Below are 144,179 nucleotides of genomic sequence, written 5' to 3' on the forward strand. Positions count from 1 at the left end.
AAACAAGTTCAAGTAAGATCATCACTTGAAATAAGATTGTTATAGTTATAGAAATTGAACCAAAGTTTGAATATGATTATTACCTTGTATTAGAATGATAACCTACTGTAAGAAACAAAGATTTCTTGAGGTTGGATGATCACCTTACAAGATTGGAAGTGAGCTAGCAAACTTGAAAGTATTCTTGATTTTATGAAACTAGAACTTTTGGAATTTATGAAGAACACTTAGAACTTGAAGATAGAACTTGAGAGAGATCAATTAGATGAATAAAATTGAAGAATGAAAGTGTTTGTAGGTGTTTTTGGTCGTTGGTGTATGGATTAGATATAAAGGATATGTAATTTTTTTTTCATGTAAATAAGTCATGAATGATTACTCATATTTTTGTAATTTTATGAGATATTTCATGCTAGTTGCCAAATGATGGTTCCCACATGTGTTAGGTGACTCACATGGGCTGCTAAGAGCTGATCATTGGAGTGTATATACCAATAGTACATACATCTAAAAGCTGTGTATTGTACGAGTACGAATACGGGTGCATACGAGTAGAATTGTTGATGAAACTGAACGAGGATGTAATTGTAAGCATTTTTGTTAAGTACAAGTATTTTGATAAGTGTATTGAAGTCTTTCAAAAGTGTATAAATACATATTAAAACACTACATGTATATACATTTTAACTGAGTCGTTAAGTCATCGTTAGTCGTTACATGTAAGTGTTGTTTTGAAACCTTTAGGTTAACGATCTTGTTAAATGTTGTTAACTCAATGTTTATAATATCAAATGAGATTTTAAATTATTATATTATCATGATATTATCATGTATGAATATCTCTTAATATGATATATATACATTAAATGTCTTTACAACGATAATCGTTACATATATGTCTCGTTTAAAAATCATTAAGTTAGTAGTCTTGTTTTTACATATGTAGTTCATTGTTAATATACTTTATGATATGTTTTCTAATCATAGTATCATGTTAACTATATATATATATCCATATATATGTCATCATATAGTTTTTACAAGTTTTAACGTTCGTGAATCACCGATCAACTTGGGTGGTCAATTGTCTATATGAAACATATTTCAATTAATCAAGTCTTAACAAGTTTGATTGCTTAACATGTTGGAAACATTTAATCATGTAAATATCAATCTCAATTAATATATATAAACATGGAAAAGTTCGGGTCACTACACCATCATCTATTCTGGATGAATTGGGGATGGGTTCGTAGCCTACTTAATTATTGGAGACAAGAAGAAGGCGATCCCTTCCATCCACCACATTGCCCTCTTGGCGAAGAATCTGAAGCACTTACCGGCGAACCTGTTCGAGACACCATTTTCTCTCTCATTTCCAGAGTGTCTCGTCACGATAATATACTATCTCAAATTCTGGATCTTATTCGTCCGCTCGTCCGAACCGCCAATCATCCCGGTGTAGTAGAAGAAGTCAACGAGCTTCGCGCTCGGGTAGTAACTTTAGAGAATATGGTGCAAAGGTTACAAGCACCAGCAGCATCACCGGCATCAACAGTACCACCAACAACAACACCAATAGTACCATTACCACCACCATCAACATCCGCATCGCAAACCTCAACTTCACAATCTGTCCCACGAGCATCAACGTCATACGCATCGTAGTTACCAAGAAATACCAGCAACAATAACCGATGAAGTATTAACTCATTTCCCCTGAAGAAATTTTATGTATATTTAATATAAATGAATTTTGAAATAAAAATAAATCTTTTCGTACTAAGCTATTACGTGTGAATCTTAACTGGTAGGTACTACTCGGTTAGTTTATATTACTAATATGCAATGATGTACATCCTTCCTTAACAACTTAACCATTGTTAACTACAATCTCTGTTTCAACTTAATGAATTCCATTTCATAATAAACCAAGTGTATTATTCAATTACATAATTGATTTTACATTTTCATTTTCGATGTACTCAAAACTTTCCAGAAAATATCATCTGTGCCTTGTAAGGTTCACAAAAATTCCACGAGCATCAACATCCTTCATCGAGGAATAAGAATAAATAATGAAGTATCGATTACATTAGCGAAATATTCCGCAAAGATTATGTAATCTTTAATGTTTTAGAGATTAATCATTTCTAAGTCAAGCCGAAAATTAAATGAGCTTAATATGATATTAACTCATTAAATCTGTGTTACATCTGAAGAAAATATACATACATATATTTTCATAAAGACGGTAATAAAAATTCTTTTGTACAAAGTATTAATTGTGAAATCTTTAACGGGTAGGTAATACCCGAGAAATATATAAGTTCACAAATAATATGTTACACTGTACATTCTTCAACTTTGATTCAAAAATTATTAACAATGCTCACAACGATATACAATCTTTTTCATACAAATTCAATTACATATTCTGATATTGACGGATCAGAATCCAAGTCATAACTCTGAACCGGTGACATCGTTCTTAGATCTCTACATCTTTCAAAGCTATACTTTGACTTTAAATCTGTGCAAGATCCATTAGCATTGTTTTTTTTACCGAAAATAACCTTGAAATTCCTTTTCAAAAGTATCCAGTATTATCAACCGTTCAACCAGTCAACGACGACCTTTCAGACTTGTAACTTTGGCATTTACATTTTTGTTACTGGGGAACCTTTCATGTTCCACCACATTAACAGTAAATGTACCAGCAAATTCATTAATATGTGACTTAAAGTCTCTCCGAAAAACCATTATAATTGTTCATTGAAACCCTATCATGTACTCGTCTACATCTTCTAACAATAATTTCCATACCAACTACTGGGAATTAGCAATCAGTATTTTGAATCTCGCAACATTTTCTACGACAAAAGTTATATATAGATAAACATCTATCTTCTAGACTTACATACTTTGAATGTGAAGTTTCTGAAAAACATCCCAAACTACGAAACTAGTTCTCCAAATTTTGAAAAATGCTGATGAAGCAGCAAAAACTGTAAACGACCTTAACAGTCAAAAGTTTGATGATAAAGAATAGTATGGTGGTAAAGTTGAGAAAAAGAGAAGGTTTAGAACTGGAAAACGGATTGAGCAGACCATGAAGGAGGCTGTGGACAAATCACAAAAACGAAATCTACCTTCAAAGAATACAAATGATTCAGTGTCTGCTGAAATCCTTAGTAAATACCTTGCTCCTTACTCTAAAACCTTTGCGGACAATATTCTTCATCATCATCTTATTTTAAATATTCTAAGATATCATCGTATCTTCCATTATAAATATCCTCCATATTTCTGAAGATATATTTTTTTATAACCATTCTTATCTGAAATCATTCATCTCTTCGCGCTATCTGTGTTACATCATAAAAGAAACTATTTTAGTTTCTAAAATCTGAAAAATTCGAAAAATAGATGTTTTGAAGTAATATTGAGAATTGAAGCATGAGTTAGTATAATATAATGACACTTGATCAACGTGATTATATTACAGTAAGTCATGCTGAGTTTCTAATAGAACGTGATAAAGGTTCACAGATCCCACCCTCATCATGAACCATGTTACATAACTGTTTCATTCCATATAATCCCTAAATATATCAAGAAAATATATTTCTTGATGATTCGGTCTTTTCCGGATATTCTGGTAATTTGACAAATCAAGATCGTGTCATTACAATTTCTTTCTTAGAACATTAACTATGTTCATCCAAAACTCCATACCTACGAATTCTGGACCATTATCCGCTTGACTTAAGGTCGGGAAGAGAAAACGAAAGCATGAAGCTCCGAAATATAATGGAGAATATAAAGCCCGATAACAACCCCAAAATTACAAACCGTGTATATCAATGCGTATAGCAATATAAAGACACGGGAGAATGAAAAACACTATAACCCCAAGGTAATAGTAGAAGAAAATAACTTCCTCTGGTGGCAGATGAAAAAGAAGAATGAAGGATACGATAGCCAGGAAAATATCAAGAATCAGAACTGGATTAAGCATTTTCACAATCTATTGGGATGTATGAAATAAGAAAGAAGATTATAGGAGCGGTGAAAATAAATGAAACGGAAGAGGTCAATTTATAGCAAAATATCAGACATAGCAATCGAGGCAGATTACGCATTTAATCAAAGAAAATCCTAATTTCCGCAAATTCCGAAGAATCAAATCTTATATAGATTATGAAGATTTTCTATTCCTTAAATTCCGAAAATCAATCGTTACTACGTCAAGAGTTAAAAACGAATCACTATTTCCTCATTTCACTCTTTTACGATAACTTCTCTCATACGCTTTGAGTAATTGGATTGTTTTATCCATATTATTAAATGGTGATAAAAATTCTATTTATCAACACATATTCGTCATGAAAACATTTTTATTGTTAGCCATAACGACCTCACTCAAATTTCGGGACGAAATTTCTTTAACGGGGAGGTACTGTCATGACCCGGAAATTTCTGACCAAATTTAAACTTAATCTTTAACGTTTCCGACACGATAAGCAAAGTCTGTAAAGTTGAATCTCAAAATTTTTGAACTATTCAATTACCTTTCGATTGTTCTCAACGATTCGTGAACAATTATATGTAAATAGATACATATATATACCATAACTTGAAAATGTAACAAAGTGTTGAGTATATGATAATGTGCATTAAACTTATTGGTTTGATTATCTGATTGATATATTTAGATACAGAGTTAAAAGATTATGCCAAACGATTGAATTAAAAGATAATTATTGAGTCCCTTAAAGATTATGATATTATTACGGGTCTCTGTTGTAAGGTCCACGTTGATTTGGGAAATCATTCATTCTTAACGGTATTCGGAATAAATGGTAAAGTGTTTGTTTAAATAACGTAATTTGGACACATACAATAATAAGAAATATCAACTGTTGGAATTAGATATATGAATAACTTGCGATATGTATTTTAAAACGTGTTTATTAATATTGAAAATATATATTTAACAATACGATAAAATATAATATTAACTTGGTCATAAAAACGAATTGTTATTATATATATATTAACAAATAGCGAGACCATGATTTATAGAAGTAAATGATCAAAATACTCGAAAGTTTAAGATATACTTTGAGTGGTATAGTTTAGGGATAATTTAAGGATATATTTTGACAATGGTACGTGACACGAAATGTAAAATACAAGTTTTCTCAGCGTACGAAAGGACATTTAAAAAACCGAAACCGGGACATAATTCGAGTGATGACGTACGACTTATCGGAACAAAAATTACAAGTTAACTATGCATGTGAATTTAATATAATATATAATTAATTATATAAATTAAATATATTATATATTATATAAAATTATGTCGACAAACAAAAAGTTAAAAGTTTGTGAGCTGGATCAGAGGGCCATGCGATCGCATGGCCTTGAAGCACAAATCTCATGCGATCGCATGGGGTACTTTTTCAGAAAAGGTTCTATAAATTGATTGAGTTCTGGCTTAATTCATACACAGTTATATTTATCTATATCACTCCGTATTATATTTATTATTTATTATTATTATTATTATTATTATTATTATTATTATTATTATTATTATTATTATTATTATTATTATTATTATTATTATTATTATTATTATTATTATTATTATTATTATTAAGATTAATATTATTATTATTATTAATCTTAATTAGTAGTATTAGTATTATACATAAAATATTACGACGAGGTTATGAGCGTGTCACTTTTAAAATGGGTTTTCAAGCGGGATAGAGCTAAGGAAATTATGGGTAATGTTCGGGGGTATATTTATGAATCAAACCTATGTTTATCATCTCCGTTACGTCTACGTACTTTTCTGAAATATTGAATCACAATATTGATACGTAAGCATTTATATTTTATCTTTTATATACTAATAGTGTATCCATGTCTAGTACTCGAGTATATATATTTATACAAGCTTGTATGCTAAATTTCGCCGTTAAACAGTTTATGATGAATCACGAATTAAATACATATATTACTGGTAAAAGGTATATGATATACATGTTTTTGGAAAGCTGGCGAAAAATCAATTACTTTTCTTTTAGACACCGAATAGTTTCGATAAACGGATTAAAAGATATGATCAACTGAATTATGATTGACGTTAATTGAAATTACTTTTGAATCTGCAATTAAGATTTAAACAACTTGTTTACGAGATTAATAAAGTGAACTTTTAAATATTACCAACCGAGTAAATGAATCCTTATATAAGGCACGTCTCGTTTTGTTGAACTATTGTCAAAATTGACTTTTTGAAACGACTTTGGATAACTATTATATGTTGATCTAGAGCATTAGGATTGTAATACACTATGACCTGACCTAGCTTGATAGACATTTATTAATCAACATATGTTCTCTAGGTTGAGATCTACGATTATTTGGTAATCCGAGTTTCGGTCACATTATGATGAACAACTTTATGTGCTGCTAAGGTGAGTTTCATTGCTCCCTTTTTAATTGCTTTTGCAATATATTTTTGGGCTGAGAATACATGCAATTTATTTTAAACGCAATGGATACAAATACATACTTAATTCTACACTGAGTTTAAACCAAAAATCCCTTAGCTTTGGTAACTAGTAACTGCCAGTACATAGGATGTGGACTGGTGGGCGTGAATAACAGTATATGGATCCATAGGGCTTGACATCCCCGTCCGAGCTAGAGCGCTAGCCTTTTAACGGACGTGTGTTATTTGAGTTTAGGACACGTTGGTTTGCGTGTATTAAAACGAATGGGGTATTTATCATTATAACGTTAAAGCTTAGTTATCAGGGTGCTCTGTTACGTAGAATCTATTGACAAACTTTTGATAAACGTTTCTGGATGAAACAACCGAAATCTTGTGATCCACTTTTATATACAGATTATGCGAAACACTAAAACTATGAACTCACCAACCTTTGTGTTGACACTTGTTAGCATGTTTATTCTCAGGTTTCCTAGAAGTCTTCCGCTGTTTGATTATATGTTAGACAAGCTATGTGCATGGAGTCGTACATGGCATATTTTTCAAGGAAACGTTGCATTCACCAAATCATCACCATGTATCTTATTTTGACTGCATTGTCAACGGAAGTACTATTGTAAACTATTATTTACGGTGATTGTCTATATGTAGAAATCATCAGATGTCGAAAACCTTTGATTTAAATATTCATTTATGGTGTGCCTTTTCAAAAGAATGCAATGCTTACAAAACGTATCATATAGAGGTCAAATACCTCGCAATGAAATCGATGAATGACGTGTTTGTCCATATGGATTTGGAGCGATCGTCACAGAACAGTTGCTAACTCGGAATACTGATTCAAGTTTCTCGAACCATCTGGTGAGACCAACCGGTTCCTCGGTTCCACTGAAGTTATGTGGTTTGCAGCTCTGGAATTCCTTGTAAGTACACCCATTTCGAACGGGTGGGATAACCGGTGGTGGTGGCGGTGGAGCTTGGAGGTTTCTTTCTGCTAGGGCTGCGGCTACACGTTCTTGGATCATCTCTTCAATTTGAGCAGCAGTAGGTGTGGATCGACCGTTAGCCATGGTGTTCTATACAAACATTTTGACTCAAGTCAAAATCCAGCATTCAATATATAATAATATAGTATATAACCACCAACATGTAAACAGCACAACACATGTTAATTAAGTAACACAAGTTGATACAAGTACCGCAAAACACCATACAGTAACGTAAATAGAACACTTGTGCAAAAAGTAACATCACAAAGTTTCCATTCATTAATAATAATAAGTTTCATACATCTGAATAAGTTCGTACAATACATAAGTGAAATAAGAAACTACAACTAGATTACATCATGAAATCTAATACAAAAGGTCCCACGGTGAAGGTGGGTGTAGGATGTCTAAAACCTGAGCCAACTGCTCCTCGAGCTCAGTAACCCGAGCTCGGAGGATTCCCACCTCCCTTGTCAATTCCTCGACAGTGGGAGCTGGTGGGGCGGGCGGTGCTGGTGGTGCAGGTGGGGCCGGTGGTGCGGGTGGAGTGGGTGATGCTGGTGGAGCGGGTGGTGCAGACCGCACGAAGCGGGGTGCAGATGTCCCGGCTCCAGAAATAGTCAGCATGTAATGAGGTGCCTTACGTATGAGTGGGTCGGCAGGGTACGGCACAAGCCGCTTAAGGGCAGTAACCCTCCGACGCCGACCAAAAGCGTCAGTGAAAGCACGACCTCCATTCACCCCTGGAATGACGGTACCATCAGGACGGTACCGCTTCTTCGGCGGGGTAGAGGGTGGCTGAATAGGTACGTCAGCAGGGTCCTCGTCGTCACTGGAGTCTGATGAAGAATCATCTGATGAAGAATCGGTGGATGATGAGTCATCCGAATCATGTGGTGGTGACACGGGTGGCTGAACTGGCAGTCCGAAGGCGGCAAACATCTCTCTGTGTCTGAATGGCGGAATCGGCACTAAACGTCCATCTGGAGCGCGTCGGCACGGCATGCGCATATGGTTACTGAATGGCCCTTCCCCGAACTCCGCGGGGATCACAACACCACTGATGCAGGGCTGTGAATCCGAGGGTCCGGGAGCAGACGGAGCTGGAATCTCCGCAGGGTCCACGTGTCCGTCAATAGTAGCCACTGGTGCAGGCGGCTGGCTGCTAGTCCCGGAAGATGAAGCGCCGGGGTCACTCGTGCGTATCGGGATTGGTGGATCGGCAACGGTGGTAGGTGGAGTAGCTGAAGAGTCTAAACTGCCTAAAATGCTAGCAGGTGGTACATCCGACATCTGAACAAGAAAAATAAATTTTTCCATGTCAGTAAGTCATAAAGCAAGCACGTATTAGGCCAACAGTTTAAATCATGTATAACAATAAGTAGCATGGCAATAACAGCAAATCGTACAGAAGTAGCATGCAATCGAAAGCAAGTAATATCATACAGTAGTGAAATCAAGTAATAGCATACGGCATATAGCAGTAAAAGTAAGCAGCAGTATGCAGTAAGTTCAGCAGAAACAAGTAAACTAGCAAGTTGTAGATTAGTCCTATTAGTGAATCCTACTCGGGTCGGTCTTGGACTCACTAATGCAACCTAATTCCCTACAACCAATGCTCTGATACCAAATGTGATGCCCCGTACAAAACCATCGTGTACGAATCATCAACAACAGGATCATTACAAGGTTAAGTACTATATGCGTTTTCAAAAAGAGTTTGCATTCAATAATAAAGTGATGTCTAAACCAACATCGAATGTTTTACAAACCAAAAGCATGCTTCACTAAGTAGAAGCAAATAATAAGTGTATGTGACCACAACGGTCGTTACAAGTCATAGTTCAAAAGTACGAATGTTTGAATGCAAAATAAAGTAGTTCATGCGATAGCAACTCTAAGCAGCGGGTGTCTACAGCACGACTAGTATACAGCGGAAGCTAACCTCAAGCACCTGAGAAAAACATGATTAAAAAGTCAACACAAAGGTTGGTGAGCTATAGTTTAAGTATAACAGTAAGTAAGGTAGGCCACGAGATTTCAGTGCTACAAAGAGCGTTTCAAAACAGTATGATAAAGTATATGTTAACCGTGGGCACTTGGTAACTAACTTAACGTTTATACCCCTTGAAAGTACACTTGGCAAGTGCATATGTTTACGAAGTATTAAACACTCGTTAAATGCTAGCGCTACTAGCCCGAGTGGGGATGTCAAACCCTATGGATCCATATCTAAGATTCGCGTTCACCGGTTCAAAAACCAATGACTAAACGTTACCGAGCTAAAGGGAATGTTTCTGCCATTGTATAACCCACACATATATAAGTTTAAGTACTCGTGCCTAGTTTGTAAAACATAAAATCCGCATGTATTCTCAGTTCCCAAAATAAGTTAAAGTAAAAAGGGAATGCTATAACTCACAATGATAATGTAGTCGTAAAGTTGGTTCGGAAAGGTGTGCAAGTAATCGGTCCGAAGTTCCTCAACCTAAGGCAAATAGTACTAAGTCAGTAAATCGTCTTAATAGGTTTAAAAGTATGTAAATAAGGTCTTAAAGGTCATCATCATTCATCATCAAACAAAAGGCGTAAAGTAAGTTTCGTTTATGAAAGTAGTTTAAAACAGAGACTGACTTCAGTCAGTCACCACGGCCTCTACCCTTACTGAATTAAGGTGAGACCAGTGGCCATGGCTCCGTATATGAGTCCTTTAAGTGTGGTAAAATTTACAGAAGCAAACTCATCTTTGTTTGACCGTGGCGACGGTCTAAGTTCGAGTAGGTCAGAAATTTCTGCACAACGTTAAAAGGACATAGTGACGATCGGAGGGCCATAAATCCTAAACCGTAACTCGGATTAAGATTAGTCCTATATGAAAAGTTATCTACTCAAAAAGATCTATTTGAAAATAATAATCACAACAGCCCAGGTCTACTGGTCTATTACGGAAACAGCAGAACAGTAGGCAGAGAACAGTAAGCAGAAAAATAATGGGTTCCGGTGGGTTTGGTGTTTGATGTTCATCATGGTTCTCATCCTTGATGCCTATAGCTTCAAGTGTACAACTCATTGATGTGTTTACATCATATTTACCAAGTTTTGACCATCATAACCCTTGTGCAAGTCCAAGACATGTAGCACAACTTCACTTAAGAGTTGTAAGTGTTTTGATGAACCAAAGTTACATCAAAGTCTTAGATCTAACACATACATGAACTTTAAGACTAATAATAAGTTACAAACTTGAAAGTAAACTAACTAATCAAGATCTTAAGATGTAGAACATAGTTCTTAGTTAGATCTTGAAGATCCAAGACCCAAAAGTCTAGATCAAGCATAAGTATACAAAGTTATATTTAAAGAAAACTTATTTACATGTTCTTGAAGTTTTAAGTTAACTTTTAGTTCCAAGAGATATGAGATCAAGACTAACTTGTAGTACTTGACCAACAACAACCAAAATCATAAAATTAAAGTGCATAAAATGAAGAAGTAAACTAAGTAAACAAGTACTTTTTTCATGGTTGTTCATACTTTAAAGATTCAAACCAAAGTTTGATCTTTAGAAAGTAAACTTTAAAGTTTACTTCATGAACTTCAAGTATGAGTTACAACACATGAACTTTAAATCTTTTGACATAATGTATGTAGAACATAACTAGAAAGTTAGTTCTTGTATGTTCTTGGAAATACAAGATTAATATGAAGAATCAAACTAGAAAGTTTATTCTTGTAACATGAAAGTAAGTAACAACAATTAACAAGACAAGTCGTTAAACAAAATCAAGAACAAGTAACAATCAACAAATGATGATGATGGATGATTTAGGATTCGGTTTTGAAGTCAAGAAAAGGAAGAAGAAAACTCATGATACTTACAAAGTAGAGAGCAAAAGATGAGAGGAAAGTTGAGAGAAAATGCAAGTTAAGTGTGTGTGAGAAAATGAGGGAATAACCAAGTGAACAAGTAATGAAAAAAAAAAAAATTTGAATCCTCTTTTCTCCCATGAAAGGCCACGGCTGCAGCAGCTAAAAGGAGGAGGGGAGGGAGTGTTCAATGGTTACATGTATGTAAAGCTTGAAAAAGTTGGATAAAGAATGGTTATGCATGGGGATTAAGTGCAAACTATATTCCAAGTCTTTTAACTAGCTAGTTCCTCACTAAATGATACTTACAAGTGAATGACATGGGTTAACTAAGTCCATTAATAATGTAGGGTGGGCTTATAAGCCCAAAGTCATAAGTCCATAACACTAATAAAGCCCAAGTTCACTTAATTAACAAATAAATCCAATTAAAGCCCATGTAATTAACTAAAAGCCTTAGTTAATTAAAATGATTAATAAAACTAATCATGAATGTAAATAATACTCTAAAAATATTATTCGTGAAGTTTCGTATGTCACAAAGACGTTTCGGGCATTTAAAAGTCAAGTTCGGGCAATCATGGCAACATGCAAATGTAATGACATACATTCGTTTAATCACACGTATTAATAATAATAATTATTAATAAATAAATGTTGGAAATTCCAGGGTCGTTACAATTTATTTATTTCAGTCATTAAGTGTATAAAACCTGATCAAAAAGATTCACCTAATATTTGTTTTAAGTTCCAATTGATATGTACGGAGTATTAAAATTCAACTCGACAAAGTAAAAATATAAGTAATAATCCTATATTTTACATAGCTTAATTATGGATTAAAGTTAACTTTTAAATTTACCTAAGTTCGTCTTTAGACTTGTTTAATAGTAACATGGAAATTTGACAGAGCTCAATAAATAAAAAAAATATTAAAAATTATTAATATTTAACAAATAGGTTCTAAATATGTTTTTAATAAAGCTAAAATTTATATAACTTATTTTCATATCATAGTTTATTTTTAAATCACCTTTAACTTATTTAAATAATCATCGAATGATAAACGAGTGCTACCATCGTTTACTAATTGAATTCAAAACTATATTTATATATTTAATATACTTCATTTATATATATATAGATATGTTTTAAGTAATAATTATTATATTATTTTATTTCACAATATTAATTCTAACAATTTCATCATATACTATTTAAGTTTATATTTCAAATTATTATATCCATACATATATATATATTTAAATATATACATATCTATTTACAAATAGTTGTTCGTGAATCATCGGGAATAGTCGAAGTTTAATGAATGTAAGAAAATAATTCAAGAATTTTGAGACTCATGATAACAGACTTTGCTTATCGTGTCAAACTCATATAAAGATTAAGTTTAAATTTGATCGGAAATTTCCGGGTTGTCACAGTACCTACCCGTTAAAGAAATTTTGTCCCGAAATTTAATTGGGATCGTCATGACTAACAATAAAAATGTTTTCATGACGAATTTAAGTTGATAAATAGAGTTTTATCATTATTGATTAATATAGATAAAACGATTTGATTATGTGAAACGTACAAGTGAAGCTATCACAAAAGAGTGAAATGAGTAAATGCAGGCTCGTCTTAACCGGTGACGTAGTCACGGTTGATTTCCGAAATTCTAGGGATTTAGAGAAAATCTTCGTAATAATATTTGATTCTTCGGTAATTAAGGAAATTAAGACCCTCTTTGGTTAACTGCGATGATCTGTCTTGATTTCTCTGTCTGATATTTCCTTTATAATTTAAACTTTTCCCATTCCAATATTTTTCACCACTCCCATTTTCTATACTTTAATTCATATTTCCAAATCATCAGTCTATATGCTTCATCCAGTTTTAATTCTGGATATATTCCTGACTTTCATATCTGCCATTCTCCTTTTTCATCTACCACTGGATGAATCTGTCTACTTCTACTATGCTCTTGGAGAAATGTCCCGTTCTTATTGATTAAAAACGTTCCATATTAATTGATTTCGTTGCGAGGTTTTGACCTCTATATGAGACGTTTTTCAAAGACTGCATTCATTTTAAAACAAACCATAACCTTTATTTCATCAATAAAGGTTTAAAAAGCTTTACGTAGATTATCAAATAATGATAATCTAAAATATCCTGTTTACACACGACCATTACATAATGGTTTACAATACAAATATGTTACAACAAAATAAGTTTCTTGAATGCAGTTTTTACACAATATCATACAAGCATGGACTCCAAATCTCGTCCTTATTTAAGTATGCGACAGCGGAAGCTCTTAATAATCACCTGAGAATAAACATGCTTAAAACGTCAATAAAAATGTTGGTGAGTTATAGGTTTAACCTATATATATCAAATCATAATAATAGACCACAAGATTTCATATTTCAATACACATCCCATACATAGAGATAAAAATCATTCATATGGTGAACACCTAGTAACCGACATTAACAAGATGTATATATATAAGAATATCCCCATCATTCCGGGACACCCTTCGGATATGATATAAATTTCGAAGTACTAAAGCATCCGGTACTTTGGATGGGGTTTGTTAGGCCTAATAGATCTATCTTTAGGATTCGCGTCAATTAGGGTGTCTGTTCCCTAATTCTTAGATTACCAGACTTAATAAAAAGGGGCATATTCGATTTCGATAATTCAACCATAGAATGTAGTTTCACGTACTTGTGTCTATTTTGTAAATCATTTATAAAACCTGCATGTATTCTCATCCCAAAAATATTAGATTTTAAAAGTGGGACTATAACTCACTTTCACAGATTTTTACTTCGTCGGGAAGTAAGACTTGGCCACTGGTTGATTCACGAACCTATAACAATATATACATATATATCAAAGTATGTTCAAAATATATTTACAACACTTTTAATATATTTTGATGTTTTAAGTTTATTAAGTCAGCTGTCCTCGTTAGTAACCTACAACTAGTTGTCCACAATTAGATATACAGAAATAAATCGATAAATATTATCTTGAATCAATCCACGACCCAGTGTATACGTATCTCAGTATTGATCACAACTCAAACTATACATATTTTGGAATCAACCTCAACCCTGTATAGCTAACTCCAACATTCACATATAGAGTGTCTATGGTTGTTCCGAAATATATATAGATGTGTCGACATGATAGGTCGAAACATTGTATACGTGTCTATGGTATCTCAAGATTACATAATATACAATACAAGTTGATTAAGTTATGGTTGGAATATATTTGTTACCAATTTTCACGTAGCTAAAATGAGAAAAATTATCCAATCTTGTTTTACCCATAACTTCTTCATTTTAAATCCGTTTTGAGTGAATCAAATTGCTATGGTTTCATATTGAACTCTATTTTATGAATCTAAACAGAAAAAGTATAGGTTTATAGTCGGAAAAATAAGTTACAAGTCATTTTTGTAAAGGTAGTCATTTCTGTCGAAAGAACGACGTCTAGATGACCATTTTAGAAAACATACTTCCACTTTGAGTTTAACCATAATTTTTGGATATAGTTTCATGTTCATAATAAAAATTATTTTCTCAGAATAACAACTTTTAAATCAAAGTTTATCATAGTTTTTAATTAACTAACCCAAAACAGCCCGCGGTGTTACTACGACGGCGTAAATCCGGTTTTACGGTGTTTTTCATGTTTCCAGGTTTTAAATCATTAAGTTAGCATATAATATAGATATAGAACATGTTTTTAGTTAATTTTAAAAGTCAAGTTAGAAGGATTAACTTTTGTTTGCGAACAAGTTTAGAATTAACTAAACTATGTTCTAGTGATTACGAGTTTAAACCTTCGAATAAGATAGTTTTATATATATGAATCGAATGATGTTATGAACATCATTACTACCTCAAGTTTAGTAGGTAAACCTACTGGAAGTGACAAGAAATGATCTAGCTTCAAAGGATCTTGGATGGCTTGAAAGTTCTTGAAGTAGGATCATGACACAAAAACAAGTTCAAGTAAGATTTTTACTCGAATTAAGATAGTTTATAGTTATAGAAATTGAATCAAAGTTTGAATATGAATATTACCTTGAATAAGAAAGATAACCTACTGTATATAACAAAGGTTTCTTGATCTTAGATGATTACTTGGAATGGATTAGAAAGCTTGGAAGTAAATTAGTAAACTTGAAGGGATTTTTGAAGTGTTCTTGAAGTGTTCTTCCTATGATGATTATAGCTTGATTCTTGAAGTGATTTTTGATGAAGATGATGATTAACTACTGGAAAAATACGTTCATAATAGTGTGTGTGTGTTGAGAGAGAATTAGAAAGAGAATTGGAAGTGAAATGGAGTGAATGATGAGTGGTAATTGGTGAGTGGTGAGTGGGGTTAAAAGGAGTTCTAGTTAGTTGACTAGCTCATGGTAGAAGTTAAAATTGATTAGTCATACATGACATAATCAAGAGTGGAATCCCATGCTAGTTCCTATTGGTATATACCCATAGTAAGTACGTTTTGAAGCTGTGTATAATACGGGTAAGAATACGACTAGAATTCTTGATGAAAGAAAAGAATGGGAAAGTAACTGTAACCATTTTCGTTAAGTATGAGTGTTTTGATATATGTCTTGAAGTCTTCCAAAAGTATTTTAATATATCTAAATACACTACATGTATATACATTTTAACTGAGTCGTTAAGTCATCGTTAGTCGTTACATGTAAGTGTTGTTTTGAAACCTTTAAGTTAACGATCTCAATTAATGTTGTTAACCCATTGTTTATTATATCTAATGAGATGTTAAATTATTTTATTATCATGATATTATGATATATTAATATATCTTAATATGATATATATACATTTAAATGTCGTTACAACGATAATCGTTACATATATGTCTCGTTTCGAAATCCTTAAGTTAGTAGTCTTGTTTATATGTATATAACTCATTGTTAATATACTTATGGAGATACTTACTTATCATAATCTCATGTTAACCATATGTATATCCATATATATATATATCGTCATGTCGTTTTTACAAGTTTTAACGTTCGTGAATCGCCGGTCAACTTGGGTGGTCAATTGTCTATATGAAACATATTTCAATTAATCAAGTCTTAACAAGTTTGATTGCTTAACATGTTGGAAACATTTAATCATGTAAATATCAATCTCAATTAATATATATAAACATGGAAAAGTTCGGGTCACTACAGTACCTACCCGTTAAATAAATTTCGTCCCGAAATTTTTAAGCTGTTGAAGGTGTTGACGAATCTTCTGGAAATAGATGCGGGTATTTCTTCTTCATCTGATCTTCATGCTCCCAGGTGAACTCGGGTCCTCTACGAGCATTCCATCGAACCTTAACAATTGGTATCTTGTTTTGCTTAAGTCTTTTAACCTCACGATCCATTATTTCGACGGGTTCTTCGATAAATTGGAGTTTTTCGTTGATTTGGATTTCATCTGACGGAATAGTGAGATCTTCTTTAGCAAAACATTTCTTCAAATTCGAGACGTGGAAAGTGTTATGTACAGCCGCGAGTTGTTGAGGTAACTCAAGTCAGTAAGCTACTGGTCCGACACGATCAATAATCTTGAATGGTTCAATATACCTTGGATTTAATTTCCCTCGTTTACCAAATCGAACAACGCCTTTCCAAGGTGCAACTTTAAGCATGACCATCTCTCCAATTTCAAATTCTATATCTTTTCTTTTAATGTCAGCGTAGCTCTTTTGTTGACTTTGGGCGGTTTTCAACCGTTGTTGAATTTGGATGATCTTCTCGGTAGTTTCTTGTATAATCTCCGGACCCATAATCTGTCTATCCCCCACTTCACTCCAACAAATCGGAGACCTGCACTTTCTACCATAAAGTGCTTTAAACGGCGCCATCTCAATGCTTGAATGGTAGCTGTTGTTGTAGGAAAATTCTGCTAACGGTAGATGTCGATCCCAACTGTTTCCGAAATCAATAACACATGCTCGTAGCATGTCTTCAAGCGTTTGTATCGTCCTTTTGCTCTGCCCATCAGTTTGTGGATGATAGGCAGTACTCATGTCTAGACGAGTTCCTAATGCTTGCTGTAATGTCTGCCAGAATCTTGAAATAAATCTGACATCCTTATCAGAGATAATAGAGATTGGTATTCCATGTATGGAGATGACTTCCTTCAAATACAGTCGTGCTAACTTCTCCATCTTGTCATCTTCTCTTATTGGTAGGAAGTGTGCGGATTTGGTGAGAAGATCAACTATTACCCAAATAGTATCAAAACCACTTGCAGTCCTTGGCAATTTAGTGATGAAATCCATGGTAATGTTTTCCCATTTCCATTCCGGTATTTCAGGTTGTTGAAGTAGACCTGATGGTTTCTGATGCTCAGCTTTGACCTTAGAACACGTCAAACATTCTCCTACATATTTAGCAACATCGGCTTTCATACCCGGCCACCAAAAATGTTTCTTGAGATCCTTGTACATCTTCCCCGTTCCAGGATGTATTGAGTATCTGGTTTTATGAGCTTCTCTAAGTACCATTTCTCTCATATCTCCAAATTTTGGTACCCAAATCCTTTCAGCCCTATACCGGGTTCCGTCTTCCCGAATATTAAGATGCTTCTCCGATCCTTTGGGTATTTCATCCTTTAAATTTCCCTCTTTTAAAACTCCTTGTTGTGCCTCCTTTATTTGAGTAGTAATGTTATTATGAATCATTATATTCATAGATTTTACTCGAATGGGTTCTCTGTCCTTCCTGCTCAAGGCATCGGCTACCACATTTGCCTTCCTCGGGTGGTAACGAATCTCAAAGTCGTAATCATTCAATAATTCAATCCACCTACGCTGCCTCATATTCAGTTGTTTCTGATTAAATATGTGTTGAAGACTTTTGTGGTCGGTATATATAATACTTTTGACCCCATATAAGTAGTGCCTCCAAGTCTTTAATGCAAAAACAACCGCGCCTAATTCCAAATCATGCGTCGTATAATTTTGTTCGTGAATCTTCAATTGTCTAGACGCATAAGCAATCACCTTCGTTCGTTGCATTAATACACAACCGAGACCTTGCTTTGATGCATCACAATAAATCAAAAAATCATCATTCCCTTCAGGCAATGACAATATAGGTGCCGTAGTTAGCTTTTTCTTCAATAACTGAAACGCTTTCTCTTGTTCATCATTCCATTCAAATTTCTTCCCTTTATGCGTTAATGCAGTCAAGGGTTTTGCTATTCTGGAAAAGTCTTGGATGAACCTTCTGTAGTAACCAGCTAGTCCTAAAAACTGGCGTATGTGTTTCGGAGTTTTCGGGGTTTCCCACTTTTCAACAGTTTCTATCTTTGCCAGATCCACCTTAATACCTTCTTTGTTCACTATGTGACCGAGGAATTGAACTTCTTCCAACCAAAATGCACACTTTGAAAACTTAGCGTACAATTCTTCCTTCCTCAATACTTCTAACACCTTTCTCAACTGTTCACCGTGTTCTTGGTCATTCTTTGAGTAAATAAGTATGTCATCAATGAAAACAATGACAAACTTGTCAAGGTATGGTCCACACACTCGGTTCATAAGGTCCATGAACACAGCTGGTGCATTAGTTAAACCAAACAGCATGACCATAAACTCGTAATGACCGTAACGTGTTCTGAAAGCAGTCTTTGGAATATCATCTTCTTTCACCCGCATTTGATGATACCCGGAACGTAAGTCAATCTTTGAATAAACAGACGAGCCTTGTAGTTGATCAAATAAGTCGTTGATTCTCGGTAGTGGGTAGCGGTTCTTGATGGTAAGTTTGTTCAACTCTCGGTAGTCGATACACAACCTGAATGTACCATCTTTCTTCTTGACAAACAAAACAGGAGCTCCCCACGGTGATGTGCTTGGTCGAATGAAACCACGCTCTAAAAGTTCTTGTAATTGGCTTTGCAGTTCTTTCATCTAGCTGGGTGCGAGTCTGTAAGGAGCACGAGCTATTGGTGCAGCTTCTGGTACAAGATCTATTTGAAATTCAACGGATCGATGTGGGGGTAATCCCGGTAATTCTTTCGGAAATACATCGGGAAATTCTTTTGCAATGGGAACATCATTGATGCTCTTTTCTTTAGTTTGTACTTTTTTGACGTGTGCTAGAACAGCATAGCAACCTTTTCTTATTAGTTTTTGTGCCTTCAAATTACTAATAAGATGTAGCTTCGTGTTGCCCTTTTCTCCGTACACCATTAAGGGTTTTCCTTTTTCTCGTATAGTGCGAATTGCATTTTTGTAACAAACGATCTCTGCTTTCACTTCTTTCAACCAGTCCATACCGATTATCACATCAAAACTCCCTAACTCTATAGGTATCAAGTCAATCTTAAATGTTTCGCTAACCAGTTTAATTTCTCGATTCCGACATATATTATCTGCTGAAATTAATTTACCATTTGCTAATTCGAGTAAAAATTTACTATCCAAAGGCGTCAATGGACAACTTAATTTAGCACAAAAATCTCTACTCATATAGCTTCTATCTGCACCCGAATCAAATAAAACGTAAGCAGATTTATTGTCAATAAGAAACGTACCCGTAACAAGCTCCGGGTCTTCATGTGCCTCTGCCGCATTAATATTGAAAACTCTTCCGCGGCCTTGTCCATTCGTGTTCTCCTGGTTCGGGCAATTTCTAATAATGTGGCCTGGTTTTCCACATTTATAACAAACTACATTGGCATAACTTGCTCCGACACTACTTGTTCCGCCATTACTCGTTCTGACACCATTTGTTCCTTTCGTTCTATTAACCCCTGGTCCATAGACCTCACACTTCGCCGTGCTATGACCATTTCTTTTACACTTGTTGCAAAATTTAGTGCAGAACCCCGAGTGATACTTTTCACACCTTTGGCATAGCTGCTTCTGATTGTTGTTGTTGTTGTTGTTGCGGTTATTATTGTTGTTGGGATGATTGTTGTAGTTGCTGTTGTTGTTGTTGTTGTTGTTGGGCCATTTGTTGTAGTTGCGATTGATGTTGCGATTGTTGGGATAATTGTTGCGATTATTGTTGTAATTGCTGTTGTTGTTGTATTCGTGATTCTTATCACCGTTTTCCTCCCACTTTCTTTTGACTTGCTTCACATTGGCCTCTTCAGCAGTCTGTTCTTTAATTCTTTCTTCAATCTGGTTCACTAGTTTGTGAGCCATTCTACATGCCTGTTGTATGGAGGCGGGCTCGTGTGAACTTATATCTTCTTGGATTCTTTCCGGTAATCCTTTCACAAACGCGTCGATCTTCTCTTCCTCATCTTCGAATGCTCCCGGACACAATAGGCACAATTCTGTGAATCGTCTTTCGTACGTGGTAATATCAAATCCTTGGGTTCGTAACCCTCTAAGTTCTATCTTGAGCTTATTGACCTCGGTTCTGGGACGGTACTTCTCGTTCATCAAGTGCTTGAATGCTGACCACGGTAGTGCGTACGCATCATCTTGTCCCACTTGCTCTAGATAGGTATTCCACCATGTTAACGCAGAACCTGTGAAGGTATGCGTAGCGTACTTTACTTTGTCCTCTTCAGTACACTTACTTATGGCAAACACCGATTCGACCTTCTCGGTCCACCGTTTCAATCCGATCGGTCCTTCGGTTCCATCAAATTCCAAAGGTTTGCAGGCAGTGAATTCTTTGTAGGTGCATCCTACACGATTTCCTGTACTGCTAGATCCAAGGTTATTGTTGGTATGTAGCGCAGCCTGTACTGCGGCTATGTTTGAAGCTAGAAAAGTACGGAATTCCTCTTCATTCATATTCACGGTGTGTCGAGTAGTAGGTGCCATTTCCTTCAAAATAGTCAAATGGAACAAGTTAATCATACAGAATATTAAGAGTAGTTAATAGTATTTCGTAGCATAATATGAACTCATTTATAAAAGCTTTTTCTTCATATTAGCGTTTTATAAGTTTAAATTCGGGTAGTACCTACCCGTTAAGTTCATACTTAGTAGCTAATATACAATTCAACTACTACAATTCTATATGAAAAACTGATTATAATAATATTTCCCGTTCAGACTTTTACACAATATTTTATAAACTTACAATACCACTTATTTTACATATAGCATGAAATATAGCACACAATAAATTTGATACAAGATGGTTGTGAAGATAATTCTAGCTAGTACACAAGTCGTTCAGCAAAGGTAATAAAGACACGTAATTCATACGTCCAGAAACAAGTCATGCATTCTGGTTTTACTAGGATTACTTCCCATCCTTGGTCTTGTGGAACATAACCGTTATGGCGATTGATAAGATAGCGTGTTGTAACGTTGTCAAAGGGACGAGGGTTACGTAATGTCCAACAGTCCCGTAACAATCTAAAAACCTCATTTCTTACCCTAATTACCGACTCCGTCACTTGTGGGAACGTTTTGTTTAATAGTTGTAGCCCGATGTTCTTGTTCTCACTTTGGTGAGAAGCGAACATTACTAATCCGTAAGCATAACATGCTTCTTTATGTTGCATGTTAGCCGCTTTTTCTAAATCACGAAGTCCAATATTCAGATATATTGAGTCAAAATAATTTCTTAACCCATTGCGTAAAATAGCATTTGGGTTCCCCGCAATATATGCGTCAAAGTAAACACATCGTAACTTATGGATTTCCCAATGTGATATCCCCCATCTTTCGAACGAAAGCCTTTTATAAACCAAGGCATTCTTGGAACGTTCTTCGAATGTCTTACAAACTGATCTTGTAGTGACCCGAACTTTTCCATGTTTATATATATTAATTGAGATTGATATTTACATGATTAAATGTTTCCAACATGTTAAGCAATCAAACTTGTTAAGACTTGATTAATTGATATATGTTTCATATAGACAATTGACCACCCAAGTTGACCGGTGATTCACGAACGTTAAAACTTGTAAAAACTATATGATGACATATATATGGATATATATATAGTTAACATGATACTATGATAAGTAAACATATCATTAAGTATATTTACAATGAACTACATATGTAAAAACAAGACTACTAACTTAATGATTTTTAAACGAGACATATATGTAACGATTATCGTTGTAAAGACATTTAATGTATATATATCATATTAAGAGATATTCATACATGATAATATCATGATAATATAATAATTTAAAATCTCATTTGATATTATAAACATTGGGTTAACAACATTTAACAAGATCGTTAACCTAAAGGTTTCAAAACAACACTTACATATAACGACTAACGATGACTTAACGACTCAGTTAAAATGTATATACATGTAGTGTTTTAATATGTATTTATACACTTTTGAAGGACTTCAATACACTTATCAAAATACTTCTACTTAACAAAAATGCTTACAATTACATCCTCGTTCAGTTTCATCAACAATTCTACTCGTATGCACCCGTATTCGTACTCGTACAATACACAGCTTTTAGATGTATGTACTATTGGTATATACACTCCAATGATCAGCTCTTAGCAGCCCATGTGAGTCACCTAACACACGTGGGAACCATCATTTGGCAACTAGCAAGAAATATCTCATAAAATTACAAAAATATGAGTAATCATTCATGACTTATTTACATGAAAACAACATTACATATCCTTTATATCTAATCCATACACCAACGACCAAAAACACCTAAAAACACTTTCATTCTTCAATTTTCTTCATCTAATTGATCTCTCTCAAGTTCTATCTTCAAGTTCTAAGTGTTCTTCATATATTCTACAAGTTCTAGTTACATAAAATCAAGAATACTTTCAAGTTTGCTAGCTCACTTCCAATCTTGTAAGGTGATCATCCAACCTCAAGAAATCTTTGTTTCTTACAGTAGGTTATCATTCTAATACAAGGTAATAATCATATTCAAACTTTGGTTCAATTTCTATAACTATAACAATCTTATTTCAAGTGATGATCTTACTTGAACTTGTTTTCGTGTCATGATTCTGCTTCAAGAACTTCGAGCCATCCAAGGATCCGTTGAAGCTAGATCCATTTTTCTCTTTTCCAGTAGGTTTATCCAAGGAACTTAAGGTAGTAATGATATTCATAACATCATTCGATTCATACATATAAAGCTATCTTATTCGAAGGTTTAAACTTGTAATCACTAGAACATAGTTTAGTTAATTCTAAACTTGTTCGCAAATAAAAGTTAATCCTTCTAACTTGACTTTTAAAATCAACTAAACACATGTTCTATATCTATATGATATGCTAACTTAATGATTTAAAACCTGGAAACACGAAAAACACCGTAAAACCAGATTTACGCCGTCGTAGTAACACCGCGGGCTGTTTTGGGTTAGTTAATTAAAAACTATGATAAACTTTGATTTAAAAGTTGTTATTCTGAGAAAATGATTTTTATTATGAACATGAAACTATATCCAAAAATTATGGTTAAACTCAAAGTGGAAGTATGTTTTCTAAAATGGTCATCTAGACGTCGTTCTTTCGACTGAAATGACTACCTTTACAAAAACGACTTGTAACTTATTTTTCCGACTATAAACCTATACTTTTTCTGTTTAGATTCATAAAATAGAGTTCAATATGAAACCATAGCAATTTGATTCACTCAAAACGGATTTAAAATGAAGAAGTTATGGGTAAAACAAGATTGGATAATTTTTCTCATTTTAGCTACGTGAAAATTGGTAACAAATCTATTCCAACCATAACTTAATCAACTTGTATTGTATATTATGTAATCTTGAGATACCATAGACACGTATACAATGTTTCGACCTATCATGTCGACACATCTATATATATTTCGGAACAACCATAGACACTCTATATGTGAATGTTGGAGTTAGCTATACAGGGTTGAGGTTGATTCCAAAATATATATAGTTTGAGTTGTGATCAATACTGAGATACGTATACACTGGGTCATGGATTGATTCAAGATAATATTTATCGATTTATTTATGTACATCTAACTGTGGACAACTAGTTGTAGGTTACTAACGAGGACAGCTGACTTAATAAACTTAAAACATCAAAATATATTAAAAGTGTTGTAAATATATTTTGAACATACTTTGATATATATGTATATATTGTTATAGGTTCGTGAATCAACCAGTGGTCAAGTCTTACTTCCCGACGAAGTAAAAATCTGTGAAAGTGAGTTATAGTCCCACTTTTAAAATCTAATATTTTTGGGATGAGAATACATGCAGGTTTTATAAATGATTTACAAAATAGACACAAGTACGTGAAACTACATTCTATGGTTGAATTATCGAAATCGAATATGCCCCTTTTTATTAAGTCTGGTAATCTAAGAATTAGGGAACAGACACCCTAATTGACGCGAATCCTAAAGATAGATCTATTGGGCCTAACAAACCCCATCCAAAGTACCGGATGCTTTAGTACTTCGAAATTTATATCATATCCGAAGGGTGTCCCGGAATGATGGGGATATTCTTATATATGCATCTTGTTAATGTCGGTTACCAGGTGTTCACCATATGAATGATTTTTATCTCTATGTATGGGATGTGTATTGAAATATGAAATCTTGTGGTCTATTGTTACGATTTGATATATATAGGTTAAACCTATAACTCACCAACATTTTTGTTGACGTTTAAAGTATGTTTATTCTCAGGTGAATATTAAGAGCTTCCGCTGTTGCATACTAAAATAAGGACAAGATTTGGAGTCCATGTTTGTATGATATTGTGTAAAAACTTCATTCAAGAAACTAATTTCGATGTAACATATTTGTATTGTAAACCATTATGTAATGGTCGTGTGTAAACAGGATATTTTAGATTATCATTATTTGATAATCTACGTAAAGCTTTTTAAACCTTTATTTATGAAATAAAGGTTATGGTTTGTTTTAAAAATGAATGCAGTGTTTGAAAAACGTCTCATATAGAGGTCAAAACCTCGCAACGAAATCAATTAATATGGAACGTTTTTAATCAATAAGAACGGGACATTTCAGTTGGTATCAGAGCGTTGGTCTTAGAGAACCAGAATTTTTCATTAGTGTGTCTTATCGAGTTTGTTAGGATGCATTAGTGAGTCTGGACTTCGACCGTGTTTACTTGAAAAATGATTGCTTAACAAATTTTGTTGGAAACTATATATTTTTAACATGTGAATATTATGTGATATATTAATCTCTTAACGCGTTTGATATTATGTGATAGATGTCTACCTCTAGAACAAGTCCCATTGACTCACCTAATAATAATGGAGAGTCAAATGTAAATTGGAATGATTCGTGGACTGATTCACAAGTTCCCGAAGAGGAACCGGAAGAAGAGTCGGAACCAGAAGAAGAATCGGAACCGGAAGAAGAATCGGAACCGGATGAAGAAATAGAACCGGTGGGGGAAATAATAAAACGGTTAAGTAAAAGAAAATCCTCAACCAACCGACCAAGGTTAATTATGGTCAATGGTGTTTCCACCAAGGAAGCAAAATATTGGGAGGATTACCAATTCTCCGATGAATCGGATTCCGACGAGAATTCCGATGATGTTATAGAAATTACCCCAACTGAATTTAAAAAGGCAAAAGAAAATAATAAGGGAAAGGGCATAAAAATAGAGAAATCTAATTCCAACCCCGATGAACTTTATATGTATCGTCAACGCCCGAAGTCCTTAAGTTGTAACAATGACCCGGGAACCTCTAAACCACCAGGTTTTTCTAAACCAATGTGGACAACGACGGCTCGTATTAGGGGAACATCATATATCCCTAGAAACTTGGCAAAACGAACCAAAACCGAAGAAGAAGAAACGAGCGAGTCGGAATAAGATAGTTGTATTCGTGTGGTGTAATATATGTAATATAGTGTTCGTATGCTTTATGATATATGTAAAAATTGCTTGTATTAATAAGTATTTTTTTATGAATCTAACTCTTGTCTATTTTACAGTTTAAAAACACAAAATGGATAGACAACCCAATATTTTAAGAGACCTACCCGGAGACATGATTGATGAAATCTTGTCTAGAGTCGGCCAGAATTCCTCGGCACAACTATTTAAGGCGAGATCAGTTTGTAAGACATTCGAAGAACGTTCCAAGAATGTCTTGGTTTATAAGAGACTTTCGTTTGAAAGATGGGGGATATCACATTGGGAAACCCATAAGTTACGATGTGTTTACTTTGACGCATATATTGCGGGGAACCCAAATGCTATTTTACGCAACGGGTTAAGAAATTATTTTGACTCAATATATCCGAATATTGGACTTCGTGATTTAGAAAAAGCGGCTAACATGAAACATAAAGAAGCATGTTATGCTTACGGATTAGTAATGTTCGCTTCTCACCAAAGTGAGAACAAGAACATCGGGCTACAACTATTAAACAAAACATTTCCACAAGTGACGGAGTCGGTAATTGGGGTAAGAAATGAGGTTTTTAGATTATTACGGGACTGTTGGACATTACGTAACCCTCGTCCCTTTGACGACGTTACAACACGCTGTCTTATCAATGGCCATAACGGTTATGTTGCACAAGACCAAGGATGGGAAGTAGTCCTAGTAAAACCAGAATGCATGACTTGTTTCTGGACGTATGAATTACGTGTCTTTATTGCCTTTGCTGAACGACTTGTGTACTAGCTAGAATTATCTTCACAACTATCTTGTATCAAAGTTATTGTGTGCTATATTTCATGCTTTATGTAAAATAAGCGGTATTGTAAGTTTGTAAAATATTGTATAAAAGTTTGAACGCGAAATATTATTATAATCAGTTTTTCATATAGAATTGTAGTAGTTGAATTGTATATTAGCTACTAAGTATGAACTTAACGGGTAGGTACTACCCGAATTTAAACTTATAAAACGCTAATATGAAGAAAAAGCTTTTATAAATGAGTTCATATTATGCTACGAAATACTATTAACTACTCTTAATATTCTGTATGATTAACTTGTTCCATTTAACTATTTTGAAGGAAATGGCACCGACTACTCGACACACCGTGAATATGAATGAAGAGGAATTCCGTACTTTTCTAGCTTCAAACATAGCCGCAGTACAGGCTGCGCTACATACCAACAATAACCTTGGATCTAGCAGTACAGGAAATCGTGTAGGATGCACCTACAAAGAATTCACTGCCTGCAAACCTTTGGAATTTGATGGAACCGAAGGACCGATCGGATTGAAACGGTGGACCGAGAAGGTCGAATCGGTGTTTGCCATAAGTAAGTGTACTGAAGAGGACAAAGTAAAGTACGCTACGCATACCTTCACAGGTTCTGCGTTAACATGGTGGAATACCTATCTAGAGCAAGTGGGACAAGATGATGCGTACGCACTACCGTGGTCAGCATTCAAGCACTTGATGAACGAGAAGTACCGTCCCAGAACCGAGGTCAATAAGCTCAAGACAGAACTAAGAGGGTTACGAACCCAAGGATTTGATATTACCACGTACGAAAGACGATTCACAGAATTGTGCCTATTGTGTCCTGGAGCATTCGAAGATGAGGAAGAGAAGATCGACGCGTTTGTGAAAGGATTACCGGAAAGAATCCAAGAAGATATAAGTTCACACGAGCCCGCCTCCATACAACAGGCATGTAGAATGGCTCACAAACTAGTGAACCAGATTGAAGAAAGAATTAAAGAACAGACTGCTGAAGAGGCCAATGTGAAGCAAGTCAAAAGAAAGTGGGAGGAAAATGGTGATAAGAATCACCAATACAACAACAACAGCAATCGCAACAATTATCCCAACAATCGCAACATCAATCGCAACTACAACAAACGGCCCAACAACAACAACAACAACAACAACAACACCAACAACAACAATAAGAACAACTACAACAATCATCCCAACAACAATAATAACCGCAACAACAACAATCAGAAGCAGCTATGCCAAAGGTGTGAAAAGAATCACTCGGGGTTCTGCACCAAATTTTGCAACAAGTGTAAAAGAAATGGTCATAGCGCGGCGAAGTGTGAGGTCTACGGACCAGGGGTTAATAGAACGAACGGAACAAATGGTGTCGGAACGAGTAATGGCGGAGCAAGTTATGCCAATGTAGTTTGTTATAAATGTGGAAAACCGGGCCACATTATTAGAAATTGCCCGAACCAGGAGAACACGAATGGACAAGGCCGTGGAAGAGTTTTCAATATTAATGCAGCAGAGGCACAGGAAGACCCGGAGCTTGTTACGGGTACGTTTCTTATTGACAATAAATCTGCTTACGTTTTATTTGATTCGGGTGCGGATAGAAGCTATATGAGTAGAGATTTTTGTGCTAAATTAAGTTGTCCATTGACGCCTTTGGATAGTAAATTTTTACTCGAATTAGCAAATGGTAAATTAATTTCAGCAGATAATATATGTCGGAATCGAGAAATTAAACTGGTTAGCGAAACATTTAAGATTGATTTGATACCAGTAGAGTTAGGGAGTTTTGATGTGATAATCGGTATGGACTGGTTGAAAGAAGTGAAAGCGGAGATCGTTTGTTACAAAAATGCAATTCGCATTATACGTGAAAAAGGAAAACCCTTAATGGTGTACGGAGAAAAGGGCAACACGAAGCTACATCTTATTAGTAATTTGAAGGCACAAAAACTAATAAGAAAAGGTTGCTATGCTGTTCTAGCACACGTCGAGAAAGTACAAACTGAAAAAAAGAGCATCAATGATGTTCCCGTCGCAAAAGAATTTCCTGATGTATTTCCGAAAAAATTACCGGGATTACCCCCACATCGATCCGTTGAATTTCAAATAGATCTTGTACCAGGAGCTGCACCAATAGATCGTGCTCCTTACAGACTCGCACCCAGCGAGATGAAAGAACTACAAAGCCAATTACAAGAACTTTTAGAGCGTGGTTTCATTCGACCAAGCACATCACCGTGGGGAGCTCCTGTTTTGTTTGTCAAGAAGAAAGATGGTACATTCAGGTTGTGTATCGACTACCGAGAGTTGAACAAACTTACCATCAAGAACCGCTACCCACTACCGAGAATCGATGACTTATTTGATCAACTACAAGGCTCGTCTGTTTATTCAAAGATTGACTTACGTTCCGGGTATCATCAAATGCGGGTGAAAGAAGATGATATTCCAAAGACTGCTTTCATAACACGTTACGGTCATTACGAGTTTATGGTCATGCCGTTTGGTTTAACTAATGCACCAGCTGTGTTCATGGACCTTATGAACCGAGTGTGTGGACCATACCTTGACAAGTTTGTCATTGTTTTCATTGATGACATACTTATTTACTCAAAGAATGACCAAGAACACGGTGAACATTTGAGAAAGGTGTTAGAAGTATTGAGGAAGGAAGAATTGTACGCTAAGTTTTCAAAGTGTGCATTTTGGTTGGAAGAAGTTCAATTCCTCGGTCACATAGTGAACAAAGAAGGTATTAAGGTGGATCCGGCAAAGATAGAAACTGTTGAAAAGTGGGAAACCCCGAAAACTCCGAAACACATACGCCAGTTTTTAGGACTAGCTGGTTACTACAGAAGGTTCATCCAAGACTTTTCCAGAATAGCAAAACCCTTGACTGCATTAACGCATAAAGGGAAGAAATTTGAATGGAATGATGAACAAGAGAAAGCGTTTCAGTTATTGAAGAAAAAGCTAACTACGGCACCTATATTGTCATTGCCTGAAGGGAATGATGATTTTGTGATTTATTGTGATGCATCAAAGCAAGGTCTCGGTTGTGTATTAATGCAACGAACGAAGGTGATTGCTTATGCGTCTAGACAATTGAAGATTCACGAACAAAATTATACGACGCATGATTTGGAATTAGGCGCAGTTGTTTTTGCATTAAAGACTTGGAGGCACTACTTATATGGGGTTAAAAGTATTATATATACCGACCACAAAAGTCTTCAACACATATTTAATCAGAAACAACTGAATATGAGGCAGCGTAGGTGGATTGAATTATTGAATGATTACGATTTTGAGATTCGTTACCACCCGGGGAAGGCAAATGTGGTAGCCGATGCCTTGAGCAGGAAGGATAGAGAACCCATTCGAGTAAAATCTATGAATATAATGATTCATAATAACATTACTACTCAAATAAAGGAGGCGCAACAAGGAGTTTTAAAAGAGGGAAATTTAAAGGATGAAATACCCAAAGGATCGGAGAAGCATCTTAATATTCGGGAAGACGGAACCCGGTATAGGGCTGAAAGGATTTGGGTACCAAAATTTGGAGATATGAGAGAAATGGTACTTAGAGAAGCTCATAAAACCAGATACTCAATACATCCTGGAACGGGGAAGATGTACAAGGATCTCAAGAAACATTTTTGGTGGCCGGGTATGAAAGCCGATGTTGCTAAATACGTAGGAGAATGTTTGACGTGTTCTAAGGTCAAAGCTGAGCATCAGAAACCATCAGGTCTACTTCAACAACCCGAAATCCCGGAATGGAAATGGGAAAACATCACCATGGATTTCATCACTAAATTGCCAAGGACTGCAAGTGGTTTTGATACTATTTGGGTAATAGTTGATCGTCTCACCAAATCAGCATACTTCCTACCAATAAGAGAAGATGACAAGATGGAGAAGTTAGCACGACTGTATTTGAAGGAAGTCGTCTCCAGACATGGAATACCAATCTCTATTATCTCTGATAGGGATGGCAGATTTATTTCAAGATTCTGGCAGACATTACAGCAAGCATTAGGAACTCGTCTAGACATGAGTACTGCCTATCATCCACAAACTGATGGGCAGAGCGAAAGGACGATACAAACGCTTGAAGACATGCTACGAGCATGTGTTATTGATTTCGGAAACAGTTGGGATCGACATCTACCGTTAGCAGAATTTTCCTACAACAACAGCTACCATTCAAGCATTGAGATGGCGCCGTTTGAAGCACTTTATGGTAGAAAGTGCAGGTCTCCGATTTGTTGGAGTGAGGTGGGGGATAGACAGATTACGGGTCCGGAGATTATACAAGAAACTACCGAGAAGATCATCCAAATTCAACAACGGTTGAAAACCGCCCAAAGTCGACAAAAGAGCTACGCTGACATTAAAAGAAAAGATATAGAATTTGAAATTGGAGAGATGGTCATGCTTAAAGTTTCACCTTGGAAAGGCGTTGTTCGATTTGGTAAACGAGGGAAATTAAATCCAAGGTATATTGGACCATTCAAGATTATTGATCGTGTCGGACCAGTAGCTTACCGCCTAGAGTTACCTCAACAACTCGCGGCTGTACATAACACTTTTCACGTCTCGAATTTGAAGAAATGTTTTGCTAAAGAAGATCTCACTATTCCGTTAGATGAAATCCAAATCAACGAAAAACTTCAATTCATCGAAGAACCCGTCGAAATAATGGATCGTGAGGTTAAAAGACTTAAGCAAAACAAGATACCAATTGTTAAGGTTCGATGGAATGCTCGTAGAGGACCCGAGTTCACCTGGGAGCTTGAAGATCAGATGAAGAAGAAATACCCGCATCTATTTCCAGAAGATTCGTCAACACCTTCAACAGCTTAAAATTTCGGGACGAAATTAATTTAACGGGTAGGTACTGTAGTGACCCGAACTTTTCCATGTTTATATATATTAATTGAGATTGATATTTACATGATTAAATGTTTCCAACATGTTAAGCAATCAAACTTGTTAAGACTTGATTAATTGATATATGTTTCATATAGACAATTGACCATCCAAGTTGACCGGTGATTCACGAACGTTAAAACTTGTAAAAACTATATGATGACATATATATGGATATATATATAGTTAACATGATACTATGATAAGTAAACATATCATTAAGTATATTTACAATGAACTACATATGTAAAAACAAGACTACTAACTTAATGATTTTTAAACGAGACATATATGTAACGATTATCGTTGTAAAGACATTTAATGTATATATATCATATTAAGAGATATTCATACATGATAATATCATGATAATATAATAATTTAAAATCTCATTTGATATTATAAACATTGGGTTAACAACATTTAACAAGATCGTTAACCTAAAGGTTTCAAAACAACACTTACATATAACGACTAACGATGACTTAACGACTCAGTTAAAATGTATATACATGTAGTGTTTTAATATGTATTTATACACTTTTGAAAGACTTCAATACACTTATCAAAATACTTCTACTTAACAAAAATGCTTACAATTACATCCTCGTTCAGTTTCATCAACAATTCTACTCGTATGCACCCGTATTCGTACTCGTACAATACACAGCTTTTAGATGTATGTACTATTGGTATATACACTCCAATGATCAGCTCTTAGCAGCCCATGTGAGTCACCTAACACATGTGGGAACCATCATTTGGCAACTAGCAAGAAATATCTCATAAAATTACAAAAATATGAGTAATCATTCATGACTTATTTACATGAAAACAAAATTACATATCCTTTATATCTAATCCATACACCAACGACCAAAAACACCTAAAAACACTTTCATTCTTCAATTTTCTTCATCTAATTGATCTCTCTCAAGTTCTATCTTCAAGTTCTAAGTGTTCTTCATATATTCTACAAGTTCTAGTTACATAAAATCAAGAATACTTTCAAGTTTGCTAGCTCACTTCCAATCTTGTAAGGTGATCATCCAACCTCAAGAAATCTTTGTTTCTTACAGTAGGTTATCATTCTAATACAAGGTAATAATCATATTCAAACTTTGGTTCAATTTCTATAACTATAACAATCTTATTTCAAGTGATGATCTTACTTGAACTTGTTTTCGTGTCATGATTCTGCTTCAAGAACTTCGAGCCATCCAAGGATCCGTTGAAGCTAGATCCATTTTTCTATTTTCCAGTAGGTTTATCCAAGGAACTTAAGGTAGTAATGATATTCATAACATCATTCGATTCATACATATAAAGCTATCTTATTCGAAGGTTTAAACTTGTAATCACTAGAACATAGTTTAGTTAATTCTAAACTTGTTCGCAAATAAAAGTTAATCCTTCTAACTTGACTTTTAAAATCAACTAAACACATGTTCTATATCTATATGATATGCTAACTTAATGATTTAAAACCTGGAAACACGAAAAACACCGTAAAACCAGATTTACGCCGTCGTAGTAACACCGCGGGCTGTTTTGGGTTAGTTAATTAAAAACTATGATAAACTTTGATTTAAAAGTTGTTATTCTGAGAAAATGATTTTTATTATGAACATGAAACTATATCCAAAAATTATGGTTAAACTCAAAGTGGAAGTATGTTTTCTAAAATGGTCATCTAGACGTCGTTCTTTCGACTGAAATGACTACCTTTACAAAAACGACTTGTAACTTATTTTTCCGACTATAAACCTATACTTTTTCTGTTTAGATTCATAAAATAGAGTTCAATATGAAACCATAGCAATTTGATTCACTCAAAACGGATTTAAAATGAAGAAGTTATGGGTAAAACAAGATTGGATAATTTTTCTCATTTTAGCTACGTGAAAATTGGTAACAAATCTATTCCAACCATAACTTAATCAACTTGTATTATATATTATGTAATCTTGAGATACCATAGACACGTATACAATGTTTCGACCTATCATGTCGACACATCTATATATATTTCGGAACAACCATAGACACTCTATATGTGAATGTTGGAGTTAGCTATACAGGGTTGAGGTTGATTCCAAAATATATATAGTTTGAGTTGTGATCAATACTGAGATACGTATACACTGGGTCGTGGATTGATTCAAGATAATATTTATCGATTTATTTCTGTACATCTAACTGTGGACAACTAGTTGTAGGTTACTAACGAGGACAGCTGACTTAATAAACTTAAAACATCAAAATATATTTACAACACTTTTAATATATTTTGATATATTTACAACACTTAAAATATATTTACAACACTTTTAATATATTTTGATGTTTTAAGTTTATTAAGTCAGCTGTCCTCGTTAGTAACCTACAACTAGTTGTCCACAGTTAGATATACAGAAATAAATCGATAAATATTATCTTGAATCAATCCACGACCCAGTGTATACGTATCTCAGTATTGATTACCACTCAAACTATACATATTTTGGAATCAACCTCAACCTTGTATAGCTAACTCCAACATTCACATATAGAGTGTCTATGGTTGTTCCGAAATATATATAGATGTGTCGACATGATAGGTCGAAACATTGTATACGTGTCTATGGTATCTCAAGATTACATAATATACAATATAAGTTGATTAAGTTATGGTTGGAATAGATTTGTTACCAATTTTCACGTAGCTAAAATGAGAAAAATTATCCAATCTTGTTTTACCCATAACTTCTTCATTTTAAATCCATTTTGAGTGAATCAAATTGCTATGGTTTCATATTGAACTCTATTTTATGAATCTAAACAGAAAAAGTATAGGTTTGTAGTCGGAAAAATAAGTTACAAGTCATTTTTGTAAAGGTAGTCATTTCAGTCGAAAGAACGACGTCTAGATGACCATTTTAGAAAACATACTTCCACTTTGAGTTTAACCATAATTTTTGGATATAGTTTCATGTTCATAATAAAAATAATTTTCTCAGAATAACAACTTTTAAATCAAAGTTTATCATAGTTTTTAATTAACTAACCCAAAACAGCCCGCGGTGTTACTACGACGGCGTAAATCCGGTTTTACGGTGTTTTTCGTGTTTCCAGGTTTTAAATCATTAAGTTAGCATATCATATAGATATAGAACATGTGTTTAGTTAATTTTAAAAGTCAAGTTAGAAGGATTAACTTTTGTATGCGAACAAGTTTAGAATTAACTAAACTATGTTCTAGTGATTACGAGTTTAAACCTTCGAATAAGATAGTTTTATATATATGAATCGAATGATGTTATGAACATCATTACTACCTCAAGTTTAGTAGGTAAACCTACTAGAAGTGACAAGAAATGATCTAGCTTCAAAGGATCTTGGATGGCTTGAAAGTTCTTGAAGTAGGATCATGACACAAAAACAAGTTCAAGTAAGATTTTTACTCGAATTAAGATAGTTTATAGTTATAAAAATTGAATCAAAGTTTGAATATGAATATTACCTTGAATAAGAAAGATAACCTACTGTATATAACAAAGGTTTCTTGATCTTAGATGATTACTTGGAATGGATTAGAAAGCTTGGAAGTAAATTAGTAAACTTGAAGGGATTTTTGAAGTGTTCTTGAAGTGTTCTTCCTATGATGATTATAGCTTGATTCTTGAAGTGATTTTTGATGAAGATGATGATTAACTACTGGAAAAATACGTTCATAATAGTGTGTGTGTGTTGAGAGAGAATTAGAAAGAGAATTGGAAGTGAAATGGAGTGAATGATGAGTGGTAATTGGTGAGTGGTGAGTGGGGTTAAAAGGAGTTCTAGTTAGTTGACTAGCTCATGGTAGAAGTTAAAATTGATTAGTCATACATGACATAATCAAGAGTGGAATCCCATGCTAGTTCCTATTGGTATATACCCATAGTAAGTACGTTTTGAAGCTGTGTATAATACGGGTAAGAATACGACTAGAATTCTTGATGAAAGAAAAGAATGGGAAAGTAACTGTAACCATTTTCGTTAAGTATGAGTGTTTTGATATATGTCTTGAAGTCTTCCAAAAGTATTTTAATACATCTAAATACACTACATGTATATACATTTTAACTGAGTCGTTAAGTCATCGTTAGTCGTTACATGTAAGTGTTGTTTTGAAACCTTTAAGTTAACGATCTCAATTAATGTTGTTAACCCATTGTTTGTTATATCTAATGAGATGTTAAATTATTATATTATCATGATATTATGATATATTAATATATCTTAATATGATATATATACATTTAAATGTCGTTACAACGATAATCGTTACATATATGTCTCGTTTCGAAATCCTTAAGTTAGTAGTCTTGTTTATATGTATATAACTCATTGTTAATATACTTATGGAGATACTTACTTATCATAATCTCATGTTAACCATATGTATATCCATATATATATCGTCATGTCGTTTTTACAAGTTTTAACGTTCGTGAATCGCCGGTCAACTTGGGTGGTCAATTGTCTATATGAAACATATTTCAATTAATCAAGTCTTAACAAGTTTGATTTCTTAACATGTTGGAAACATTTAATCATGTAAATATCAATCTCAATTAATATATATAAACATGGAAAAGTTCGGGTCACTACACTTGGGATTATAGTGTTTTTAGTTCTCCCGAGTCTTTATATTGCTATTCGTATTAATATCCACGGTTTGTAACCTCCGTGTTGTTATTGGGCTTTATATCTTCTCTTATATTTTGGAGCTCTTTGCCTTTTTATTATCTTCTCGACCTCTAGTAAAGCGAGTAACGGTCCAGAATTCGTAAGTATGGAATTTTGAATGAACTTAATGTTCTAAATAAGAAAGAACGTAATCGCACGATTTGATTTGTCAAATTACCTGAATTACTGAGAATAGAACTATCAAGAATATACTTTCTTGATAAGTTCAGAAGTTAAGTAGAATGAAAGAGTTGTGTAACATGGCACATGATGACGTTATGGTCTGTGAATCATCATGTTTCATTAGAAACTCAGCATGACTTACTGTAATATAATCACGTTGATCAAGTGTCATTATATTATACTAACTTATGATTCAGTTCCCAACACTACTTCAGAATTCATTCATAGTTTATTCTTAGATTTTACAGAAATTTCCAATATAATGTATTACATATAGCATGAAGGGGTATATAATTTCGGACGAGAATATTTATGATAATATTTTGGAATTTCTAAGTTCGAAGGTTGATAAGGAAAAATTTTACGCAAGATTTTAACATGACTTTGGAGCAGGATATTCTCTAATGATTTCATCGGATCCAGAATTACCTGGATTCTTTGAATATAGGGTTTGGTCCTTGTATTTGTCCTTGGTCTCCTTCATGGTTAGCTCAATCTGTTTTTTAGTACCATATTTTCTATCGAGCGTTCTCAACATTCCATTCTTTATTATCAAACTTTTGGCCGTTTAGACCATCTACGATTTTGCTGTTTCCTCTGCATTTAATGCTACCATATTTGAATCATCGGTTATCAATCCGAGGTGGTTTCAAGAGAATTGTGTTTTTAGATGATTAAACACTGATGCTAATATGGTGAAATATAAAAGGTTCCCTGGTAATAATAAAAGAGCACGCATATATTTCAACGTTATAATAAGGTTGTTTTAAACGAAAGATCGAAATTGTCTTGCTGGAGCTGTGACAAAATTTGCTACTTTGAAAGGGATTACTAAGTTGTTTTGGGTAATAATAACACTAAGGAATTAGCACAGCTACCTGTTAAATGTTTACTCAGTTTCCGAGAGTTTTTCAGGTGCATAACTATATGCATAAATCTTTCCTTCCGTAGATAAAGTGCGGTTGATTCATCCTCTCGATTGAGGTGTTTTCAAGATTCGTGAAAGATTTGAACGCAGATTGTAATCGTCAAGGTACAAATGAGGTTTAAGATGAAATCAAGTGGCAAACTTAAAGATTTGTTTAGTTTCATATGTTATAATCAATATTTTAATTCATTTTAATTGTCCAATGTTGGTAGTCCACAGCTAGCAGTTCAATAATTCATATATAGTTTAATATATTATATTCGAATTAATTAATATGTATCGTGACCCGTGTACATGTCTCAGACTTGATCACAACTCAAAGTATATATACTATTTAAGAATCAACCTCAACCCTGTATAGCTAACTCGATCATTACTGCATATAGAGTGTCTATGGTTATTCCAAATAATATATATAGATGCGTCGATATGATATGTCAAAACATTGTATACGTGTCCCGATATTTAAAATGCGTAAAAGAAATAACAGAAATTAAATGACGATAAATAAAATTTGCGAGAATATAAATTGCGATAATTAAATTGCGATAAATAAAATGTAATCAGTTAGCTAGAAACAGTTAGCTAGGAACAGTTAGCGTGGATTCTTAACAAAATTTCTCATAGTTAATTTGTTTGTTTCTAACAAATTTTATTTTGTCCAACGTTTTCTTCATTATGCCACTTGTTTGATTCTGGTAAATCAAAATCCAAATATGAAATTGGATGAAAATGGTTACTCTGTGGAGAATGGATACGTATATCGGTGGTTGTAAGTAGGATAGTAATTGATTGTTGAATCAGATTTGAAGAATGTACAGTGTAACTTATTAATGTGAAATCTAAATATTCATCGGGTATTACCTACCCGTTAAAAAAATTTCACCATTAACAGTTTGTACAAAAGAATTTTTAATTACAATCTTTATGAAAACATATATACATATATATTTTCTTCAGATGTAATTATGAATTTAATGAGTTAATATAACATTAAACTCATTTGCTTTTCGGTTAGAATTAGAGTACATAATCTCTAAAATAATAGAGGTTACATAACCATCATGTCGAACGAAGATAAATGATGTAGAATGTCATGTAGAACGGTGATTATACTCGAGGTACAGAATACGATGTTGAGGCATGTGATGTTGAAACTTGAGTTGTTGGTAGTACTGTTGGGGCCGGTGATGTTGCTGAAGCTGGTAAGTTTTGCACCACGTTTTCCAAATTGATTACTCGAGCGTGAAGTTCGTTGACTTCTTCTATTATTACGGGATGATTGTCGGTCGGAACGAGCGGATGAATAAGATTTAGAATTGTGGATAGAATATAATCGTGATGAGCTACTCTAGAAATGAGGCTGAAAATGGTGTTTCGGATAGGTTCACCGGTAAGTGTTTCAGGTTCTTCACCAAGAGGTGAATTTGGTTGGTGGAAGGGATCGCCTTCTTCGCATCTCCATTGATTAAGTAGACTACGAACCCATCTCCAATTCATCCAGAATAAATGATGGCTGATTGGTTGATTCATTCCGGTGATGCTGCTTTCGGAGTTTAGGTGAGCATTCATGTCAGAATAGCTGTCGGATTCCGAAGAACTTGAACTAGTGGCGAGTTCCACTCCGTACGATTGAGTAAAGGGTTTTTCGATATGAAATGATTTTCGGATATCGGATGATATTCTAATTACATAAAATACCTATACATAGTACAGAAGATCCTGTAGATTACGGAGGGAATTAAGGAAACGTGTCAGATAAAATCTATAGTAACAGATACGCTAAGATATGGATTGGCAGATACGCTAAGATATGAATTTATCTATACACTATTCATGCAATCAATGCAGTAAGATGTGTCTAGACTAAGAGTGATAAGCAGTGATTCTCTAAGAATGATAAGCAGGTAATTTTTGACACGAAATGGTACGCAAAAATTTTGACATGCAGACACGGTCGAAGTCCAGACCCACTAATGCATCTAAACAACTATCAGTTAGACATACTAATGCAAGACCTGGTTCGCTAAGACCACCGCTCTGATACCAACTGTCGTGACCCGTCCTAATCCATCTGGACGAAGTCTATATCGATTATAAACAATTCACAATAGTTGATTACATTGCGAGGTATTTGACCTCTAAATGATACATTTTACAAACATTTCATTCGTTTTTAAAAGACAAACTTTCATTACATCAAAAGTTGACAGGCATACATCCCATTTCATAATATATCAAACTATCAACGACTTAATAATAATCTTGATGAACTCTGATGTTATGCGAGGTGTATATGAAATAGCTTTATTTTTACTAGGAAATACTATTAAATACGATACAATTTTACACAAGATATTTATTTATTTATAGAATGGATATACCTAAACCTTGCTACAACATTTATAGGCAGTGTACCTAATCGTACAGTAGTGTAGTTTTTAGTAAGTCCGGTTCGTTCCATAGGGAAATCTTTTAAACAAAGCTTAACGCTATATTAGTTTTAATTTATAAAAATACAAATATATATAAGTAATATTATTATTATAAAAGGGGATTTTTATCGTTTAATGACCGGTTTGTCAATTTTTAAAACTTTAGTCGCAGTTAAAACCTAATGTAAAATATTAAATAAATAAAAGACTTAATTTAAAGCGTAAAATAAATAACGATAATGAAATTGTAATAAATAAAAGTGCGATAAAATAAACTTGCGATAATTAAAGAGTACGATAATTAAAAGTGCAATTAAATACAATAACAATAAATAAAAGTGCGATAATTAAAAGTGCAATTAAATATGAAAATAAAGGTATTATGCTTATTTAAATTTCCGTAATCATGATGTTTGACGTGTTGATTTTAGTTTTATGCCTATGAGTTAATTGTCCTTTGTCCTGGATTATTTAATATGTCCGTCTGGTTTTTGTCCATAACAGTCCATCAGTCATAAATATAAAGTGCGAGTGTCCTCGTCAAATTATCCTTATACCCGAAGTCAAATATTCCAACTAATTGGGGACTTAAACTGTAACAAGATTTTAATACTTTGTTTAATAATTACACCAGGTTATCGACTGCGTGTAACCCAAGGTTTTAATACTTTGTTATCAATTATGCCAAGTGTCCTTGTACATAATTTCACCCCTGTTTTAATAATTCCATAGACTATTAATCCATTCCCTTGTCCGGTTAAAGGAACGATTATTCATACATATAAATATCCCGCCCATCGTGTCCGATTGAGTGTATATGGTTATTTATAGGTACGTCCAATTATAAATCTTTATATTAAAATTAACAAACTATCATTTAGGTAAACAAATATAAAGCCCATTAATAGCCCATAGTCTAATTTCCACAAGTGTCGTTCTTTTATCCAAACCCCAATTATGGTACAAAGCCCAATTACCCAAATTTAATATTTAGCCCAACATCATGATTACTTCGTTTTAAATAAGCATAATAATAACTTAGCTACGAGACATTAATGAAAATAACATAAACATAACTTACAGTGGGTATTAATAGCGTAGCGGTACACGGACAGAGTTTCGACTTACAAAACCTTAAAACATTCGACTAATCGAACCTTATTATTATCACTAACTTAAAATTAAAATTACAAATTGTGATTACGATTTGGAGTGACACTTGATACATAAATTGGGTAAAGAAAATATAAATATAAATATATATTCGTCTCTAAAATCGTTGAACTGCATCCCTTTTTATAGGAAATGGGACCTCCGCGAGTGCGGTCCCTTTTGTTCTTCAGACCTCCGCGAGTGCGGTCCCCTCAATTTCAGCTCACTAAACAAAGGATCCAAGGCTACCGACGGTTTTTATTATAAATATAATATAAATATATAATTTATATAATTAATTATATATTATATTATATTTATATACATAGTTAATTTATTATTTCCGATCCGTTGCATCGTACGTTGAAAGTTGGTTCATGTCTCAGTTTTGGATTTTCGAACGTCCTTTCGTATGATTTAATATCTTGTACTTTGCGTTTTACGGCTTGTACTCTTGTCATTTTTAGGCGTTCCTCATCAATAATTTGAACCTCTTTGCTTGTACTTTGTACTTTTTAGCTTTTTGGTCGTTTGCGTCTTTAATTTGTCGAATCTGCCTTTTGTCTTCACCTTTTAATATTTAAACGAATATTCCTTGTAAATAGGACAACTGCAACTAAAAGCTTGTCTTTCTTGAGAGATAATGCTATGAAATATATGTTCGTTTTTAGCATTATCAAATATTCCCACACTTGAGCGTTGCTTGTCCTCAAGCAATATAGTCTTGAAATATACTAGAATCACTTCTTTATTCTTCACACTTTGTACATCAGTGATTTCTATACGGCGGTATGAACAATGGTAGTAACATTATGGTTTACAGTCCCACATGACTATAAAAATTTAGATCCATTAAGGAAATTGGATCTTTATGAAAACATTTGATCTTTTGAAAATTAAATCTAGCTTTTACCCTAGATAAGTTTTCCAGAATAACCCTTCACCGGTGTTTGCAAATTATTTTTGTGGGTTTGGTGGGTTTCATATTTGAAATTTTTAGCTCAAAACTTGCGGTTTTGTGTCACCCACTTGCTTACCTTGTATTGGGAAAGCAACACGTCCAGTATACTTGTTACGTATATTACCTTTCGATAAACTACAGTCCGGTTGTAAAGGAAAGCGTTGAACAAGCAACTGTTAAGGCAATGTCCCCTGACATGCTTTTAATTATGGTCTATAACGTATCGGATGCAATTACTATCCTTTGTAGGAGCAATAGTAAAGCTCACCCTTATAATTTTTCGGTCTGGCACAAGGTCCTGTCTTTGACCATGCTATGCAACCACCGTTCTTACGGTTGACACCCGATTTGGTTCAGGTGACCTAATGAATTCCAGGTGAATTCTCAGGATTTTACGTTCAATGGTAATGAACGCATTGAAAATGGGTTTCAGAAAACAAATCGGTTTGTAATTTTGATCAAAATATTTTCTCGTTCAGCTCGAGTTTAGATATCATTGAATTCCATGAGTTTGAATTCTCAATCTTTAAGGTCAATCTCTAGGATTGAGTAATATCAGTCTTAAAAGCTGATTTTTGATCTTTAAGGAGATTATCCTTTCTGGGGATCTGATTCATTAGTCTTATCCAGCTAATTTGCACGGCGTCCTCCCCATTTTACAAGACAGATCCTCTCATGGTTAGGATAAGTCTGACCACTTGGCAACCCTGTTTGATGCTGAGGTCCGTGAATTTCCTGCTGATTTTAGAGATGACTTTTCTAGATTTTTTTGTCAACCTACAGCTGGTCTGGACGACAACTTCATGACCTAAATCAAGAAGCGCGTTTCTTTTTCGGAATACTTTACTTCCTTTTTAATGATGGAATTGATTCATCGTGTAGATCCATCTTTCTTACAGTAAATCGGGTAAAACTGTTTAGTTTAGTCCAAAGCAAAAGTATCTTCAATTATTTGTTACAGAAATATGTGACATATGTTTAAAATAACTTGGTAAATTTTCCCACACTTGGCTTTTATTTTCTTTTATTTGCCTTTTTATTGTCCTCTATTCCATTTTAAATGAATTCTAATATTTTGGTTTGTTTCTCAATTTATGTCCTTTCCGAGGTAACAATAATTTCGGTGTTAACACCTAGTTTTATCGTTCATAAATATGTATAAACATGATTTTGAATTCATTTAATTGAAAATTTTGAAAATTTTTACTAGAATTGGGTAGTCAGTATATAAGACTAGGGCTTTTCTTTATTATCAGAGAGCACTAGATTCTAATACAACTACTGCTTTACTAGTATTTTTAATGGTAACCAAGTGTTTAAGTCAAAATTTTTTTAAAATCCGAAAGAATTTAACCCCTTCCCACACTTAAGATCTTGCAATGCCCTCATTTGCAAGAAATCAGTAACAATTTAAATTATTGAGGGTGATTAACATAGAAAAATGATTAAATTTTACCAAAGTTTCCAAACATATTGGCGTTTGTTTGCTGAATGATAAATGGTGCACATCATTTGTTCATTCCTTCTGTTGATACATCACATTTGTTTTTCATTTTTTTTCCGTCAAAAGTACTAGCTTTTGCTGAACTTAAAATACAAACACATATATACATATTTTTGAAGTTGGGTTTTCACACCACATTCAAAAATTATTAAAATCTAATAAAGTTAGAAAATTATAAAAGCTATTATAATAATAAAATAAGAAATAAAAAATAAGAAAATTAAGAATTAGTAACATTACAATAAAATAAACAAAAATATAAAATAAGAAAATTACGGATGAGGAGGATGGTTCCAATATGGATCCCAAGCGTATCCATAGATGCTGTAAAATGCTTGGGCTGGGTCATATGTAGGATATGGTGGTCGGCTCTCTAAAGTCTAAGGAGCAAATTCGGGCATAACGGTAGGAATGTAGTTTCTACCTACGTGTGTACAATGACTTATGATTTGGCTTTGATGATACTGCCAATCTTGAAATGCTTTTTGTCTAGCCATTTCATACTCGTGTCGAGACATAAAAATTTGCATTTCCGTCATTGGATTACCCCCTCCCGGTTGACCTTGCTGTTGATCTCTCTCAACTTGTGGATGCCTGCCATCATAACGTGCTGCTGCGTTGTTTCATTTCTTTAAGACCTTAGCACCATGATAAACACGCAAATCTATTCTATCGCGAGGTTCTGGTTCTGCCATTAGCATTTCCCCCCCGACTTCTATCCACACCGAGATATTCAGCAATTAAAGTAATAAATATACCACCTCCTATTATGCTACCACGCCTCATACCCCTAACCATAGTCAATAAATAATAACCCACACAAAAAGGTATACTTACAGCGCTATGTGGGTCTCGAATACACATGTGGTAAAACAAATCCTGTTCATTTACCTTTTCCTTATTCTTACCTCGTTGTGTAATCGAATTGGCTAAAAACCTATGGATTACTCTTAATTCAGCTCTATCAATATCAAGATAAGAGTATAATCCCCCCTGGAATCAGCGATGGCTAGTCATCCTACTCCATACGTCATTTGTATCAAAATTCTCATCCACCCTCCTACCATAAACTATTAACCTCTGGCAATCATAAGATGCTAGCTCCTCGGGCGTATATATACCTAAAGCCCGAGCCATGTCTAGTAAGGACATATGGCGCATCTCCCCTCCTAATAAAAATCTAATAAAACTACGATCGGTTAAAGTATCCACCTGATCATTTATTTCAATAGTACACAATAACTCTATACACCATTCTCTATATACAGGTCTAAGCATGTTGAATAAATGTACCCAATCACTTAAAGTAGAATTACCATACCTTTGAGTAAGTAATTCCCTGATTGGCTCGGCTAATTCCACTACCTCTAATGGCTCCCAATCTATAACTCTGGGTACCTCAACATTATTAGACACAAGGTTGTGCAGGTTCTTTTGATATATTAGATAGTCTATCCAATATCTATCAAATCTCAAATTCGGATGTAAATCTGCCTCATGAATGTTTGAATATGAAACAATTGGGTGAGGCATATCTTGTCGGTAATGGTTATTAATTTCCTGTTGATTTGCATCTTCCGGAGGAGCATTGCGAGCCTGGGATGAAGATTCACCCCTTTCAGTCTGCAAAATATATCAAACACAATTTTTATGCATCCAAATATGCATTAGTTTTAGCAAAATAATAACTTAAAACAATCACAATAACATGTTAAATCAAAATTAAACTTATACACATTTTCACATTTTATTTTTTTAAATGTTTTTGGCATACTTTAATTTAATAAGGCTAAAAATAATGATAATAAAAGTTCTCGTCCCTCCCTTGGGTAAAGCAATTTCGGTTCAATGACCTAGTCTTCAACTTACGACGAATTTTAAAAATCATATTTTTAACTTAACGAAATAAAGTAAATTTTGTTTTTAAATTTACACCAAACTTAAATTTAAAATGCATAAAATTAAAAATTCATTTTAAAAATTCACACCAAACTTAAATTATATTTTTGTTCTTATACATACAAACTTAAATTAAAAATATTAATTTTTCAAATATTTGCAAACTAAATATATTGATTTAAAAAGTTTACAATATTATTTTAATATTAATTTTAAAAACAAAGTAAAAATAAAATTAAAAATCTTTTTGGTCTTTTGTCCCACTTTAATTAATCAAATATTATCAAAAATATACACCCCTCTTTTCGGTAAAGTAATTTCGGATTTATAACCTAATTTAACTCATGACGAATTTTTGAAATATTTTGGGTTGATTGATTAAAGATATTTATACCTTAAGAATAAACGGTAAATTTCGCAGTGTTGTAATAAATTTTTGTATGATATTAATAATTTCGGTCGCAAGACCTAATTTTATCGAATACCAATTTAATACTTTATAGCGAACGATTTAGCATTTATTATCAAAAGGTTAAAAATAAAAATAAAAATAAAAACTGTACATACTTACCTGTGAAAAAGATTTCTTAGTGATATGCTCTAGCCCACTCATAAGATAGTCGGACTAGCTGGTTTTCCATAGCTACATAGGCGTAACCTCGAGCATTCAACGTTTTTTATTCTAAGCATATGAACGATCCATCTCTGCATAAAGTAACAAATTCGGTGTTTGAATAAGTTTGATTATTTGAACATTTACCTTCGTGTGACCATTTTCCGCATTTGTGACATCTTTCAAGGTGTCGTGCTCTTCTTTTCGTTGCGGATTTTGATTTTCCTTTACCAAATTGTAACTTATTATCTTCGTTCCTGGATTCTTTTCTTACTCCGTCCAATTTACCTCTAATTAATGATACTATTTCACTTGGAAGTGTGTCATTATTACGTTTAGTGATCAAAGCGTGTAGCATTAGACCATGGTTTAGTTCACATGAAGTCTTCATCTCGTAAAACCTAAAAAAAATAAAAATTCAGAATGGGGGGAAAAGACTAGTTCTTTAGGGTCTGCTAGGGAAAGACCATTCGGGTTCCATTCTCGAGAACTACACGAAAACAGAACATCTAACTCTAATAGAAATACATATTATCCTTTAAAGACTTGATTCTCCCCACACTTAGTTAGCTGTGGTGTCGAAATTGTGATTAACTTCGTTGTCAACTTCCATTGGACTATCTATGTAATGTTTAACTCTGTGACCATTAACCTTAAATTCAATCTCATTTGAATTTATTAATTCTACTGTTCCGTATGGGAAAACTCTTTTGACTATGAATGGTCCAGACCATCTTGATTTCAATTTTCCAGGAAATAGCTTGAATCGTGAATTGAAAAGAAGAACTCTGTCTCCTTGTTTAAATTCTTTTGAACTTCTGATTCTTTTATCATGCCATTTCTTCGTTCTTTCTTTATAAATTAACGAATTTTCGTATGCTTCATGTCTTAATTCTTCTAATTCGTTTAATTGACTTAACCGTAGACGTCCGACTTCATGTAAATCAAGATTACATGTCTTCAAAGCCCAAAATGCTTTGTGTTCAATTTTTACTGGAAGATGACATGCTTTTCCGTAAATGAGTTTAAAAGGTGTGGTGCCAATTGGAGTTTTGTAGGCTGTTCTAAAAGCCCATAGTACATCCTCCAATTTAATGGACCATTCCTTCGGATTTGATCCTACGGTTTTCTCTAGAATACGTTTTACAGCTCGGTTGGTATTTTCAACTTGTCCACTTGTTTGTGGATGATAAGCAGTGGAGATTTTATGAGTTACTCCATATCTTTTAAGAACTTTCTCAAGTTGATTATTACAAAAATGAGTTCCCCGATCACTTATTAAAGCTTTCGGTGTTCCAAACCTTGCAAAAAGACCTTTTAAAAAGTTGACTACAACTCGTGCATCGTTAGTTGGGAGAGCTTGCGCTTCTGCCCATTTAGATACATAATCAATGGCTACGAGAATATATAGATTATTATGAGATTTTGAAAATGGACCCATAAAGTCAATACCCCAAATGTCAAATACTTCACATACTTGAATGACATTTTGTGGCATTTCATCACATTGACTTATTTTTCCGGCCCTTTGACAAGCATCACATGATTTGCAAAGAAGGTGTGCGTCTTTGTAAATTGTAGGCCAATAGAATCCAGCATCGTAAACTTTTCTTGCGGTTAGTTGAGGCCCATAATGCCCTCCTGTTGGTCCTGTGTGACAATGGTTCAAAATTTTACTAGCTTCATCTCCGAATACACATCGGCGTATTATTCCATCGGGACAACTTTTAAACAGATGTGGATCTTTCCAGAAATAGTGTTTTATATCACTAAAGAATTTCTTTTGTTTTTGGTATGACAATCCTTTTTCAAAGAATCCACATACTAAATAGTTTGCATAGTCTGCAAACCATGGAATTTCATTATAATCTATCTTCAATAGATATTCATCAGGAAAGTTGTCTTGTATGGCCGATTCATTTAGAACTTCTAATTCGGGATTTTCAAGACGAGAAAGATGATCAGCGGCGAGATTTTCTGCTCCCTTTTTATCTCGGATTTCAATATCAAACTCTTGTAAGAGTAAGATCCAACGGATTAATCGTGGTTTAGCATCTTGTTTTGAAAATAGGTATCTAAGAGCAGAATGGTCGGTATAGACCACCGTTTTAGCTAGAACGAGATATGAACGAAATTTGTCAAAAGCAAAGACAATAGCAAGGAGTTCTTTTTCAGTAGTTGTGTAATTTGTTTGTGCTCCTTGTAACGTCTTACTAGCATAATATATAGGTTGAAATCGTTTTTCAATCCTTTGTCCTAAAACGGCTCCCATTGCAAAATCACTTGCATCGCACATAAGTTCAAATGGTAGATTCCAATTTGGAGTTATCATAATCGGCGCATTAGTGAGTTTTTCTTTAAGAATATTAAAAGATTTGATACATTCATCTGAAAAGATGAATGGCGCATCCTTTTCTAGGAGTTTATTCATAGGAGTGGCAATTTTAGAAAAATCTTTTATGAAACGTCGGTAAAAACCGGCATGCCCTAGAAAACTCCTAACTCCTCTAACATTGGTGGGATGTGGAGGTTTAGCAATTACATCTACTTTAGCTCTATCCACTTCAATTCCTTCCTTTGAAATTTTATGTTCAAGAACGATGCCTTCTTTAACCATGAAATGACATTTTTCCCAATTAAGAACTAGATTTGATTTTTCACATCTAATAAGCATTCGTTCAAGATTAACTAGACATGATTCAAATGTATCACCGAAGACTGAAAAGTCATCCATGAAAACTTCCATGCATTCTTCTATCATGTCATGAAAAATCGCCATCATGCACCTTTGAAAGGTTGCAGGGGCGTTGCAAAGTCCAAATGGCATGCGTTTGTAAGCAAAAGTACCATAAGGGCACGTGAACGTGGTTTTTTCTTGGTCCTCTGGTGCTATTGGAATTTGAAAATATCCGAAAAAACCATCAAGAAAACAATAGTAACTATTTCCGGCTAATATTTCCAACATTTGATCAATGAAAGGTAAGGGAAAGTGATCTTTTCTGGTGGCGTCATTTAATTTTCTATAATCAATACATACACGCCATCCTGTTACAGTCCTAGTCGGAATAAGCTCATTTTTCTCATTTGTGATGACAGTCATGCCACCCTTCTTAGGCACGCATTGAACTGGGCTTACCCATGGACTATCAGAAATTGGATAAATTAAACCTGCATCTAGCAGTTTAATAATTTCTTTCTTAACAACATCTTGCATATTAGGATTTAGTCTTCGTTGGCGTTGCACATACGTTTTATGACCTTCTTCCATAAGGATTTTATGTGTGCAATACGAAGGACTTATTCCTTTTATATCATGAATCTTCCATGCAATAGCTGGTTTATGAGCTTTTAGCACATAAATGAGTTGAGATTTTTCATTTTCAGTAAGAGAAGATGATATTATTACAGGTAATTCAGATTCACCATGTAAATAAGCGTATTCCAAATGGTTTGGAAGTGGCTTTAACTCTAATTTCGGTGGTTCTTCTATCGATGATTTATATCGATATCTGTCTTCTTCTTTTAGCATTTGAATTTCTTCTGTTGTTGGTTCATATCCATTAGCCATAAGTGTAGCTAACATTTCAGTTTCATCAATTGGTTCAGTTCCTTCTCCTAAAGAACATTCTCCTGTTCCTTGTAATTCTGGAAATTCTTATAACAATTCTGCATGTGATTCTATAGTTTGAATATAATAACATGTATCATCTGCAGATTGCGGTTGTTGTATTGCTCTATCAACTGAAAAGGTAACACTCTCGTGCTCTATACTTAGGGTTAGTTTCTTACCAAACACGTCTATCATTGCTTTAGCCGTGTTTAAAAATGGTCTTCCTAATATGAGAGAAACTTGAGAATCTTCTTCCATGTCCAGAACAACAAAATTTACTGGAAATACTAAAGTACCAACTTTAACTAGCATGTTCTCCATTATCCCTCTAGGATATTTTACTGATCTATCGGCTAGTTGTATGCTTATTCTTGTTGGTTTCAATTCTCCAAGGTCTAGTTTAGTGTATAGTGAATACGGCATTAAATTTATACTAGCACCTAAATCTGCCAATGCTTCTATTGAACTAAGACTTTCCAGAAAACATGGAATTGTGAAACTTCCTGGATCAGATAGTTTTTTCTGGTATCTTATTCAACAGCACTGCTGAACAATTAGCATTCATAGTAACAGCCGAGAGTTCTTCCATTTTCTTTCTATTTGAGATTAGATCTTTCAGAAATTTAGCATATCTAGGTATTCCTGAAATCACATCAATGAAAGGAAGATTTACATTTATCTGTTTAAATATATCCAAGAATTTGGATTGCTCGGCTTCAAGTCTCTCTTTTCTCATTTTACTTGGGTAAGGAAGTGGTGGTTGGTATGGTTTAACATAAGGTTTTGCCTTAACTGTGTTATCTTCATTAACCTTTTCAACTACCGGTTCTTTTTCCTTATCTTGTTCAGGTTGTGGTTCTTGTGGAGTAGGAATAGCTTCCTCAGAAATTACAGGTATTTCAGGTGGTTTAAGTGTAATACCACTTCTTGTGGTAATGGCTTTAGCTGTTTCATTCCGGGGGTTAGCATTTGTATCACTAGGTAAACTTCCCGGTTTTCTTTCACCTATTAACCTTGCTAGGTTACTTACTTCTTGTTCCAGATTTTGAATAGAAGCTTGTTGATTTCTAAATGCTTGAGCATTTTGTTCATTTGTTTGTTTCTGAGATGTGAAAAATTGCGTTTGAGATTCAACTAGCTTCGTCATCATATCTTCTAAATTCGGCTTTTTATCATCGGTTTGTGGTGGTTTGTTTTGAAAATTAGGTCTTTGCTGATTGTAAGTATTATTGGATACTTGTTGATTACTAGGACCTTGTTGGTTATTGTATGGAACATTTCGATTATAATTCTGGTTTTGGTTGTAAATCGGTCTTGGCGGTTGATAATTATTCTGATAATTATTTCCAGGCCTTTGGTTTAGATATGAAACATTCTCTCTTTGTTCCATTGTTAGTTCAATACTGAGACAATCTTTTGTTAAATGTGGTCCTCCACACTGCTCACAACTAATTCGTATTGAGTGTATATCCTTAGTCATCTTTTCCATTCGTCTCTCGACAGCATCTATCTTTGCGGAAATGGAATCTATGTCTTGGCTAGAATCGGCACTAGCTGCTTTAGATGATCTAACGATATCTTTTTCTTGGTGCCACTCATGTGAGTGGGAAGCAGTGTTATCAATAATCTTATAAGCGTCAGTTTCTGTTTTCTTCATAATGGAACCACCAGCTGCTATGTCTATGTCTTTCCTTGTAGTGATGTCGCATCCTTGGTAGAATATTTGTACTATTTGACAAGTGTCTAAACCATATTGCGGACATCCTCTTAATAACTTACCAAATCTTGTCCATGCCTCGTATAAAGTTTCATTTGGCTTCTGTGTAAACGTAACAATTTCTCCTTGAAGTCTTATGGCTTTAGATGCCGGAAAGAATTGTTTAAGAAATTTTTCAACTAAAACGTCCCATGTATCAATCACCCCTTCAGGTAACGATTCTAACCAATCTTTGGCTTCTCCCTTTAAAGTCCAGGGAAATAACATGAGATATATCTGTTCATCCTCCACTTCTCTTATTTTAAATAAAATATAGATCCTATTAAAGGTACGAAGATGTTAATTTGGATCTTCCTTCGGTGCACCACTAAATTAGCATTGATTAGTCACCAGGTGTAGAATTTGTCCTTTGATTTCATAATCTGGCACATTAATGTCAGGTTGAGTAAATGCGTGACCTTGGCCAGTGCGTTTAGCTCTCATTCGGTCTTCCATACTTAAAGGTTCCAGATTCTCCATGATTGAATTTGTTGAATCTGAATCACTAGAGGATTCTGATTTAATGGTTCGTTCCTCAACAATCTCTGTTTGAATGATTGGTGGTTCCGGAGGAAAGATTAGTGGTTCAGGATCTCGGAATCGTCCCTGAATATTCTCCGGATTCTCAATTGTGAGGTCGGGTTCAAAAAATGGATTATCGGAAATTTGAATTGGAGTACTTGGTCGACTGGATGACGATTCTAAAGAAAAATCAACGGCGAAAATATTTGCTAGATGTCTTTATCGAGTTACAGGTGGTGAACGTACAAAAGGTGGTGAACGTTTTACTCGGTGCATTCACTGAATATCTTATTAGTTTTTAAAAAGAAAGAAAAATTATATAAGTTATCCAATTAATAGACTTTTCTGATTTTGCCCACGTTTCGAATAGTCAAAAGATGCAGCAGAGGGGCAGGATTCGTTTGGTCTCAATATAATTGAGTACTGTTTGGCTCCAATAACCCGGTCCACGTACAAATCCAACTATTACTACGAACCAGAAAATTTTGATGTCTATCAATTTAACCGCTTAAAATAATTTTTCGTTGAAATTTAAGAAATTTAGATAAGAAATAGAGAAAATTCTAAGTCCTAAAAACTAGAATGTCGAGAAATAAGAAAGAAAAAGAGCGCGTCGAAAAACGTCAAAAAATAAAAGATTGAAAAATAATAGGCGTCGAAAAATAAAAATAGGAAAGTAGCGCGTCGAAACTTAAAAAGGAACTAAAAACTAAGAATTAAAAGTTGCGTCTAAAAATATTAAAGCTTACAAGGAATTCTATATCCCAAATGGCAATATCTTAAAAAGGTACTAAAAACTTAGAACAACGTCGCAAAATTCTAAAGCACCTAAATCTTAGTCTAAAGAAAAAGCACTTAAGGGATTTTACGGCAAAGCCTAAAAATCTAGAAATAAAAATAACTATGGCAAATACTATGATTTAAAACTAAATACGAGCGAAAAATACAAATATTACGCTAAAACGAATAAAAAAAGTACAAAATATAAAAATATACTTAAAGTTGTAAAAAGTACAATTTTTATAAAAATATTATTTTTATATTATTTATTTAATAAAACTATTAATTTTATAAATTAATTAAACTAATTATAACTTAATAATACAAATTAAATAAATAACTAAACTAATTAATTAAATAAAACCCTAAAAACTAAATAATTAAATTAATTAAACCCTAATTTCGTATTAATTCCAGTCGTAGGTTGACCTGTCAGATTGACCTCCGCGAGTGCGGTTAGGTCCAGTTCAAAAGCTCCGCGAGTTGCGGAGGGTTCAATTTCAGCTCAAAAGGGGTCGATTTTTACAGGTTCAGTTTTTTTTTTTATTTTTATTTTTTTACTTTTTATATTATACATAGAATATAAATATAACTTAAATAAAAATTTAATTTTAAAACTAAAATAAAAATAATTATAAATATTATAAACTCTTAAAAATATAAATGTATTTTTCTTTGTTTTTGAATTTTTATATTTTTATTATTTTTAAAACTTATATTTATAAAAAGAACTTAACAAAAACTTTTATAATTTTTTATTTTTATTTTTAGCGTTGCGCTTTCGGCGTTTATGTTCCCCGGCAGCGGCGCCAAAAATACTTGATCTTATGCGAGGTGTATATGAAATAGCTTTATTTTTACTAGGAAATACTATTAAATACGATACAATTTTACACAAGATATTTATTTATTTATAGAATGGATATACCTAAACCTTGCTACAACACTTATAGGCAGTGTACCTAATCGTACAGTAGTGTAGTTTTTAGTAAGTCCGGTTCGTTCCACAGGGAAATCTTTTAAACAAAGCTTAACGCTATATTAGTTTTAATTTATAAAAATACAAATATATATAAGTAATATTATTATTATAAAAGGGGGTTTTTACCGTTTAATGACCGGTTTGTCGATTTTTAAAACTTTAGTAGCAGTTAAAACCTAATGTAAAATATTAAATAAATAAAAGACTTAATTTAAAGCGTAAAATAAATAACGATAATGAAATTGCAATAAATAAAAGTGCGATAAAATAAACTTGCGATAATTAAAGAGTATGATAATTAAAAGTGCAATTAAATATAATAACAATAAATAAAAGTGCGATAATTAAAAGTGCAATTAAATATGAAAATAAAGGAATTATGCTTATTTAAACTTCCGTAATCATGATGTTTGACGTGTTGATTTTAGTTTTATGCCGATGGGTTAATTGTCCTTTGTCCTGGATTATTTAATATGTCCTTCTGGTTTTTGTCCATAACAGTCCATCAGTCATAAATATAAAGTGCGAGTGTCCTCGTCAAATTATCCTTATACCCGAAGTCAAATATTCCAACTAATTGGGGACTTAAACTGTAACAAGATTTTAATACTTTATTTAATAATTACACCAGGTTATCGACTGCGTGTAACCCAAGGTTTTAATACTTTGTTATCAATTATGCCAAGTGTCCTTGTACATAATTTCACCCCTGTTTTAATAATTCCATAGACTATTAATCAATTCCCGTGTCCGGTTAAATGAACGATTATTCATACATATAAATATCCCGCCCATCGTGTCCGATTGAGTGTATATGGTTATTTATAGGTACGTCCAATTATAAATCTTTATATTAAAATTAACAAACTATCATTTAGTTAAACAAATATAAAGCCCATTAATTGCCCATAGTCTAATTTCCACAAGTTTCGTTCTTTTGTCCAAACCCCAATTATGGTACAAAGCCCAATTACCCAAATTTAATATTTAGCCCAACATCATGATTACTTCGTTTTAAATAAGCATAATAATAACTTAGCTACGAGACATTAATGAAAATAACATAAACATAACTTACAATGGGTATTAATAGCGTTGCGGTACACAGACAGAGTTTCGACTTTCAAACCTTAAAACATTCGACTAATCGAACCTTATTATTATCACTAACTTAAAATTAAAATTACAAATTGTGATTACGATTTGGAGTGACACTTGATACATAAATTGGGTAAAGAAAATATAAATATAAATATATATCCGTCTCTAAAATCGTTGAACTGCATCCCTTTTTATAGGAAATGGGACCTCCGCGAGTGCGGTCCCTTTTGTTCTTCAGACCTCCGCGAGTGCGGTCCCCTCAATTTCAGCTCACCAAACAAAGGATCCAAGGCTGCCGACGGTTTTTATTATAAATATAATATAAATATATAATTTATATAATTAATTATATATTATATTATATTATATTTATATACATAGTTAATTTATTATTTCCGATCCGTTGCGTCGTACGTTGAAAGTTGGTTCATGTCTCGGTTCCGGATTTTCGAACGTCCTTTCGTATGATTTAATATCTTATACTTTGCATTTTGAGGCTTGTACTCTTGTCATTTTAGGCGTTCCTCATCAATAATTTGAACCTTTTTGCTTGTACTTTGTACTTTTTAGCTTTTTGGTCGTTTGCGTCTTTAATTTGTCGAATCTGCCTTTTGTCTTCACCTTTTAATATTTAAACGAATATTCCTTGTAAATAGGACAACTGCAACTAAAAGCTTGTCTTTCTTGAGGGATAATGCTATGAAATATATGTTCGTTTTTAGCATTATCAAACTCAACGACTCGAATGCAACGTCTTTTGAAATATGTCATGAATGACTCCAAGTAATATCTCTAAAATGAGCAAATGTACAGCGGAAGATTTCTTTCATACCTGAGAATAAACATGCTTTCAAGTGTCAACCAAAAGGTTGGTGAGTTCATTAGTTTATCATAATCAATCATTTCCATTATTTTAATAGACCACAAGATTTTCTTTATTCAATAGTCATACACTCGCAAGTGTTTAAAAATCATTCATATGGAATGAACACCTCGTAACCGACGTTAACATAATGCATATAGAATATCCCCAAAACAGAAATCCATCTGTATTAATAACTCGAAGTACTAAAGCATACCATTTTCCAGTATGGGGGGAGTTAGGGCCCGTAGATCTACCTTTAGGATTTGCGTCAATTAGGGTGTCTGTTCCCTAATTCTTAGGATACCAAGCTAAAGGGGTGATATTCGATTCAATAATTCAACCATAGAATGTAGTTTCGATTACTTGTGTCTATTACGTAAAGCATTTATAAAAGCAGCGCATGTATTCTCAGTCCCAAAAATATATATTGCAAAAGTATTTAAAAATGGAGCAAATGAAACTCACAATACTGTATTTTGTAGTAAAAATATATATAACGACACTGAACAAGTGTAGGGTTGGCCTTGGATTCACGAACCTATATCATTTGTATATTTATTAATATACATAGTTGTAATCAAATAAATAAATACATATATATATATATATATATATATATATATATATATATATATATATATATATATATATATATATATATATATATATATATATATATTAACACATATCATGGTAATCAAACAAATTATATATTATATCTTAGATTATATGTCTTATATATTAAATTTGTATATATATTTAAAATGATTGATACTTATATATATATATATATATATATATATATATATATATATATATATATATATATATATATATATATATATATATATATATATATATATATATATATATATATATATATATATGTGTGTGTGTGTGTGTGTGTGTATGTGTGTGTGTGTGTGTGTGATTAATATTATATTAAAAATCAATAATTTGCTATATGTAAATTTTTATATATATATACAGTTATATGTAGTATTATGGTAGTTGTAATAAATATATTCTTATATAGAAAATATTTATTTGTAATAATTATAATATTGATAATAATAAAAATAATAATCTTAATGATAATTTTGGTAATAATGATAACTTTAGTAAAAATGATAAATCTTAATATTAATGATACTTACAAGAAAAAATGATAATGATAATAATAATAGTAATAATAATAATAATAATAATAATAATAATAATAATAATAATAATAATAATAATAATAATAATAATAATAATAATAATAATAATAATAATAATAATAATAATAATACTACTTTGGTAATGAAAACTACCTCAAATATGTTCTTCCATGGTTGGATCAATAAATAAATAAAAAATGCCTCTGCCCAGTTTTGAACTCATGACCTCTCGTTCAACAAACACCCTCCAAACCATTGAACCGTTGCTTATCTCATGCAATAATTCACACGATTATTTATTTATCAAGTACTAGACTGTTTTTCATTTTCATTGTATTTTCTTCAACTTATAACAAGCAACCCACGGCCCAACTACAATTACGGCCCAACAACAATTATATGTGTGATTTCGGCCCAGTCTTCCTTCGGCCCCGAAATAATTTCATAAGCCCAACAAAAAAAATATCACGGCCCATGTATGAAATATGCTAAGCCCAACTTGCAATTTCCAAATTATAAAAGAAATAATATGGCCCAAGGCCTAAACAAGTATTCCCATTAAAAGTTGCTGAGAAGGAAAAAAAGGAAAAAAAAAAATAAGCAGCCGCTTTAGCATCATCATATCGTTTTAACCATCATCATCATCATCATCTTCATTCGACTATGTCACCTAACATCATCACAATTATTATCGCCATAAACACAGTCCATCATCATCGAATTGTTATTATCATAATCATCACCGTACTACGTATCATTATCATCACTATCATTATCATGATCGAATACCATCGTGATCACTAACTCACCATACCATTATACGACCCTTATATCATATTCATAAACATCTTATCATCTTTAAAACCTACTTGTTTCTACATCATCCTAAACGGGTGTTGAAGGCAACCAGAAATGTATTAGCCCAACAACAATTGAATTTCGGCCCAATATCAAACTCACAGTCCAAATCCCGTTCCCTTGTTGTTTGTTCAGTCCGATGGAATTTAATAAATTTTGAGCAGCGAAAATAATAAAGCAAGTAATATTATATAGAAAGCAATTATCTTGGTCAGCCATTTCATTGTACCCGTCCCACTTGCATAACAAATTGAGATATTTATATACTTAATACCTCAACTTGACCGACACCTTAGGCTGCGAACTTAAACAATCATGCTTCATCAATATTTTTTTTTCATTCCATCAATGGCTTTATTACCGAGTAGAAACCACAAAAAAACAGCAGCAAGAATGTTAATGATGATGATTTTTATGTGAGTTTACTTGGGTTGTAGATGTTTTAATGGTGTTCGTGAGGAAAAAAGATAAAACGAAAGCAACAGCGTTTTTGTTGTTTTGGGTGGCTATTTTCGAATAGGAATTGCAAACAGAAATCAGTGAGATAGATGTAAGAAGTTGTTTCACAGAAGCTATAGCAGCATGGTGGTGGTTATTGGTGGTGGTTGGAAGTGATGCATCAATGGTGTTAGCAGACGGCAAAGGTAGTTCAATTGGTGGAGGAGATAACAGTAGACTGAAAATGGTAACGGTAGTGATGTGGGTTTAATCAAAGACGATGGTGATCATGGGTTTGGTAACTAAAAAAGAATATAAAAAAATTATATAGCGAAGATGTTGAAGGTGATGATGGTTGCAGGTGTTTGATGGCTGTAGGGTGAAAGTTGGTGGTTGTCGGGGTGATTAAACCATGGCAGCAGCAGTTTGATAAGATGGAGGATAATTGTTGGTGATGTGAGGTGTTTTGGTGATCAAAGGTGAAGGTTGCGATGGCGGGTACGTGATGGTTACATCGTGAAACATAAATATAAAGGAAGGCGGTTCGATGGTGGCTTTGGTGGTGGAGATGGAAGGTGTCCGGTGAAGATGATGGGTGTTTCAAAAGTTGTGATGATCGAATAACTTATGGATAGGTGTATGTAAATATAGATATATATCTATATCTATAAGATAATGATAATTGAGATAAGTGAAACAAAAACAGTGTAAAATCATTACTTTAATAAATTAGTTCACGGGAGTACTTCACCATCTTTCTGCCGACAGAATGATAGGGGTATTAATTCGTGCTTCTTTGCTAAACGGTTACGGATAATTTTAATTCAGAAAAATCTCATATTTTAAAATTAAAACCATTTATTTATTTCGGTCATTAACTGTATAAAACCTGATCAAAAAGATTCACATAATATTTGTTTTAAGTTCCAAGTGATATGTACGGAGTATTAAGATTCAACTCGGCAAAGTAAAAATATAAGTAATAATCCTATATTTTACATAGCTTAATTATGGATTAAAGTTAACTTTTAAGTTCACCTAAGTTCGTCTTTAGACTTGTTTAATAGTAACCATGAAAATTTGACAGAGCTCAATAAATAAATAAAAAATATATTAAAAATTATTAATATTTAACAAATAGGTTCTAAATATGTTTTTAATAAAGCTAAAATTTATATAACTTATTTTCAGATCATAGTTTATTTTTAAATCACCTTTAACTTATTTAAATAATCATCGAATGATAAACGAGTGCTACCATCGTTTACTAATTGAATTCAAAACTATATTTATATATTTAATATACTTCGTTTATATATATAGATATGTTTTAAGTAATAATTATTATATTATTTTATTTCACAATATTAATTCTAATAATTTCATCATATACTATTTAAGTTTATATTTCAAATTATTATATCCATACATATATATATATATTTAAATATATACATATCTATTTACAAATAGTTGTTCGTGAATCGTCGGGAATAGTCGAAGTTTAATGAATGTAAGAAAATAATTCAAGAATTTTGAGACTCAGGATAACAGACTTTGCTTATCGTGTCAAACTCATATAAAGATTAAGTTTAAATTTGATCGAAAATTTTCGGGTTGTCACAAAGTCATAGTGTATCACAATCCTAATGTTCGAGATTATCATGCAAAAGTCAATAAAAGTCAATTTGACCCAAAATGACTTCCAAAATCTATACATGTTTATATATAATATAAATATAGTCATTTTATATATTTAAATATATTTATTAGATTTTATTAAAGTAAATAATACAAGTCATTTATTAATAAATAAAAATTTATATTAAAATTTATATATGATAAAAATATTTTTTTATATATATATCTCAAGTAATAAAATTTATTAAGTTCACTTAATATCATAAAAATATAATGGTATGTATTATTAATGTAATTATATTACGTGTGGTAAAAATATCTTTGTATCACATATTTATTCGATAAAATAATATTTATAATAATAATAATGAGTAAAAGTTGTATTATTTTGTAATAATAATAATAATTATTATTATTCTACTAATAATAACAATAACAATATTTATATTTACTAATGATGATATTAATTATAATAAAATGATTATTCTAATCATGATAATTTTAATAATAATGATACTTTTTATTATTAACTTTAATAATAATAATATTTTATAATAATGATAATTCTATTCAAAATGATAATTTTTAATAATAATAATACTAAAATGATAATAATAATGATATTTAATAATAACAATGATATTTCTATTAAAATCATAATTTTAATAAAAAAATAATAGTTTTAATATTAATGATACTTTTAATAATAATAATAACGATAAAAATAATAAAATGATAGTTTTGATAAAAATATTAATTATTTTAATAATAATAATAATAATAATAATAATAATAATAATAATAATAATAATAATAATAATAATAATAATAATAATAATAATATTGATGATTAGATAATAATAATAATGATGATAATAACGACGATAACGATAACGATAACGATAACGATAACGATAACGATAATGACGATAGTAATAATAATAATTATTTTAATAATAATAATACTAAAATTAATAATAATTCAGTTGACCATATCTATTAATCCATTCATTGAAACCATAAGCTTTCTATATGAAAAGTTATTAATTTTTCGCCAGCTTTCCAACGACATGCATATCATATACCTTATCATAGTAGCATATGTATTAAATTCATGATTTAACATAAACTATTTAACGATGAAACTAAATATACAAGCATGCATGATCTTATCTATTCGAGCACTAGTCAGAGATACACTATTAATATATAAAAGATAAAGCATGAATGCACACGTATCAATATTGAGATTCAATATTGTAGGAATGTACGTAGACGTAACGGAAATGATAATCACTAGATTGACCTCACGAACATACCCCCGAACAATACCCATAAGCTCCATAATTATAACCCATAATTTCCTTAGCTCTATCCCGTTTGAAAACTTATTTTGAAATCGCCTGAACATAACTTCGTCGTAGTATTTTATGTATACTAATAATATCTTGAAATAATACTGAGTAAATATATATATATATATATATGTGTGTGTGTGTGTGTGTGTGTGTGTGTGTGTGTGTGTAAATCGATTGAGAGAGTTTAGAGAAATATATTTTCAAGTTTCTATGAAATAATGAAACCTATTGAATTCTATTTATAATAGATTTTTGAATTATCAAAGTGAATTATTAAAGTATGAATTATTAAAGTGAATTATTAAAGTATGAATTATTAAAGTGAATTATTAAAGTTAAAGTAAAGTAAAAGTAAACTAAAGGTAAAGTTAAAGTATAGTAAAAGTATAAAACTATTTACGTATAATACGCGTATAAATATATATAATATTAATTTAAATCGTTATATATATTTAATAAAATAAAATATAAATATCGTTATCTTTATCATACTGGTTAAGTAATGAGTTGTCAAAAGTAGTTCTAGATATTTATAAAAGTTATATACGTTTTAATAATAAAGTTCTTTTTAAACTGAAAACGTTTTTGTACGTTTGAAACTAAATCAAATAAATATGATAATTTTGTTTTCCAAAACTAAATATATTTAAGAATCATTTTGTTAAAAGGTTAAAATAATGAAAATCGTTATATCATAAAACATTTTAGAAAAGCAGAATTATATATATTCATAATAGGTTTCAAGTTTTTAAATTACAGTCTGTTGGTGAAGCATGTGATAAAGTCTAAAGGTCAAATAAACGTATGAAATCATCTTAATGAAAAATGTCGAGTTACTTAACTTATCGATATCCAACATCTAAGTTATTTACACTCCACGTTCTTACTTTCATATTAAATAAAATGAAGGTTAACATAGTTATCTTATCAAGGTCACGAGGAAAATATTATAAAACATGAATTGGAAATTAAACAGGAATTTTCACTAATCCTTGTCTAGTTCCCGTTAATTGACACATTTGTTCTTACTTATAAATCACTTTACCATTTTTCGAATGTTGTCAAAAAGAATAGATTTCTTAAATCACAGTGGACCTCATAACATAGACCCGTAATCATAATGAATCTTGATAACTCAATCGTTTGATATTACCTTTTAATTCCGTCGATAAATATATTAAACATATATTGAAACAAATACGTCTATGTAAAGCATTATACATCTAATACTTTGTTAACGTTTTCACTTAATATAACTATATTATATATACATATCTATATACACATAAATGTTCGTGAATCGTCGAGCACAGTCAAAGGGTAATTGATTACATGAATATAGTTCAAAGTTTTTGAGATTTCAACATTACAGACTTTGCTTATCGTGTCGGAAACATATAAAGATTAAGTTTAAATTTGGTCGAAAATTTTCGGGTTGTCACAATATATATATATATATATATATATATATATATATATATATATATATATGGTTGAGGATCCAGAGAGAACCAAGAGTGAGAGAGAACTCAGAGAACCCACAAGATTGAATGCACATACACCTACCATTTGCACTTATTCTTCAATCTGTGATCACAGATAAAAAAATAATTTAAAAAAAAAAAAAAAAATTCCACTTGGGACAGATTAACTGTCATGTAGGACAGACTGACCGGCCACGTAGATCAGACTGATTGTCATGTAGGTCAGACTGAATGCCACATAGAACACACTGACCTGTCACGCAATATAGACTGAAGTTAGTTTGTGCCACGCAGACACACACAGACATCTAGGCACGACTAACACGTGGCTCAGTCTATGCTACACAGGCTGACAGGTCACTCAGTCTATGCAACACAGACTACATGTGGCAGACCGGAAAAAAATTATTATTATTATTATTTTTTGTTTTGTTTTTTCATTATTTTTTCAATTTGTAATAACAGATTGAAGAATATGTGAATATGGTAATTGCATGTTTATTCAATTGTGAGTTTTTTCGGTTCTCTCCTATCAAATAAAAGTTCTTTCTAGATTCCTTCAAACACACACACACACACACACACACACACACACACACATATATATATATATATATATATATATATATATATATATATATATATATATATATATATTGTAAGTTGGTTTGGTACTACTTTGTTCTAGATTAACCGTCTCGTTTGACTTTTTAATTTATTTTTTTTTATAAATTCTGACTTTAAATGTTTTTATTTGTGCTATATAATATCTGATTAAAATTATATATATGAATTCTCAGAAGGTTGTTTAAATTTTGCAATTGGGATATGAGGGATGGTAAGTTGGCTAGGTACTACTTCGTCCTAAATTAAATGTCTGTTTTGACTTATTAATTTTGTTTTTATAAATTCTGACTTTAAATATTTTTATTTGTGCTATATAATATCTGATAAAAATTATATAAATTTAATATTTGTTTTCATTAGTAAAAACTTTCATCAAAATATTATATAACACAAACAAAAATATTTAAAGTTAAAGTTGTACAAAAAATACTTAAAAAATTAAAACGGGGCAGTAATTCTAGTAAGTAGTTATTCTGGACTAAAGAAGGTTTTCTACAGGCTTAATTGTTAACTCAAAAGTTCAGATTTTAAGCGCTTTAGAGGCACCAAGTGAATCAAAGACAGGAGTATCATAAGTCTTCCTTTGAGTTGCGTGGATTTCTGAAGTTGGTGGTCTCGAGCAGTGGCGGAACTTGAACTCAAAGACAGATGGAGCGGAAGCGAAAATTTAAATAAAAAATTCATTTCCAGCGGGGGTAAACACTAATAAAAACCTTATTTTTTAGTAATTTATTTTAGTGTAAAAATGTTTTTTCGTTAAATTCAGGTGGGGCAGATACTTCCTTTGAGTTACCTTAAGCTCCGCCCCTGGTCTCGAACGGAGAACTAATTTGGACTAGCTAATTTGCATCCCTATTTTTGGATTTGCAATTTTTAGTGTTAAAATTTTGGATTTTTCGACTTCGCCCTCGGTGGATTTTTTTTGCCCCAAAACCTTCAAATTTTGTCAAAAATTCTCCAAGTTTTGCCCCAAAACCTTCAAATTTTGTCCACAAACCTTCAAATTTTGTCCAAAAACCTCAATTATTTTCCTAAAAACCTCCAACTTTTGCCCCAAAAACTCCGTATTTTGTTCAAAAAAGTTGCTACGATTTTAAAAAAAATTCCACCCCCGATGAAGTAAAATTCTGCTTCCGCCACTGGAGCCGACGCCAGCCAATTTCGCTCATGGCAGTTTGGCGTCAAGACAAACCACTCGCCCTTGGCACACAGTCAATAAGTTGTGAAGTGGACCTAATGCTGTGGGATTTTATAACACTCGCCAAATGGGAACATGACCCAAATTGTTGAAATGGAACGATCAATATATAATATAATGTCCGCACCCAAACTAACTAATAGTCATAAAATGTCAAATTTAGTAGACAAGCCCGTGTGATTATGACCCTGTGTGGGCTGGCTAACATAAATGGGTGAACCCAGCCGCCTGCCCAGGTATGTGGGAGCTGAGCTTTTGAATTCTGAATTATACTGTATGCATGAGACAACAAGTGTGGGATAGTAATAGACCATGAGGATGATGTGGCGTCCACTTAATTAAGAATCTTGTAAATGCTTGTACGGGTAAGATGTGGGATCCACTATATGTTACCCTATCGGGGTTACAGTGAAGAACATGTGGGTTCCATTTTCCACCGTCTAATTACTTTCATGGTGGGTTCTAACTTTTTGTCGACGTCTATTGTACAGTCCATGACACATTGGACAGTTTTAAGATAGTTAAAAGTTGGTAGGTAAAAATGATATATCTACTTAATATAGTTGCGCACTTGCGCTTATACCAATTAAAACTGTGACAATAAATTACTATGATGTAGAGTCATACTTTGTAGAGAAAAATGGTCTTATGACTGTGATGTCAAGGTGAAATTAAATAGTGATAAGTGTTAAATTTGGGTGACAAAAAATGTTTTTATTGATGTGCAAAAATATGGCGGTGGAGTGGGTCACGGAGTACATGATTTGAAAAAATCGCAATCAAAGGGTCTTTGGTAAAAATGTGCTAACAAGCCCGGCTACGACTGTGACATGTCAATATCATAGAGTGAAATTAAATAGTGATAAGTGTTAAATTTGAGTGACGAAAAAATGTTTTTATTGATGTGTAAAAATAAGGCAAGTGGTGGAGTGGGTTACGAAGTACATGATTTGGAAAAATCGCAATCAAAGGGTCTTTGATAAAAATGTGCTAACAAGCCCGGCTATCCTTGGTGAAATTCAAGTTAAAAGTTTCGAATGAATTACAAAAAAGTCAAACAAATTCGCTTTGGATTGGCATCTTTGGCTAGTGGATCCGAAGTCTTGTGGTTCTCACCAGGCCCGGCCCGTAGGTAGTGCAATGTGAACAATTGCACAGGCCCATAATTTTTAGTGGCTCATTTATAGTACTAATATTTTATAGCTTTTAGTTGAAAAACGGATTATAGCTTTTAACTGAAAAACAGCCCAGCTTAATTAAGCCCTACACAACGATTCTTTTTAATTATGTATAACTCAATGTTAAAAGTAATTTATACAACCACCATTTCTCTCCATCCATCGATGTGGGATGCAATTTATTACGGAGTAATATAATTTCTTTGAATTTATATTTCTGGACGTTATTATTTTTTTAGAACTGGTTATTTTATTCAACCCATAAAACTTAATACATTCAAAACCCACAAGGTGTGGGAAAATACAGTGCTCGAACTATTACACTCTAAAGCTACATGAATATACAACATTAAACAATAGCTAACTCCTTATGTTTTCAAACCCAAGTCTGACTATGCTGCTTTTAGGTTGCTCTCCAAATTTTAAATGCACGTTAAATATACCTATATATTGGGGTATCTTTATAGAGCTACATAAACCTTTTATTGTTTTTGTCCGTAATTAAATTTTGATATGATTGAGAAACTTTATAAAATCAAAGAGATATAAAGTAGGTGTAAGTTCATATACGCAACAACGTAAGTTAATGAAAAGAATACATATTCGCAAAAATAAATTCGATAACTTATGAATTACTATCATTTGTTGTTTTTTAATAGCTTATATTAATCGTTAGGGTCTAAGGGTCTTTTTCACCTACTTTTAGGTACTTAAATTCTCGAGACCGTCCTCCATTAGGGGCCTTTTTTTCCGCTTCGCTCGGGGCACTCAAATTCTCGGGACCGGCCCTGGTTCTCACATTATAGATAGGAGTGGAGTAGGCTAACTGTTACATATGACGCATGGAAGCTCGTGATCTCGTCGTGGTTTGTACTTTTTCTTCGAGTAGTTTCTTGTATATAGCTGTATAGGCACATGGCTGTTAATATGTCCATGATATCTTCTCTATGCTGTACATTCTCTCTCTTTTTTTAATTATTTGGCTTTTCAAAAAAAAAAAAAAAAAAAAGATGTGTAAAAATATAATTAAAAGTTATGTGATAACGAGATAAATTGATATATATCCATTTTTAATTTTGATTGGTCTTAAAATAATGAAATGTTGGCATCTTCCTCCGTTCCTCATGTGAATAATGCCAACAAAAAGTCACTGGTGATGCCGCGTTAGCGGCATCAACGGTGCCAAATCACCGTCACCATCGGCTTGAAACGACACGATAGAGATGGTCTCATAGGAAAATGTTATCATCGTCGAACAATAGCTCACTAAAAGCACGATGAGTGGTGATGGCCTAATTCAATGTCTATTTCAGTGTGGGAGACTATGAGCAGTCACTTAAAAGAGACTTTGGAAATAAAAGTCAAAAGTGGAGAAGTAGTTCGGTGCTAATTTTAATTATTTGTTAATTTATTTCTAATACTTTTATTATTATTTAATTTAATTTGCATTAAATAATAACAAACCACCTTAAGGTACGCTCTGTGATAAGGGCATGACTTCCTTCCAAGATGCCTCAGGTTCGAAAATCATGGGTTACGTGACTATGAAAGTGTTGGAAAAAGCAATGAGTGTTTCTGATAGGCTGCATGTAGTAGAGTATAAGATTGAATAACTCGCCCTCACTTTAAAGCTCAAGTCTTACTCCGTATATAGTAACAATACATAAATAAACTAAATAATTGATTTTTAACTCCACTAGTCATAACCAGAAAATATGAAACCCTTCTTCCAACCCTACGCCGCCTCCTTCGTCCAGCACAAAACAACCATGAAAAAGTATAAATAAAAAAATTAACCAAAAAAGATGAACAAAAGACTCCAACGAATACACACACACACATATATCACTTCCAAACGGCAAGATTTCGAAGTCTGATTTACGACTTTGAACCCCGAGGGTGAAGCCTAACGCCGATGCAACGCTGTAAGGGAGTCAGGCGAATTTTAGTATTTACGATATTAAAAATAAAAACGCTTTAGTATTTTTCAAATATAGTTTGTGATTGTTCTTACTAATTCTTTTCATATTTATCGTTGTTAGACTATTTTTAATGGTTAAGGGAAAAATTGAAGTGTTGAGGGGTGGGGTGGGATGTTTGGCGGGCGTACTGGTAAACCGAAAAATAATTGGGGTGTCGTGTTGAGTGTTGTGTTAGGAATGAAAGTTAAGATTCAATGTAAATTGTGTTTAATTTTAGTTGTATTTATAGATGGATATTGTATAAAGTTATTATTGTTATGATACTAAAGTCAAAGAAGGTGGATGCTAATTTCCACATGAATCCAAATTTCATTACTATTTCACCTAACATATATCATTGAAGACACAGATGTATAGTAAAATTATTAGTTTTATAAATATCAATCAGTTGTAAGGATATTGAGTACACAATCATTCAATAATATTTCATACTTCCTTCTTTCTTCTCTATTATTACTCCGTAGTAGATTATAATATAAAATAAACCACTAAAGGTAGTTATAAACTACTAAATTATAACACGTTATCAGCACGAAGTGCTCCGTATAATCAAGGTTTATCTAAGCAAGCACAAGTCACTAATCAAGGTAAGAAATTCTTTAAAGATATCTTCTATTATTTATTAGTAAGGTAAATATTATTATCATCATAAGTAAAATTATAACACTCTAACTTTTATTAACTTCACTAACATTTATATTTATGTTATTTATGTTATATATGGTCGGTTATACCGCCTGAATTATATTTATGCAATCTAACTTTTATTAACTTCACTAATATTTATATTTATGTTATTTAAGTTATATATGGTCGGTTATACCGCCTGAATTATATTTCTGTAATCTGACTTTTATTAACTTAAGTTAACTAACATTTATATTTATGTGATTTAAGTTATATATGGTCGGTTATACCGCCTGAATTATATTTCTGTAATCTAACTCTTAACTTCACTAATATTTATATTTATGTTATCTAACACTTATGCAATTAATCATTATTTATTTCATGCATATTAATGTTTATTCTTAAAATTTATTATTTATGCATAATATGTTTATTCTCTTAATCTTCGTATTTATACTAAACGTATTTATACTAAATGTATTTATAGTAATCGTATTTGTACTAATAAAATTCTTTTATTAAAATTATTATTAATACAACGAGTACATAACAGTCGTTAACGTCAACTAACGACGTTACAACGGTCATATATACACAACGATTGTTAACGTCAACTGACGACGTTATAACGACTATATTTTTCTAATATAAAATAAACATATCCGTTTTCACATTTTCACAAATCAATCTTCATTTTCTCAGATTACCACTCTCAAAAAGTTTTTTGTAAAGATGATTCACACAAGGATATTTTTCCTATTGTATTAGTCATACTAACTATCATCATTGTTGCTAATATACCACCGGGTGAACCTATATTCTATCCTGCTCTTGTGGTTTTATCATTTGTAATCTTGTCATTATTCTGTTGTTTGCTACTTATGAATTTAAAATGATTCTAATTTCATTTTATTATTTGTCTATGAATAGAAGTTGATTATGATTATGAATTATGTTATTCATCTTTTGATAAAAGAAAATGTCGAATTTGAAAAGGTTTAAATTTGCTTCTTTAGAATCAAGTGGGAACAACTACTTAACATGGGTTATAAATGTAGAAAAACATCTCGAATCAATCGGTATTTTAGAAACCCTGAATGAAAATAAAAATTGTTCCGAACAAGAGAAAGCAATAGCAAGTATTTTTCTTAGCAAACATATTGACGTGTCCTTAGAATCTACATATTATATGATCGAAGATCCAAGTGTATTATGGAAAATACTCAAAGATAGATACGATATTAATTATCAAGAAATAATGGTGATCCATGAAAGAATAAAATTGAAGATGTTAGTAGACGCTCTTATAAGAATCCCAGAGATTCTTATTAATGGTCTGGTAACGTGGATCATCAGTCTAGTATTTCTTGAATACATGAACATCTTGTTTAGCTCTACAAATAAGTCCCAAAAGAAAAGAAAACAAGAGTGAATCTGTTAAAAAATCTTGATTAAATAAACCCTGAGCTACCTTGAGACTTGAATGGTTTGAGTTTTCTATGATGCCTAGCTTGATATGCATCACTCATAAATAAATAGTTTTAGACCATAACGCATATGTTTATTAAGTGTTATCTTTTATATACTTCAGATTGTAACTTGTTTGCAGGTAATATAACTTGATTATCTTGCTGAAATATAACTCATTATTTGCTTATCTTATTTGAAGTTTTAGTATGAATCCTGCTGAAATACTGTAGCGACCCGACAAAATCGTCATTGACGGCGCCGTCTACTTAGGTCCCGTTACGTGGTCATAAGTCTTTAAAATAACGTTTGACCAAAGGTATGTCGCATTCATTTCAAAAGTAAAGATTGTTTCAAAGTTTACGAGAATTGTTCAACCAAAGTTACGTTACAAAGTTATAAGTACAATGGAACCAATGCGACACAGTTTTAAATAAAGTCAAAAGACGCTCCATGTATGCACATATACTCGACATCCAATGCAAGTATCAAAATAATGAGCGGAAGCATGTATCACATATCGTTCAAAGACCTGAGAAAAACATAGAAATCTGTCAACGAAATCATTGGTGAAATCATAGGTTTAAGTAAGTAAGTGAGTAAATAAGTAGTTTGAACCACAAGATTTGTAACATCAAAAATAATAGTTAACCATTCCAAAATTTGTTTCACGAGCACCCAAATATCAATGCTTAACATTCCTTCCATATAACCCCATCACAATAGTGTTAGAACATACACTGTTTCTCGAAAATATATTTCATTCGTAAACGGTAGCGAACCGTCTGAATGAGGGTTTGTCAAACCCATATGGATCCATACAACATAAGTTCTCGCTTACACCCGGCAAGTGCAACTAATGATAATCGAATTGAGGATTTTGTTCTAAACTCGTATGTAGAATGTTTGTTTTCCTGTACTTGTGTCCACTTAGTAAAAAGAAACGTTTATGTTTTCTCATCCCAAATGTAAGTTCAAAAGAGTAAAAGTGGGACTATGATCTCACCTTGAGTGCAAGAGTAAAAAGATACTTCAACAAGTAACGTGCAAAGAACAAACGCTAGTCTTGACCTAAACAAGTAAGTTGTATCAATAACGGTAAACACAATTGGTTAAAGTTATTCAATTAGTCCTATGGCTCGTTACGACTCGATTATGTAGCATGTGAATCAAATTGTCAAGTTTCATGCAAGATACAAGTATAGAAACAAGTTAGAAAGGTTGCATAAGTATTCGGTTAAGTTTGACTAAAAGTCAAACTTGGTCGGGTCAAAGTCAACACGTTCGGGTCGGGTCCCGAACTATTTTTCTGAGGTTTTTATTCATATATAAGCATGTTAGAACAAGTTACATGTGAATCGGAGGTGCGTAGCATAGCAAACATTTTTCGTAAAAGTGTAGGCTTGGTCAGAACCCAAACACGGCAAATGCCGCGCCGCGACCAAAGAGTGCCGCGCTGCGGCAATCAACATGAACTGGTGCATGGTCTGTTTCAATTGTCCAAGTCCCAAACCAAATTTCATTTAAACACAAAACACAAACCGTGAACTCTTACGACACGTATCTTATATCGTTGGAAAGGTAATTTGATAAAGAACACAACTAAACACGTTTCATCAATCAATCTACCACTTACAACAACCAAAACTGCATTTAATGTTCATCATTTATCACATTCAAGTTCATAAATCTCATTTCATGTTTCGGGTAACCAATTTACATGTATGATATGCCATTTCGAAGATAATCAAGCCTACAATCCAACTAAACACTTGTTAACAACATCTCATATCATTCAAGGCATCAAAAGTTCATTTCAAGTTCATCAAACCCTAACCCAAAGTTCACAAAATCAATATTCATGTGTTTAAAGTTTTCTTAATCAACCTACACCTCAAATTGAAGCTAGTGATACTAGTAACACAATTAAAACATGAACTTTTTACATCTAACAACTTTTAAGCAACTAAATCTCAAGAACAACACACAAAAATTCAAGTTCATGCTAGTTACTTCAAAACAACTAGATCGAGCATACAAATCATATATTCATGTTAGACTTGAGCCATAGACACTAATTAACACTTTTATAAGTTAAAAACATCAAGAACACAAAATCTAGTGATTTTAGAAAGTTACCCAAATGAGATGAAATTGGTATCAAGTTGTAGAGGATGAAGAGAGGATTCCAAATATGTAATTTGTTTTGTTGCAAGCTTCCTAGATCGAATTTAGATGATGATTTTGTGTTTGAGGGTTTGAGATGATAAAAATGGAAGTAATGAAATGGGGAGGATGAAATGAATGGAGGAGGGTGAAGGTTGACTAGTTGACCTAGTCATCCCTTTGCCCTCTTGGCAAGTTTAGTCCCTCAAGTTTGTAATCGGGTGCGAAAATTAACCAACGAATTATTTTGAATTACACGAGAGTACGGAAGACGTTATAATCTGATAAAGAAAATATTAAGAATGTTAGCTAACGGAGGATACGAATCTAGATACGAAGGATATTATTAAAAAAAAAAGACGGGCGTTAAAATAATTTAACGAAAAAATGGGGATGTTACATTACCCACACCTTAAAAGAAATTTCATCCCGAAATTTAGTTAGAAGTAATAGTCGATGTCTCTTACTCGGGACCTTGTGTTGTCCAATCTACGAATAAGTGAAGATACGTCCTTGGGCATTTCCACGAATCTGGATAGTCGGGGTTTACAATTTCAACCGGTCTTTCTACGAAGAGGAGTTTGTCATCGATAGTAAGTTTATATAGAAGAGTAGCACGCCCCTGTTCTGCAGGACACGTCTTTAAGTTTGTTACACGGAACGTAGGGTAAACGGAAACTTAATTGAGTCGGAAGTTCTAAACGATAGGAAGCGGTTCCAATACGCCCCATGATTTCAAAAGGATCAATATTACGGATATAACTTTTATCGATTTCCTGAAACGGATTACACCTTTCCAAGGTTCGGTTTTTCAATATTACCTGGTTACTGACTTGGAATTCGGAAAGTTTACGCCTAACATCGGCATAGTCCCTTTGGCAACTACGGGCCGTCTTGGGTCCTTCTCGGACTTGAACTATCTCAACGGTTGTTTCTTGAATAAGTTCAGATCCTGTGAATTGCTTGTCACCTACTTCGGTCCATCGAATAGGAGAACGACATTTGCGGTTATAAAAAGTTTAGAAAAGTGCGCGTTAACACACGAGTGGTAACTACTATTGTAAGAGGGATCAACTAAAGGCGACAATACAAGTTTGTAATGTAGTGACCCGAACTTTTCCATGTTTATAGATATTAAATGAAATTGTTATTTACATGATTCAGTGTTTCCAACATGTTAAGCAATCAAATTTGTTAAGACTTGATTAATTGAAATAGGTTTCATATAGACAATTGACCACCCAAGTTGACCGGTGATTCACGAACGTTAAAACTTGTAAAAACTATATGATGACATATATATGGATATATATATAGTTAAAATGATATTATGATAAGTAAACATATCATTAAGTATATTAACAATGAACTACATATGTAAAAGCAAGACTACTAACTTAATGATTTTGAAACGAGACATATATGTAACGATTATCATTGTAACGACATTTAATGTATATAAATCATATTAAGAGATATTCATACATCATATTATCATGATAATATAATAATTTAAAATCTCATTTGATATTATAAACATTGGGTTAACAACATTTAACAAGATCGTTAACCTAAAGGTTTCAAAACAACACTTACATGTAACGACTAACGATGACTTAACGACTCAGTTAAAATGTATATACATGTAGTGTTTTAATATGTATTCATACACTTTTGAAAGACTTCAATACACTTATCAAAATACTTCTACTTAACAAAAATGCTTACAATTACATCCTCGTTCAGTTTCATCAACAATTCTACTCGTATGCACCCGTATTCGTACTCGTACAATACACAGCTTTTAGATGTATGTACTATTGGTATATACACTCCAATGATCAGCTCTTAGCAGCCCATGTGAGTCACCTAACACATGTGGAAACCATCATTTGGCAACTAGCATGAAATATCTCATAAAATTACAAAAATATGAGTAATCATTCATGACTTATTTACATGAAAACAAAATTACATATCCTTTATATCTAATCCATACACCAACGACCAAAAACACCTACAAACACTTTCATTCTTCAATTTTATTCATCTAATTGATCTCTCTCAAGTTCTATCTTCAATTTCTAAGCGTTCTTCATAAATTCTACAAGTTCTAGTTTCATAAAATCAAGAATACTTTCAAGTTTGCTAGCTTACTTCCAATCTTGTAGAGTGATCATCCAATCTCAAGAAATCTTTCTTATTTACAGTAAGATATCTTTCTAATACAAGGTAATACTCATATTCAAACTTTGATTCAATTTCTATAACTATAACAATCTTATTTCGAGTGGAAATCTTACTTAAACTTGTTTTTCGTGTCATGATTCTGCTTCAAGAACTTTCAAGCCATCCAAGGATCATTTGAAGCTAGATCTATTTTTCTCATTTCCAGTAGCTTTATCCAGAAAACTTGAGGTAGTAATGATGTTCATAACATCATTCGATTCATACATATAAAGCTATCTTATTCGAAGGTTTAAACTTGTAATCACTAGAACATAGTTTAGTTAATTCTAAACTTGTTCGCAAACAAAAGTTAATCCTTCTAAATTGACTTTTAAAATCAACTAAACACATGTTCTATATCTATATGATATGCTAACTTAATGATTTAAAACCTGGAAACACGAAGAACACTGTAAAACCGGACATACGCCGTCGTAGTAACACCGCGGGCTGTTTTGGGTTAGTTAATTAAAAACTATGATAAACTTTGATTTAAAAGTTGTTCTTCTAGAAAAATGATTTTTCTTATGAACATGAAACTATATCCAAAAATCATGGTTAAACTCAAAGTGGAAGTTTGTTTTCTAAAATGGTCATCTAGACGTCGTTCTTTCGACTGAAATGACTACCTTTACAAAAATGACTTGTAATTTATATTTCCGACTATAAACCTATACTTTTTCTGTTTAGATTCATAAAATAGAGTTCAATATGAAATCATAGCAATTTGATTCACTCAAAACGAATTTAAAATGAAGAAATTATGGGTAAAACAAGATTGGATAATTTTTCTTGTTGTAGCAACGTGAAAATTGGTAACAAATCTATATTAATCATATCCTAGCTAACTTATATTGTATTATACATGTATTCTAATATATTATGTAATCTTGGGATACCATAGACACGTATGCAAATGTTTTGACATATCATATCGACCCATGTGTATATATTATTTGGAACAACCATAGACACTCTATATGCAGTAATGTGGGAGTTAGCTATACAGGGTTGAGGTTGATTCCAAAAATATATATACTTTGAGTTGTGAGCTAGCCTGAGACGTGTATACACTGGGTCGTGGATTGATTCAAGATAATATATATCAATTTTTTTCTGTACATCTAACTTTGGACAACTAGTTGTAGGTTACTAACGAGGACAGCTAACTTAATGAACTTAAAACATCAAAATGTATTAAAAGTGTTGTAAATTTATTTTGAACATACTTTGATATATATGTACATATTTGTTATAGGTTCGTGAATCGACCAGTGGCCAAGTCTTACTTCTCGACGAAGTAAAAATCTGTGAAAGTGAGTTATAGTCCCACTTTTAAAATCTAATATTTTTGGGATGAGAATACATGCAGGTTTTATAAATGATTTACAAAATAGACACAAGTACGTGAAACTACATTCTATGGTTGAATTATCAAAATCGAATATGCCCCTTTTTATTAAGTCTGGTAATCTAAGAATTAGGAAACAGACACCCTAATTGACGCGAATCCTAAAGATAGATCTATTGGGCCTAACAAACCACATCCAAAGTACCGGATGCTTTAGTACTTCGAAATTTATATCATATCCGAAGGGTGTCCCGGAATGATGGTGATATTCTTATATATGCATCTTGTTAATGTCGGTTACCAGGTGTTCACCATATGAATGATTTTTATCTCTATGTATGGGATGTATATTGAAATATGAAATCTTGTGGTCTATTATTATGATTTGATATATATAGGTTAAACCTATAACTCACCAACATTTTTGTTGACGTTTTAAGCATGTTTATTCTCAGGTGATTATTAAGAGCTTCCGCTATCGCATACTTAAATAAGGACAAGATTTGGAGTCCATGCTTGTATGATATTGTGTAAAAATTGCATTCAAGAAACTTATTTCGTTGTAACATATTTGTATTGTAAACCATTATGTAATAGTCGTGTGTAAACAGGATATTTTAGATTATCATTATTTGATAATCTACGTAAAGCTTTTTAAACCTTTATTGATGAAATAAAGGTTATGATTTGTTTTAAAATGAATGCAGTCTTTGAAAAACGTCTCATATAGAGGTCAAAACCTCGCAACGAAATCAATTAATATGGAACGTTTTTAATCAATAAGAACGGGACATTTCAGTTGGTATCCGAGCATTGGTCTTAGAGAACCAGAATTTTGCATTAGTGTGTCTTATCGAGTTTGTTAGGATGCATTAGTGAGTCTGGACTTCGATCGTGTTTACTTGAAAAATGATTACTTAACAAATTTTGTTGGAAACTATATATTTTTAATATGTGATATATTAATCTCTTAACGTGTTTGATATTATGTGATAGATGTCTACCTCTAGAACAAGTCCCATTGACTCACCTAATAATAATGAAGAGTCAAATGTAAATTAGAATGATTCATGGACTGATTCACAAGTTCCCGAAGAGGAACCGGAAGAAGAGTCGGAACCGGAAGAAGAATCGGAATCGGAAGAAGAATTGGAACCGGAAGAAGAAATAGAACCAGTGGGGGGAAATAATAAAACGGTTAAGTAGAAGAAAATCCTCAACCAACCGACCAAAGTTAATTATGGTCAATGGTGTTTCCGCCAAGGAAGCAAATTATTGGGAGGATTACCAATTCTCCGATGAATCGGATCCCAACAAGGATTCCGATTATGTTTTAGAAATTACCCCAACACAATTTAATAAGGCAAAAGAGAACAATAAGAGAAAGGGCATAAAAATAGAGAAATTTGATTCCAAACCCGATGAACTTTATATGTATCGTCAACACCCGTATTTCTTAAGTTGTGACAATAACCCAGGAACCTCTAAACCACCAGGTTTTTCTAAACCAATGTGGAAAACGACGGCTCGTATTAGGGGAACATCATATATCCCTAGAAACTTGGCAAAACGAACCAAAACCGAAGAAGAAGAAACGAGCGAGTCGGAATAAGATAGTTGTATTCGTGTGGTGTAATATATGTAATATAGTGTGCTTATGCTTTATGATATATGTAAAAATTTCTTGTATTAATAAGTATTTTTTTTATGAATCTAACTCTTGTCTATTTTACAGTATAAAAACACAAAATGGATAGACAACCCAATATTTTAAGAGACCTACCCGGAGACATGATTGATGAAATCTTGTCTAGAGTCGGTCAGAATTCCTCAGCACAACTATTTAAGGCAAGATCAGTTTGTAAGACATTCAAAGAACGTTCCAAGAATGCCTTGGTTTATAAAAGGCTTTCGTTCGAAAGATGGGGGATATCACATTGGGAAATCCATAAGTTACGATGTGTTTACTTTGACGCATATATTGCGGGGAACCCAAATGCTATTTTACGCAACGGGTTAAGAAATTATTTTGACTCAATATATCCGAATATAGGACTTCGTGATTTAGAAAAAGTGGCTAACATGCAACATAAAGAAGCATGTTATGCTTACGGATTAGTAATGTTCGCTTCTCACCAAAGTGAGAACAAGAACATCGGGCTACAACTATTAAAAAAAGTTCCCACAAGTGACGGAGTCGGTAATTGGGGTAAGAAATGTGGTTTTTAGATTGTTACGGGACTGTTGGACATTACGTAACCCTCGTCCCTTTGACGACGTTACAACACGCTGTCTTATCAACGGCCATAACGGTTATGTTCCACAAGACCAAGGATGAGAAGTAGTCCTAGTAAAACCAGAATGCATGACTTGTTTCTGGACGTATGAATTACGTGTCTTTATTGCCTTTGCTGAATGACTTGTGTACTAGCTAGAATTATCTTCACAACTATCTTGTATCAAAGTTATTGTGTGCTATATTTCATGCTATATGTAAAATAAGCGGTATTGTAAGTTTGTAAAATATTGTGTAAAAGTTTGAACGCGAAATATTATTATAATCAGTTTTTCATATAGAATTGTAGTAGTTGAATTGTATATTAGCTACTTAAGTATGAACTTAACGGGTAGGTACTACCCGAATTTAAACTTATAAAACGCTAATATGAAGAAAAAACTTTTATAAATAAGTTCATATTACGCTACGAAATACTATTGACTACTCTTGATATTCTATATGATTAACTCGTTTCATTTGACTATTTTGAAGGAAATGACACCGATTACTCGACACACCTTGAATATGAGCGAAGAGGAATTTCGTGCCTTTCTTGCTTCAAACATAGCTGCAGTACAGGTTGCGCTACATACCAATAATAACCTTGGATTTAGTAGTACAGGAAATCGTGTAGGATGCACCTACAAAGAATTCACTGCCTGCAAACCTTTGGAATTTGATGGAACCGAAGGACCGATCGGATTGAAACGGTAGACCGAGAAGGTCGAATCGGTGTTTGCCATAAGTAAGTGTACTGAAGAGGACAAAGTGAAGTACGCTATGCATACCTTCACAGGTTCTGCGTTAACATGGTGGAATACCTATCTAGAGCAAGTGGGACAAGATGATGCTTACGCACTACCGTGGTCAGCATTCAAGCACTTGATGAACGAGAAGTACCGTCCCAGAACCGAGGTCAATAAGCTCAAGACAGAACTTAGAGGGTTACGAACCCAAGGATTTGATATTACCACGTACGAAAGACGATTCACAGAATTATGCCTATTGTGTCCGGGAGCGTTCGAAGATGAGGAAGAGAAGATCGACGCGTTTGTGAAAGGATTACCGGAAAGAATCCAAGAAGATATAAGTTCACACGAGCCCGCCTCCATACAACAGACATGTAGAATGGCTCACAAACTAGTGAACCAGATTGAAGAAAGAATTAAAGAACAGACTGCTGAAGAGGCCAATGTGAAGCAAGTCAAAAGAAAGTTGGAGGAAAATGGTGATAAGAATCACCAATACAACAACAACAGCAATTATAACAATAATCGCAACAACTATCCCAACAATCGCAACATCAATCGCAACTACAACAAACGGCCCAACAATAACAACAATAACAACAACAACAACAACAACAACAACTACAACAATCATCCCAACAACAATAATAACCACAACAGCAACAACAATCAGAAGCAGCTATGCCAAAGGTGTGAAAAGTATCACTCGGGGTTCTGCACCAAATTTTGCAACAAGTGTAAAAGAAATGGTCATAGCGCGGCGAAGTGTGAGGTCTACGGACCAGGGGTTAACAGAACGAAAGGAACAAATGGTGTCGGAACGAGTAATGGTGGAGCAAGTAGTGTCGGAGAAAGTTATGCCAATGTAGTTTATTATAAATGTGGAAAACCTGGCCACATTATTAGAAATTGCCCGAACCAGGAGAACACGAATGGACAAGGTCGCGGAAGAGTTTTCAATATTAATGCGGCAGAGGCACAGGAAGACCCGGAGCTTGTTACGGGTACGTTTCTTATTGACAATAAATCTGCTTACGTTTTATTTGATTCCGGTGCGGATAGAAGCTATATGAGTAGAGATTTTTTTGCTAAATTAAGTTGTCCAATGACGCCTTTAGATAGTAAATTTTTACTCGAATTAGCAAATGGTAAATTAATTTCAGCAGATAATATATGTCGGAATCGAGAAATTAAACTGGTTAGCGAAACATTTAAGATTGACTTAATACCAGTAGAGTTAGGGAGTTTTGATGTGATAATCGGTATGGACTGGTTAAAAGAAGTGAAAGCAGAGATCGTTTGTTAAAAAAATGCAATTCGCATTATACGAGAAAAAGGAAAACCCTTAATGGTGTACGGAGAAAAGGGCAACACGAAGCTACATCTTATTAGTAATTTGAAGGCACAAAAACTAATAAGAAAAGGTTGCTATTGATGTTATGTGAGCTGTATATGAAATAGCTTATATTTTACTAGGAAAAACTATTGAATACGATACAATTTTACACAAGATATTTATTTATTTATAGAATGGATATACTTAAACCTTGCTACAACACTTATAGACAGTGTACCTAATCGTACAGTAGTGTAGTTTTTAGTAAGTCCGGTTCGTTCCACAGGAAAAATCTTTAAACAAAGCTTAACGCTATATTAGTTTTAATTTATAAAAATACAAATATATAAATAAGTAATATTATTATTATAAAGGGGGATTTTTACCGTTTAATGACCGGTTTGTCGATTTTTAAAACTTTAGTCACAGTTAAAACCTAATGTAAAATATTAAAAATAAATACAAGACTTAATTTAAAGCGTAAAGTAAATAACGATAATGAAATTGCGATAAATAAAAGTGCGATAAAATAAAATTGCGATAATTAAAAAGTACGATAATTAAAAGTGCAATTAAATAAAATAACAATAAATAAAAATGCGATAATTAGAAGTGCAATTAAATATAAAATAAAGGAAATTAAATATGAAATAAAATAATTATGCTTATTTAAACTTCCGTAATCATGATGTTTGACGTGTTGATTTTAGTTTTATGCCCATGGGTTAATTGTCCTTTGTCCTGGATTATTTAATATGTCCGTCTGGTTTTTGTCCATAACAGTCCATCAGTCATAAATATAAAGTGCGAGTATCCTCGTCAAATTATCCTTATACCCGAAGTCAAATATTCCAACTAATTGGGGACTTAAACTGTAACAAGGTTTTAATACTTTGTTTAATAATTACACCAGGTTATCGACTGCGTGTAACCCAAGGTTTTAATACTTTGTTATCAATTATGCCAAGTGTCCTTGTACATAATTTCACCCCTGTTTTAATAATTCCATAGACATAGACTATTAATCCATTCCCGTGTCCGGTTAAATGAACGATTATTCGTACATATAAATATCCCGCCCATCGTGTCCGATCGAGTGTATATGGTTATTTATAGGGACGTCCAATTGTAAATCTTTATATTAAAATTAACAAACTATCATTTAGTTAAACAAATATAAAGCCCATTAATAGCCCATAGTCTAATTTCCACAAGTGTCGTTCTTTTGTCCAAACCCCAATTATGGTACAAAGCCCAATTACCCAATTTTAGTAATTAGCCCAACATCATGATTACTTCGGATTAAACAAGCATAATAATAACTTAGCTACGAGACATTAATGTAAAGACGTTGAACATAACTTACAATGATTAAAAATAGCATAGCGTTACACGGACAGAATTTTGACTTACACCCTTACAATATGCGCTAACATACCCTTATTATTAGAAATTAAAATTAAAATTAAAATTAAAATATAAATTATATATATATATTTACGTTGATAGAGAGATTGATATATGATGATTATGATGAACCAAACACGCGAATTTATAGGGATGCGGGCTGGAAAAGGTGCTCATGCGATCACATGAGCTTTGCCCTTCAGGCTCATGCGATCGCATGGCCAGCTGGGGAGGCTCAAAAGTCTTTAAAAACGTGGGCTGCTTTTTTATTTATTATATAATATAATATATATAATTAAATTTAATTATATATATATATATATATATATTATATTATATTCTTGTACTCCGTTGATTTATAATTTTTAGTCCGTTGCGTCGAGCGTTGAGAGTTGACTCTGGTCCCTGTTCCAGATTTTCGAACGTCCTTGCGTATAATTTAATATCTTGTACTTTACGTTTTGAATCTTGTACTCTTGTAATTTTGAGACGTTTCTTATCAATAATTGGAACCTCTTTGATTGTACTTTGTACTTTTGAGCTTTTTGATCGTTTGCGTCTTCAATTCGTCGAATCTGTCTTTTGTCTTCACCTTTTATTATTTAAACGAATATCACTTGTAAATAGAACAATTGCAACTAAAAGCTTGTCTTTCTTGAGGAATAATGCTATGAAATATATGTTCGTTTTTAGCATTATCAAATATTCCCACACTTGAGCGTTGCTTGTCCTCAAGCAATATAGTCTTGAAATACTAGAATCACTTCTTTATTCTTCACACTTTGTACATCAGTGATTTTTTTACGGCGGTATAAACAATGATAGTAACGGTGTGGTTTACAGTCCCACATGACTATAAAAATTTAGATCCTTTAAGGAAATTGGATCTTTATGAAAACATTTGATCTTTTTGAAAATTCAATCTAGTTTTTACCCTAGATAAGTTTTCCGGAATAACCCTTCACCGGTGTTTGCAAATTGTTTTTGTGGGTTTGGTGGGTTTCAGATTTGAAAATTTTAGCTCAAAACTTGTGGTTTTGTGTCACCCACTTGCTAACCTTGTATTGAGAAAGCAACACGTCCAGTATACTTGCTCCGTATATTACCTTTCGGTAAACTACCGTCCGGTTGTAAAGGAAAGCGTTGAACAAGCAACTGTTAAGGCAATGTCCCCTGACATTCTTTTAATTATGGTCTATAACATGTCGGACGCAATTACTATCCTTTGTAGGAGCAATAGTAAAGCTCACCCTTCTAATTTTTTGGTCTGGCATAAGGTCCTGTCTTTGACCATGCTATGCAACCACCGTTCTTACAGTTGACACCCGATTTGGTTCAGGTGACCTAATGAATTCCAAGTGAATTCCTAGGATTTTACGTTCAATGGTAATGAACGCATTAAAAATGGGTTTTCAGAAAACAAATTGGTTTGTAATTTTGATCAAAATATTTTCTCGTTCAAGCTCGAGTTTAGATATCATCGAATTCCATGAGTTTATAATTCTCAATCTTTAAGGTCAATCTCAAGGATTGAGTAATATCAGTCTTAAAAGCTGATTTTTGATCTTTTAAGGAGATTATCCTTTCTGGGGATCTGATTCATTAGTCTTATCAAGCTAATTTGCACGGTGCCCTCCCCATTTTACGAGACAGATCCTCTCATGGTTAGGATAAGTCTGACTACTTGGCGACCCTGTTTGATGCTGAGGTCCGTGGATTTCCTGCTGATTTTAGAGATGACTTTTCTAGATTTTTCGTCAACCTACAGCTGGTCTGGACGACAACTTCTTGACCTAAATCAAGAAGCGCGTGTCTTTTTCGGAAGACTTTACTTCCTTTTAATGATGGAATTGATTCATCGTGTAGATCCATCTTCTTTCAAATATATTACATTAAATCGGGTAAAACTGATTATTTTCGTTCAAAACAAAAGTATCTTCAATTATTTGTACAAAAATATGTGATATATAATTTGAATAACTTGGTAAATTTTTCCCACACTTGGCTTTTATTTTCCTTTCTTTGCCTTTTTATTCTCCTCTATTCCATTCTTAAATGAATTCTAGCATTTTGGGTTGTTTTCTCAATTTATGTCCTTTCCGAGGTAACAATAATTTCGGTTTTAACACCTAGTTTTATCGTTCATAAATATGTATAAACATGATTTTGAATTCATTTAGTTGAAAATTTTTTTTTTTTAAAATTTTACTAGAAGTGGGTAGTCAGTATATAAGACTATGGCTGTTCTTTATTATCAGAGAGCACTAGATTCTAATACAACTACTGCGTTACTAGTATTTTTAATGGTAACCAAGTGTTTAAATTAAAAAAATTTAAAATTCCGAAAGAATTTAACGCCTTCCCACACTTAAGATCTTGCAATGCCCTCATTTGCAAGAAATCAGTAACAATTTAAATTATTGAGGGTGATTAGCGTAGAAATGATTAAATTTTACTAAAGTTTCCAAACATATTGGCGTTTTTTTTTTAATAATAATAATATTTAACTTATAAAACAATTAAGTAATTAATTTTAAAATTTTGTTTCCCTTGTTATTTAGGACGAGGTCGTTTCGGAACGATGTCCTAGTCCGTCCCTCGACAAAATTTTAAAATTTGTCAATTTAAAGCGCGGTCTTAAAAGCAAAGATTTATGGGGTTTTTAATGTTTTTGGCATACTTTAATTCAATAAGATTAAAAATAATGATAATAAAAGTTCTCGCCCCTCCCTCGGGTAAAGCAATTTCGGTTCAAAGACCTAGTCTTCAACTTACGACGAATTTTAAAAATCATATTTTTAACTTAGCAAAATAAAGTAAATTTTTGTTTTTAAATTCACACCAAACTTAAATTTAAAATGTATAAAATTTAAAATTCACACCAAACTTAAATTATATTTTTGTTTTTATCCATACAAACTTATATTAAAAGTATTAATTTTTCAAATATTTACAATTTTAAATATATTGATTTAATTTTAACAAGTTTACAATATTATTTTAATATTTATATATTAATTAAAAAAACATGGTAAAAATAAAATTAAAAATCTTTTTGGCTTTTATCCCACTTTAATCAATCAAATATTATCAAAAATATGCGCCCCTCTTTTCGGTAAAGTAATTTCGGTTCCATGACCTAATTTAACTCATGACGAATTTTTGAAATATTTTGAGTTGATTGATTAAAGATATTTATACCTTAAGAATAAACGTTAAATTTCGCAGTGATGTAATTTTTTTTTTTTATGATATCAACAATTTCGATCGCAAGACCTAATTTCATCGAATACCAATTTAATACTTTATAGCGAACAAATTAGCATTTATTATCAAAAGGTTAAAAATAAAAATAAAAATAAAAACTGTACAAACGTACCTGTGAAATAGTATTCTTAGTGATATGCTCTAGTCCACTCATAAGATAGTCGAACTAATTGATTTTCCATGGCTACATAGGCGTAACCTCGAGCATTTAATGTTTTTTCTTCTAAACATATAAACGGTCCGTCTCTGCATAAAGTAACAAATTCGGTATTTGAATAGGTTTGATTATTTGAACATTTACCTTCGTGTGACCATTTTTCGCATTTGTGACATTTTTCAAGGTGTCGTGCTCTTCTTTTCGCTGCGGATTTTGATTTTCCTTTACCAAATTGTAACTTATTATCTTCGTATCTGGATTCTTTTCTTACTCCATCCAATTTACCTCTGATTAATGATACTATTTCAGTTGGAAGTGTGTCATTATTACGTTTAGTAATCAAAGCGTGTAGGATTAGACCATGGTTTAGTTCACAGGAAGTCTTCATTTCGTAAAACCTAAAATAAAAATAAAAATTGAGAATGGGGGGAGAAGACTAGTTCTTTAGGGTCTGCTAGGGAAAGACCATTCGGGTTCCATTTTCGAGAACTACACGAAAACAGAAAATCTAACTCTAACAGAAATACATATTATCCTTTAAAAGACTTGATTCTCCCCACACTTAGTTAGCTGTGGTATCGAAATTGTGATTAACTTCGTTGTCAACTTCCATCGGACTATCTATGTAATGTTTAACTCTGTGACCATTAACCTTAAATTCAATCCCATTTGAATTTATTAATTCTATTGTTCTGTATGGGAAAACTCTTTTGACTATGAATGGTCCAGACCATCTTGATTTTAATTTTCCAGGAAATTGCTTGAATCGTGAATTGAAAAGAAGAACTCTGTCTCCTTCTTTAAATTCTTTTGAACTTCTGATTCTTTTATCATGCCATTTCTTCGTTCTTTCTTTATAGATTAACGAATTTTCATATGCTTCATGTCTTAATTCTTCTAATTCGTTTAATTGACTTAATCGTAGACGTCCAGCTTCATGTGAATCAAGATTACATGTCTTCAAAGCCCAAAATGCTTTGTGTTCAATTTCTACTGGAAGATGACATGCTTTTCCGTAAACGAGTCTGAAAGGTGTGGTACCAATTGGAGTTTTGTAGGCTGTTCTAAAAGCCCAGAGTGCATCCTCCAATTTTATGGACCATTCCTTCGGATTTGTTCCTACGGTTTTCTCTAGAATACGTTTTAAAGCTCGGTTGGTATTTTCAACTTGTCCACTTGTTTGTGGATGATATGCGGTGGAGATTTTATGAGTTACTCCATATCTTTGAGAACTTTCTCAAGTTGATTATTACAGAAATGAGTTCCCTGATCACTTATTAAAGCTTTCGGTGTTCCAAACCTTGCAAAAATACGTTTTAAAAAGTTGACTACAACTCGTGCATCGTTAGTTAGAAGAGCTTGTGCTTCCGCCCATTTAGATACATAATCTATGGCTACGAGAATATAGAGATTATTATGAGATTTTGGAAATGGACCCATAAAGTCAATACCCCAAATGTCAAATACTTCACATACTTGAATGACATTTTGTGGCATTTCATCACGTTGACTTATTTTTCTGGCCCTTTGACAAGCATCACAGGATTTGCAAAGAAGGTATGCGTCTTTGTAAATTGTAGGCCAATAGAATCCAACATCATAAACTTTTATTGCTGTGAGTTGAGGCCCATAGTGCCCTCCTGTTGGTCCTGTGTGACAATGGTTTAAGATTTTACAAGCTTCATCTCCGAATACACATCGGCGTATTATTCCATCGGGACAACTTTTAAACAAATGTGGATCTTCCCAGAAATAGTGTTTTATATCACTGAAGAATTTCTTTCGTTTTTGGTACGATAATCCTTTTTCAAGGAATCCACATACTAAATAGTTTGCATAGTCTGTAAACCATGGAATTTCATTATAATCTATCTTCAATAGATATTCATCAGGAAAGTTGTCTTGTATGGCCGATTCATTTAGAACTTCTAATTCAGGATTTTCAAGACGAGAAAGATGATCAGCGGCGAGATTTTCTGCTCCTCTTTTATCTCGGATTTCAATATCAAACTCTTGTAAGAGTAAGATCCATCGGATTAATCTTGGTTTAGCATCTTGTTTCGAAAATAGGTATCTAAGAGCAGAATGGTCGGTATAGACCACCGTTTTTGCTAGAACGAGATATGAACGAAATTTATCAAAAGCAAAGACAATAGCAAGGAGTTCTTTTTCAGTAGTTGTGTAATTCGTTTGTGCTCCTTGTAACGTCTTACTAGCATAATATATAGGTTGAAATCGTTTTTCAATCCTTTGTCCTAAAACGGCTCCCATTGCAAAATCACTTGCATCGCATATAAGTTCAAACGGTAGATTCTAATTTGGAGTTATCATGATCGGCGCATTAGTGAGTTTCTCATTAAGAATATTAAAATATTTGATACATTCATCTGAAAAGATGAATGGAGCATCCTTTTCTAGGAGTTTATTCATAGGAGTGGCAATTTTAGAAAAATCTTTTATGAAGCATCGGTAAAAACCGGCATGCCCTAGAAAACTCCTAACTCCTCTAACATTGGTGGGATGTGGAAGTTTAGCAATTACATCTACTTTAGCTCTATCCACTTCAATTCCTTCCTTTGAAATTTTATGACCAACAACGATGCCTTCTTTAACCATGAAATGGCATTTCTAGATTTGATTGTTCGCATCTAATAAACATTCGTTCCAGATTAACTAGACATGATTCAAATGTATCACCGAAGACTGAAAAGTCATCCATGAAAACTTCTATGCATTCTTCTATCATGTCGTGAAAAATCGCCATCATGCACCTTTGAAAGGTTGCAGGGGCGTTGCAAAGTCCAAATGGCATGCGTTTGTAAGCAAAAGTACCATAAGGGCACGTGAACGTAGTTTTCTCTTGATCTTCGGGTGCTATTGAAATTTGAAAATATCCGGAAAAACCATCAAGAAAACAATAGTAACTATTTTCGGCTAATCTTTCCAATATTTGATCAATAAAAGGTAAGGGAAAGTGATCTTTTCTGGTGGCATCATTTAATTTTCTATAATCAATACACACACGCCATCCTGTTACAGTCCTAGTAGAAATAAGCTCATTTTTCTCATTTGTAATGACAGTCATGCCACCCTTCTTAGGCACGCATTGAACTGGGCTTACCCATGGACTATCAGAAATTGGATAAATTAAACCTGCATCTAGCAGTTTAATAATTTCTTTCTTAACTACATCTTGCATATTAGGATTTAGTCTTCGTTGGCGTTGCACATACGTTTTATGACCTTCTTCCATAAGGATTTTATGTGTGCAATACGAAGGACTTATTCCTTTAATATCATGAATCTTCCATGCAATAGCTGGTTTATGAGCTTTCAACACAGAAATGAGTTGAGATTTTTCATTTTCAGTAAGAGAAGACGATATTATTACAGGTTATTCAGATTCACCATGTAAATAAGCGTATTCCAAATGGTTTGGAAGTGGCTTTAACTCTAATGTCGGAGGTTCTTCTATCGATGATTTATATCGATATCTGTCTTCTTCTTTTAGCATTTGAATTTCTTCTATTGTTGGTTCATATCCATTAGCCATTAGTGTAGCTAACATTTCAATTTCATCAATTGGTTCAGTTCCTTCTCCTAAAGAACATTCTCATGTTCCTTGTAATTCTGGAAATTCTTCTAACAATTCTGCATGTGAATCTATAGTTTGAATATAATAACATGTATCATCTGCAGATTGTTGTTGTTGCATTGCTCTATCAATTGAAAAGGTAACACTCTCGTCCTCTATACTTAGGGTCAGTTTCTTACCGAACACGTCTATCATTGCTTTAGCCGTGTTTAAGAATGGTCTTCCTAATATGAGAGGAACTTGAGAATCTTCTTCCATGTCCAGAACAACAAAATCTACTGGAAATACTAAAGTACCAACTTTAACTAGCATGTTCTCCATTATCCCTCTAGGATATTTTATTGATCTATCGGCTAGTTGTATGCTTATTCTTGTTGGTTTCAATTCTCCAAGGTCTAGTTTAGCGTATAGTGAATACGGCATTAGATTTATACTAGCACCTAAGTCTGCCAATGCTTCTATTGAACTAAGACTACCCAGAAAACATGGAATTGTGAAACTTCCTGGATCAGATAATTTTTCTGGTATCTTATTCAACAGCACTGCTGAACAATTAGCATTCATAGTAACGGCCGAGAGTTCTTCCATTTTCTTTCTATTCGATATTAGATCTTTCAGAAATTTAGCATATCTAGGCATTCCTGAAATTACATCAATGAAAGGAAGATTGACATTTATTTGTTTAAACATATCCAAGAATTTGGATTGCTCGGCTTCAAGTTTCTCTTTCTTCATTTTACTCGGGTAAGGAAGTGGTGGTTGGTATGGTTTAACATAAGGTTTAGCTTTAACTGTGTTATCTTCATTAACCTTTTCAACTACCGGTTCTGTTTCCTTATCTTGCTCAGGTTGTGGTTCTTGTGGAGTAGGAATAGCTTCATCAGAAATTACAGGTATTTCAGGTGGTTTAAGTGTTGTACCACTTCTTGTGCTAATGGCTTTAGCTGTTTCATTCCGGGGGTTAGCATTTGTATCACTAGGTAAACTTCCCGGTTTTCTTTCACCTATTAACCTTGCTAGGTTACTTACTTCTTGTTCTAGATTTTGAATAGAAGCTTGTTGATTTCTAAATGCTTGAGCATTTTGTTCATTAGTTTATTTCTGAGATGTGAAAAACTGCGTTTGAGTTTCAACTAGCTTCGTCATCATATCTTCTAAATTCGGATTTTTATCATCGGTTTGTGGTGGTTTGTTTTGAAAATTAGGTCTTTGCTGATTGTAAGTATTATTGGATACTTGTTGATTGCTAGGACCTTGTTGATTGTTGTATGGAATATTTGGGTTATAATTCTGGTTTTGATTGTAAATTGGTCTTGGCGGTTGATAATTATTCTGATAATTATTTCCTGGCCTTTGGTTTATGTATGAAATATTCTATCTTTGTTCCATTGTTAGTTCAATACTGAGACAATCTTTTGTCAAATGTGGTCCTCTACACTGCTCACAACTAATTCGTATTGAGTGTATATCCTTAGTCATCTTTTCCATTCGTCTCTCGACAGCGTCTATCTTTGCGGAAATGGAATCTAAGTCATGACTAGAATCGACTCTAGCTGCTTTAGATGATCTAACGATATCTTTTTCTTGGTGCCACTCATGTGAGTGGGAAGCAGTGTTATCAATAATTTTGTAAGCATCAGTTTCTATTTTCTTCATAATAGAATCACCAGCTGCTATATCGATGTCTTTCCTTGTAGTGATGTAACATCCTTGGTAGAATATTTGTACTATTTGACAAGTGTCTAAACCATGTTACGGACATCCTCTCAATAACTTTCCAAATCTTGTCCACGCCTCATATAGAGTTTCATTCGATTTCTGTGTGAACGTAACAATTTCTCCTTGAAGTCTTACGGCTTTAGATGCCGGAAAGAATTGTTTAAGAAAATTTTCAACTAAAACGTCCCATGTATCCATCGCCCCTTCAGGTAACGATTCCAACCAATCTTTGGCTTCTCCCTTTAAAGTCCAGGGAAATAACATGAGATATATCTGTTCATCCTCCACTTCTCTTATTTTAAATAGTGTGCAGATCCTATTAAAGGTACGAAGATGTTCATTTGGATCTTCCTTCGGCGCACCACTGAATTGGCATTGATTAGTCACCATGTGTAGAATTTGTCCTTTGATTTCATAATCTGGCGCATTAATGTCTGGATGAGTAATTGCGTGACCTTGGCCAGTGCATTTAGCTCGCATTCGGTCTTCCATACTTAAAGGTTCTAGATTCTCCATGATTGAATTTGTTGAATCTGAATCACTAGAGGATTCTGATTTAATGGTTCGTTCCTCAACAATCTCTGTTTGAATGATTGGTGGTTCCGGAGGAAAAATTAATGGTTCAGGATCTATGAATTGTCCCTGAATATTCTCCGGATTCTCAATTGTGAGGTCGGGTTCAAAAAATGGATTATCGGAAATTTGAATTGGAGTACTTGGTCGACTGGATGACGATTCTAAAGAAAAATCAACGGCGGTAATATTAGCTAGATGTCTTGATCTGGTTACAGGTGGTGAACGTACAAAAGGTGGTGAACGTTTTGCTCGGTGCATTCACTGAATATCCTATTAGTTTTTAAAAGGAAAGAAAAATTATATAAGTTATCCAATTAATAGACTTTTCTGATTTTGCCCACGTTTCGAATAGCCAAAAGATGCAGCAGAGGGGCAGGATTCGTTTGGTCTCAATATAATTGAGTACTGTTTGGCTTCAATAACCCGGTCCACGTACAAATCCAACTATTACTACGAACCAGAAAATTTTGATGTCTATCAATTTAACCACTTAAAATAAATTTTCGTAATTTTAAGAAATTTAGATAAGAAGTAGAATAAAAATCTATGTCCTAAAACTAGAATGACGAGAAATAAGAAATAAAAAGAGCGCGTTGGAAAAGGTCGAAAAAGAAAAGGGTTGAAAAATAAAAGGCGTCGAAAAATAAGAAAGAAAAAGAGTGACTTATAAAATTTTAAAACACTCGACTAACCCAACCTTATTACTATCACTAACTTAAAATTAAAATTGCAAATTGAGATTACTAATTGGAGTGATAATTGATATATAGGTAAAAGGCGTCGAAAAATAAAAAAAATAAGAAAGTAGCGCGTCAAAACTTAAAAAGGAACTAAAAACTAAAAAAATTAAAAGTTGCGTATAAAAATATTAAAGCTTAAAAGAAAAACTATATCCCAAATGGCAATATCTTAAAAGGTACTAAAACTTAAAAAGACGTCGCAAAATTCTAAAGCACCTAAATCTTAGTCTAAAGAAAAAGCACTTAAGGGATTTTACGGCAAAGCCTAAAAATCTAGAAATAAAAATAACTATGGCAAAAACTAAGTTTAAAACTAAGTACGAGTGATAAAATACAAATATTACGCTAAAATAATTAAAAAGGGACAAAATATAAAAATATACTAAAAGTTGTAAAAAGTACAATTTTTATAAAAATATTATTTTTATATTATTTATTTTATAAAAGTATTAAGTTTATATAAATTAAATAACCTAATTAAAACTAAATAATACAAAATAATAAAATTAAAACTTAAATATTATAATAATACAACCCTAATTAGGGTTTGATTAATAATAATAATAATTACTCCGTATTTAATGCTGTACGAGAATCAAATGTGGCGTGTCAGAAGGGCTCATGCGATCGCATGAGTCCTAAGTTACCCAGCCATGCGATCGCATGGGCTAGGGTTTCGGGCCAGACACTGGGCTGCTACAGTACTGGACTCGAGTTTTAATATTATTTTTTTTCTGTTTTGCTGTATTATATATTTATAATATATTTATATAAATTAAATAAAAATTATATTTTCACAAACTAAAAATAGAAATAAAGAAATTTTATAAAACTTAAATATTTAACAAACTCTTAAAAATATTTATATTTTGGTTTTTCTTTTTATATTTTCGAATATTTAAAACGTATTTTTACAAAAGCGTATTTTTTTTAAATTAGCGTTGCGCTTCCGGCGTTTAAGCAAGAAATTGGATTCCCCGGCAGCGGCGCCAAAAATACTTGGTATCATGCGAGGTGTATATGAAATAGCTTATATTTTACTAGGAAAAACTATTGAATACGATACAATTTTACACAATATATTTATTTATTTATAGAATGGATATACTTAAACCTTGCTACAACACTTATAGGCAGTGTACCTAATCGTACAGTAGTGTAGTTTTTAGTAAGTCCGGTTCGTTCCACAGGGAAAATATTTAAACAAAGCTTAACGCTATATTAGTTTTAATTTATAAAAATACAAATATATAAATAAGTAATATTATTATTATAAAGGGGGGTTTTTACCGTTTAATGACCGGTTTGTCGATTTTTAAAACTTTAGTCGCAGTTAAAACCTAATGTAAAATATTAAAAATAAATACAAGACTTAATTTAAAGCGTAAAGTAAATAACGATAATGAAATTGCGATAAATAAAAGTGCGATAAAATAAAATTGCGATAATTAAAAGGTACGATAATTAAAAGTGCAATTAAATACAATAACAATAAATAAAAATGCGATAATTAGAAGTGCAATTAAATATAAAATAAAGGAAATTAAATATGAAATAAAATAATTATGCTTATTTAAACTTCCGTAATCATGATGTTTGACGTGTTGATTTTAGTTTTATGCCCATGGGTTAATTGTCCTTTGTCCTGGATTATTTAATATGTCCGTCTGGTTTTTGTCCATAACAGTCCATCAGTCATAAATATAAAGTGCGAGTATCCTCGTCAAATTATCCTTATACCCGAAGTCAAATATTCCAACTAATTGGGGACTTAAACTGTAACAAGGTTTTAATACTTTGTTTAATAATTACACCAGGTTATCGACTGCGTGTAACCCAAGGTTTTAATACTTTGTTATCAATTATGCCAAGTATCCTTGTACATAATTTCACCCCTTTTTTAATAATTCCATAGACTATTAATCCATTCCCGTGTCCGGTTAAATGAACGATTATTTGTACATATACATATCCCGCCCATCGTGTCCGATCGAGTGTATATGGTTATTTATAGGGACGTACAATTGTAAATCTTTATATTAAAATTAACAAACTATCATTTAGTTAAACAAATATAAAGCTCATTAATAGCCCATAGTCTAATTTCCACAAGTGTCGTTCTTTTGTCCAAACCCCAATTATGGTACAAAGCCCAATTACCCAAATTTAGTAATTAGCCCAACATCATGATTACTTCGGATTAAATAAGCGTAATAATAACTTAGCTACGAGACATTAATGTAAAAAGGTTGAACATAACTTACAATGATTAAAAATAGCGTAGCGTTACACGGACAGAATTTCGACTTACACCCTTACAATATGCGCTAACATACCCTTATTATTAGAAATTAAAATTAAAATTAAAATTGAAATTAAAATATAAATTATATATATATATTTACGTTGATAGAGAGATTGATATATTATGATTATGATGAACCAAACACGCGAATTTATAGGGATGTGGGCTGGAAAAGGTGCTCATGCGATCGCATGAGCTTTGCCCTTCAGGCTCATGCGATCGCATGGCCAGCTGGGGAGGCTCAAAAGTCTTTAAAAACGTGGGCTGCTTATTTATTTATTATATAATATAATATATATAATTAAATTTAATTCTATATATATTATATTATATTCTTGTACTCCGTTGATTTGTAATTTTTAGTCCGTTGCGTCGAGCGTTGAGAGTTGACTCTGGTCTCGGTTCCGGATTTTCGAACATCCTTGCGTATAATTTAATATCTTGTACTTTGCGTTTTGAATCTTGTACTCTTGTAATTTTGAGAAGTTTCTTATCAATAATTGGAACCTCTTTGATTGTACTTTGTACTTTTGAGCTTTTTGGTCGTTTGCATCTTCAATTCGTCGAATCTGTCTTTTGTCTTCACCTTTTATTATTTAAACGAATATCACTTGTAAATAGAACAATTGCAACTAAAAGCTTGTCTTTCTTGAGGAATAATGCTATGAAATATATGTTCGTTTTTAGCATTATCAGCTATGCTGTTCTAGCACATGTCGAGAAAGTACAAACTGAAGAAAAGAGCATCAATGATGTTCCCGTCGCAAAAGAATTTCCCGATGTATTTCCGAAAGAATTACCGGGATTACCCCCACATCGATCCGTTGAATTTCAAATAGATCTTGTACCAGGAGCTGCACCAATAGCTCGTGCTCCTTACAGACTCGCACCCAGCGAGATGAAAGAACTGCAAAGCCAATTACAAGAACTTTTAGAGCGTGGTTTCATTCGACCAAGCACATCACCGTGAGGAGCTCCTGTTTTGTTTGTCAAGAAGAAAGATGGTACATTCAGGTTGTGTATCGACTACCGAGAGTTGAACAAACTTACCATCAAGAACCGCTACCCACTACCGAGAATCGACGACTTATTTGATCAACTACAAGACTCGTCTGTTTATTCAAAGATTGACTTACGTTCCGGGTATCATCAAATGCGGGTGAAAGAAGATGATATTCCAAAGACTGCTTTCAGAACACGTTACGGTCATTACGAGTTTATGGTCATGCCGTTTGGTTTAACTAATGCACCAGCTGTGTTCATGGACCTTATGAACCGAGTGTGTGGACCATACCTTGACAAGTTTGTCATTGTTTTCATTGATGACATACTTATTTACTCAAAGAATGACCAAGAACACGGTGAACATTTGAGAAAGGTGTTAGAAGTATTGAGGAAGGAAGAATTGTACGCAAAGTTTTCAAAGTGTGCATTTTGGTTGGAAGAAGTTCAATTCCTCGGTCACATAGTGAACAAAGAAGGTATTAAGGTGGATCCGGCAAAGATAGAAACTGTTGAAAAGTGGGAAACCCCGAAAACTCCGAAACACATACGCCAGTTTTTAGGACTAGCTGGTTACTACAGAAGGTTCATCCAAGACTTTTCCAGAATAACAAAACCCTTGACTGCATTAACGCATAAAGGGAAGAAATTTGAATGGAAGGATGAACAAGAGAAAGCGTTCCAGTTATTGAAGAAAAAGCTAACTACGGCACCTATATTGTCATTGCCTGAAGGGAATGATGATTTTGTGATTTATTGTAACGCATCAAAGCAAGGTCTCGGTTGTGTATTAATGCAACGAACGAAGGTGATTGCTTATGCGTCTAGACAATTGAAGATTCACGAACAAAATTATACGACGCATGATTTGGAATTAGGCGCGGTTGTTTTTGCATTAAAGACTTGGCGGCACTACTTATATGGGGTCAAAAGTATTATATATACCGACCACAAAAGTCTTCAACACATATTTAATCAGAAACAACTGAATATGAGGCAGCGTAGGTGGATTGAATTGTTAAATGATTATGACTTTGAGATTCATTACCACCCAGGGAAGGCAAATGTGGTAGCCGACGCCTTGAGCAGGAAGGACAGAGAACCCATTCAAGTAAAATTTATGAATATAATGATTCACAATAAACTTACTACTCAAATAAAAGAGGCACAACAAGGAGTTTTAAAAGAGGGAAATTTAAAGGATGAAATACCCAAAGGATCGAAGAAGCATCTTAATATTCGGGAAGATGGAACCCGGTATAGGGCTGAAAGGATTTGGGTACCAAAATTTGGAGATATGAGAGAAATGGTACTTAGAGAAGCTCATAAAACCAGATACTCAATACATCCTGGAACGGGGAAGATGTACAAGGATCTCAAGAAACATTTTTGGTGGCCGGGTATGAAAGACAATGTTGCTAAATACGTAGGAGAATGTTTGACGTGTTCTAAGGTCAAAGCTGAGCATCAGAAACCATCAGGTCTACTTCAACAACCCGAAATCCCGGAATGGAAATGGGAAAACATTACCATGGATTTCATCACTAAATTGCCAAGGACTGCAAGTGGTTTTGATACTATTTGGGTAATAGTTGATCGTCTCACCAAATCAGCACACTTCCTGCCAATAAGAGAAGATGACAAGATGGAGAAGTTAGCACGACTGTATTTGAAGGAAGTCGTCTCCAGACATGGAATACCAATCTCTATTATCTCTGATAGGGATGGCAGATTTATTTCAAGATTCTGGCAGACATTACAGCAAGCATTAGGAACTCGTCTAGACATGAGTACTGCCTATCATCCACAAACTGATGGGCAGAGTGAAAGGACGATACAAACGCTTGAAGACATGCTACGAGCATGTGTTATTGATTTCGGAAACAGTTGGGATCGACATCTACCGTTAGCAGAATTTTTCTACAACAACAGCTACCATTCTAGCATTGAGATGGCGCCATTTGAAGCACTTTATGGTAGAAAGTGCAGGTCTCCAATTTATTGGAGTGAAGTGGGGGATAGACAGATTACGGGTCCGGAGATAATACAAGAAACTACCGAGAAGATCATCCAAATTCAACAACGGTTGAAAACCGCCCAAAGTCGACAAAAGAGCTACGCCGACATTAAAAGAAAAGATATAGAATTTGAAATTGGAGAGATGGTCATGCTGAAGGTTGCACCTTGGAAAGGCGTTGTTCGATTTGGTAAACGAGGTAAATTAAATCCAAGGTATATTGGACCATTCAAGATTATTGATCGTGTCGGACCAGTAGCTTACCGACTTGAGTTACCTCAACAACTCGCGGCTATACATAACACTTTCCATGTCTCGAATTTGAAGAAATGTTTTGCTAAAGAAGATCTCACTATTCTGTTAGATGAAATCCAAATCAACGAAAAACTTCAATTCATCGAATAACCCGTCGAAATAATGGATTGTGAGGTTAAAAGACTTAAACAAAATAAGATACCAATTATTAAGGTTCGATGGAATGCTCGTAGAGGACCCGAGTTCACCTGGGAATGAGAAGATCAGATGAAGAAGAAATACCCGCACTTATTTCCAGAAGATACGTCAACACCTCCAATTGCTTAAAATTTCGGGACGAAATTTATTTAACGGGTAGGTACTGCAGTGACCCGAACTTTTCCATGTTTATATATATTAAATGAAATTGTTATTTACATGATTAAGTGTTTCCAACATGTTAAGCAATCAAATTTGTTAAGACTTGATTAATTGAAATAGGTTTCATATAGACAATTGACCACCCAAGTTGACCGGTGATTCACGAACGTTAAAACTTGTAAAAACTATATGATGACATATATATGGATATATATATAGTTAACATGATATTATGATAAGTAAACATATCATTAAGTATATTAACAATGAACTACATATGTAAAAGCAAGACTACTAACTTAATGATTTTGAAACGAGACATATATGTAACGATTATCGTTGTAACGACATTTAATGTATATATATCATATTAAGAGATATGCATACATCATATTATCATGATAATATAATAATTTAAAATATCATTTGATATTATAAACATTGGGTTAACAACATTTAACAAGATCGTTAACCTAAAGGTTTCAAAACAACACTTACATGTAACGACTAACGATAACTTAACGACTCAGTTAAAATGTATATACATGTAGTGTTTTAATATGTATTCATACACTTTTGAAAGACTTCAATACACTTATCAAAATACTTCTACTTAACAAAAATGCTTACAATTACATCCTCGTTCAGTTTCATCAACAATTCTACTCGTATGCACCCGTATTCGTACTCGTACGATACACAGCTTTTAGATGTATGTACTATTGATATATACACTCCAATGATCAGCTCTTAGCAGCCCATGTGAGTCACCTAACACATGTGGGAACCATCATTTGGCAACTAGCATGAAATATCTCATAAAATTACAAAAATATGAGTAATCATTCATGACTTATTTACATGAAAACAAAATTACATATCCTTTATATCTAATCCATACACCAACGACCAAAAATACCTACAAACACTTTCATTCTTCAATTTTCTTCATCTAATTGATCTCTCTCAAGTTCTATCTTCAAGTTCTAAGTGTTCTTCAAAAATTCTACAAGTTCTAGTTTCATAAAATCAAGAATACTTCCAAGTTTACTAGCTTACTTCCAATCTTGTAGAGTGATCATCCTGTAGCGACCCGACCAAATCGTCATTGATGGCGCCGACTACTTAGGTCCCGTTGCGTGGTCATAGTCCCTATATGAGACTCGTTTGACCAAAATTATGTCGCATTCATTTGAAACGTACAAGACTTGCAAAGTTTAGTTTACAAACAATTCGACAACAAGTTTAAGATTACAAAAATTGTAAAGTATAAATGAAATAACTTGCGACATAATATAAGTTGAAAATCACAGTTGCTATAAATAGCGTAAGTATGTATGCTTTAAGGTTTAATCCAAAAGTGCTATCACTAGCGTATGCATGTATGATTGACCTCAAGCAAGAAATCAAAGTGTGCGGAAGCATGTATCAAGTAGCCGAGTATGAACCTGAGAAACATATAGAAAACTGTCAACGAAAAACGTTGGTGAAATCATAGATGTATTTGTAAACGTTGTTTTTGAACCACAAGATTTAGTATTCCCATAGTTGATTATCAAAATCGTTTGCATTCCAAAAGTATTGTTCGCGAGCACCCAATTATCACGACTTAACGTTTCCTTCCATAGAACCCCATCACAATAGTGTTAGAACATACACAGTTTCACGAAAATATATTTCATCCGTAGACGGTAGCGAACCGTCCGTAATGAGGGTTTGTCAAACCCGTATGGTCACACAATATAAGTTCTCGCTTACACCCTGCAAGTGTAACTAATGATAATCGAATTGAGGATTTTTGTTCTAACTCGCTGTGGAATGTTTGTTTTCCTTGTACTTGTGTTCAAAGTATAAAAGTAAGTAGTACAAAATGTAACAAAGTATATGTTTCTCAGCCCACAATTTAAAAGTATAAAAAGTTGTTGAAAAGGTGGGACTATGATCTCACCTCGAGTGCACGAGTATAAAAGTAATTCACAAAGTAAACGTGTGCATGATAGTTGTTTAGCCTTGACCTAAACAAATAAGTTGTATCAATTAACCGGTTACGACACAAGGTCGGGTGAAATGTGTTCAATTAGTCCTATGGCTCGTTATGACTCGATTATATAGCATGTGAATCAAATTATCAAGTTTCATGCAAGATACAAGTAAAGAATCATGTTAGAAAGATTGCATAATCATTTGGTTAAGTTTGACAAAAATTCAAACTTTGGTCGGTCAAAGTCAACGAAAAAGTCAACACGTTCGGGTTCGGTCCCGAACTATTTTTCCGAGGTTTTTATTCATGTATAAGCATGTTAGAACAAGTCTCATGTGAATCGGGGGTGCGTAGCATAGCAAACATTATTCGAAAATTGACAAAATTGGACAGCCCACTTTGGCGCGCCGCGCGGGTGTATGGCGCGCCGCGCCATTACCTGTGCAGAGAATTCTGGCAGTTTTCACACTCAAGCACGAATCCAACTTCAAATACCCATAAATCCTAAACCGTAAACATCCAAAACAAGTATCTTATATCGTTGGAAAGGTATTTTGACAAGGAATACAACTAACTACTTTTCACCAAGCAAAAACATCAATTAAAATAACCGAAAACTCGTCAATTGATCAATAAAGGTTTATTTTCAAAGTTTCAAGTTCATCAAATGCATTTTAAGTTTCGGGAATCCAATTCACACATATGATATGCCGTTTTGAAGGTAATGAAACGTGCATTACAAATAAACACTTACAAATAACATTTCATGGCATTCAAGCATCAAAAAGTTCGTTTTAAGTCTATCAAACCCTAACCAAAATCCACAAAAATCAATATTCATGTTTTTGAAGTTTTCTTAGTCAACCTATGCATCAAAACGAAGCTAGTGATACTAGTAACACAATTAAAACATGAACTTTAACAATTTAACAACATTAACTCATCTAAAATCAAAGATTAAGCACACCCATTTTCAAGTTCATGCTAGTTACTTCAAAACAACAAATCGAGCAAATAAATCATATTTTCATGTTATACACGAGCCATAGACACTAACTAACACCATTTCAAGTCAAAAACACGAATTTAGAGAAATCTAGAGTTTTAGAAATGTTACCCAAACGAGATGAAGTTGGTATCAAATTGTAGAGGATGAAGAGAGGATTCCAAATATGTAATTTGTTTTGTTGTAAGCTTCCTAGATCGAATTTGGATGATGAATTTGTGAATTTGGTGTTTGAGTTCCAATAATGGAAGTAGAGAGAAAAAGAGAAAGAGAGGTGGGATTGAATGTGTGGTGGTAGTGGTGGGTTGACTAGTTGACCTAGTCAACTAGTTTGCCCACTAGCCAACTTTGGTCCCTCAAGTTTCAAAGCGGGTGCGGGAATTAACCAAACGAATATTTCAAAAACGCTCGAGTAAACGAGTGATGTTATAATTAAATAACGGGAATATTATGAACGTTAGTCAATGGAAACCACGAATTTAAATCACGAAAGGTATTATTAAAAAAAAGATAGTGTTAAAAATAAATATAACGGAAAAACGCGGGATGTTACATTACCTACACCTTAAAAGAAATTTCATCCCGAAATTTAGTTGGAAGTAGTAGTCGTTGTTTCTTCCTCGAGATCTTGCGTTGTCGGTTCTACGAATAAGTGAAGGTACTCCTTCGGGTATTTCAACGAACTTCGACAGTCGCGATTTTACGTTGGTTTAAAGTTTGGTTCCACGATTTATAGTTTCAACCGGTCCTCCTTGGAAGTGAGGTTTATCGTCGTTAGTAAGCTCATCGAAAAGGAATAACAAGTTCTTGTTTCGCAAAACACGTCTTTAAGTTGATACATAGAATGTAGGATGAACGGAATTTGTTTGAGTCGAAAGTTCGAAGCGGTAAGCAACGGGCACAACACACCCCAAAATTTCAAAAGGACTAAAAATATCGCGGATTTAGCTTTCTACGTTTCCGAAACGGACTACACCTTTTCAAGGTGCGACTTTTAACGTTACGTGGTTTTCCACATGGAATTTGAAAAGTTTACGTCTAACAGTGGCATAGCTCCTTTGGCGACTACGGTCGTCTCGAGCCTTTCTGAGGTTAAAGAAGTTTCTTGGTTGTTCCATGAATTAGCTCGGGTTCGGTGGTTTGATTATCATCTACTTCGGTTCAACAATTTAAGAAAATGACATTCACGGCTATACGGGTCCTCGAAAAGTGTGACGTTAATACTCGAATGAAATTTTATTGTAGTAAGAGAATTTGACTAAAGGCAAGTACTTTTCTCAAGTAAATTTGAAGTCGATAACACGAACTCGTGTTATGGTTTCCAAAGTTTGAATCATATGTTTGCTCGGTCCGTCGGGTTGTGGTTGATGTGTTGTACTCATGTTTAAGCGTGGTCCCGAGACTTTTTGTAAGGCACTCCGAAATCTAGAAGTGAAACAAGAATCTCGATCTGAAATGAGGTACATTTCCGTAAGGTATGTTTGAAAAAGTTTGTTAGGACTTGAAAACGTTAGATAGAACAAGTTTCTCAAGAAATTCGCGCCGCGGAAGATTTATCGTTTTCCAAAAATGTTCGTCGGGACTATTCACCCTCGAGGCGAATACTAGTATAACGTGGAGAGTCTCTCTCTCCATTGAGAGTTTAGAATAAAAGATTTCCTGAACCGGAATTATGAGGGTAATGCAAGAGAAGTTTCCGCCCCGATGTAAGCATAACGAGTAAATTGTAGTTAATCAATAAGACTGTGCGAGGACGAGATAGTATTCATGTATAACGTATGTTTGAAGTTGAAAGAATTCGTCATTCATTCGGAAGCATAAATATGGTTCGACAATATTCGAAGGTGTGTCCCCGGTATGGTTGTTGTCAGTACTTTCGGAGTTTTCAGATGTCCAAACATGAATAGATGAAGTCATGTACATGGCACATGGTGGTGATTAGGTTGATCGAGTCCAATCACCATCACGAGTCATTAGAACTTTGGTATGTCTTACCGTAATATAACCACGTTGATCGAGTGTCGTTATATTACGCTAACTCATACCTCCATTCCCACATCACTCCATAGATTCAAGTTCATGTCATCGTGAAGACCTAAAATGAACAAAATGTAACGACGTCTCAAACGTGACTCATATTAAATCGAAAGAATTTCTGCAACTCTAAGGAAGCGTTCCCCGAGGGAAGTGTATAAATGATTGTTCACGTCAATGCGGTTCGAGTCAGACAAAAATGTATTCAGGTATGAAAAGAGTAACGAGTCATGATAACGAGTAGCACGCAACCGTAGTGATAAATGTTGATGACGATACTCACCTAGAGTAGTGATGGTAGTAACACCAAAAAGTAGATAATAAGAAACACCAGTGGGAAACCGATAGTAAGTTGAAACGGTGGCAAATAACAATCCGGGAGACAGAGTTCCCGAACAAGTGTGACTAATGAAGTCGTCGTCATCCATACGTGTATGGATCATGAATTTACGTGTGTTACCAAAAAGTGACGGAATACGAGTTCGTAAGATGAAAACTTGGTACCATTAAGAAGTTTGCCTAAGAATGATTCAAGTATAATGCACAAGTAGTCAAGTAAGTGCTATCTATAGCAAATGTATGTCAGAATGCAATGGTTAACTATCCGGTTGTAGTCTAGATTCACTAATGCGTCCTAACGACTCTGTCAGACACACTAATGCATATCCTAGTTCCCTACAACCAACGCTCTGATACCATCTGTAGCGACCCGACCAAATCGTCATTGACGGCGCCGACTACTTAGGTCCCGTTGCGTGGTCATAGTCCCTATATGAGACTCGTTTGACCAAAATTATGTCGCATTCATTTGAAACGTACAAGACTTGCAAAGTTTAGTTTACAAACAATTCGACAACAAGTTTAAGATTACAAAAATTGTAAAGTATAAATGAAATAACTTGCGACATAATATAAGTTGAAAATCACAGTTGCTATAAGTAGCGTAAGTATGTATGCTTTAAGGTTTAATCCAAAAGTGCTATCACTAGCGTATGCATGTATGCTTGACCTCAAGCAAGAAATCAAAGTGTGCGGAAGCATGTATCAAGTAGCCGAGTATGAACCTGAGAAACATATAGAAAACTGTCAACGAAAAACGTTGGTGAAATCATAGATGTATTTGTAAACTTTTTTTTTGAACCACAAGATTTAGTATTCCCATAGTTGATTATCAAAATCGTTTGCATTCCAAAAGTATTGTTCGCGAGCACCCAATTATCAAGACTTAACGTTTCCTTCCATAGAACCCCATCACAATAGTGTTAGAACATACACTGTTTCTCGAAAATATATTTCATCCGTAGACGGTAGCGAACCGTCCGTAATGAGGGTTTGTCAAACCCGTATGGCCACACAATATAAGTTCTCGCTTACACCCTGCAAGTGTAACTAATGATAATCGAATTGAGGATTTTTGTTCTAACTCGCTGTGGAATGTTTGTTTTCCTTGTACTTGTGTTCAAAGTATAAAAGTAAGTAGTACAAAATGTAACAAAGTATATGTTTCTCAGCCCACAATTTAAAAGTATAAAAAGTTATTGAAAAGGTGGGACTATGATCTCACCTCGAGTGCACGAGTATAAAAGTACTTCACAAAGTAAACGTGTGCATGATAGTTGTTTAGCCTTGACCTAAACAAATAAGTTGTATCAATTAACCGGTTACGACACAAGGTCGGGTGAAATGTGTTCAATTAGTCCTATGGCTCGTTATGACTCGATTATATAGCATGTGAATCAAATTATCAAGTTTCATGCAAGATACAAGTAAAGAATCATGTTAGAAAGATTGCATAATCATTTGGTTAAGTTTGACAAAAAGTCAAACTTTGGTCGGTCAAAGTCAACGAAAAAGTCAACACGTTCGGGTTCGGTCCCGAACTATTTTTCTGAGGTTTTTATTCATGTATAAGCATGTTAGAACAAGTCTCATGTGAATCGGGGGTGCGTAGCATAGCAAACATTATTCGAAAATTGACAAAATTGGACAGCCCACTTTGGCGCGCCGCGCGGGTGTATGGCGCGCCGCGCCATTACCTGTGCAGAGAATTCTGGCAGTTTTCACACTCAAGCATGAATCCAACTTCAAATACCCATAAATCCTAAACCGTAAACATCCAAAACAAGTATCTTATATCGTTGGAAAGGTATTTTGACAAGGAATACAACTAACTACTTTTCACCAAGCAAAAACATCAATTACAATAACCGAAAACTCGTCAATTGATCAATAAAGGTTTATTTTCAAAGTTTCAAGTTCATCAAATGCATTTTAAGTTTCGGGAATCCAATTCACACATATGATATGCCGTTTTGAAGGTAATGAAACGTGCATTACAACTAAACACTTACAAATAACATTTCATGGCATTCAAGCATCAAAAAGTTCGTTTTAAGTCTATCAAACCCTAACCAAAATCCACAAAAATCAATATTCATGTTTTTGAAGTTTTCTTAGTCAACCTATGCATCAAAACGAAGCTAGTGATACTAGTAACACAATTAAAACATGAACTTTAACAATTTAACAACATTAACTCATCTAAAATCAAAGATTAAGCACACCCATTTTCAAGTTCATGCTAGTTACTTCAAAACAACAAATCGAGCAAATAAATCATATTTTCATGTTATACACGAGCCATAGACACTAACTAACACCATTTCAAGTCAAAAACACGAATTTAGAGAAATCTAGAGTTTTAGAAATGTTACCCAAACGAGATGAAGTTGGTATCAAATTGTAGAGGATGAAGAGAGGATTCCAAATGTGTAATTTGTTTTGTTGTAAGCTTCCTAGATCGAATTTGGATGATGAATTTGTGAATTTGGTGTTTGAGTTCCAATAATGGAAGTAGAGAGAAAAAGAGAAAGAGAGGTGGGATTGAATGTGTGGTGGTAGTGGTGGGTTGACTAGTTGACCTAGTCAACTAGTTTGCCCACTAGCCAACTTTGGTCCCTCAAGTTTCAAAGCGGGTGCGGGAATTAACCAAACGAATATTTCAAAAACGCTCGAGTAAACGAGTGATGTTATAATTAAATAACGGGAATATTATGAACGTTAGTCAATGGAAACCATGAATTTAAATCACGAAAGGTATTATTAAAAAAAAGATAGTGTTAAAAATAAATTTAACGGAAAAACGCGGGATGTTACACATCCAACCTCAAGAAATCTTTCTTATTTACAGTAAGATATCTTTCTAATACAAGGTAATACTCATATTCAAACTTTGATTCAATTTCTATGATTATAACAAACTTATTTCGAGTGGAAATCTTACTTGAACTTGTTTTTCGTGTCATGATTCTGCTTCATGAACTTTCAAGCCATCCAAGGATCCTTTGAAGCTAGATCCATTTTTCTCATTTCTAGTAGATTTATCCAGAAAACTTGAGGTAGTAATGATGTTCATAACATCATTCGATTCATACATATAAAGCTATCTTATTCAAAGGTTTAAACTTGTAATCACTAGAACATAGTTTAGTTAATTCTAAACTTCTTCGCAAACAAAAGTTAATCCTTCTAACTTGAATTTTAAAATCAACTAAACACATGTTCTATATCTATATGATATGCTAACTTAATGATTTAAAACCTGGAAACACGAAGAACACTGTAAAACCGGACATACGCCGTCGTAGTAACACCGCGGACTGTTTTGGGTTAGTTAATTAAAAACTATGATAAACTTTGATTTAAAAGTTGTTCTTCTGGAAAAATGATTTTTCTTATGAACATGAAACTATATCCAAAAATCATGGTTAAACTCAAAGTGGAAGTTTGTTTTCTAAAATGGTCATCTAGACGTCGTTCTTTCGACTGAAATGACTACCTTTACAAAAATGACTTGTAACTTATATTTCCGACTATAAACCTATACTTTTTCTGTTTAGATTCATAAAATAGAGTTCAATATGAAACCATAGCAATTTGATTCACTCAAAACGGATTTAAAATGAAGAAGTTATGGGTAAAACAAGATTGGATAATTTTTCTTGTTGTAGCAACGTGAAAATTGGTAACAAATCTATATTAATCATATCCTAGCTAACTTATATTGTATTATACATGTATTCTAATATATTATGTAATCTTGGGATACCATAGACACGTATGCAAATGTTTTGACATATCATATCGACCCATGTGTATATATTATTTGGAACAACCATAGACACTCTATATGCAGTAATGTGGGAGTTAGCTATACAGGGTTGAGGTTGATTCCAAAAATATATATACTTTGAGTTGTGATCTAGAATGAGACGTGTATACACTGGGTCGTGGATTGATTCAAGATAATATATATCAATTTTTTTTCTGTACATCTAACTTTGGACAACTAGTTGTAGGCTACTACGAGGACAGCTAACTTAATGAACTTAAAACATCAAAATGTATTAAAAGTGTTGTAAATTTATTTTGAACATACTTTGATATATATGTACATATTTGTTATAGGTTCGTGAATCGACCAGTGGCCAAGTCTTACTTCCCGACGAAGTAAAAATCTGTGAAAGTGAGTTATAGTCCCACTTTTAAAATCTAATATTTTTGGGATGAGAATACATGCAGGTTTTATAAATGATTTACAAAATAGACACAAGTACGTGAAACTACATTCTATGGTTGAATTATCAAAATCGAATATGCCCCTTTTTATTAAGTCTGGTAATCTAAGAATTAGGGAACATACACCCTAATTGACGCGAATCCTAAAGATAAATCTATTGGGCCTAACAAACCCCATCCAAAGTACCGGATGCTTTAGTACTTCAAAATTTATATCATATCCGAAGGGTGTCCCGGAATGATGGGGATATTCTTATATATGCATCTTGTTAATGTCGGTTACCAGGTATTCACCATATGAATGATTTTTATCTCTATGTATGGGATGTATATTGAAATATGAAATCTTGTGGTCTATTATTACGATTTGATATATATAGGTTAAACCTATAACTCACCAACATTTTTGTTGACGTTTTAAGCATGTTTATTCTCAGGTGATTATTAAGAGCTTCCGCTATCGCATACTTAAATAAGGACAAGATTTGGAGTCCATGCTTGTATTATATTGTGTAAAAACTGCATTCAAGAAACTTATTTCGTTGTAACATATTTGTATTGTAAACCATTATGTAATAGTCGTGTGTAAACAGGATATTTTAGATTATCATTATTTGATAATCTACGTAAAGCTTTTTAAACCTTTATTGATGAAATAAAGGTTATGATTTGTTTTAAAATGAATGCAGTCTTTGAAAAACGTCTCATATAGAGGTCAAAACCTCGCAAAGAAATCAATTAATATGGAACGTTTTTAATCAATAAGAACGGGACATTTCATGTAACATGTCTTTCCAAGATGTAAATCGTTCGTTTGCTTGGTTCGTCGGTTTGTGGAAGATACGCGGTACGCATGTCTAAACGTGTTCCTAAGGCTTCTTGTAAACTAGATGTGTAACGAGTATTTCAATCCAGGATAATTGATAAATGTATACCGGGTTTGAATAGAATCCTTTAAGATATGTTTGAACAAGTTAGTTAGGGCTCGAAAACGTTTGTTGGTACAAGTTTCTTATTGGCTACCGAAAACGTTCGTCAGGGATATTCACCCTCATGGCGAGCACTAGTAATGCGTGAAGAGTCTCTCTCTCCATTGAGAAACTATATAAAAGATTTCCTTATACGGAAGTAAGAGCGAAAAGATATGAGGGGATTGAGAACTTAGAATAGGATGAGTTTTATACCTTGAGGTAGCCATATCGCGCATCTAGTGACCAAATGTTGAGACTTGGTGGGAAACGAGATAGTACACATAGTTGTATAGTTCGGGGTTGAATAGTAGATGGTCAATTATCAGAAACTTAAGGACGATAAGTAAAAGAAGAAAGAGGTATCCTTGGATTGTGTGTTATCTTGGGTCCCAGTAATATCAAACGGTCATAGTGAAATAACAGGGTTATGTAACGTGGTACGTGGTGATGAGAAGATTGATCAGATTCATAATTAAGTATTCCAATTCTTCGTGCAAACTAACGAATCTCAGTTTCCTTGATTTCGGGTCGAGAGAGTATGCCTTTCAGGCGTTCAAGTAGAAATATTTCCATATTTGGGTTCCATCTTGTGCTACACGAATTTAGCTAGTAAGGTTGGTGTGAAAAATCACGTTCAAGGCTCGGACACGGAGAGGTTTAAACTTTTCCCTTAGCGAGTTAACGAGGTTAAAGGTCGTGCAACACGAGAAAAAGTCGGAAATGAATCTTCGGTAATAACCGGCGAGATCTAAGATTTTACAAATACAAGGTAGAGTCGTGAGGATTTCCCGATCATGTGTGGCTTTGATTGCTAGATTTTATTGTAATACCTTGACCACTAACAACATGGTCTATGAATTGAACTTCGTTCAACCAAAATTCTCACTTGGAGAATTCGGTATAGAGTTGCTCCTTTCTCGAGAGTTCGAGCGTAAGACGGAGATGTTATTCGTTTTCTTGTTTATTTGAATAGGTTTAGACATCATGTGTAAATACGATAATGGATTTGTCTAGATAAGTTTGCATACGCGGTTCAGGAGGTCTATGAATACGGACGGGGCCTTAGTTAAACTGAATGGTATTAAAAGAAATTCATAACTATTGTAGTGAGTTCAGAAAATGGTTTTGGAGACGTCTTCTCCCTTAACCCTAAATTGTTGATAATCGGGATGGAGGTCGATTTTGGAATACACACGGAATCGTTGTAATTGATCAAGAGGTCATTGATGCGGGGAAGAGGATATCGGTTCTTACCCGGAGATTATTTAGTTCACGATAATCTATACACATGTAAGGAATCATTTTCTTCTTAACAAATAGATTTTGAGCTCCTTAGTTCTATAGGTATCAAGTCAATTTCAAGCTTTTTATCCAAAAAGTCTAACGTACACCCTCCGATAAAATTTGTCGGCACGCAAAAGTTTTCCATTGGTCGCTTGAATGGCCTAGGTAGTATCTAGGGTGAAATGGTGGACTGCAAAGGGTATGAGCCAAAGCCTTGGATACAAAACATTCATCGGCACCCGAATCGAATAAACAAGTAATATAAGAGTTGTTGAGGAGAAACGTACCCGTGACTAGTTCATCGTCACCTCGGGCATCCTTGGCGTTAGTGTTGAAAGCTCAACTGCGTGTATTGATTTTGGCTTTATTCATTGGGCATGCATTTCTAAAATGGCCCGGTTGGTCGCATTTATAGCAAGCACCCGTTTTTGGTACATTGGGCCCCTTTTGAACGACGGGGGAGATACGTTTACAATCGCTGGCCACATGGCCACTTCTTTGACACTTGTTGCAAAATGGTTTGCCACATTCACCCAAATGATGTTTGCGGCACTTGTTACAATAAGGTAGGTTTCCGGCATACCCCTTCTTGCCACAGGGGGTGAAAGGCTTCTTGGTGAAGTCGTTGTGGTTGTGGTTGCTTGATTGAGAGGCTTCCCATTTTCTTTTGTTGCCACCCAATTATTTCTCGACCGTTGGTGTCGGCGCTTCAATTTCATCCACCGTTTCTATAAATTGGCGGGCCATCGTTAAAGCCTCTTGTAGGTTAGCAGGTTTGGATGATATTACCTTGTGTTGAATGCTCTTAGGGAGGCCATTCATGTAAAGTTCAATTCTTAGGGATTTGGGAGTCATGAAGTTTGGACACATTAAGGCTAGTTCTGCAAACCGTTGGTTATAAGCTTCGAGGTCATTCCGGACCGGTTGTAAATTTCTTAGCCCCTGTTCGAGCCTTCGAGTCTCCTCGCGCGGAAAGTATTCGGAAATCATCTTTTCCTTTAATTCGGTCCAGGAGAGCATGTGTGCTTCATCGGTACCCACCGATTGTATATACGTGTTCCACCATGAGAGAGCAATACCGGCGAAAGTGAGGGTGGAAAACTTGACCTTGTCTTGGACCCGACAACCGCTTATGCTAAAAACGGCTTCCGTTTGTTCGAACCATCGGGTGAGAGTAACCGGTCCCCCGGTTCCATCGAAAGTGGGAGGTTTGTACTCCATGAAGTTCTTGTAGGAGCATCCCTCGTTTGAATTACAGCCACTCCATAATTGTTGTTATTGTTGGAGGAGTGACCGGCCTTGGCCGCATCCATGGTGGTGGTTATCATTCATTGAAGAGCTTGTTCGAGAGTTTCGGGAGGAGTATTGTGTTGACCTTGGTGAGCCATTGTTCCTTCATGACACAAGAATACCGTTGATTAGTATTATCAATAATACTAATCGTGATATGGAATCAAGATAAAGAGAAAATTTTTCCTTGACTCGCCTTAAATTCTTTATGTCATAATGTCGGAACGTTCATATGAGTCACCGTAATATAATCCCGAAAATTATATTACCCTGATTCATATGTGCATTCGACATCATTCCATATAGTCAAGGTTGCATGTCAATCAAATCAACCACGTGAGATTAAGGTAGAATAAGAGTTAGATGTGAATAAAAGAGTTCGAGTATAAATGCACAAGTAGTCAAGTAATTCCTACTTCAAGCCTATATGCCAGTTGTAGTCTATATTCACTAATGTACCCTATGACTCGGGGCCGACACCAATGAACTCTAAATCCCTACAACCAACGCTCTGATACCATCTGTAGCGACCCGACAAAATCGTCATTGACGGCGCCGTCTACTTAGGTCCCGTTACGTGGTCATAAGTCTTTATAATAACGTTTGACCAAAGGTATGTCGCATTCATTTCAAAAGTAAAGATTGTTTCAAAGTTTACGAGAATTGTTCAACCAAAGTTACGCTACAAAGTTATAAGTACAATGGAACCAATACGACACAGTTTTAAATAAAGTCAAAAGACGCTCCATGTATGCACATATACTCGACATCCAATGCAAGTATCAAAATAATGAGCAGAAGCATGTATCACATATCGTTCAAAGACCTGAGAAAAACATAGAAATCTGTCAACAAAAACGTTGGTGAAATTATAGGTTTAAGTAAGTAAGTGAGTAAATAAGTAGTTTGAACCACAAGATTTGCAACATCGAAAATAATAGTTAACCATTCCAAAATTTGTTTCACGAGCACCCAATTATCAATGCTTAACATTCCTTCCATAGAACCCCATCACAATAGTGTTAGAACATACACTGTTTCTCGAAAATATATTTCATTCGTAAACGGTAGCGAACCGTCTGAATGAGGGTTTGTCAAACCCATATGGATCCATACAACATAAGTTCTCGCTTACACTCGGCAAGTGCAACTAACGATAATCGAATTGAGGATTTTGTTCTAAACTCGTATGTAGAATATTTTTTTTCCTGTACTTGTGTCCACTTAGTAAAAAGAAACGTTTATGTTTTCTCATCCCAAATGTAAGATCAAAAGAGTAAAAGTGGGACTATGATCTCACCTTGAGTGCAAGAGTAAAAAGATACTTCAACAAGTAACATGCAAAGAACAAACGCTAGTCTTGACCTAAACAAGTAAGTTGTATCAATAACGGTAAACACGATTGGTTAAAGTTGTTCAATTAGTCCTATGGCTCGTTACGACTCGATTATGTAGCATGTGAATGAAATTGTCAAGTTTCATGCAAGATACAAGTATAGAAACAAGTTAGAAAGGTTGCATAAGTATTCGGTTAAGTTTGACTAAAAGTCAAACTTGGTCGGGTCAAAGTCAACGAAAAAGTCAACACGTTCGGGTCGGGTCCCGAACTATTTTTCTGAGGTTTTTATTCATATATAAGCATGTTAGAACAAGTTAAATGTGAATCGGAGGTGCGTAGCATAGCAAACATTTTTCGTAAAAGTGTAGGCTTGGTCAGAACCCAAACACAGCAAATGCCGCGCCGCGACCAAAGAGTGCCGCGCCGCGGCAATCAACGTGAACTGGTGTCTGGTCTGTTTCAATTGTCCAAGTCCCAAAACAAATTTCATTTAAACATAAAACACAAACCGTGAACTCTTACGACACGTATCTTATATCGTTGGAAAGGTAATTTGACAAGGAACACAACTAAACACGTTTCATCAATCAATCTACCACTTACAACAACCAAAACCGCATTTAATGTTCATCATTTATCACATTCAAGTTCATAAATCTCATTTCATGTTTCAGGTAACCAATTTACATGTATGATATGCCATTTCGAAGATAATCAAGCCTACAATCCAACTAAACACTTGTTAATAACATCTCATGTCATTCAAGGCATCAAAAGTTCATTTCAAGTTCATCAAACCCTAACCCAAAGTTCATAAAATCAATATTCATGTGTTTGAAGTTTTCTTAATCAACCTATACCTCAAATTGAAGCTAGTGATACTAGTAACACAATTAAAACATGAACATTTAATATCTAACAACTTTTAAGCAACTAAATCTCAAGAACAACACACCAAAATTCAAGTTCATGCTATTTACTTCAAAACAACTAGATCAAGCATACAAATCATTTATTCATGTTAGACTTGAGCCATAGACACTAATTAACACTTTTATAAGTTAAAAACATCAAGAACACAAAATCTAGTGATTTTAGAAAGTTACCCAAATGAGATGAAATTGGTATCAAGTTGTAGAGGATGAAGAGAGGATTCCAAATATGTAATTTGTTTTGTTGCAAGCTTCCTAGATCGAATTTAGATGATGATTTTGTGTTTGAGGGTTTGAGAGAATAAAAATCGAAGTAATGAAATGGGGAGGATGAAATGAATGGAGGAGGGTGAAGGTTGACTAGTTGACCTAGTCATCCCTTTGCCCTCTTGGCAAGTTTAGTCCCTCAAGTTTGTAATCGGGTGCGGAAATTAACCAACGAATTATTTTAAATTACACGAGAGTACGGAAAACGTTATAATCTGATAACGAAAATATTAAGAATGTTAGCTAACAGAGGATACGAATCTAGATACGAAGGATATTATTAAAAAAAAAGACGGGCGTTAAAATAATTTAACGGAAAAATGCGGGATGTTACAAATACAACATCAATTAAATGGTAAAGACCTATGTATTGCAGATAGTGATAACATACACACTATGATCAAATCTAAGAAATATTTCATTGATTTAAATTAAATGAAGGAATTATAAATACTATATCAGGTATTGCAAACTTGATAAAATGAACGAGAAAGGCAAAATTCATGTTACCAAATGGTACGAATTTTCTGATAAATAAAGTCTTGTTTTCTCTCAAATCAAAAAGAAATTTGTTAAGTTTCTCTGATATATATTATAATGGATATGACTATCAGTCAATGATAACCGGAAATGAGAAATACCTATGTAGCACCGAAAAGCACATATGATGAAAAGCGCAGCGCATATGATAAAAAGCGCATATGATGAAAAGCGCGGCGCATATGATGAAAAGCGCGGCACATATGATGAAAAGCGCATATGATGAAAAACGCAGCGCATATGATTAAAAGCGCAACACATATGATTAAAAGCGCATATGATGAAAAGCGCAGCGCATATGATTAAAAGCGCATATGATGAAAAAGCGCATATGATGAAAAGCGCAGCGCATATGATTAAAAGCGCATATGATGAAAAGTGCATATGATAAAAAGCGCAGCGCATATGATTAAAAGCGCATATGGTGAAAAAGATATATGATGAAAAGCACATATGGTGATTAATGAAAAGCATATATGGTGATTAATGAAAAGCACATATGGTGATTAATGAAAAAGAATATTGAGAAAGAATCACCAATGTTTCTTTAAAGAATTCAAGGTTATATATATGGACCAATTCATCCATCATGTGGACCATTTTGATATTTCATGGTTCTAATAGACGCATCTAGCGGATGGTCTCATGTTTGTGTGTTATCAAGCCATAATATGGCATTTGCAAAGTTTCTTGCACAAATTATTAAATTGAGAACACATTTTTCTGATTACACCATTAAAAGGATGAGACTTGATAATGCTGGTGAGTTAACATCTCAAGTATTTAATGATTATTATATGTCTACAGAGATTGTTGTTGAACATCCAGTTGCTCATGTGCATACACAAAATTGGTTTAGCTGAATCAATAGATAAACGCTTGTAGCTAATAACTAGACAATTGGTAATGAGTACATAACTCTCAAAATTTATATGAGGACATGCAAATTTACATGCTGCGACTTTATTTCACATTAAACAAAGTGCGATTCATAAATATTCTCCTCTACAACTTGATCTTGGCCAAGAGCCAAATATTTCACACCATTAAGACATTTGATTGTGCAGTGAATATTCTAGTTGCACAACCACAACGCACTAAAATGGGTCCTCAAAGGAGGATGGGAATATATGTTGGATATGAAACATATTCAATTATATGATATATTGAATCCATGACGGATGATATTTTTACAACACATTTTGCTGATTGTCATTATAATGAAAAATTGTTCCCTATATTAGGGGGAGAAATGAAAAATAAAGAAAAAGATGTTTCATGATGTGAACATAAATTAATGTATCTTGATCATCGCACAAAAGAATGCGAAAAGAAAGATCAAAAATAAAACATATGCAAGAACTTGCAAATAAATTACCTGATGTATTTACAGATACAATAAGTAGTGACTAAATCATATATACTAGCAGTAAATGCTTCAGCTAGAATTGAAATTCTAAATGTTGGCAATAATGTCACTCATGAGTCTTTGCCACACCAGAAACGTGGGAGACCAATTGGTTCCAAAGATAAAAATGTTCAAAAAAGAAAACCAGCTGATAATGAGGTAAAAGAAAGTGTTCAAGAAGAACCACAAATCAATACTCCTTCTGCAGAGGAGATTGATGATGTCAATACGGAAATTGCAATCAATTATGCACATTCAAGAAATATTATGAAACCGCAATGACATAAAAAAATTTGATGAGATATTTTCATATAATGTTGCATATGACATCATGAATGATGATGATGATCCAGAACCAAAATCTGTCATTGCATGTCAAAATAGACATGATTGGACTCAATGGATAGGAGCAATACGAGCTGAATTAGAATCGCTCAATAAAAGAAAAGTTTTCGGATCAATCGTTATCACTTTTAAAGATGTGAGACGTATGAGATTAAAAAATTTTAATTTTTATTCGAAAAAGAAATGAGAAAAAATGAAGTATCAAGATAAAGCTAGACTTGTAACTCAAGATTTCTCTCAAAGACCATGAATGGATTATGAGGAAAACTTATTCTCCTGTTATGGATGCAATTACTTTTAGATACTTAATCAGCCTAACAGTTTCTAAAAATCTAGAAATGCATCTCATGGATGTTATTACTGCTGATCTTTATAGATCATTTGGTAGTAATATATATATATATATATATATATATATATATATATATATATATATATATATATATATATATATATATATATATATATATATATATATATATATGAAGATACCTGAAGGATTTAAGGTATCAGAAGCATCAAATGCAAAACACAAAGAAATGTACTCAATTAAATTATAAAGATTTTTATATGGGTTGATACAATAGTATGACTAATTAAGTGATTACTTAATAAGAAAAAGGGTATACAAATAATCTTATTTGAACATGTGTTCTTATTAAGAAAACAACATCCGGATATGTGATCATAGCCGTTTATGTCGATGATCTTAACATCATAGGTACAAATAAAGAGATCCATGAAGCCATTCAACTTCTAAAGAAAGAATTTGAAATGAAAGATCTCGGAAAAACCAAGTATTGCCTTGGTTTGCAGATTGAGCATATGCCTAATGGTTTACTTGTACATCAAACAACTTATACAGAAAAGATTATAAAACGTTTCAATATGGACAAGGCAAAACCATTAAGTACTCCTATGGTTGTTAGATCACTTAATGTTGACACTGATCCATTTCGTCCCTGTGAAGATCATGAAGATATCCTAGGACCAGAAGTACCATATCTTAGTGCAATTGGAGTTATTATGTATTTTACAAATTGTACAAGACCTGACATTTCTTTTGCAGTTAATTTGTTGACAAGGTTCAGCTCAACCCCTACAAAAAGACATTGAAATGGGATCAAGCAGATATTTTGATACCCTTGAGGAACTACTGATTTAAAATTATTTTATTCTAACGCTTCAAAACAAGATTTGGTTGATTATGTATATGCAGGTCATTCATCAAATTCTCATAAAGATAAATCTCAAACTCGATATGTATTCTTAAATGGAGGTACCACAAAATTATGGTTTTCTTAAAACAAACACTTGTTGCAACATCATCAAATCATGACAAAGTGATTGCATTATATGAAACTACTCGAAAATGTGTTCGGTTGAGATCAATGACACAAGTCATTATTGATTCTTGTGGACTAGAACGCTATAAAAGACCAACAACTATCTTCACCAACAACTATATATGAAGATAATGCAACTTCCATAATACAAATGAAAGAAGAGTATCAAAAGTAACAGAACAAAATATAAATGCTGACGAGGCGCCAAAGCCATAGACGGTCTAAACAGTCATAAGTTTGATGGAAGAGAATGGCATGTTGGTAAGGCTCAGAAAAAGACTGAAAGGGAATAGGAATTGAAATAACGGTTTGAGCAAATCATGAAGGAGACTATAGAGAAATCACATGGCTAAACTTGTACACAAAAGATTTAGATGATATAGTTTCAGATGAAAACCTCAGATTCTTCTCATATACTCAAGATCTCATCAAGGACAACCAGATTAAAATGAGATATGTTCAATCTAGCAAAAACTCTGCCGATCTTTTAACCAAAGCACTTCCAACTGCTATTTTCAGAACGCATGTTCACAATATTGGAATGAGGCATGTTCAAAAGATGTAACAGCTCAGCAATGTCTACTTGAGGGGGAGACAACCCTATACTGCACTCTTTTTCCCTTAGCTAAAGCTTTTTTTTTCCCACTGGGTTTTCTTTAACAAGGTTTTTAACGAGGCAGTACTAGTTGATATCTAATGAAAATAAATTGACATCCAAGGGGGAGTGTTATGATACTAAAGTCAAAGAAGGTGGATGCCAATTTTCACATGAATCCAAATTTCATTACTATTTCACCTAACATATATCATTGAAGACACGGATGTATAGTAAAATTTTAGTACTATTATAAATATCAATCAGTTGTAAGGATATTGAGTACACAATCATTCAATAATATTTCATACTTCCTTCTTTCTTCTCTATTATTACTCCGTAGTAGATTATCATATAAAATGAATCACTAAAGGTAGTTATAAACTACTAAATTATAACAATTATTTATTTATTTTCTTTATTTTAAAAATTCGACCGTTACATATTTGAGAATATCCGTTGCATGCAGAGCCACTCAGAATGGAGCACGTCACCAACACGCACCATTCTTGCCCGTGCCAACCATGCACCAACATGTCACCATCCTTCTTGACCCTACAGCACGACGCGCTATAGGCATGCTGGGTGAAAAAAAATCCATGAGCACGCTGCGTTAATTTAAGCCTTATTACTTACCTTTTTTTTTTTTTTTTAATCATTTACTTGCTTTCTTTTGATCATTCTATTTCCAACGTTCTGAGCATCGTACGAGTCAACCTAATATATTTTATATTACAAGTTTACAACCACAATGAAACACACCGTATTCACGTTAATTATTGTTCATTTTTAATATTTCTTAAACTTCTTCACTTAGCTTTTATTCTATTAATTAACATAAAAAGCACGACCTGATAATCACAACTCAATTAGAATAAAGTTTATCAAAGTCAATATCTTTTTGTGTTACGCATGCATGACCTTTAATCCAATATGAAACCTCGCAAGAGAGCAATGTGATCAACTTGTTACCTTCACCATATTTACAATGACTTGCCTATTTTAGCAACGCGTTATGAGACTGGGCCTGCTTCCCATCCGCCATGGATGAAGGGGGAAAAAGTAACAAATGCACCTTATACAAATCTATCTATATAATCTAATAAACCTCTAAAATAATGACATCATTATTAAGTTAATAAACCTTTACTTTTCATAATGATGATATCATAATTATATATTAATTTAATTAAAAAAATAATACAAAATCTTTTAGAAAATGAAATATTAATCTCTCATAAATTGTAATTTAATTTTTCTAAAAAAATTTAAAAGGCATTTATTAATAATAATAATAATAATAATAATAATAATAATAATAATAATTATTATTATTATTATTATTATTATTATTATTATTATTATTATTATTATTATTATTATTAAAAATATAAATATAAATATTCAACTTTGAGCGAACTATATGTTTGTAAAATTAATGACAAGTTTCTTAGTCAGAATCCGTGGTTCCACGGGACAATAAACTAAATGTCTTTAACATTTACATTCACTTAATACCTAAAACATATCATTAAATTGTTTCGTTTAAACAAACCCGTGTTTCCACGGGTCATTGTACATTATAAAAGGTAAAAAAAACTACCAAACAACCCGTCGTGAACAGTAATAGACGTATCAAAAAATGACATTAGGTCTCTGTGGACCGATACGTCAAACTATTCAACCGACTTATAAATAGTATACATAAGAATAAGAATAAGAATAAGAATAAGAATATGAATATATATAAAAAGTGAATGAGTTCCTAACTATGCCATGAAGCTAGCTAGCAACAACGTACTATACGTACAGTATGCGAATCGGAGTATAACCTATTTTTTTTATATTTAATTTGCAAGAAAATACATAATAATAAAATTTTACGGAGTGAAATTGTTGAACGGATTCAACTAAGGGAGGTGATTTATCCAACACCACTTTTACTCCTTCCACTTGAATGTTCTAATATACCCTTAAATGATAACTTATACAAGTTTTTTGTTAAATATTATTCAGGGATATTTTGGAGAAAAAAGACACAAATGATGGTGGATGAAGTAAAATTAGATTTGGATATATCATCTCCCTTCAAGTAAACACATTAACAATTAAGATCAATAACACAATGGTAGTATGGTACAGTACATAGGATATTTTATCAGGTAAATAAATTGGTAGGGTATTCGTGTTCCATGCATATATAAAAGCAAGCTTATATCAATAAACACTAGTTTTGATACGTCAACTTCTGAAGATGATAAGACAAACGATGTACTTTGCTAGATATATAGACAACAGTGGTGGTCGATCACCACTGTATAGTCACCGTCTATATATTTTGTACTAGTGCGTGTTCATCGATCGTATTTAATGTACAAAAATAACTTCAAGAACTTCAAGTCTAGAGCTGGTCCATGATGTTTCAAACACTAACAATGTACATGAGCACGAGTTGTGTATGATCAGTGTCATGGGTCCGATGTCTCACACCCGGCAATGGATAAATATATATATAGTGGTCCTGTCACCAGTGTATTTATAACGACTTGATGCACGTACGTACAGATCTAACTAGTCGATCTCTACAAAATAACAATTATAACTAGCTTTTGAAAAATTATCGTATGCCTTATCTATAATTTCTACCTCTATTTGTTGCAAATAAACCATTAGAGATAGACTAGTATAGTAGCTGGATATATGATATCTTCATAAGGATCACCTGATCCAAATCTCACTAATTACACATCTTAAGGTGAACTATAAATGGTCAAAAATGATCATAAAAGAAAGCGCAAATGGCGCGAGAAGGTAATCTATGTTACCCAATTTAACAATCAAGGTAACCCTCAAGTTGTCTAAGCCTAAAAAGCACTTCAATTTTATTTTTGTTCAAGAAAGGAATTACGTGTTCAAAAATTTTAAAATTGAGGTAATACGTGTTCAAAAAATCTAAAATTAAGGTAATCTTTGTCAAATTCATTAACGATCGTTAAACAAAAATACACCGGTGGTCCGTGAAGTTTCTTAAAAAATTGTACAAAAAGTCCATCATCATCTTCCTAGTGTTACTGTTTCACTTGAACTTCATCACCATCTTCAAAATTTGAAAACCTTCATTGATGATTCGTTCGGTAGACTAAAGTTAGAAATGTTATTTCGATCAGAATCATAAGCTTTTTTCATCACCATCTCCGCTTAAACTTCATCTGTATCTTCAAATTTTGAAAAACTTCTTCATGACCGATTTGAGATCTAGAGCAATCTGGAATGTTATAGCAAAACTAAAACTACAGAGTTGCTAGGAATTGTATCGTGAAGATTTCTGCAAAATGTTAGATCCTAATTCATTCATGTGATGATGAATTCGACAGTCAAAGTTCAAAGAAAGAAAAGTCAAATGTCATTTTAGGAATCAAATTCGTAACTTGTGTGATGTTTTAGGCCATGAATATGTTCGAAGAGAATTAGGTGATGGACTTGAAACATTTTTCGTGAAGGAACCGTCATTAAAAACGCACTAGAAATGGATTTGGATCTTGATCCTTCACCATAAGTGTTTTTTTACAGCATCAGGAAACAATTGAAATCAAATTTGAGTCTCAATTTGTTCAAATTGTTAATGAATATGATAAAGAGGACTATGGGTGAAAATTTTATAAAACTTAAGGGACCAATTTTGTATTTTTACTAACGATCGTTAATAAATTTGACGAAGATTACCTCAATTTCAAAATTTTTGAACACATAATCCTTTTCTTGAGCAAAAATAAAATTGAAGTCCTTTTTGGGCTTGGGAAAATCAGGGTTACCTTGATTGTCAAATTAAGTAACATATGTTACCTTTTCGAGCCAGTTGCCCTAAAAGAAACCGTTTTGACTCCACACATCTGTATATTAGTGGTTTGAAGGCATACTGCTCTTCTTTCGAGCAAATTGAATTTATTAAGAACGAATCCCTGTTAAGAATCTAGGAAAGCCCAAAATACACAGTTATAAGGGGATTACAACGGCTTTAAAAGCCAATGATTTCAAGAAATATTAAAACGACCTCTATTATAAAACCAGTTATAGAAGACGAGAAACGAATCTTGTCGTATACAGAACTTTTTTATATGAGTTTTCGCCAAACATAATGCTATTACGTAGTCTCCATATGTATCATAACAAATCATCACGATAACTTATAATCTATTTCTCGCATCTAAAGTATGGTGTCAATCTTGGGACCATTCGATCCATTCTAATCATGAATTACAAATAGGAATGATCACGTATGTCCATATTCGAACTATTCGCTACAAATCTGTAGCCACGCTGCAATCGAAGAAAACATGATAATAAGACTCCATGTTGTAAGAGCATAGCGCATCCAATGTGTTGAATTTCAAACCCCCTGCTCGAAAGATTTAACCCAGGAAGGTAATCGATTCAACGTCAATCTTCATACAAAATATGTTAAATTTATGCGGAACAAATCGTGACCATCTTGTGCCCAATGTTGCTTGCCGTAACATGATCCCGTCAAATGTAGTTACGTGTACTACCAACTGTGAAGTATCCATCGTTTGAAACCTCTCATTTCCACGAGTCATTTACCTACGAAACGGACACTTTGACCAATCTCGTTAATCATCCCGTCAAGCAACACCATGTCCTTGTACCAATAATTGCATGAATCCATGGCCAACTCGAAGCTCCATTCATGAATCTTTCTACTAATTACAATCCCCTTGAGAATCAAGGAGAAAAAGCCTATTATACATTTATATTAAACATCGATTACCAACCCAATTATCTAGCCAAAATAAAGTATTATGTCCATTTCCTATCTTCCTTCGCAATACATTTTGAGTGTAACACCGTTCCTTTTTTTGTTTATTCACAGCGTAAGACTTTTGCAATATATATATATATATATATATATATATATATATATATATATATATATATATATATATATATATATATATATATATATATATATATATATATATATAAAGCAACACGTTATATATGATTATGAAACACTGGTGTTACTTAATAACATGCCAAATATATTTGTTTAAACAAAATATCATATTCATAGTTGTGTCAAACATTACTTCATTCCCTGTTATACCCATCTCGGAAGCACGGTGTACATCTCCTACGGGGAAAGAACACCGTGGGAGGATTAGCGCACCTCTAAATGAATGGAAATATCTAAATGGACATCACTATAAGTATCAAGCACAGCTTATGCCACGAGTCACTAATCACATAATAACAATAGGGCTGACGGTTTGTACGGGCCTTTAACTACTAGCTGATCGAGCTAGAGTCTACCGATAGTCCTTGCTAAAGAATCACTAGTATATTCTTCCACACACAACACATGTGTCACTCAGAACTATACTACTCATACAACAACACTTAGGCCCAAGACACTCCCACTTGAAAGCACCATGTGGAGAGGGTTGACCTCTTACGTCAGAAAAACACCATCGACGATATCACTAGGTGTACGCATAGTCATAGAATCACTACACTGGTCATGGACTCATTACATAGTCTAATCATAAGCATGGCATTGGTCACTACACTTGTCACTGTATAACCACATCCATAAGGATAATACCATTCACCTGATAGCACAAGAACTCAGAGATATTATGTGACGACCGGGAAATTTCTGACCAAATTTAAACTTAATCTTTGTATGATTTCGACATGATAAGCAAAGTCTGTAATGTTGAGTCTCAAAAACTTTGGAACTATATTCATGTAACCAATTACCCTTTTGACTGTACTCGACGATTCACGAACATTTATGTGTATGTAGATATGTATATATAATATATAGTTACATTAATTGAAAACTTTAACAAAGTATTAGAGGTATAATACTTTACATGAACATAATTGTTTCAATATATGTTTAATATATTTATCGACAGAATTAAATGATAATATCAAACGATTGAATTATCAGATACATCGTGATATGATTACGGGTCTCTGTTGTGAGGTCCACTGTGATTTAAGAAATCTGTTCTTTTTAACAATATTCGGAAAATGGTAAAGTGATTTACAAGTAAGAACAAATGTGTCAATTAACGGGAACTAGACAAAAGTTAGTGGAGATTTCTGTTAAATTTTTAACTCATGCTTTACAATAACTTCCTCGTGACTCTTGATAAGTTAATTATTAAACTTTCATAAAATTAATTGTAAGAACATGAAATGTAAATGGATGTCGACAAGATAAGCAAATGGATATGTTGATTTAAAACAATTTCATACTTTTAATTGTTCATTGGACTTAACCCTACGATTCACGAATAAACTGTAAGTAAAAACTGGAAACCATTATGACTTATATATTATATGATTTTACTTTATTAAATGAAAATGTTTTATGATATAACAATTTCTATTATTTAAACCTTTTAATAAAATGATTTTGAATATAAGTAGTTTTGGAAAACTAAACCTTATAGTATTATTTGATTTAGTTTCAAACGTACGAAAATATTTTTTCGATATAATAGAATTTGATTATAAAATGATTTTATGGATTTCCAATGATATGAAAATAAAAATAAAGATAAAATAAAGGTTTCTAATAAGCACTAAAAGACTACAACATTTCATCTCAAGATTACAAGTTAAAATGATGGAAATCACTAAACCTGCGCACTTACACGAGAAAAATCATAACTAAATCATACTGAAGCGAAAAAGGCTGATTCCGGTGTCCAGACATCCGTAACTCAAAAATCTACAACTTTCGTGAAGACATCATACGCAGATCGCGTACCCATCTATGCGAAACGCGTAATGTTTCAAAAGATTACGCAGAATTTGTAATCTTTACGCGAAACGCGTAATGTTATGTTTGTCGACATATTTTGAGGCGGCTTCACTATTCTTCACTGTTTTTCACTATTTTAACACGTTTATTATTATTATATTATTATATTATTATATTTATATTATTATATTATATATATATATATCGTCGAACACAAATAATCCGCATCATAATTTTCATATTACTCCGTATCATTTATTTAGCATCAATTTTGTTTTTCAAAATGGGTTTTCGAGCGGGATGAAGCTAAGGAAATTATGGGTTATAGCTATGGAGGTTATGGGTAATGTTCATAGGTATTATTCGCAAGTCAAACCTAGTGTTTATCATCTTCGTTGCATCTACGTACTCTCCTGCAATATTGAATCAAAATTTTGATACGTGAGCATTCATATCATGTCTTTTAAAATATGAATAGTGTATCCATGTCTAGTGCTCGAGTATATATATTTATGCATGCTTGTATATTTTAATTTTATCGTTAGATAGTTTATGATGAGACACGAGTTTGATACATATGTCACTGATATAAAGTATATGATATGCATATAGTTGGAAAGCTATCGAAAAATTAATAACTTTTCATTTAGAAATCGTGTGTTTTCGAGAAACGGATTAAAAGTTATGGTCAACTGAATTATGATTAATATTAATTAAAATTGTGTTTGAAACTGTAAATTGATATTTAAACAACTTATTTATGAGATTGATAAATTAAATTTCCAAATATTATTAGTCGAGTAAATGAATTCTTATATAAGACACGTCTCGTTTTGTTGAACAATTGTCAAAGTTGACTGTCTTATCATGTTTTAAAGCTTTATAAAAACTATAATCTGATTTTACAAGTATTGGAAAACAATGTGAAATAATAAACATGTATAGATTTAAAGATCATATTGGGTCAGGTTGACTTTTGAGATGACTTTTGTTAACTTTTGCATGTCGGTCTCGAGCATTAGGATTGTGATACACTATGACCTGACCTAGCTTGTTAGACATGTATTGACCAACATATGTTCTCTAGGTTGAGATCTACGGTTATTTTGCATTTCGAGCTTCGGTCACATTTTGGTGAATGACCTTATGTGATGCTAAGCTGAGTTTCATTTGCTCCCTTTTTAAATGCTTTTGCAATATATATTTTTGGGCTGAGAATACATGCACTTTATTTTAAACACAATGGATACAAGTACATACTTAATTCTACACTGAGTTTGAACCGAAAATCCCTTAGCTTTGGTAACTAGTAGCTGCCGATTATAAGAACTGGTGGGCGAGAGTAGTTATATATGGATCGATAGGGCTTGACATCCCCGTCTGTTCCGGGAATAGAAACCCTAGCCTGAACTATAAAACAGACGTATGCTATTTGAGTTTAGTACACATTGGTTTGCGTGTATTGTACATGTTGGTTGCATGTATGTTAAAAATGGGGTACTTATTATATAGATGTTAAAGTTTAGTTACCAGGGTGCTCAATCTTGTAGAATATTTTGATAAACGTTTCTGGATGAAACCACTGAAATCTTGTGATCCACCTTTATATACAGATTATGCGCAACTTTAAAACTATGAACTTACCAACCTTTGTGTTGACACTTTTAAACATGTTTATTCTCAGGTTCCTAGAAGTCTTCCACTGTTTTCTTATACGTTATACAAGCTATGTGCATGGAGTCATACATGCTTTATTCGAGAAAACTTTGCATTCACAAATCATCACCATGTATCTTATTTGACTGTATTGTCAATGGATGTATTGTTAAAAACTATTATATACGGTGATTGTCTATACGTAGAAATCATCAGATGTCGAAAACCTTGGATTTATATATTCATTTATGGTGTGCCTTTTCAAAAGAATGCAATGTTTACAAAACGTATCATATAGAGGTCAAAACCTCACTATGAAACCAATGAATGATTTATTTGTCCAAAGGGATTTGGACGGGTCGTCACAGTTGGCATCAGTGCTTGAGGTCATATGGAACCAGAATTTACATTAGTGTGTTTAACTGGTAATTGTTAAGATGTATTAGTGAGTCTGGACTATGACCGTATCTGTTTTTACCGAGTTTTACTTATCATTTCTTGTCGGAAATTACATGCTTATAATTCTTAAGTCTAGACATGTTTCCTGCATTTATTGCATACATAGTGTACAGACGAATTCATATCTTAGCATATCTATTACTGTAAACTTTGCTTGACATCTTCCGAAAATTTCTCCGTGATTTATGGAATTTTGGTATTATATATACATATGTAAATTATGTATTAAAGAGTACCAATCTAAATTCTATAATCTATTTCATATCAAAAATCATCTCCCTAATTATACAATATGGATCCCGTATATAGTTCAAATTCCTTAAACTCCGGCAGCTATTCCGATATGGATATTCACCTAAACTCCGAAGATAGTGTAACCGGAATGGATCAACCAATCAACCATCACCTATTCTGGATGAATTGGGGATGGGTTCGTAGCTTACTTAGTCATTGGAGACAAGAAGAAGGTGATCTCTTCCATCCACCACATTCCCCTCTTGGCGAAGAACCTGAAGCACTTACCAGCGAACCTGTTCGTAATACCATTTTCTCTCTCATCTCCAGAGTATCTCGTCATGATTATATACTATCTCGAATTCTGGATCTTATTCATCCGCTCGTCCGAACCACCAATCATCCCGGTATAGTAGAAGAAGTCAACGAGCTTCGCGCTCGGGTAGTGGCTTTGGAGAATATGGTGCAAAGATTACAAGCACCAGCAGCATCACCGGCATCAACAGTACCACCATCATCAACACCAACAGTATCATTACCACTACCAACAACAACATCCGCATCCCACACCTCAACATCACAATCTGTACCTCGAACATCAACGTCATATGCACCATAGATACCAAGGAATACCAACAACAACAAACGGTGAAGTATTGATTCATAACTTCATCGAAGAAATATTCTGCAGAGAATATGTAGTTTCCAAAAGTTTTAGAGATTACTGATTCTAGTTCTAATTGTAAACCAGATGAGTGAGCGAATAAAAATGATGAAATAAAACCCTGATCAGAATGGTACACGATTTACAAGATAGATCTGTTTTACCAGCAGCATCAACAGTACCGTCAGCATCACCAGCACCGTCAGTACCGTCAGCATCATCAGCATCAGCAGCATCTACAACATCACAAGCTCCGTCAGATCCATAATCACCGCAAACATCATCACTAATCAACAACGCGTATATCATATCAACGAGTTAGGAAGTATTAACTCATTCCCTCTGAAGAAATTATATGTATATTTTATATATATTTGAATTTTGGGATCAAAATAAATCTTTTCGTACTAAGCTATTACGTGTGAATCTTAACTAGTAGGTACTACTCGGTTAGTTCATGTTACTGATATGCTATGATGTACATCCTTCGTTAACCACAATCTCCATTTCAACTCAATGAATTCCATTTCATAATAAACTAAGTATATTATTCAATTATATGTTTGATTTTATACTTTCATCTTCGATGTATTCGAAACTTTCTAGAACATATCATTCGTACCTTGCGAAGTTAGCAAGAGTTCATGAGCACCAACATGATTCGCTGAGGAAATATCAATAAAACAGAATAACGAAGTATTGATTACATTAGTGAAATACTCTGCGAAGATTATGAAATCTTTAATGTTTTAAAGATTATTCAATATCTAATCCAGCCGAAAATCAAATGAGCTTAATATGATATTAACTCATTAAATCTGTATTACATCTGAAGAAAATATACATACATATATTTTCATAAAGACTGTAATAAAATTCTCTGGTACAAAATATTACTTGTGAAACTTTTAACGGGTAGGTAATACCCTAAAGATATATAAATTCACTATTAATATGTTACATTCTTCGATTCTGATTCAGCAAATCATCAACTATACTGACTACTTTCACAAGGATATACATTCTTTCCTAGAAATCAACACAACCATTTGCATCCAAATTGATTACATATTTCGATTTTGAAAAATCAGAATCTAAGCCAAGATTTAACAGAAAACATCACTCTTAGATTCTTACATCTTTCAAATGCCATACTTTGAATTCAAAACTGTACTAGAACATCATATGTATACATATAACATTCATCTCTTAGAATTATGAGCTTTCATTCTGAAAATCTGAAAAGCAACCAGTCTACGAATCAATACTCTGAATGTTGAAAAAGCTGATGAAGTAGCAAAAACTGTAAATGACCTAAACAGTCAAAAGTTTGACGATAAATAATAGCGTGTTGGCAAAGCTCAGAAAAAGAGAAAATTTGGTACTGAAAAACGAATTGAGCAAACCATGAAGGAGGCTGTGGACAAATCACAAAGACTAAACCTGCCTTCAAAGAATCCAAATGATTCAGTATCTACTGAAGTCATTAACGAATACCTTGCTCCTGACTCTAAATCTTTACGGACAAATCTTCTTCATCATCCATCGATATTAGAAATTCTAAGATATCATCGTATCTTTCATTATAAATATCCTCGATATTTCTTAAGATATTTTCATAACTATCCTTATCTGAAATCATTTATCTCCTCGCGTTATCTGTATTACATCATAAATGAAACTGTTTAGTTTCTATATTCTGTAAACCTTCGAGTTTAAATTATGAATATTTTGAAAAAGTGTTGGGAATTGAAGCATGAGTTAGTATAATATAATGACACTTGATCAACGTGATTATATTACAGTAAGTCATGCTGAGTTTCTAATGGAACGTGATAAAGGTTCACAGATCATACCCTCATAATGAACCATGTTACATAACTCTTTCATTCTATTTAACCTCTAAACATACCAAGAAAATATTTTCTTGATGATTCGGTCTTTTTCGAATATTCTGGTAATTTGACAAATCAAATCGTTCTATTACCTTTCCTTTCTGCTTTGTATATTATGATCATTCGAAACTCCATACCTACGAATTCTGAACCATTATTCGCTGGACCTGAAGTCGGAAAGAAGAAAACAAAAGCACGAAGCTTCGAAATAGAATTGGGAGTATAAATCGCAGCAAATAAGAGAGAGCATTAACTATGGATGTCAATGATTATAGAAAGACAGAAGCAGGGACTCCGAAAAATAAGGAAAGATATGAAGCCCGACGACAACACATAAATTACAAACCATTTATATCAATAAGTATTGCAACGTAAAGACACGGGAGAACTTAAAACACTATAAAACCAAGAGTATAGTAGAAGTGAATAGATTCTTCCGGCGGCAGATGAAAAAGAAGTATAACATATATGAAAGTTAGGAGTATATCAAGAATCAGAACTAGATGGAGCATATTGACGAATGCTTTAAAGTATGAATTGAGGGAGAAAGAATAGAATGTATGAGCTGTGGAAATAAGGGAAACAAAGAGGGTAGATTTATAGTGAAATATCCGACAGAGCAATGAAAACAGATTATTGCATTTAACCAAAGAAGATCCTAATTTCCTTAATTACTAAAGAATCAAATCTTATTACGAAGATTTTCTCTAAATCCCTTGAACTCCGGAAATCAACCATATCTACGTCAAAAGATATGACGAAACATTATTTTCTTATTTCATTTTTTTGAATAGCTTCACTCAATCAAATTGTTTTATCCATATTACTCAATGATTATAAAACTCCATTTATTAACTCGTATGTGTTATGAAAACGTACATATTATCAGACATGACAACCCCAATCAAATTTCGGGACGAAATTTCTTTAACGGGTAGGTACTGTGACGACCCGGAAATTTCCGACCAAATTTAAACTTAACCTTTGTATGATTTCGACATGATAAGCAAAGTATGTAATGTTGAGTCTCAAAACCTTTGGAACTATATTCATGTAACCAATTACCCTTTTGACTGTACTCGACGATTCACGAACATTTATGTGTATGTAGATATGTATATATAATATATAGTTACATTAATTGAAAACGTTAACAAAGTATTAGAGGTATAATACTTTACATGAACATAATTGTTTCAATATATGTTTAATATATTTATCGACGGAATTAAATGATAATATCAAACGATTGAATTATCAGATACATCGTGATATGATTACGGGTCTCTGTCGTGAGGTCCACTGTGATTTAAGAAATCTGTTCTTTTTAATAATATTCAGAAAATGGTAAAGTGATTTACAAGTAAGAACAAATGTGTCAATTAACGGGAACTAGACAAAAGTTAGTGGAGATTTCTGTTAAATTTTTAACTCATGCTTTACAATAACTTCCTCGTGACTCTTGATAAGTTAATTATTAAACTTTCATAAAATTAATTGTAAGAACATGAAATGTAAATGGATGTCGACAAGATAAGCAAATGGATATTTTGATTTAAAACAATTTCATACGTTTAATTGTTCATTGGACTTAACCCTACGATTCACGAATAAACTGTAAGTAAAAACTGGAAACCATTATGACTTATATCTTATATGATTTTACTTTATTAAATGAAAATGTTTTATGATATAACAACTTCTATTATTTAAACCTTTTAATAAAATGATTTTGAATATAAGTAGTTTTGGAAAACTAAACCTTATAGTATTATTTGATTTAGTTTCAAACGTACGAAAATATTTTTTCGATATAATAGAATTTGATTATAAAATATTTTTATGGATTTTCAATGATATGAAAATAAAAATAAAGATAAAATAAAGGTTTCTAATGAGCACTAAAAGACTGCAACATTTCATCTCAAGATTACAAGTTAAAATGATGGAAATCACTAAACCTGCGCACTTGCACGAGAAAAATCATAACTAAATTATACTGACTCAAAAAAGGGTGATTCCAGTGTCCAGACGTCCGTAACTCAAAAATCTACACTTTCGTGAAGACATCATACGCGGATGGCGTACCCATCTACGCGAAACGCGTAATGTTTCAAACGATTACGCAGAATTTGTAATCTTTACGCGAGACGCGTAATGTTATGTTTGTCGACATATTTTGAGGCGGCTTCACTATTCTTCACTGTTTTTCACTATTTTACACGTTTATTATTATTATTATATTATTATATTATTATATATATATATATATATATATATATATATATATATATATATATATATATATATATATATATATATATATATATATATATATATATATATATATATATATGTATGCATATCATCGAACACAAATAATCCGCATCATAATTTTCATATTACTCCGTATCATTTACTTAGCATCAATTTTTTTTTTCAAAATGGGTTTTCGAGCGGGATGAAGCTAAGGAAATTATGGGTTATAGCTATGGAGGTTATGGGTAATGTTCGTAGGTATTATTCGCAAGTTAAACCTAGTGTTTATCATCTCCGTTGCAACTACGCACTCTCCTGCAATATTGAATCACAATATTGATACGTGATCATTCATATATTGTCTTTTAAAATATTAATAGTGTATCCATGTCTAGTTCTCGAGTATATATATTTATGCATGCGTGTATATTTTAATTTTGTCGTTAGATACTTTATGATGAGACACGAGTTTGATACATATGCCACTGATATAAAGTATATGATATGCATGTCGTTGGAAAGCTATCGAAAAATTAATAACTTTTCATTTAGAAATCGCGTGTTTTCGAGAAACGGATTAAAAGTTATGGTCAACTGGATTATGATTAATATTAATTGAAATTGTGTTTGAAACTGTAAATTGATATTTAAACAACTTGTTTATGATATTGATAAATTGAATTTCCAAATATTATTAGTCGAGTAAATGAGTTCTTATATAAGACACGTATCGTTTTGTTGAACAATTGTCAAAGTTGACTGTCTTATCATGTTTTAAAGCTTTATAAACACTATAATCTGATTTTACAAGTATTGGAAAACAATGTGAAATAATAAACATGTATAGATTTAAAAATTATATTGGGTCAGGTTGACTTTTGAGATGACTTTTGTTTACTTTTGCATGTCGGTCTCGAGCATTAGGATTGTGATACACTATGACCTGACCTAGCTTGTTAGACATATATTGACCAACATATGTTCTCTAGGTTGAGATCTACGGTTATTTTGCATTCCGAGTTTTGGTCACATTTCGGTGAATGACCTTATGTGCTGCTAAGGTGAGTTTCATTTGCTCCCTTTTTAAATGCTTTTGCAATATATATTTTTGGGCTGAGAATACATGCACTTTATTTTAAACGCAATGGATACAAGTACATACTTAATTCTACACTGAGTTTGAACCGAAAATCTCTTAGCTTTGGTAACTAGTAGCTACCGGTTATAAGAACTGGTGGGCGCGAGTAGTTATATATGGATCCATAGTGCTTGACATCCCCGTCTGTTCCAGTTATAGAAACTCTAGCCTGAACTATAAAACAGACGTATGCTATTTGAGTTTAGTACACGTTGGTTTGCGTGTATTGTACATGTTGGTTGCATGTGTGTTAAAACAGGGGTACTTATTATATAGACGTTAAAGTTTAGTTACCAGGGAGATCAATCTTGTAGAATATTTTGATAAACGTTTCTGGATGAAACCACTGAAATCTTGTGATCCACCTTTATATACAGATTATGCGCAACATTAAAACTATGAACTCACCAACCTTTGTGTTGACACTTTTAAACATGTTTATTCTCAGGTTCCTAGAAGTCTTCCACTGTTTGCTTATACGTTATACAAGCTATGTGCATGGAGTCATACATGCATTATTCGAGAAAACTTTGCATTCACAAAATCATCACCATGTATCTTATTTGACTGTATTGTCAACGGATGTATTGTTAAAAACTATTATATACGGTGATAGTCTATACGTAGAAATCATCAGATGTAAAAAACCTTGGATTTATATATTCATTTATGGTGTGCCTTTTCAAAAGAATGCAATGTTTACAAAACGTATCATATAGAGTTCAAAACCTCACTACGAAATCAATGAATGATTTATTCGTCCAAAGGGATTTGGATGGGTCATCACAGTTGGCATCAGAGCTTGAGGTCATAGGGAACCAGAATTTGCATTAGTGTGTTTAACTGGTAATGGTTAGGATGCATTTGTGAGTCTGGACTATGACCGTATCTGTTTTTACCGAGTTTTACTTATCATTTCTTGTCGGAAATTACATGCTTATCATTCTTAAGTCTAGACACGTTTCCTGCATTTATTGCATACATAGTGTACAGACGAATTCATATCTTAGCATATCTATTACTGTAAACTTTGCTTGACATCTTCTGAAAATTTCTCCGTGATTTATGGAATTTTGGTATTATATATACATATGTAAATTATGTATTAAAGAGTACCAATCTAAATTCTATAATCTATTTCATATCAAAAATCATCTCCCTAATTATACAAGATGGATCCCGTATCTAGTTCAAATTCCTTAAACTCCGGCAGCTATTCCGATATGGATATTCACCTAAACTCCGAAGACAGTGTAATCGGAATGGATCAACCAATCAACCATCACCTATTCTGGATGAATTGAGGATGAGTTCATAGCCTACTTAGTCATTGGAGACAAGAAGAAGGTGATCTCTTCCATCCACCACATTCCCCTCTTGGCGAAGAACCTGAAGCACTTACCGACAAACCTGTTCGTAATACCATTTTCTCTCTCATCTCCAGAGTATCTCGTCATGATTATATACTATCTCAAATTCTGGATCTTATTCATCCGCTCGTCCGAACCGCCAATCATCCCGGTATAGTAAAAGAAGTCAACAAGCTTCGCGCTCGGGTAGTGGCTTTGGAGAATATGGTGCAAAGATTACAAGCACCAGCAGCATCACCGGCATCAACATTACCACCATCATCAACACCAACAGTATCATTACCACTACCAACAACAACATCCGCATCCCACACCTCAACATCACAATCTGTACCTCGAACATCAACGTCATACGCAACATAGATACCAAGGAATACCAACAACAATAAACGATGATGTATTGATTCATAACTTCATCGAAGAAATATTTGCAGAGAATATGTAGTTTCTAAAAGTTTTAGAGATTACTTATTCTAGTTCTAATTGTAAACCAGATGAGTGAGTGAATAAAAATGATGAAATGAAACCCTGATCGAAATGGTACACGATTTATAAGATAGATCTGTTTTACCAGCAACATTGATAATGCTAAAAACGAACATATATTTCATAGCATTATCCCTCAAGAAAGACAAGCTTTTAGTTGCAGTTGTTCTATTTACAAGTGATATTCGTTTAAATAATAAAAGGTGAAGACAAAAGACAGATTCGACGATTTGAAGACGCAAACAACCAAAAAGCTAAAAAGTACAAAGTACAATCAAAGTGGTTCAAATTATTGATGAGAAACGTCTCAAAATTACAAGAGTACAAGACGCAAAACGCAAAGTACAAGATATTAAATTGTACGCAAGGACGTTCGAAAATCCGGAACCGGGACCATAGTCAACTTTCAACGCTCGACGCAACGGACTAAAAATTACAAGTCAACTATGCACATGAATATAATATAATATATAATTAATTCTTAAAATTATTTATATATTATATTATTTAATAAAACCGTCGGCAAGAAGCAAACAATCAATTGTGAGCTGGATTCCTGCTTCATGCGATCGCATGGCCTAGAGGCTATATTTCCACGCGATCGCATGGGCCACTTTTTCTGGCCACACTCATATAAAAAGCAGTTTGATGCTCGAGCAAAAACACATCTTTTTCTCTTCTCACTCTCACGTATTATATATATATTATAATTTTAATTTTAATTTTAATTTTAATTTAATTTAATAATAATAAGGGTATGTTAGCGAATGTTGTAAGGGTGTAAGTCGAAATTCTGTCCGAGTAACGCTACGCTATTATTAATCATTGTAAGTTATGTTCAACCTTTTTAAATTAATGTCTCGTCGCTAAGTTATTATTATGCTTATTTAAGCTGAAGTAATCATGATGTTGGGCTAAATATTAAAGACGGGGTAATTGGACTTTGTACCATAATTGGGGTTTGGACAAAAGAACGACACTTGTGAAAATTAGACTATGGGCTATTAATGGGCTTTATATTTGTTTAATTGAATGATAGTTCGTTAATTTAATATAAAGATTTACAATTGGACGTACCTATAAATAATCACATACACTCGATCAGACACGATGGGCGGGATATTTATAAGTACTAATAATCGTTTATTTAACCGGACACGGGAATGGATTAATAGTCAATGGACTTATTAAAACAGGGGTGAATTACATACAAGGAAAATTGGTGTAAGTATAGTTTAAGTCCCCAATTAGTTGGAATATTTGACTTCGGATATAAGGATAATTTGACGAGGACACTCGCACTTTATATTTATGACTGATGGACTGTTATGGACAAAAACCAGACGGACATATTGAATAATCCAGGACAAAGGACAATTAACCCACGGTAATAAACTAAAATCAACACGTCAAACATCATGATTACGGAAGTTTAAGTAAGCATTATTCCTTTATTTCATATTTAATTGCACTTTTAATTATCGCACTTTAATTTATTGTTATTTTAATTATCGTACTTTTTAATTATCGCAATTTTATTTATTGTCATTTTATTTATCGAACTTTTATTTATCGCAATTTCATTATCGCTATTTACTTTACACCTTAAATTAAGTCTTTTTATATTTAATATTTTACATTAGGTTACAAACCGGTCATTAAACGGTAAAAACCCCCTTTTATAATAATAATACTACTTATATTTATATTTATATTTATATTTATATTTATATTTATATTTATATTTATATTTATACAAATATAGTTTTTAAAAATATAGCGTTAAACTTGGCTAGCTCCCTGTGGAACGAACCGGACTTACTAAAAACTACACTACGGTATGATTAGGTACAAGGCCTATAAGTGTTATAGCAAGGTTTAGGTATATCCACTCTATAAATAAATAAATAACTTGTGTAAAATTGTATCGTATTTAATAGTATTTCATAGTAAAAATTAATAGTATTTTATACCCCTTCACTTTAACATCAAGTATTTTTGGCGCCGCTGCCGGGGAACTGCTTAAACGCCGGAAGCGAAACGCTATATATAAAAAAAGAAAAAAAAAGATTTTTAATTTACTTTTTTAAAAATAAGTTTTAATTTTAAAAAAAAAATAACAAAAATATAAAAAGAAAAACAAAATTTATATATTTTTAAGAGTTTGTTAAATATATATATAAAATTATAAAGTTTCTTTATTTTTATTTTAGTTTTTAAAAATTAAGTTTTTATTTCATTTATATAAATATTTTATATAAATATTAAAACAAAAATAAAAATAAATAAGTAAAAGTATGCGGGCCACTACACTGTAGCAGCCCAACTTCTGGCCTGCTATCTTAAGCCATGCGATCGCATGGTATTACAACGGTCAGCTCATGCGATCGCATGAGCTGATTTGACAACCCCGGTACCTTAGAAACGAATTAGGGTTACGTTTTTATTATTATTATTATTATTATTATTAATTATAATTAGGGTTAATTATTATATTATTTAGTATTAGTTTTAGTTAATTTGTATTTTTAAGTTTAATTAGTTTTATTAATATATAAAAATTAATACTTTTATAAAATAAATATTAAAATAATATTTTTATAAAAATAAATAATTGTATCACTTTTTATATCTTTTTATATTTCATATCTTTTTAATCGTTAATTCATAATTTATATGTTTTTCGCTCGAAATTAGTTTTAATATAGTTTTTGCCATAGTTATTTTTATTTCTAGATTTTTAGGCTTTGCCGTAAAATCCCTTAAGTGCTTTTTCTTTAGACTAAGATTTAGGTGCTTTAGAATTTTGCGACGCCGTTTTTAGATTTTAATACTTTTTAAGTTATTGCCGTTTTGGATATAGTATTTTTTTTAAGCTTTAATATTTTTAGACGCAACTTTTAATTCTTAGTTTTTAGACTTTTAAGTTTCGACGCGCTAAGTTCTTTTTATTTTTTTTCGACCTTTTATTTTTCGACGTTTTTCGACGCGCTCTTTTTCTTTCTTATTTCTCGCCACTCTAGTTTTTAGGATATAGAATTTTCTATTTCTTCTCTAAAATTTCTTTAAATTTCAACGAAAAATTATTTTAAGTGGTTAAATTGATAGACATCCAAAATTTTCTGGTTCGTAGTAATAGTTGGATTTGTTAGTGGCGAGTTGTGGGCTTCCGATTTAAAGGGTCCTGGCTACCTGCTGCATCTATTGGCTATTCGAAACGTGGGCAAAATCAGAAAAGTCTATTAATTTGATAACTTATATAATTTTTATATTTTATAACTAATAGGATATTCAGTGAATGTACCGAGCAAAACGTTCACCACCTTTTATACGTTCACCACCTGTAACTCGATCAAGACATCTAGCCAATATTGTCGCCGTTGATTTTTCTTTAGAATCGTCATCCAGTCGACCAAGTACTCCAATTCAAATTTCCGATAATCCATTTTTTGAACCCGACCTCACAATTGAGAATCTGGAGGATATTCAGGGACAATTCCGAGATCCTGAACCACTAATCTTTCCACCGGAACCACCAATCATTCAAACAGAGATTGTCGAGGAACAAACCATTAAATCAGAATCCTCTAGCAATTCAGATTCAACAAATTCAATCATGGAAAATCTGGAACCTCTAAGTATGGAAGACCGAATGAGAGCAAAACGCACTGGCCAAGGTCACGCAATTACTCAACCAGACATTAATGCACCATATTATGAAATAAAAGGACAAATCCAACACATGGTAACAAATCAATGCCAATTTAGTGGTGCGCCGAAGGAAGATCTAAATGAACATCTTCGTACCTTTAACAGGATTTGTACTTTATTCAAAATAAGAGAAGTGGAGGATGAACAGATATATCTCATGTTATTTCCCTGGACTTTAAAGGGAGAAGCCAAAGATTGGTTAGAATCGTTACCTGAAGGGGCGATTGATACATGGGATGTTTTAGTTGAAAATTTTCTTAAACAATTCTTTCCGGCATCTAAAGCCGTGAGACTTCAAGGAGAAATTGTTACGTTCACGCAAAAGCCAAACGAAACTCTATATGAAGCATGGACAAGATTTGGAAAGTTATTGAGAGGATGTCTGCAACATGGTTTAGACACTTATCAAATAGTACAAATATTCTACCAAGGATGTGACATCACTACAAGAAAAGACATCGATATAGCAGCTGGTGGTTCCATTATGAAGAAAACCGCAACTGAAGCTTACAAAATTATTGTTAACACTGCTTCCCACTCACATGAGTGGCATTAAGAAAAAGATATCGTTAGATCATCTAAAGCGGCTAGAGCAGATTCTAGCCATGACTTTGATTCCATTTCTGCAAAGATAGATGCTGTCGAGAGACGAATGGAAAAGATGACTAAGGATATTCACTCAATAAGAATTAGTTGTGAGCAGTGTGGAGGACCACATTTAACAAAAGATTGTCTCAGTATTGAACAAACAATGGAATAAAGAGAGAATGTTTCATACATGAACCAAAGGCCTGAAAATAATTATCAGAATAATTATCAACCGCCAAGACCAATCTACAATCAAAATCAGAACTATAACCGAAATGTTCCATACAACAACCAACAAGGTTCTAGCAATCAACAAGTATCTAATAATACTTACAATCAGCCAAGACCTATTTTTCAAAACAAACCACCACAAACCGATGATAAAAAGCCAAATTTAGAAGATATGATGTCGAAGCTAGTTGAATCTCAAATGCTAACCCCCGAAATGAAACAGCTAAAGCCATTACCACAAGAAGTGGTATTACACTTAAACCACCTGAAATTCCTGTAATTTCTGATGACTCTATTCCTACTCCACAAGAACCACAACCTGATCAAAATAAGGAAACGGAACCGGTAGTTGAAAAGGTTAATGAAGATAACACAGTTAAGGCAAAACCTTATGTTAAACCATACCAACCACCACTTCCTTACCCGAGTAAAATGAGAAAAGAAAGACTTGAAGCCGAGCAATCCAAATTCTTGGATATGTTTAAACAAATAAATGTCAATCTTCCTTTCATTGACGTAATTTCAGGAATGCCAAGATATGCTAAATTCTTGAAAGATCTAATCACAAATAGAAAGAAAATGGAAGAACTCTCGGCTGTTACAATGAATGCTAATTGTTCTGCAGTGCTGTTGAATAAGATACCAGAAAAATTATCTGATCCAGGAAGTTTCATAATTCCATGTTTTCTGGGTAGTCTTAGTTCAATAGAAGCATTGGCAGACTTAGGTGCTAGTATAAATCTAATGCCGTATTCACTATACGCTAAATTAGACCTTGGAGAATTGAAACCAACACGAATAAGCATACAACTAGCCGATCGATCAGTAAAATATCCTAGAGGGATAATGGAGAACATGCTAGTTAAAGTTGGTACTTTAGTATTTCCAGTAGATTTTGTTATTCTGGATATGGAAGAAGATTCTTGAGTTCCTCTCATATTAGGAAGACCATTCTTAAACACGGCTAAAGCAATAATAGACGTGTTTGGTAAGAAACTGACCTAAGTATAGAGGATGAGAGTGTTACCTTTTCTGTTGATAGATCCATGCAACAACCGCAATCTGCAGATGATACAGGTTATTATATTCAAACCATAGATTCACATGCAGAATTGTTAGAAGAATTTCCAGAATTACAAGGAACAGGAGAATGTTCTTTAGGAGAAGGAGCTGAACCAATTGATGAAACTGAAATGTTAGCTACACTTATGGCTAATGGATATGAACCAACAACAGAAGAAATTCAAATGCTAAAAGAATAAGACAGATATCGATACAAATCATCAATAGAAGAACCACCGACATTAGAGTTAAAGCCACTTCCAAACCATTTGGAATATGCTTATTTACATGGTGAATCTGAATTACCTGTAATAATATTGTCTTCTCTTACTGAAAATGAAAAATCTCAACGCATTTCTGTGCTAAAAGCTCATAAACCAGCTATTGCATGGAAGATTCATGATATTAAAGGCATAAGTCCTTCGTATTGCACACATAAAATCCTTATGGAAGAAGGTCATAAAACGTATGTGCAACGCCAACGAAGACTAAATCCTAATATGCAAGATGTTGTTAAGAAAGAAATTATTAAACTGCTAGATACAGGATTAATTTATCCAATCTCTGATAGTCCATGGGTAAGTCCAGTTCAATGCGTACCTAAGAAGGGTGGCATGACTGTCATCACAAATGAAAAAAATGAGCTTATTCCTACTAGGACTGTAATAGGATGGCGTGTTTGTATTGATTATAGAAAATTAAATGACGCCACCAGAAAAGATCACTTTCCCTTACCTTTCATTGATCAAATGTTGGAAAGATTAGCCGAAAATAGTTACTATTGTTTTCTTGACGGTTTTTCCGGATACTTTCAAATTCCAATAGCACCCGAGGATCAAGAGAAAACCACATTCACGTGCCCTTATGGTACTTTTGCTTACAAACACATGCCATTTGGACTTTGCAAAGCCCCTGCAACCTTTCAAAGGTGCATGATGGCAATTTTTCACGACATGATAGAAGAATGCATGGAAGTTTTCATGGATGACTTTTCAGTCTTCGGTGATACATTTGAATCATGTCTAGTCAATCTTAAACGAATGCTTATTAGATGCGAACAATCAAATCTAATACTGAATTGGGAGAAATGCCATTTCATGGTTAAAGAAGGCATCGTTCTTGGTCATAAAATTTCAAAGGAAGGAATTGAAGTGGATAGAGCTAAAGTAGATGTAATTGCTAAACTTCCACATCCCACCAATGTTAGAGGAGTTAGGAGTTTTCTAGGGCATGCCGGTTTTTACCGACGTTTCATAAAAGATTTTTCTAAAATTGCCACTCCTATGAATAAACTCCTAGAAAAAGATGCTCCATTCATCTTTTCAGATGAATACATCAAATCTTTTAATATTCTTAAAGAAAAACTCACTAATGCGCCGATCATGATAACTCCAAATTGGAATCTACCGTTTGAACTCATGTGCGATGCAAGTGATTTTGCAATGGGAGACGTTTTAGGATAAAGGATTGAAAAACGGTTTCAACCTATATATTATGCTAGTAAGACGTTACAAGGAGCACAAACGAATTACACAACTACTGAAAAAAACTCCTTGCTATTGTCTTTGCTTTTGACAAATTTCGTTCATATCTCGTTCTAGCTAAAACGGTGGTCTATACCGACTATTCTGCTCTTAGATATCTATTTTCGAAACAAGATGCTAAACCAAGATTAATCCGTTGGATCTTACTCTTACAAGAATTCGATATTGAAATCCGAGACAAAAAGGGAGCAGAAAATCTCGTAGCTGATCATCTTTCTCGTCTTAAAAATCCTGAATTAGAAGTTCTAAATGAATCGGCCATACAAGATAACTTTCCTGATGAATATCTATTGAAGATAGATTATAGTGAAATTCCATGGTTTGCAGACTATGCAAACTACTTAGTATTTGGATTCCTTGAAAAAGGATTGTCATACCAAAAACGAAAGAAATTCTTCAGTGATATAAAACACTATTTTTGAGAAGATCCACATTTGTTTAAAAGTTGTCCCGATGGAATAATACGCCGATGTGTATTCGGAAATGAAGCTTGTCAAATCTTAAACCATTGTCATACAGGACCAACAAGAGGGCATTATGGGCCTCAACTCACAGCAAGAAAAGTTTACGATTCTGGATTCTATTGGCCTACAATTTTCAAAGACGCACACCTTCTTTGCAAATCCTGTGATGCATGTCAAAGGGCCGAAAAAATAAGTCAACGTGATGAAATGCCACAAAATGTCATTGAAGTATGTGAAGTATTTGACATTTGGGGTATTGACTTTATGGGTCCATTTCCAAAATCTCATAATAATCTCTACATTCTCGTTGCCATTGATTATGTATCTAAATGGGCGAAAGCACAAGCTCTCCCGACTAACGATGCACGAGTTGTAGTCAACTTTTTAAAATGTCTTTTTGCAAGGTTTGGAACACCGAAAGCTTTAATAAGTGATCGGGGTACTCATTTTTGTAATAATCAACTTGAGAAAGTTCTCAAAAGATATGGAGTAACTCATAAAATCTCAACCGCTTATCATCCACAAACAAGTGGACAAGTTGAAAATATCAATCGAGCATTAAAACGTATTCTAGAGAAAACCGTAGTATCAAATCCGAAGGAATGGTCCATGAAATTGGAGGATGCACTCTGGGCTTTTAGAACAGCCTACAAAACTCCAATTGGAACCACACCTTTTAGACTCGTTTACGGAAAAGCATGTCACCTTCCAGTAGAAATTGAGCACAAAGCATTTTGGGCTTTGAAGACATGTAATCTTGATTTACATGAAGCCGGACGTCTACGGTTAAGTCAATTAAACGAATTAGAAGAATTAAGACATGAAGCATACAAAAATTCGTTAATCTATAAAAAAAGAACGAAGAAATGGCATGATAAAAGAATCAGAAGTTCAAAAGAATTTAAAGAAGGAGACAGAGTTCTTCTTTTCAATTCACGATTCAAGCGATTTCATGGAAAATTGAAATCAAGATGGTCTGGACCATTCATAGTTAAAAGAGTTTTCCCATACGGAACAGTAGAATTAATAAATTCAAATGGGGTTGAATTTAAAGTTAATGGTCACAGAGTTAAACATTACATAAATAGTCCGATGGAAGTTGAAGATGAAGTTAATCACAATTTCGACACCACAGCTAACTAAGTGTGGGAAGGTTCGAATCTTTTTAGGGTAATATATATTTCTGTTAGAGTTAGATATTTTTTTTTCGTGTAGTTTCCGAGAATGGAATCCGAATGGTCTTTCCCTAGCAGACCCTAAAGAACTAGTCTTCTCCCCCCATTCTGAATTTTTAATTTCTTAGGTTTTACGAGATGAAGAATTCCTTTGATCTGAACCATGGTCTAATGCTACATGTTATGATTACTAAACGTAATAATGACACACTTCCGAGTGAATTGGTGTCATTCATAAGAAGCAAAATGGACGGAGTAAGAAAAGAACTAAGAAAAGATCATCATAAGATACATTTTGGTAAAGGAAAATCAAAATCCGCAACAAAAGGAAGAGCACGACACCTTAAAAGATGTTATAAATGCGGAAAATGGTCACACGAAGGTAAATGTTCAAATAATCAAACATATTCAAATACCGAATTTGTTACTCTATGCAGAGAAGGACCGTTTATGTGTTTAGAAGAAAAGATATTGAAGAATCGAGGTTACGCTTACGTAGCTATGGAAAACCAAATCACACGACTCTCATATGAGTCGGCTAAAGCAAGTCTTTGAGAATTCTATCTCACAGGTAAGTATGTACAGTTTTTATTCTTATTTTTATTGCTTTTAACCTTTTGATAATAAACGCTGAATCGTTCGCTATAAAGTATTAAATTGGTATTCAATAAAATTAGGTATGCGTAACCGAAATTATTGATATCATACAAAAATTTATTACATCACTGCGAAATTTACCGTTTATTCTTAAGGTATAAATATCTTTAAACAATCAAACCAAAATATTTCAGAAATTCGTCAGCAGTAAAACTAGGTAATATAGCCGAAATTACTTTACCGAAAAGAAGGGCGTATATTTTTGATAATATTTGATTGATTAAAGTGGGATAAAAGACCAAAAAGATTTTGAATTTTAATTTTTTTATCATGTTTTTAAAATTAATTTATAAATAT

Source organism: Rutidosis leptorrhynchoides, chromosome 8 (genome assembly GCF_046630445.1).
Source record: "Rutidosis leptorrhynchoides isolate AG116_Rl617_1_P2 chromosome 8, CSIRO_AGI_Rlap_v1, whole genome shotgun sequence".
NCBI classification, from domain to species: Eukaryota; Viridiplantae; Streptophyta; class Magnoliopsida; order Asterales; family Asteraceae; genus Rutidosis; species Rutidosis leptorrhynchoides.